Here is a 121,896-nt window from a genome sequence, read left to right on the forward strand (position 1 = left end):
GTTCATGAAAAACTTGGGTGCTGATGTGATGTGGACAGTTAAGGAAGGGTATTTAATGCTATCCATCCTTTAGTCTCACTCTCTCCTAGCTGGCTGGTATTTTTGTAGAGAAATCAAGCTAATTAAAGTGAGTTTGTATGTGAAATAACATACTACTGGTTTGAAGATCTCAATCCTATCACAGGGCCTAAAAGGCTGCTTCTGAAAGTTGCTACATAATGAAGCCTTAGCCACTCATTCAGCAGGATCCATCTACTTCAATTCAGCTGATGGGAACATAGCAAAAAGGTCTCTTGAACCTATAGAATCCTGTTTATTTTCAACTCTTCCAAGCTGCAGAATTGCCTGTGAAATTACATTCCTCACTTGAAAGCCATGTCTGGGTAAAGGCTTCAAGCTCTGACATTCAGGTTTGTAAAACTGGGAGAGGAAGTATTGGGGGAAGAAGGATGTAAATGTTTAATTTCCTGGCTTCCTTACCAATATTCTTTAGACTTCAGAAAGACTGATCAGAATAAAATGACAACATTCCTAATATATCTGCTAGTGTATCAAAATCCAAGTGCAGTTTGAACATGATGCTTAATATGTCACTAGGCTATGAAAACTTCCTCTGTGAGGGGGTGAGAGGGAAATTATGGTATTGTTACTCTGTAAATCCATTTTATTTGGAAGCTTGAATATTTTTCTAAGTGCAGGAAGTGCAAAGTATTGTACATGCTCTTTCTGTGTGACATCACGTGGTCGTGTGAAATGTTGCCAAAACAAATGGGGACCTTCATGCCAAGAACTGCTTTAAAGAGCCAAGTGCTTCCTACCCCTGACAGCTACCCTTTAAAATGTCAACAAAGCATTATTGGCATTTTCAAAAGGGTTTCCTGGGAGAAGTTCCACTACCTTAATTACTCATATTTTTTCCCCTATAATTTTTGGGTAGAAATAAAAAAATAACATTTACTCCAAAGGTAGATTAGCTTTTTTGATAATTGAAGTTAGTAATGTGTGACTTGTATCATTTCAATACAGCTAATGCCAGGTTATGAGAGTAGGAGGACAGAATCTGAAAGGTTTGCAAAATGTCTGCCTCTAAGATGGGAGAGACTATACTACAGGATTAAAGTTAGAAATGGACAAATGTTCTTATTGTGAGGCAAGATACTAAAATATCTCTTGCATAACCAGGAGAAAAATGAAGAGCAGGGGAAGACTTATTGTTGTGTAGCTTCAATTAAGTAAGGAAGGAGTGCCTACTTTTCAGAAGGAATGTTGAAATATTAGTTAAGGCACAGAACCACAGATGATTCAGACGAAGAGAAAAGGTTGTGCAAGAGCTCATTTTGTCTTGCATTAAGAAGACAGATTAATATCTGTCTCTTGAAGACAAAAAAAAACCCTACCAAAGGCTTCTCTATCCTAGCAGGGCAATGCTGAGTAGCAAGAAGTAGCCTGAACCTTAAGTAAATTTAAAAAGGCATACATTTTTAGTAGGGAGATGGTGGGGTTTTTTTTCCCCCTTACTATAACAACCTAGGTGTGGAGGTAACAAATTTTCCATCTCTATCTTTGAATCAGAAAATTATTTCACCTTTATTAATTTGTTTTAATAAGTTACTTGGTTTGACCTATTAGAAATTAATGAAATATAATGGCATGAGCTAACAGGAGATAATTTAGTGGCTCCTTCTGGCTTCAAACCTGTGATGTATTTACATGCAGTATTTGTTGGAGTTTTTTAGTTTCCATGCAGTTGCTTTAATTATAGGGGCATGCTATGTCAGCTAACTCTGCACAGCAAGGTTATACAAGGTAAAACAAAACAAAACTAAAATAATCTCTCCTGATCTTCCTATATCACAGTCTGCAGTAATTCCCAAGTGAATTGATGTTGTGACTGTACTGAGGCAGACCAACAGTTCTCATAGGTGTTAGAATAAGTCTAAACAGTAATGTAGTACATGTTTTTATGCAGTGGCTATATTTGAATTGATTATGTAAATAGGATTATCACTTCAGAAACACATATTTTACCACTGTGGATGGGCTTTCTGGGCAGCCTGATATTCTGGAATTGAAATGTTTCTATGGAGGCCAGGAATTCTTTGATAATCAGATAGTATTTTTGAGTCTAGCTGGGAGCAGCATGCCTGTGTACTTTGTTCTGGTAGATCTGTTCATACTCATGCAAAGGGATGTTGTTCAGACTTTTAATTAAAGCTCACAAACACATTTAATTTGATGTTTTAGAATGTGTTTTTGCCTGCTCAGTCAAAAGCTTAATAAAGGTGTCCTATTTGTTCTCATTCAAAGTGGTATCACAGATTATGTTATGGACAATTTTCTTTCTAATTTTTCTGAAATATTTTGCTTTTCTATTTTCCAGTTGCTTTAAATTGCAACTCTTTACTCCCTAAAGAATTTTCCTTAAATGTGCAAGTCTAGCTGTAGAAGTAAACACATTTTTTAGCCTGCAGATTGGAATCATGCACCAAAACATTCTTGGACACAGTGTAGAAAGTGTGAGTGGTGGGAGCTGCAGTGATTCCTTTTGTTTGCTGTCTTTATAGGGCTTTAGACAAAAAGAGCAAAGTTTGGATTCTTAGGTTGCATCAAATGTTAAGGACCTACTGCCCAAAACAGGCCATCAGAGGTAACCAGTATTTAACCCACTGGCAGGAACCATTTCTGCTATGACTGAAATATTTGAGAGGAGTGTAGTGGACCTCTGGTGTCTCCCATTTAGCACCAAGTGAACTGTTGGAGAAAAGGCATCTTTGGGCGTGGGGTAGAGTGACTGCCCTTCAAGCAAGCTCTAGAAATACAGCTTGAAAAACAGAGCCCTCAATAGGGTTGACTGTTCACTGATACTGACTGAATTGCATATTTTAAGAATTGTGATGATGTTGGACTGGGGACAGGTGTGTAAATACAGATTATTTGGGTTTATTCAGAAAACCCAGAAGGGCTTTTGACACAGAAATGCTTCCATGTTAAAGCAAGACAATTATTAACTGTACAGCCATGAAGGGATTCACTCTTGAAATGGATCTGATTTTAATAAAAAGCTCAGGATTTACCTTGGTGAGGCATGTCTGGGATGTGCCAAATGCTCTTGTATTGATTCAGAGATCAAGTTGCTTTTCTTTTACTGTAAACATTTCTCTCAGTGTGGTGTCACTTCTAAACCATCCAGTACAACAGTTTTTCCTCTCCAGTCCTAGCTTGGGTGGACAGATGTCTACAGGGAATGCTGCTCATCTCTGTGGTCTGTAATGTCTCTGATAACATGACTATGATGCATCTTTGGGACTTCTTGAAAAGTAAGGATGATGAACACAGTCACTTAAAATAGAAACCAAGTACTATTATGTTAAAGACAGGGGAAGGAAGAAATTATGCAAGACTAGATTGCAAACATGGATTTCCCAAATTCTCAAATCCATATATTCATCTTTCATTATGATAAATATCTAAAGCTTGCAGTCTCTTGAAAGTTCTCAGCTTAAAGTATAGAAAAACCTTTTTCAGGAAGTGAAAGTGTGTGCTCTAGATATCAAGAGATGGTTCTGATGTGCAGAAAGCAATTTGGGTCAACTCCTGGGGTAGGTCTTGCAATCAGGAGGTGTTCCTAGAGCACTGGATGAAGTTCATGTGAAAATGTGACTTCTTGCCAGCTGAAAAGGAAGGGCAACAATTTCTATGTAACTTTATCTGGACAGTGGGAACTTGAGAGCTAAAGAAGGAGTGATTCAGTAAAAAAAAGACACAATTATGAATGAGGTTTTCCACCCAGACAGCCAAGTTGGAGGAGAGCAATGGGATCCTGATCCTGTCAGTCAAAATCACGGCAGTGTGTGCAGCAAGAGGAAATCACAAACCCCAACCCAGGCCACACCATACAAATGCTGGCAGTGTAATTCCATTGGTAAAATATCAGAAAAAAACACACCAGACTTCATTTTCTTCATGGTAGGAAAAGCCTATTCTTTATTCATGTAACACAATTTTATACACATTTACAGACCTCATGTGGGATTCCAATTGGTTAGGAGCTTTCTTGACAATTTATTGGTTAGTAAAAGGTATTTTACTTGTCCATCAAATTTCTCTCCTCTTGTCTACGTGTTTTCTTCGCTGGTTCTCATGGGATAGATTTAATGTTTATGCAGGTGCTACTTGTTTTTCACCCAGGAATAGGTTGAACTGTTCACACCAGGATTGCTTTCACATGGGACCTTGCAAACTGCTGGCTTGACAAGGCTAGCCACTGATACGACAGAGCAGACCTGATTTTATGAGGCCTTTCTTTTATAATTTTCCTACCTTACTGCACCAGTAAAATGTGACCATGGCAGCACAACCCCCTGTATCAGCACCACTTAACTGGACAAGGAGGTCCTTCTGCTGATAGGTTGTTAAATGTGGGGCTGCACTGATTCCCTTACAGTGACGTTCAACTGCAGCATTGACAGGGATTTTTCTGGGATTGCTCTACTAGTAATGCCTTTTAGAGCCAAATCAAATTCTGAGGTGCCAAAAAGAGAAATAATGGGGAGCTGTGTCTTCAGAAACTGCTTATTCCTCTTGGAAACATTTCTGCCTTTGAGCCATTTCTATGAAGAATGTTGAGATTAAGTCATTGTTTGTGCCTCAGAGCACAGCTGAGGGCAGGAAGTGGAGTATGGAGCCACCAGGGTGGTGGAATCTAGGGACAGTTGGGTATCTGTGGTGTGGAACTTGTAATTAGTGTTGAAAATTGCCCAAGAAGAAAGAAGGGAAGGAGCAAGTGGCAGATAATTGAACCTTTGGGGAGCCTACAGAGAAACAATGTTGGCATGGAGCTAAAAGTGATTTACAGAACAGAGAAACAGATAACTAGAAGCAAAAACATAACAAGAAGCAGAGATGCTCAGAGATGTATCTAGAGAGGGGTGAGCCAGGAAGAACAGGAGATGTGCATTAAGTGCTGCACTTGTATTAAAGGCTGCTTTTATCATGAGGGAGCATAGCCAAAGTAGAAAACAAACAGCAGCTCAAACAAAGCCAAAAAAGACTCCCGTTGGCTCCTCTGGCAAAGAGTCAGTTTCTTTGAAGTGGGTATTCAGGGTAGGATGGGAGAGACGTGTCCTGAAGCCAGCAGCAATGTCCAATATCCAAGGATGGTTAATCAGGCAGGGTCAGCTCCTGTTGGAGTCACCTCCACATACCAGGGGCCCTATTCCTGTCTCACAGCCTCCAGCTCACCTGCTTCCCTCTCCCTGAAGGGCTGACCCCAGCATGAGCTGCCACATTGCACACCGTGAGGATGAGAGGTGGAGGGTGGGCATGCACTCCTGTGACTTGGGATGCCTGAGAATCTGAGACTATAAGGATGCTAGTAGACTTGAGATAAAAACAGTTATGTGAGGTGGTTTTGAACATCACTGCCAGAATCTTATTCCTGAATGTCTGTTCTTTCTGCAACGAATACGTGATCCAAAAGAAGTTATTTTTAAGTACAGTGCAGAGCTATTAAGTTTATGACTTCACTTTTTATTACACATTCAGATTATTTTTTTTCCTTAAAACTGTTCTGCTGTAACTGTATTGTAACAGATTTGACTATGTCATTTCCTTAAGCTTTTTCTCCAGAGGCAAGAGCTTTTCTGTATGACAGCACAGTTCCATCACAAAGAAGTTTGTTTCTTTAGAAGTTGTCAATGCTACTGTTAGCCTTTACTTTCACTTTTCCCTTCCCTCCATTTTAGTACAATGTTGACTAAAGAAAAATGTGATTACTTATTTTAATATGCAACAATATTTTTCAAGCATAAGATTGTTCATATAAGAAATGCAGACAACTTTCTTCTAAGAAAATATAATTCAATTCTCATTCTTTAAATGGTAAACAAAGTTAATTTTAGATCTGTGTTTATTACACACATTTCTTAGTATTTTCTGCCTTTTTTGGAACACATATAAAATTTTGGTTTATTTCTCTCATGCTGGATAAACCTCAAACTAACACACCACAAAAAACCTCTAATAGTGTCATGTCCCCATGAGAATCCTGCCTTGTTAAACTGCACAGAGTTTCCCATTTTTAGTTGTGTGTGTGCCGGTGGTGCCTGGCTATTGGCAGCTCTTTCTGTTTACACTGGAGGAATTATCCCCCATTATTCAAGCTCGGATGATGGATGTGCATCTGTGGCCTCAGATGGGGTAGGAAGGAGAAACACAAGCATTGCATCCTCCAAAGCTGCACCATGGACCTCGTCCCAGGGAGGCTGGGGGAGCCCAAGGACAGAGGCACTCACCAGGCTCCCCCACCATGGGTTTGTTCCCAACCTGAGAAACATCTTTTCAGCTTTGCCATGGGGTACAAACCCTCGGGCTGTGCTTTCCCTAAGCAAGAGAAACATTTCCCGCACAGAGCTTGAGGGAGATGGCTCTGAAACCTTCGTGAGACATTCATATAAAGGACACCTCTGGTCCCTTGGTCCATCCCAGGTGTGTGACAGGTGATAGCAATGTTTTTTGGTGCTGCCTGGGTGCTGGGAATGTGCTGTTCAGGATTTGATCCCCGGGCCTATGGATGCTGCTCCAGCTCCCCAACCAGTGCCAGCAGTCTGCCAGTGTCAGCCTGTCCCTGCTGGGACTCACACCACTGTTCTGTGTCCCTCAATGTCATTTAAAAGGCTTTTGGCACTTTTTTAAAGCCAAAGAACAGCAAGTATCCTTTTGTACAGCCTCACACTTAAGAAGGCTACTTCTAAATAGGGGTCTCAAGAAAAAAAAAAGAGTATCATAATTTCTTTAATTTTAAAAACCAGCTTCAGTCTGAGAGTTTCTGTTCATGGTCCCACACAGCACAGGAACTGCATCTGTGCAGGAGTGGAGCTGTGAAGGAAAACAGTTGCCACCAATGACCCAGCACCCACATCACAATATTCCCTTTTTAGAAAGGGGTAGCTCTGGACTAGCTCCCCAGTTGGATACATGATGTACATGCCAGATGTTATCTCCCATTTTCCTTCACCGAGGAGGAATGCAGTTTGCTGCCTCCAAGACAGCTTGGTGATTTGAATGAAACCAACAGCATGGTAAGGACTCTGAGAAGTCACTTCAAAACTGTGCTTGAGACATATAATGAAGCAGCAGTTTCACCCAGGGAAGGTCCTGGTCCTTCTATAAACCTCTGACATCCTCTCGCTGAGGGGGTCTGACGATGTAGCATCGTATCTGCTCAGCCGCTTGAGAAAGCAGGTTTGGAGGCTTCACCAGTCCTCTTCCTCCTCAGCGAGGAACGCACTTCCAATTACATACACCTGTCGCACCAGGTGAAAGACACGTTAAATGGATTCAGCTGTGTGTAGTAACAGCGTGAATTTAAATCGTCCCCTCTCGTTCTCCTTCCCTCCCTGCAGAGTAGTTACCATCCCGATCCTCACCGGCGGGATGCACCAACTCCAACAACTCCAACACCAACGCTCCTGGGGCACGGAGAGCGGCCGTGAGGGAGGTCCGGAGCTGCCACTGCGGCGGAATTCAGCGGCCAGGGCGGGAGCGGAGCCCTCCGGCAGCGCTGCCCGGGGGCTGGCCCCGCGGGGCGGAGGCAGGTGCGGGGGGCGGCGGCAGCGGGGGCCGGAGCTGCCCGCGGGGGCGGACGCTGCGCGCACCTGGGCCCGCCCCGCGCCGCGCACGGCGGGAGCGGCGGGGTCGTGCGGCCGGAGCGGCGCGGCCGGAGCCATGGCCCGGGGCGGCGGGGGCCCGGCGCCCTGAGCGGCGCCATGCGGGGCCGGCTGCTGGCGCGGCTGCGGCGCCGGAGGCAGCTGCGGCTGCTGCTGGCCCTGGGCGCGCTCGCCCTCGGGCTCTGGGCTGCCTACCTGGAGCTGGTGGCGGCGGCGGCCGGCGGCGGGGCTGCCCCGGAGCGCAGTGAGTGATCCCCGGGAGCGGGAGCGGGGCCGGAGGGGAAGGGAGGGAGCGGGGGGTCCCGTCCTTCGCAGCCCCGGCACCCCGCTATCCTCGGGAGCCCGTGCGGTGCCCCCTTTCCAGGCCGGCGGGGAGCGCGGGTGAGCGCAGCCGCGGGGGTCGGAGCGCGGCTTTGGCCCCCGGGAGTGCTCGGGCGCTGGGGCTTCCCTTCCCTGCTTTTGGCCTGCCTTTTGGCTCTCACCCCCTGTCTACCGGGAGACCTATCGAAAGCTGACCGTGCTGGAGCTATAGAGCCCGGAGCCACGGCTTTGAGATGTCTCTCATTCTTGGTGCCTTGGTGCGAACCTGTAAGGCAGCAGAGATGCTTTGAAGGCGGCTTTGATGCGAGGAGAAGTGGCTGCGGAGCGGGAGGGGATGCGCGCCGGGAGAGGCGCCCTGCCCGCCCTCTAACGGGCTCGCTGCGTGCAAACTTTGGGGAGTACAGCGGGGCTCAGGCAAAGTGCAGTGAGCTGCGCTTTGCTTTCTGAAGTAGAGGAACGTTCTGTCAGTGTCGTGTGACTTTTTGAGCTTCTCTTTTTGAGTTACAGAAAAGTTTCGAATGGCTCACGGTTTTGTAAGAGCCTGTGATGTGCTGCTGTTTATTAAACGATGCCAGTACTTGGTACTAATCTCATTTGCAAGTATTGTTCAGCTACATGTTAGTGTTTAACTATTGATACTTTCCAGTATATTGGTCCTTTCATTAAGTGTTATAAACCTCCTAATTTTTACTCCCACGAGTCAGGCTTGGTTTCAGTCTTAAAGCTTTGGACTGTGTCTGTGCAAGGAGCACCATGAATGTCTACTCCCACAAAGTCCATTGCAGGATTCAGCTTGTATTTTTGTTCTGTATTATGCATGATATTAAGGCTAAAAACACCTATTTATTGTTCCAGCAGTGTAACAGGTCTGATTTCTTTGGTTAGGATAAGTCTTCTAGTAATAATCCTCTTTTTATGCTCGGTGGAATGAGAAGATGAATTGCCCTATGAGTCTGCTTTGCATTACATCTTTCCTGCAATCTCACCATGCCTTTTACTGTATACATCACTTTGGCAAAACCCCACCAAAAATGCTCAGAGAAGATTTGTACAGGTGAGCAGAGGGCTTGTGTAGAACCAAGGGAGAAAACAACTGAGAAGTATTTAAAATAGTGGTTATGAGGAGAGAGGGGCTGAGTCAGGTATTTGGAGTTGCACAGCTGATGGTCCTTTCACTGCCAGCAATGCCGAGGGAGAAGGAGGGGATGGGAGAAATGGGCTGAGAGAGTGGGGACAGCAGAGATGTGCAGGAGAAAACAACTTTCTTAGTGAATTGGGTTATTCCTCTTTGCTTTAACACAGGGTTATTTTTACATCTCTGTTATAAAAGTCATTCTGTTTTAAGACTGAAACTGGAAACAGTGAGATGACTGCAGTTTGTACCAACCAAAACAGAACATGAACAAAATAATTGCATTATATTAAAGTTCAATTATATAAAATTCCAGGGTCTCTCAAATCCACCAGAGACGTGTCTGCTCATTGCAAACAGGAGGTATTTAAATGCTGCTGGAAAGGGTGGGAGGGTAAAATCCTCTGGCAGGCTGTTCCTCATGGCTCAGCATCACAGGGGGCTGTGGTCACACTGGGCACTTGGTGTCATGTTTTCTTGGCCTTGTAGCCAGAATCCTGGAACCTGCTAACAGGAGGAAGGTTAATCTGTGACCTTCCCCACCCTTCCTCTTGCCCTGCTGCCTCTAAAAGCCTGTTTTGTTTTAAGAGAAATCAGAAATCTGAGCAGAAGACAAATAGTATTTGTTTTCTTTTGGCTGTTAAAGCTAAGTAATATTTTCTTCTTTGGGGAGAGGGACGGCTGTGTTTGTGACTCCATGTGGTGACTCTTTTCAGGGTCCTGGGAAGCTGAGGGGGGGAGTGACTCTGCAAGCAGTGAATGAATAGTTTTTGCCTTCTTTCTGCATTGTTTTCTGTTGCATGTGCCAGGTGGGAACCCTATTGTAAGTCACTTCTGGGCCCGACCAAGAGCTGCCACCCCAACTTAGCTGATGCCACAGCCTTCCCAGTTATTAATGATAAAATTCAAAAGCTCTTTATTGGGTAATTTTTCTAGACAAAAGGCTAAAAGGCTCTCTCATTGAGGCCAGAAAGGTGAAAAGCTGTTGGGCTTGAAAGATCTACAGGAGATCAGTGTTTCCATCCTGTGCCTGTAATGGAGTTTCTTCTTGCCTCCCTAAAAGGCATTATAGTACAGCCTGTATATGGAAAGCCAAGTTTGCTTTTCCAGAAAGTGAGTCTTCCTCTTGCAAAGCTGTAAGGACTCAGAGAAAATATTACTTTTCCTCTCAGCCCTGCATGAGATAGAGCACAAGCCCCTCTGATGCCCCCACAGCATCCCTGCTCTCAAGTCTGGCTTAGAGCAAGTCTTCAGGCATGTGGATCCTCCTGAGCTTTATGCTCCTCTTCTCCTCTTACCCCCCAGGTCAGTGTGTGCTGGAGAGAGCAGATCAACACCCAGGGATGGGGGTTTGAGTAAGTGATGCTTAAAAATTGGGGCCCCAACTGTCCTCTCTTGAGGTGTTTGCAGCTCTGCTGTGCAACACACTCAAGCATATAAAATAGTTTGGATAAAAGTGAATGAGGAGTTTAGGAGAATATCCTGTAATCATCAGTATCCATTGGCATTCGTGATGCTTCATCACCATGTGCTGGGAGAGTCTCTGGCCTGAGGAAAGCTTTGCTGTAATGTTAAAGTGAAAGGTTGTGAGGGATCAGCCTGAGGTGCAGAACTCGTGCCTGGTGTGTGCCATGGCTTGGCATTTCTGTGTGCCAAAGTTGATTGGGAAAGTTGAGCTTTCAGGGAGGTTGGGGTGGGCTGGCCAGGCACAGAGGGCAGTATGGGCTCTTGTGAGTGATGGCTTTCCTTTGAAGGTGATGCTGAAATGAGTAGTCGGTCAGGTAAAGGAAAATAACTTGGCTTTTTTCCTTGTGATGTGAGTGTATTAAGGTGATATTCTTGCATGTTCTTTCCAGGGAGCCTTGTTGGCAGAACTGTTTGCTCATGGGTAGGAGGGTGTTTCTGTTGTTGTGGGGTTTGCCTTCTGGTCCTTTTTATTTTTTTTAATTGAGCATGTTTGGCTGGTTTGCTGCTCAATAGGTGTTTATAGGAATCTTAAACATGTCTGTAGCTGAGTGAAGAGAAACAAGCAGCCTGCTGTGAGCTGAAGATGGGCACACTCTCCTCACGTGGAATGTGGCCTGTTGTCATTCAAAACAAGTTGTAACAGGCAGGACACTGCCTCCCTGCCAGGAAACCCAGAAAGCTGGAGAGAGTCTATTGCTGCTGCTGACAGGCACTAACCTCTCTGGAGTGGGCTCTCCACTAGGAATGTTTTCCTCATCTTTATGAGCTGCTACACAGCACACTTTGCTCCTGCTGCAGATGGGGAAACTTTATTATTTAAAGGGTGAATGAGGTGTTTGGGAGGGAGAAAACACAGAGGTCTGGTTAGCAAGTCCTGCATCCTGCCTTTACTGCTGTAATTCAGGGCAGGGAGAGGGAAAACCCTCCTCCCAAAATACTGCCATTTCCATAGCTGCTGCAGTGCTGTTTGGATGGAAGAAGTGGTGGGTCTGACAACTCCTCCTGCTCCCTCTGTTTTTCTCTTCTATGCCCAGCAGTGCAGAAGGGTATGACTGAGGGAGTGAGGCTGATGTCAATGGGCTGTGTTTGCAGGCAGGATGTGCAGCAATCCTCCTTGGCTCTAAAAACTTGCATCAGCATGATGAAAACACAGCCCCATCCCTGAAGAAACTTGGAGGTGAGGTCATTCCCAGCCATTGCTGTGCAGAATCTGGTGTTTCTGCTGCAAAGACCATGGTATTTCAGGAGTCTATAAATCGTTTACACTGATTTCTTTTATTGCAGGTGTGTGTGTCACACTGAGCCAGGCACAGGGAAGGTGTTCAGGATCAGGTTGGAATCCTGGGAATTGCAGCTTGTAGGAACAAGGAGTTGGGGGCCCCTTTCTTAACTTGCCCTTCCCAACTGCTTCGACCTGCCCCTGTTCCTCCACATTTGATTGTTGTGAGTAAATAGCACTGGGAGTATGTTATCTTCCTATCTTGGATTGTGGTAGTGGTTTGTGTCTCGTTTAGGGTTTCAGACTGCTGCTTTGCTAACTCAGGAGTGTACATTCCCACTCTCTGAGTGGAAAATAGGATGGGTTCAGAAGAAACCATGGAAATGTACAAATAAAGAAGTCCTTATGGCAAGATGTTAGAAATGATCAACAAGAAAGCCAAACTAATAAATAATAAATAAATAATAAAATTAATAAATGCATTAATTAATAATAAAATTATTTTTGTGACCAAAATACGGTCCTCAAAAACCACAGCCAAAGAGACAGTGTCGAGCCCGGGATTGGCGCTGGGTGAACATAGATCTGACCTCTATCGAATCAGATTCCCCTCTGTTCACCAGTGCTGTTTCCAGCTGTGCTGTTTTATACAGTTTTTATGCCTGAGGCAGAGGTGCCCCAATTTCTTTTGTTACCCCGCAGATGTATGAAGTTTTTCTTTCACTGTGCAGGGTTGGACAGTCGCTGTTTCCTGAGTAGTGGCAGGAGCTGATCGTGTCAGGGGAAGTCAGATGTATGTTTCTTGGCGACTTGGGTTATCTTGATTGATGATATCTGTCAAGTGATGATAGTCCGTGGGTTTTCCCTGATGGCTCCTGAGGAAGCCCCATCTCCATTTTTCTATTAGCGAATTAGGCATTGTTCTCCTGCTGCCACCAGGAGTTTTGTAATTCCAGTGTGGTAACCTGTCTCCAGGTTGCTACTGGTCAGAGGCTGGTTGGATGTTAAATTCCTTTTACCATTTTTATTTTATACATCTCTCCTTAAGCATGAATTACTTTACATTATATATTACACGAGACTTCTAACTCCTCACTGTGTACATCTTCAGTATCCCTTTGCTTTCCCAGAACATTGGCTTCTTATCCCTGCACCATGTGTGCTCTGACCTTCAGGCATCCAGGCCGCTACAAAGCAGTGCCAATTTCCTGAGTATGGATGTGAATGGGCAGGTGAATGTGTTTGTGTGAGAAGACTGTCTGCCAGAAAGGTGAAGTTGGACATTTAATGTAATGTATAAACTCCCCCCTCTTGCCTGCGTGCACACACACCCCGAGGAGCACACCTACACCGGCAGGTTCATTCCCATGCTCGGGGCTGGCTCCCGCAATCCCTCACACGCCATCTCACCTCACCTGCCTGGGCACGCACGGTATCGCTCTCTGCCGAGCTGATTGCCCCGAGGTTCCTCAGTGCACGTGGGAGAAATGGGGCCAGGTGGTGTCTGAGGTGTGTGTTTCCTCTCTGTGCAAGCTGCTAACCCAGGTATCCCCCTCAAAGCACCCTCTGCTGAGGGGAGTGTCTCTCATGAAGCCTCCATGTGGTGTTTGTGTGCTTAGAGGGACACTGGTGAGGCCTTTGCTCAGAGGGCAGCGCCATTCCCAAAGCACAATGTGGGCCTGGAGCTGTGAGGGGAGGGATGTCTGAAGTGTGTATTTCCTCTCTGTGCAAGCTGCTAACCCAGGTATCCCCCTCAAAGCACCACTCCTGAGGGGAGTGTCTCCCATGAAGCCTCCATGTGGTGTTTGTGTGCTTAGGACACTGGTGAGGCCTTTGCTCAGAGGGCAGCGCCATTCCCAAAGCACACTGTGGGCCTCTAGCTGTGAGGGGAGGGATGTCTGAAGCGTGTATTTCCTCTCTGTGCAAGCTGCTAACCCAGGTATCCCCTTCAAAGCACCCTCTCCTGAGGGGAGTGTCTGTACCATGAAGCCTGTATGTGGTGTTTGTGTGCTTAGAGGGACACTGGTGAGGCAGCGCCATTCCCAAAGCACACTGTAGGCCTATAGCTGTGAAGGGAGGGATGTCTGAAGTATCTATTTCCTCTCTGTGCAAGCTGCTAACCCAGGTATCCCCTTCAAAGCACCCTCTCCTGAAGGGAGTGTCTCTACCATGAAGCCTCCATGTGCTGTTTGTGTGCTTAGAGGGACACTGGTGAGGCAGCACTGTTCCCGGCAGCACCTTTCCCAAAGCACTTTGTGGGCATTGTTTAGCTGTGGGGGGAAGGATGTGCTCTGCAGGCAGGGCAGGGGGGCTGCCAGGGGTCAGGGTGACCAGAGGTGCTGAGGCATCCTGCTCTGGTGTGTGTAAGGCAGCCAGCATCTCCAGGCCCATGGTCACAGCCCAGGCTGCTCCCACAGGCTCCAGGGGAGAGCCCAGGGTGTCACCTGTGACATCCACACGTGATCAGGGTCTAAGAAGAAAAAAGTTTTTTATTCTGCGTGCTCTCCAGCTTATATACTCTTAACAAAGCGTGATCTTAAGTCATTAACTGCATCACAGTAACATTACATTCATTGGTGCAAAGCAATTAGTGTCACTATAATTGGCAAAAGTTTTACAGAAATTTAATAAGGCATGTATACACATCTACTTAGGCACGTAATCTAGCTTACAAAAATTTTCATGTATCTTTTCTGTTTCCATGCTGATGGCCTTGTCTTCTTCCTTGCTATGGATACACTCAAAATCAGCAATTGTTATTTCTTCTATTAACTCAGCTTTGCTGGTAAGCCAGCTGTCAAACCCCTCCATACCAGGGTTATAGGGAGCAATGTGGATCACCCTGGAGCTTGGTTGGGAGGTTCATTGATGCAGCAAGTGGGGAAGCCCAGATCTCAGGTGGCTGTGCCATGCTTGTCCTGGGCCAGAACATCCCTCCCCTGCTGCTGGGGTAGGTGCTGCAGGTAGGTTGTGAACCTGGTGCTTCTTCACCCACTTCCAGTCAGGTGGGTGTTTGTTTTCTTGGAACTTGGCCTGCAGTTTGTCTGGCCTCAGCAGATCCCCAAATAATTTGCCAAGATTACATACCACCTTTATAAATAAACTCTTGTGTCATCTCTTCATGTACTCATGTTAACTATGACAGATTTGTGTAGTGGTGTGCCAGAACAGCATGTATTCCTGCACACACCTTCCTGTCATGAGTTTGGACTGGTTTAGAATGGCTTGGATCTCACAGGGGTGCCCTCCTGTGCATCTCCCCCACACCACAGGGGCAGGGCAGAGGAATGATGCTGTCTTCTGGAGATGTTTCTGTGTGCTGCAGTAACAGAGAGGCTCTGCCTCCTCTCACCTGCAGGTCCAGGCAGATGTGAGGGAAGATGGACATCATCTTTCATCTGGTGGTTTGAAATTACTGACATCTGCAGGATGGAGAAAGGCAGGATGCCCTCCTGAGGACAGAGACTGCCTTGTAGGTTCTGGCACTTGGGAATGGAGTAATTATGGGGTTCTTCCTCCTAGCCTCAGGAATTTATATATTTTGTTGAGTTTCCCTTTCCTATTTGTTCTTGCTCTGCACTATTGCCTCTTACAGTCACTTCCTAATTCCAGTGCTTTTATTTGACTTGCAGTAATAGCTGAGAAAGACTTTCCAGAAAAGGAAATAAGCTGGCTGATTTACATATGGTGTGAGATTTCAGAAAGACCCATGTGCCGTGGGTGGAAACAGTTGTGAATCTGGGCCTTGGATACTCACCCTTTTCATGATGTTAGAAATTCATAGCCTGTATGTGTCATGAGCCAAGCCAGAGTACACTGGGATCTTGACCAGAGCTGCTCTGTATTTCTGTTTTCCTGAGAAGACTTTCCCGTGCCAAAGTGCAAAGGCCTTTGATGTTCTTCATCTGGAGAGAGTTCCTGATGCTTTGAGATGCTTTGATGGTCTGGGATTTTGCTGACATTAAGCTCTCCTAAGACATCACAGGAAAATAATTTGTGTTGCCATAATAAATAATTTAAATCAACTACACAGAATAATAATAATATTCAAGTAGCCAGTCTTTAAGATGTTGAATCATTTGAGGCATTCCAAAGATTTTGGGTGGACTTGAGTCCCCTTGAAGCATCAGTGCCCCTCAAAAGATCCCTAATTGTGATTTTATCATTTCCTAAGGCTTAGCTATTTCAGCATTATCTGTTTCCCATTCGAGCTGTCCTGGGGGTTTTTTAAGGGGTAAAAGAGGTTAATGTGGGGTTTTATTCCTCAGCTTCTAAAAGAAGGGGATTAAGCTGTCACAGATTACAGTGTAGGTCTGATACCCCTGTGTGGTAAGATTGTCACGTCTGGGGCTATTTTTCCTTTTCCATGTCACTGTTTTCCATCAGAACTAAAAATGGTAAGTCCCAGGCCTTTGCATCATCCTTGGGGCTTTCCCTTCTTACTCCAGTGACCTCGATGTTGATTTCTGACAGCTCAAATATTCTTTGTTTGTTTGTTTTTTTACCAGTTGGAAATTGACAGCCAGTGCTAGTCAGTAATGTAAAAACACTGCATACACATTGAAAGCTTGACTATGACAGGCATGTGTTATCTTTTTGACTTTCTTTTCCTCATGTGTTCTGAGTTGTGAGCATTAGGAACTAGTAGCCTTACATGGTAGCCTGTGTTTCACTGAAATATGTAAATTCACACTCACCAAACAGTAGTTCATGGTCACATGCTGTTGCATTCCATTCACCAGTAAAAATAGTTTATCTGTGTCATTGCCTGTGATGGCCGCAGAATTGCCTAGTAGAGCTCTCTTGGAGTGGGGATAATCTGTCTGCATTTATGATATGTGTATTTTTCCTGCCATTCTAAATAAGCCTTTTTACCTTCCTTGAAGAGGCTATTTATTTATTTCCATGGCATTAGTGTGGGCTTGGCCCATATATTTGTTGTTGGCAACTCCCACCAGCTTTCTCAAAGCTGCCACTCATTTGAGCCTAGTTAAGATGCCTGCAGCCCTTCTTGTAAATGCTTCACTTCCTAAGTTAGTTTTATTTATATTTCATAATGCAATTTTCTGTAAAATTGCAGTAGTCATGTCTGGGTGCTATTAACCCCATCTGAGCTGCAGAAGAAAATTTATAATAGGCTGAGAATATCCTGTCCAGACCACCCTGTACTAACAGCCTCCATTACCTGCTGCAGCAGCTCGCTCTGCAGTAGCTGCCACCATCCGTGTTTTGTTGTAAACAGGCCAGTTGGGACTGTTTTGTTTGTTTTCCATCAAAAATGAAAAATAAACAATCTGCCAAAACCAAGTTCTTCCATTGAACCTGGACTGGACTATAATTTCCAGAGGTGTACCTTGGTAATAATTGTCTGCTTTACATAAGGAGTAAATAGCAATTGCAAAATGAGGCTTCTCCCATGTCTTGAAAACATCAATGCATGCTTGTGTAAGAGTAAGTTCTGTGACCAAAGGTTCTGCCCCACAGTCTGTACTCTCACACCAATGGGAGGGAGTAGTTAGTTGCATCTACTTGGAAATTCAAAGTAACATCCAGGCCAAGGGGTTAAGAACAAAGGCATTATTAAGATCTTTACCAGCTCGTGTGTTGCTTCTTTTTCTTGGGGAACAACAACAACAAAAAGACAGTGAAAAGGTTTGTTTTTAAATCTAGAGTACAGCAAGGGTGAACCTGGAACTTGTGGGTCTCCTGTTGTGCCAGCGCAGTGGCCAGAGGGAGGCTGAGCCTCATCTCCCTGGGAGTACCGCTGCTGAGTGTGTGGAGCTGAACATTTTCAGGGAACTGCATCAGTGGGGGGGGTCATAAAGGGCCACGTTCCCCCTCCCTGTTCCCCAGAATCTTGTGGGCACCATCTTGTCCAGGGAATCCCAGGCATGGGCTGAGGAGGAGGCTGGAGCCTGAAGCATCCAAGGGGAGATGGAGGGCAGCCCAGGAGGCAGCAGAGTGGTGTGATCCTCAGGAAAGGGGCCCTTCACCCCACCCAGCCTCTTCTTTCTCTCACAGTGGATCATCTTTCATGGCACAGGTATCCCAGCTTCCCAAACAGCCATCCTTGGCCATATAATTGCCTCATGCTCTGAGCCACCTCACTGCCTTCTGTTCTGGGCCCTATAACCACAGGGACTGTGGCTGCTGACCCACAACTCCCTCAGGTTCCAAGGGTGTTCAGAACAGAGGTGTCCCACAGCAGCAAGGCAAGTCGGTGCCCACTTTTTTGTGGGAAGGCAGATAGGGACACATAGGAAAGATGAGAGATGGCATCAGCCACTTGGCAGCAATGTAAATATCTAAATGGATCTAAATTCATATGGGTTCTAGAAACATTTTCAGTGCTAAATACAACCTGAATGATGGTTTGTGGAAAAAGGTTTTGCCAAGTTGATGCTTGGTTTGTCTCCACATGCTGGCTGGGCCACCAGCTGTAAGCACCTCAAGCCCCAGAAGTGGTTTGGTGTGAACCATCATTCTCCTCTCCCCTCTCAGGCAGGGGCAAAGCCTTCTTTATACAAGTGTTTAATTAATCAGGACCTAAGCAGTCCTGGGTTTGTGGGATGATGAGCAGAGCTTGTTTCATCACCTTTTTTTGCCCATGTGCCTTGACTGCTCTGTCTCTGTCACCAATTCCCAGGGCCATTCCTGAGCCTGCTCTTTTTTAGCTGCTTCCTCAGTCAGGAAGAGTAAGTTGCACGAAGGTCAGTTGTACTGCTCCGTGTTTTGCTTTGTTGGGAGCTTATTTATACTTGAAAAGATGCATTCTAATTCTGTCTCTGCTGTTTTGGTTACTTTTTCTTCAGGGAATTGCACACACTTTGTGGTACCAGGATTTGACAGAATTTAACCTTGGTAATGGGTGTTTTCCTTTTCCATGAAATTACTGGCTGTAGTTTATGATATGTATTTACTTGTTCATGTTGCTCACCTGCTCCAGTAGTGGAGCTAAGATTGTCAGCATTGAGCCTGAATTTAATTTGCCTTTTCTGCCAGTGCCTTTCATCCATTGGCAGTTTCTCTGTTGCTGGCAGGGTGCTGCTCATCTGCACCTAGCCTGCAGATAATAAACGCCTTCACTTTTCTTTTTCCCCTCTCTCTGAGCCCTCATCTTCATCCCTGCTGCTACTCTGAGGAAGTGCTGATGTTGCTAGCACAGCTCTGCACTTGTGATTCCTCCCAACATACCACCCTTCCTTGCAGGTCTCTCAAGGCTTTTCCAGGCAGATCTCGCTGGCTGGCTCCTCTGGCTGCAGTGGGGAACAGGGTCCTTGGTGTGTGCTGGTGGGGCAGGGGAGGGGCACTCCCTCTTTGAACTCCTGCTGTACTCTGCCTCAGTCTGGCCAGTATTATTTCAGTTTGTCTGAACTGTCTGATCGCTGTCTGCATTCCATCAGCCCCAGCAATGTGGCCGATTTCCTTTGCTTTGCAAATTGTAATTGCTTTGCCAATTAACTCTGGGTCTTCCAGTACACTTTCTTAAGTGCTTTTTTCCAAAACTCCATGCTTCCCAAAAGGCATGACTAGTTGGGGTTTTTTTCCTGTTTTTTTTTTGTTGGTTTGTTGTTTTTGTTTGGGATTTTTTTTTTTTCACTTTTTGGGGTGGTTTTTTTATGTGTTTGTTTCAGTTTTGTTGTTTTGGTTTTCATGGGGGTTTTTTGTTTGTTTGTTTTAAAAATATTTATTCTTTGTAAATTTTGTTTTCACCTTTTTCTTATAACTTTTCGTTTGACTTTGATACACAACACTGGCAGATCAAGGAGGGAAAGAAGCATTTTAGCAAGTTTGGAAGCTCATGCAGAAGTACAGGAAGAAAGAAAACTGGAAGGTAAAATCAGCAGAAGAGGAAGCATTTGAAAGTACAGATGACAGAAATTATTTAACAAAAGCAAGGAGTGGCCAAAAATGGGACATAGTAAGATAAGTATCAGGGCAGAGTGATCAGAAAATGCCAATGGCCCCTAAAATATTGTAATGTGTAAGGAACTGAAGGCTAGATTAGAAGGAAATACTTGGGGTTTCAGTGGAGCAGAGATGCTGGAACAGACATCAGAAAGAGAGATGTAGAAAGAAGAGGGCACAGAATAAACCCCTGTTTTAGGTTTAAAAGAGGTGGAGGAAAACACAGGGATAAAACTTAGAGAAGTTTGTAGGAATCATAAGCTACTCTACCAGGATGGTTACAAATGTATTTAGTGTCATGAGGGTGTTTGGTGCCTTTAAAATCAGTAGCATGATGGCTTTTTACTGTGGTTAGTGTCTGTTGAGACACCTGGCTCCCCTGTGTAGGACATGGTGCTCAGTGCTGCAGATGCTGCTCTAGACTGGAAGAGCATGGTTACTTGGTTTGTCCTGGGTGTCAGATGCTCAGCACTTTGTCAGTTTTTTCTGCAGAAAAAGATTTGCTAATATAGTCAGGAATTTTTCATGTATCCCTCCTTATTTGCAGAGTCCCTTTTCTCAATGTACAGTGAAAATTGCATAAGAGATGCTTGGTTTGCACATAGTTCAAACTATGGTCAGTTTGGTTCATGGTCAGCATGAACCAAACTGACCATAGTTCAGTTCATGGTTCATGGTCAGCATTTAAACCAGAAACTTTGAATTTGCTGAGGTTCATGCTACCTCTGTTCCTTTCATAATCCTCAGGGCCCCCGTCCTGTCTTGCCTTTTGGGGGTTTTCATTTTACACAGAGGGACAGGTGTTGTTTGCTGGAACCAGTGCAAGTTTGCATCTGGACGCAGGGAAATTCTCCCTGCTCACCTCCCACCCCGAGCACTGATCCACACAGCAGGGACTGCAGCACTGCAGACTCAGCAGGGAAGGCATCCCATCCCTGGGTAAGGATTCTGTGGTAGGCAGGATGCTGGAGAAGGGACCATTATGGGAAGGAGCCAGACCAGGCTCTCCTGTGAGTAATATTGATGCTTGTTCAGCATGGCACACTGGGGTCCAGCATGCACCACCTCCAGGACTATCCCAAAGTGTGTAAAACTCACGGGATCCTGTTGCAGGTTTGCATCCTCAGTTATTCCTCTGGGCAGAACGAGAGTCCTGACAGCTCCCAGAGATCCTCTTGCTCCATCTCTCAGCCATGGGAGATGGCTGAGCTGCTGCACATGGGAGTGTGGCACGCCTTGCCTGCTCCCAGCCCTCACCTCGGTGCTGCCCAGCTTTCCACAGCTGAGCTGCTGCTGCTGCCTGGGTGGAGAGCCAGAGCCTAAAATTAGCAGGGAGCTCTTCTCTTGCCAAGTGCTGTGTCTGACCCAGCTGGGCCTGGCGGGGTAGAGAGGAAAACGCTCTTAAATCTCTCCACACAGAGCACCCTGCGTGCCTGCTGCCTTCTGGGGGGGCTCCCTGCCAGGGTGGGGATGCCTTGCCCTGGGGATGCTGCAGCAGTTGGGAGAGCAGGATATTGCCAAGAGTCCTGGGACATGATAGAAAATCCTGATTCTCAGAATTCTGTTTCCTTCTTGTTCTCCTTTTGAATAGCATATAAACAGCTGGGGAGGCCAGCTCTTGCTCCTGGGCACTTTCAGAGCTTCAGGCGTATCCTCACTTGTGGAAAGGTTTTCTGGGCAAATGAAGGGTTTGGCTGCCCTAAGAAAATTAGTGTCTATTCACCACTGCCAGCCTGCCAGAACAAGCTGCTAGAGATTTCACTGTCCCCAGTAGCTGCCCACCCTAAATGAGAGCTTGTTTGTTCTATATTACAGGGTGGCCTGCAGGAGGGGCCGTGGCCTGGTGATTACAGCACATATTTGGGTGAACAGGGACCTAGACCAGCCTTGTCTCTGCTGCTGAACAGCCAAGGCTTTGGAACAAGCTGCTTTGACCTCCCATGCCTCAATTAGGCTCTATGTCAAAGGTGTCAGTGACAATTGTTATTTATTCTTTTAAAATATTTCATGTTCATGAATGAAAAAGCATTCACTGGGCTCCAAATGTGTTCACTCCAAGGGGAGAGCCTCTTGTTTCATTATTCTGAAGGACCCAGCCTGCCCTACTGGAGGAGCCCTCCTGGTTTGGCTTCCCCAGGCATGCTGCCACCCTGTCTTTTGTGAGCCAACTCTGCCATTGTGTGTAAAGCAGGGGCAGGAACTTGTCTGGGCCCCCAGAATACAGATCTCATCTCTGACCTTTCCCATCCATTGCACTTGCCTAAACTGCACAGCCCGGGGCAAAGAAAGGGATGGAAGAATGCAGCTGAGGTGGGGACTTCGGTCTTTAAACACTATTCCTTTTTCCAAGGTAGAGCTGTCTGCAGTGGGTGCAAGGACAGCACAATGGCTAAGTGTGGCCATTGCAGGCAGAACTAGCGAGGGGGACAGCTCTGGAGGAGGCAGTCTGAGGGACACCATTGGTGTGGTGGAGCAAGATGAGCAGCCTAAAAAAGGTCAGGGTAAACGTTAACATGGTTTGCATTGGGATTTGGGTTTTATCTGCAATAGGTGGTGGGTACTGCTTCTAGGGAAGGCTGCAGGAAGAAGAAAAGAAAGGAGGAAGGCATGTTCACAGTCTGTCTGGTGACTGTACCTGCTGAAAGGGATATGAAACTCCCCTTTTCCTGCAAATAGCAGAGAAACAGGAGCAGCTGGGATAGCTGCACTAGCTGTCTTTTGCATTCGACCAGCCATCTTGGAAAGTGGACTCTGGAAGTGTACAGATGATGTGTGCCAGCCCTCTGCCAGGTCTCCATCACTTTAGATGGACAGGGAAGAAAGAGAGTTACAGGACTTTTGCCTGCTGGAGGTGGAGTGAGGACTGTCTGCGTGAAGGACATCAAGGTGTTTTTAGCATGGGTGAAGATAGGCAGAGTATAAAATACATGGCAAATGTGCCTCCTACTGCTGCAAGAGGACCTGCTCAGGGCTACTGTTTTTGCTGGAAAGGATTTGCTTGCCTGAAACCCAGGAAGGTGAAGAAAGCACCACTTTCTTTCACCACAGGCTGGGGAAGAAGGAAGGCAGCTGTGTCTTGCTCTTCCTCCCCTCACACAAATCTGGCAAGTCCTAATAGAGGATTCTTTCCTGATGCTGACACCCCATGCTCCTGGCAGCTCCTGGCTCTGTGTGCTGGCAGTGGGAGTGCAGGAGGGCTGGGGATGGAGCAATCCTGTGATTGCTGCTGGGCCAGGGGCTTAAGGCATTTGTGTCACTTCAGCTCACAAGCCTGAGGATGCACTTGCCTTTTCCTAGATGAGTCTTGTTCTGTGATGGAAAAGTGGCTTTTTCCTGCACTTGCTGGTTACAAATGAGAGTGACCTCCTTGCCCTTTGTGATCATCATTTACTGAGAAGTGGGTGAAGTGCTTTTCCCATGTTCCCTTCCCCTTGCTGAACTCTGTTTTGATGCTGACTACTGGCAAAAATACAAATTTCTAACCCGACAGCCACTGGAAATGGCCTGCTTTTGCTGTCTGAGGCTGTCCAGGAGGAGCCTGTGTTCCAGCTGCAGCTCTGGGCTCCCCTGTCTGTGCCAGTCAGGCTGTGAGCATTCCTGCCCAGGGCCCTGCAGAGTTGCTGGGAAGATGCTGGGTGACATGAAGTGCTTTAGGCAGTGTGCAGTGGGGGCTCTTTGTCTGCCCTGGAGAAGGCATTGGGAAGGGACTGGTGCTTTCCTGAAGCTGGAGCAGCATGCATTGCCAGCACTTGGGCAAATGAAGGAGGGCTGGAGTATGACTTGGAGGGTGCCCCTTGTGTCCCTGTGCTTAATTCAGCTCTTCAGCTAGTTGGTTTAAAATCCACCATTGCAATAGTTTGCTGCCTCCCCTCTGGAGAGCTGGGCATTTACAAGGTCTGCAGAGATCTCTGCTCAAAGTTAAGCTGTTAAAATTCACAGAGATGCCTTTCTTGGGTTCAGCAGGTCTCAAGACTCTTATTGTCGCAGACCCTGGAACTGGAGTGGTTCTAGTGGGTGACCTGCTACTCTTACCCTATATCCCCTGGTGTTAGATTGGGGTGTATGTCTCTAATTGTTGAGTGAAATTAAAAGGCAGCTTAAAGCTTTAGTCACTGGAAAGCTTTGTTGGGAGAGTGGAGCTTCATACATTGCTTGGCTGAGGGTAGAAGCCCCCAGAAGGAGGACAGCTCAGGTGTTTGATACTGGGCTCGTTCTCAAATCAGGCTTCATGGGGGGAATCTCCCAGAGCAAACATATACAAGTTAAAAAAAAAAAAAAAAAAGAGAAAATAAAGAAAAGAGAGAATGAGAGAAAGTGGTGATAGCAGGGAGTAAAGCATTTGAGCCATCATTGTGCTTGTAGCAAACACTCAGGACACCCCTTGTCCAGCCCTGGCCACCTTGGCAGGCCAAGGCAGAGGCATGAGGCTTTAGTGATTTTTCTCCTGAAAGTGGTAGATCCATTTGTGCAGTTGGAGGCACATAAGTTATCATTTTTTCTTTAATGCTTTCAAATTTAACCAGCTATGTCTGTTGTGGGTGCTTGGGATTTGCCATGTCACTATGTGGCTTAAATGAAACCATGTGTACCTTTGCATTCTTTGTCAATAATCCAGATTTTAAAAATTACTATTATTTCAAGTAGATTTGATGGTACCGTTTGGATCTATAGCTTTGTAAAGAAATAAGCATAATTTTATTCTCTGCATGTGTGTGCATGCTGCTGTCTCCTATGTAAAACTGTCCCATTGCACATTTGTAGGCACATCACAGTATATCAGGTTCTAAAGGCATGTTCTTCATGTAGAGTGTCTCTCTGTGATCTAAGCAGTACAAAATCAGCCCAGAGTCCAGAAACTCAGAAACTAGCAATTGAATCTCCCAAGAAGAGAAAGGCCTAACCCAATTTTGCATTGTGTGCCAATTAGCCTCATGATAGCACCTTTTAAGTGTCCTGTGCTCCAAAGGCACCTGTGTTCCTTCTGTTTGCTGAGCATATCTAATCAAACCTGTTTGTTCCAGGTTAAGAGCTATTATTTCCCATCAGAAGAATTGCAGCACCTGTACTTCACATTGTGTTGTTTCAGGTGGCCAGGGAATTTGATGCTGAGCTCCACTACTGGGGCAATTTTACATGCACTTAATTACCCAAGGTGGCCTGTGTGGAGCTGATCTGTAATAAACATCCAGTTGCAGCTCCTCCCTCTCTGCTCTGAACCAGAGGAGGTTACATGTGAAGTGGAGATGAGGTGAGGGTTTTGGCAGCTAAGCAGTGTGCTGCTGCTCTTAAACAACTTGCTGACAGTGCTCAGTGAATTGTTTTGTAGACCAGGAGGACATCTTCAATGCCAGCTTTACTATTCTGCATGAAAGCCTTGCAGGCTGCAGTGGTTTCCTTTGTGTGGAGCCAGGGTGTGGGAGGCATCATTACACTCTGCTCTGATGTTTTAACATTACAGTTAGTGTTGAGATACAGCCTGGGATTCATGGGATCAGTCTTAGATGTAGTCTGAAAACATCATGAGTGATACAGGGTGTCTTCTGCATTTGGTGTCTACCAGAGGAGAAGGTGCTTTCGAGCACTTTCTCTTCAGTGTTGGTCCCTGCTAACACAGGGTTTCTGTTGTTGCCTTCCCTTGTGCTTGGTGGTAGCCAGGGATCCTCTCTGTGTGGGGTACTGATGCAGTGAAGGCACCACAGGTGAGAGGCTTCAGGAAACAGTCCATGTCAGTTACATGCTGCTGTCTCCCATGTAAAACTGTCCCAAGGAACCTTTGTGCATTTGTAGGCACATCTCAGGTGTGTGCTGCAATTCCTGTACCAGCCCCCTGCCCAGGGGAAGTCAGCAGCCCCCAGATAACCCCAGCCTGTGCCTTAATGATTGCAGCACTTGCTCACTCCTTTATGTTGTTGCACCAGTCTTCCCCTCCTCCCTCCTTCCACACCCAAAGCCCCACATCGCACTGCTCCTCCCTGCAAAACATCTCTACTCCTGCCAAAAGACATCCCTTCATCTCTGAGACTGTCCACCCACCTCATCTCCCAGCTTCACGTTCCTCCCTGTGCTCTCTGGGTGTTTGGATGTGTTCCCCACACGTTCACTCCTCTTCACACATACCTGTCCACCACAGCATGCAAGTGCCTGCTTGTTGCTGACCTCGCCTACTTAGTGCTGCTTCACTGTGTTCCCCTGAATGTTTTCATGACCATGAAAGCCTTGCTATCCCCTGCCAAACTCCTGGGACTGCACGGCTTGCAGTATGTTACAGTCCTTTTACATTCTGGGATCCTTTAAGGTGGAGAACAATGTTGATGTATTCGAGAGGTCAGATCCCGAAATAAATAAGACATGACATGGCCATTGCAAGTTTCCTTTCTAGGGTTGCAGCCATGCATTTACATTTCAAATTCTTCCACTATCCCACACCATTTCCTTACCTGGAGGGGTGGCACTGTGTGTAATAGAAGGATTACAATGTACAGAGCTCACAGCTGGGAGCCTCTGGGTAAGAATTAAGGAGCAAACAAATAATGCAAATGTCATTGTAGGAGGCTACTATAGACCTTCTAGCCAGGACAATGACACTGACAAATTATTCTTTGAGGAGTTAAGGGAACACTTCCAGGTCAGCTGCCCTGGTGCTTTTGGGAACTTCAACTTGACAGAAGTTAACTGCGGGCATCACACAGGTGGTACAACCAGAAGATCCAGAAAAAGGGGATGACAACTTCATGGAACAGGTCCTAAGGGAGCCAACTCAGAAAGACGCCCTCCTTGATCTGCTGCTTGTCTACAGAGACGGTCTCGTTGCTGAAGTGGAGATTGGTGGCTGTCTTGGCCACAGTGCCCACAAAGCGATTCAGTTTAAAATCTCTGTTGATAGGAGGAGAAGTGGCAGCAAAACCTCAGCTCTGGACACAAGGAGATGGATGAGAGTCCACGCTACTTGGACCCAGGGCTGGAAGGGATGCTAAGTACGTTTGGGAGGAGCTGCTGATTCCCTTGAAGGCAGGAAGGCCCTGCAGAGAGACCTTGACAAGGGGAAGTGACAGATTCTGCACCTGATGTCGGGCAACACTGGACATACAGACAAACTGGGGAATGAGCCCATGGAAAGGGACCTTGGGGTCCAGGTTGATGGAAACTGAACATGAGAGAGCAGTGCCTTGGCAGCCAGGAGGGACATCTGTGTCCAGGGGGCATCAGGCACAGTATTGCTGGCTGGGCAAGGAAGGGGATTGTCCTGCTCTGCTCTGGGGCAGGCTCACCTTGAATATTGTGTTTTGGGCAGTTTGGGGTGCCGGAATGTTAAAAAGACATTGGGCCATTAGAGTGTCCAATGGAGGGCAACAGAGGTGGTGAAGGGCCTTGAGGGGCAGTCGTGTGAGGAGAGGCTGAGGGCACTTGTTCTGTTCAGCCTGGAGGAGACTGAGGGGAGACCTCATTACTGGCTACAGTTTACTCATGAGGCGCAGACACTGATCTCTTCTCAGTGGTGACCAGGGACAGGACCTGAGGAAGTGACCTGAAGTTGTGTCAGGAGAGGTTTAGTTTGGCTGTAAGAAAAGGTTCTTCACCCAGAGGGTGGTCACAGCACCAAGCCTGACAGAGCTCAAGCACTTAGGCAACAGTCTTGGACACCTGATGCAACTCTTGGGGATGGTGCTGAGCAGGGCCAGAGTTGGACTCAGTGAGCCTTGTGGGTCCCTTTCAACACAGCATATTCTGTGATTCTGTAAACTCAGGAGGCAGAGCTCTTAAAACAAAGAGTTGTCACTTGTAGCTTACTAAGACAAAAAGAATGTTGTTGCTGAAAAAGTCTAAAATTCCAAGAAGTTATTCTTAATTGGGGAGTCTTGTTTGTGTTTCCATTAGCCAAGATAACAGATATTAGTAGTAGTTGTCTGATCGCTGCAGGACCTTTTTAGAGGTTAAGAGGGCACAGCAGCACATAAGCAGCACCAAGGCAGTCCCAAGGCAGGGATCTGAAGATTTCAACCCTGTAACAATTTCTCCTCATTTTTTGATGTAAAACTTCAAAACCAAATTTAGTTCTGTTGATGCACTCCTTTGTCCACATCGGAAAGGAACTGGTGCAGAGGGTCTCCTTGACAACCTGCCTGCTCTGTGGTGTTTGCCAGATTTCCCATCCTGGCAGAGCCCATCAGTGCCTGACTCTGTAGCTGCCCTGCAGGAAGGCTTTGATGTGAGGGTCTGTGCAGGGAGTTGGTGTCAGTCACTGCCTGCCTTCTCTCTGCTTGCCGGGAAATGCTCTACTGGCTCCTAAGAACAGGGTGCCACAGTGAGCCTTTCTGCCTTCTCCCAGCTCCAGCTCATGGCCCTTCTCTTCATCACCTGAAAATTTTGGGATATTGAGGATAAAAAGAAAGAGGGGTGCTTGTGAATAGATCAAAATGCATGATGTCAAAGGCCCTCTGCCTTTCATTGTGGTGCTGGAGATGTTGCAGAGAGGAGGCTGAATGGTCATGGCCAAGGGAACTGGATGTGACGTGGGTGACACTGGCTGAGCGTGGGTGGAGATGCAGAAATTAGGGGGTGAATCCAGACCCCAGGCACCCTTCTTGCTCAGTGTGGGTTGCTGCTGGTCTCTGGGGACCAGCTGCACGTAGAGTTGAGTACAGCTATCACGGGTATCAATCACGTGGACAGTGCCATGACCTGGGACTCTTTTCTCCAGACCACATGCCCACGGTTGTTTTAATCCGTCTGTTTAATCCAAAGGCAGACTCTGGCTCTGTCAAGTCATCTGGGCCTCTTGGCAACTTCTAGAAACCTCTTTGTGCAGCTGTGGGCTGCTGGTGGCAGTAAGCAGCAGTAACTCTGTGGTTTCCCAGCACGCACCATGCCTCAGCACACCATCACCTGTGCCACAGCACTGCTGGGCAAAGCTCTGCAGAGACTCAGGTACCAGCTCTGTGCACTATGCCTGGTGATCTGGCAATGCTGGAGGAAGAAACTGTTAAACAAGAAGGATTTGGCTAAACTCTGGTATGAAAACAAGCTGCAGCTGGGTGCAGCTGTTAGCACAGCCCATCAAACCACGAGAAGACATGCCTGTCTACCCAGCAGGCCTGGTAGGGGAATTTCAGTGCTGGCTACTTTGAATGAGTGACCCCTGGAACATTTGCAAAGGAACCAAGAGATGGAGAGACCAGGGATCAGTGGGAAGTAGCCAGAGCATGAGCTAGGATTAGGTTTCAGATAAGCACTTGAGGAAACAGCTGCAGTGGTCAGGACTAGGGGGTAGTGGAAAGGACTAGGTCTGGGGCAGCTGGGTGGGGACAGTCAGAGGCAGTAGGACAACATCATGCCCCGTGGATGAACTACCATGGTAGCATCACATGGTGACGTATGAAGACAGCACTGCAGTGCCACCAAGGTGTCCCTGCAGCAGTGGCATCGGCAGTGTTGTGGGCTGAAAGGACACAAAGGTGCAGGGAGCTGCTCGTGGGTCTTGTAAGGCTGTGGGCCAAGCACAGCTCCAGTTTGAGCAGGTGGAACTGCATAGACACGCTCAGGCACCTGCTAGCACAGAACTGAACCCAGCAAGAATAATACCTGTTAGCTGCATCCAGCTTCATCTGCTCCACTGCAGGGCACCTTTTATCCTCCTGTCCTTTGCATTGCTGTCAGACTGGGAGGAAATACCTGGGTTTCCCCAGGGATTTGCTTTAGGCAAGCCAGTCTCACCTCAAAGTATCCCTGTGGGAGGGGAGCAGAGGATGCTACAGTAGGCTCCTAACTGTGGGAAGCACCCTGCCTGACATGGTTGAACTTGATGGCTTAGGGGCATCTTGGTTTGAAAGCCGGGCCCTGAAGGTCTGGGTTTGCCTGGAGCTTCTCCCACAGCCATTTACTGGTCAGCCCTTGCAGGAGTGTAAAAGAAGGTCAGAACTTCAGGGTTCAAACACTGTTCTCAAAACTCTGCTACTCAGGGGAGTTACTCCAGATTTACCACAACATTTCTGAAATCAAAGGCAGGCTGTAAGGACCTAATTAAAGTAAGGCTGTGTGAGATTTGAGATGGTCAAACCAATATATCCTTCATCTGCATTACTGGATCTCTATTAGTTACTGGAGTTGTTTGAGAAGGCCACAATGAAACTGGACACCTTACACCTGAAACTGAAAAATACAAGGAAACCTCTTTCAAATATGGTCACACAGGCATTGTTCAGGAGGAAAAGTGACCCAGGAGTCACTCACTGGTCTGTGACTGGTAAAAAATTGGCTGTGCAACAAAGCTGTCTGCCTTGCTTGCTGCAGCTCATCAAAACATAAATAGAGTGAGGCCACGGGCTGGATCTGAGCCCACGGAAGCCAGTGGTGGGGCTCCCACTGGGCTGCAGCCAATATGGTCCAGAGCAGCTTTTGTTTAAAAATGGAAGAGAACATAAACAGGCATGACTGAGCTCTGACATGCCCTTGAACGCAGATACATCTCTGTCTGGAGCAGAGACTCAGTGCTCAGGGATATCATGAGGTCTCAGAAGGACCATGGGGAAGGAACAGCAGAGGTGGCTGAGGCAGAAGAGCTTTTCTTGTGACAGGATTTGCTTGTGTAAGATACCTATGTCTGTATTTTTTTCCCCCGTGAAGAGAGAAAACTTCACACCAGTCCTACAGCAGAATTCCAAGTGGCTTTAGAGATTAAATCAGTCTCTTGATTTCCCTCAGTGCTGTAACATTTAATGGGAGTTACACCACGAACCTGTAAAGCATTGTTTGTAAAATAGTCTATTGGGTATGTGCTGGGTGCTCTCAGCATAGTTAATCCAGTGTTGCAGGAGCCAGTGATGCAAGTGGTGTGGCTGGTATTTTTTTTAAGGGTTGGATAATTTTATGACTAATAGTAACACTTGCAACTATGCATGGTAAGAGAAATTACAATTTGTGCTGCAGGGCATACACTGACTGTTTCTGTAGGTCATGAGGACATTTTTTTTTTCTTCTCTGTAAGGTAATACAGCTAAAGGTACTTTTGAAGGTTGTTTTCTTCTGCCTTTTAAACATTAGATGTTGGCTGCTGGTCAAAGGTGGATTATCTGATGGGATGAACCAATGGCCTGATCTTCTAATTACTAAATTCCTACGTAAGGCTTTTATTTCCTGCCCAGTGAGGTCCTGTGCATGTGCTGTGACTTTTCAGAGAGCCCTTTTTTTTGTAAGATAGAGTTAAAGGCCCAGCTCTGGTCCCTAATTGAAACCAGCAGCATTCAGTAAGTTTGGACCATGTCTGCCTGCTGAGTAGCCCTAGGCAGGCCTCTGTGGTTTCTGTTCCATGCACAGGAACTGTATCTCCGGCAGAAGGTCTTAGAGCTGAGTGAAGAATTGCAATAGATAAACTACCATATTTATTTCACTTTGTTTGCTTGTGCAACTTCCAGGAGCAGATCAAAATCTCCTGGCATGTACTTGATATTGTTTAGCCATTGTATGGGCACTGCTTTTTCTTTTTTATTTCCCTCCTGAGCTGGCTAAGGCTAGCCTTTAGACAATCCAGGCCTGTTGTGAATGTTTGTAAGGAGTGAGTTAAAAACTGGCCCTCTCTGAGTAAACCAAAACATGGTTTGAAAATATGTTTGGGTTGATTCTTCCAGGGTGGTTCAATCACTCAGAAAACTGGAAGAAGGCTACTTTAATTTTTAAGATGAGTGGTAAAAAGGATCCTTTTAATGTTGCTGGTTGTGGCAGCTTGGTTTTGCTCTGTTCCGTCCACTCTTGTAGCTGTACAGCTCTGTACAAACTGTATACAGCTGTGCACACAAATGAGCAGCTGGGCAGTTTTGACCACTGGGCAAAATCCCTGGTGGGTGATGTTTTTGTTTTTAAAGAGCAAAAAATAACCTGGCGTGGTTCTCCAGCTTGCAATTTGCAGCACTATTGGTTAGAAGACATCCTTTTCATATAAAAGCAGAGTGAACTGCAGCAAGCTGCTAAAAAGAGAGAAGATACAGGACACTGAGATGCTGTATCATCTCTTTGACTGTAGTTGCTTTTTGGCATCTCATGGGTCATACTTAAAGCCTGCACATTGAGTTGCTGAACAAATGTGCTCCCTTGTGGCTCCTGCTTTGCTTGTGGTATTGAGGCAGGCAGGATTTCACAAGGGGTTTATTCTTCTGTCTCAGGTTCACAGGTACCACAACCTCCCCAAATCCTGCTCCCATCAATCTGTTGGAGGTCAGTGCTACATCTTGTCAGACTGGGGAGGGCAAAGGACTTGCTTTGCTGTGACAAATGTGACCCTGCCCTGTAAGGAGCACTCAGAAGCACTGTAAGGAGCACTGCTGTGCCGCAGGCCTTTTGTGGCAGCTCAGGAGTCAGCAGGGCCATTGGGTGTCCCTCACACCCAGCCCCTCCTGCAGCTCTGGGAGCTTGCTGTAATGGTTTCATTGGTGCTTTTCTCATGTCTGAGGTGGGGCAGTCCTGAGTGGAAAGAATAGCTTGTAATTTTCTTTTTTTTTTTGCATGACAGTTACTCTTTTTTCTCCTCATCCTTGCTTCTTTCCTTAGATTTACCCTGGGGTGAGGTATGAGTCACAAAATCTAATGGGCTTTTGTAAGAAGCTGTAGGCAGGGAAGGAGCAGGGAGTGGTTGCTGATTCCTGGGATTCTGTGGCCAGCAGGTGAAGTGCAATGCTGCTGGAGCCACCCGGTGCTCTCCACTCGAGCTGCTGGCAGGAGGCTGGGCCAACTGGGGAGAACATTTTAGCTCAGTGACCAGCCTGCTTAGACACAAACCTGTCCTGGAGTCAGTCCTGGAGCTTGACAAGGCAGCCCCACAGCCTGGCCCCTGCAGATGCCTGCTTCTTGCCTTGGGAGCAGGTGGATTGCTTCCAGCCAGAGAAGAGGAGATGAAAGGGAGAGGAGGGACCAGCTATCATTTATTAATGCTGTTGAGTTGTGTTTCTTTCCAGTGCTGTACGACTGGGGCAGGACTTGCAGGCAGCTGATGAAAGAGGAGACAGAGCTCACCAGGAAACATGAGAGAGCTTTCAGGAGGAGTCTCAGGAGGGCCGCTGGGAGATGGGAAGGTCTGTGTGCTCCCCCAAAATAGTCAGAGGCTGTAAGAGTCTGAGAGGGCAAGGGAGTGCCCTTGAGGGAGGAAAGAAAATAAACAAAAAAGCATGGAGAGGCCAGCTGAGAAGGGGTGGAAGAAACTGTACAGTCATCTTGTTATTGCAGAGTTGGTAGACAAAAATACAGGGTTTTTTTCTCTTCTGTGATATTTCCTGTTTGCTAAAAATTTGAAGTTAGTGTTATGCCCAAGGTGTATTTCCTCTCTTTGGAACTAGTGCTGGGTGAGAGCTTGCCTGTCCAGAGAGCCCATTACTTTGCTAGCATAAGTGAGCTCAGGTTTTGTGAAAAAAAAGTGTAAGACTTCCTGGGGGTAGATAGAGGGATAGGTTTTAGAAATATGTGAAAAATTTCTATAGAGTCTGGTGGAAAATTATGCCTGCTCTGGTTTTTTGTAACTCTTCGCGGTCTATAGCAGAGATGAAGTTGCTAATTAAACTCTTCTTTTATTTGAGATAACCTAAAATAGTTAGAAATGTTCATAAAGGATATCTCTCCACAAGGGCTGCTCACAGCAACTGAATGCTTTAGGGACCAGATTTCACCAGAGTTCTGGGACATGCTGTGTGTCTCTGGTTTTGTGACAGTCATGCTTTTGATCATATGCAGAGATGAATAAAAAATGTTGCCCTGACATTTCCAAATTATGCAGTTAGAAGCATTTGAAGTTAAACCCAGTGAGGCTTACTTTGCCAGCTTCTGAGATACAGAGATCAGATTTTTTTTTTAAACTAGAAAGCAAGTTTTTTTCTTATTTCTAATGAGGATCAGAGTACCCAGAGGCCTGATTTTTCCAATAGAAGCAGTAGCATTTTTTGTTACAAATCTCTGTGAGCCTGAATGCACAGACCCTGTGCATTAGACTCTCCATGCTGGTATTTTTTTGCTGTTTTAGAAAGAGAAATAATTGACCCTCATGGTACTTCTGTGAATCAAGTTTATGTTACCCTCACCATCAAATGTTGACTGAAAAATAGTCAAGGAGAGCCTGCTGGCGTTCAGGACATGCTGGAATTTACTCATTCTGTATTTACTCCTCACAAGCCATGTCCTGATCTTTCATGGCTGCTGTTAAGGTTACTGAATTTTCAAACACCAACACAGCTGCTTTTCAAGAAGGGTGAAAGCCCCTGCTTTGCAGTGCTGAACAAACACCTCCTATTTCAGTGTTGTGGAAAGGTGTGACAAAACTCACTCCAGCAGCCCAGATCCTTAAAAGCAGGTGAAACCCCAGTGTGTGATGTCTGCTGTGTGTGTGTCACTCTTGATGTTGGCTAAAAGAGTGAGGAGGATGTAGGAGAGCACATTGGTGCTGTCTTAATTTTGTGCACTGCACCACCAGGTCTTCCTCTTGGCAAGAGCCAGGACAGCACAGAAGGGAACCTGGTGGAGGTGAGCAATTTTGGTTTGCTGCCAGTTTACCTGTTAGCATATTCCATCAGAGCAGGATTTTTTTGGATGGATAAGCTGCTGGACAATAGACTGCTGAAATTCCCATTGCATTATTTTGGAATCAAAAGCAGAAGAGCATGTCTAACAGTGGCATTTATGTGTGTTATGAAATATAATAGACAAAGCCCTAAAATCATGCAGCAAACAGGATTTACTTTCTGCTCCATGTTTTATAGATCCTGTGAAATTCTGATGTGGTAACCTGGATGTTATTCTGTGGTTGCTTTATTTGAATGAAAAAAAGTTATCTCATTAATATAGTAGGGATATGAATAATAAACTTAGGTTGCAAAACCTTATTCCTTTTGGCATTCAGCCTCAACTCTTTTGTCCCTACATTCTCATTTTCCAGGATCACAAAGGTTTTTGACTTGAAACTTGCTGTGAAGAGAGTTCATCTCTAATGGAGAGATGGAGAGCACAGAATGAGAGAGGAAAACTCACAGTATTCTTGCAAACTCTGAAGTTGGTAATTGTATTGCTAGGCTCTAAATAGGCACATGTGTGGCTTGGCTCAAATCCCAGTACTTTCCCTTGGGACTTCTGCTTCCAAGGTACTTAAAACCAGGCTTTTCAAAAGTAATGAAGTTGTAAACTTCTGGGCTTGAGAGTTATCAGTGTATTTAGATGGCTGTCTTAAAACTACATCACAAATTATTTTTGTCTTGTGTGATGAACAGTCTGGAGTAAGCTTGGAGCAAGGCAAGTTACAGCCCAGGACTTCATGAGAGAAGACTTGGGTGTGTTCAGGGACCTGCTTCAGACTCCCTTTGGAGGTGGGGAAAGGAAAGGGAAGGAAAGGGAAAAGGACTGGTGCAAGCTGCTTTAGGTGACAGTGATGCTGCTGTGAGCAGGGGTTCAGACCAGATGATTTCCAGAGGTGCTGCCCAACCTCAGCAATTCTGTGCTTTGGTATTAGCATGCATTAAAAATAGATTAAAAGAGTATTGAAGAATGAACTACCTTGGGCTGTTTTGGAGCCCAGGAAGTCATGGACACACACAGTCCTCATCTCCATCCCAGGAGACACTGCACTGGGAACTTTTCCTATAAAACAGTGGTTAGCACTGTAATGTTTCAGAGCACTAGAACTGAGGTCTGATGCTCTCCCAGCAGTGTAGAACCTGGAGCTTTGTGAGTGATTGGGGTCAGAGGAACATACAGGACAGACAATTGGCAAAATGTAGGTGAGAGGACAGCTGCTCTCTCTGACCTTCAGTTTTGGCAGAACATGTTAGAATTTTGGGTATTTTGATATATGTGATTGTGTAAGGCAGTGCACTCTTACCATTATGGAAAAGGACTCAAATTTAACAGAGTCAGTGGAGCTTGGTAGGAATCACAGCAGGAGCCTGTGGAAAAGGTCAGTAAAACTTAGCAAAGAGACTGAGCAGGGTATTTGGATGAAATCACAGGTCAGCATGTAAATAACCAATGTCAAATGGCATTTTCAGTGGACATTTATTCTGGAGCCAGTACAGGAATTACTTTGTGAGTTTCCTGTACTGAATTACACAAGAGGCAGATTAGACAGTTGTTAGGGTTTTGTTTGTCCTGAAGTTCATTAGCTGGGTGAGTGCTGGGCAGCAGGAAGCCATCTTCCTTGGCTTATGGAAATTTCCAGTGTGTTGGAAAGAAAATGATAATTTTGCAATCAGTCCTTGCAAGCCACCTTAAGCAGCTGGAAGGGCAATTTTCATGCTCTGGTAGAAAGCTACAGCAAAGTTAAATATTCCACTGAAACAGGATAGCTCTGTGAGGCATGCTGGCCCAGCTCCAAGGCAACTAACCCAGCTGTCTCCTGCTGGGTGAAGGATCACCTCCTGGAAGCCCTCAGGAATGCCTGCTGGTGGCAGGGATTGCTTGTGGAAAACAGAGGCCCTGCAGCAGCATTTGGCTGGCCCCTGCAGCCTGGGCTCCAGAAAGTTCAGCTACATCTCAGCTCATGAATGGCTCTCAGCTTGTTCTGTCTAGGGCACAACTCAAACCAGAAATTTCCCAGTAAATAATTTTTCAGTTCTCTGGAAGTTCTGAAAGAGCAATAGAAATGGTTCCCCTGATTTTTTGATATTTAGGGCAGTGTGATAAAACGCTAGACCTATCACACAGGTTTTGTTAGTAGAGGAGGTAGCACAGAAATGAGTTAAATTTGCAATACAGCTTAAATGTCATTCACAAAGTGCACAATTTTATCATATTTCCACTGCTAAAGCATTTTAATTTGTGTTTCCAACTCCCAGCTATAATAATAATAAAAATATTAATATATTTAAACTGCATCACATTGAAAAAAAACCCCAACAGTCAGCAACAACTCAAACTCCCTGTATAGGGAGAGGATGACAGGAGATGTAGTATATAAGGGATTTTCCCCCTAAGAACATGGATCTCTTTCAACTTGGTCTTCAGAAAGGATCTACACTTGGAATCAGCTGAAAATGAGAGATGCAGTTTAACAATTGCTGGCACTTCAGATAAGAAAGATCTTAATCAGCTTCAGAACCCCTCTCAGTGAGGAATATGCCTATGGATCAACTAAGAGCAGAATAGAATAGTTGCTTTGTTTCTTCTCTTTCTGCACTAAGTGCATGCATTATTATTAAATGTACTTTGCTAAAGCAAACTGAATCTTCTCTATCAGCCATTAAAAAGTCCTTTAAACTACTTGAGTCATAAACCTCCCTGCTTCTCAGCTGTGCTGTGCCTCACACAGGGCTCTTATTTGTACTTCCTCTAATTGTATGTCTGTGCATCTGCAAATGTGCTCATGGTGAGCAGGTGACAGCAGCACACTGGAGTCTTTTTAGAGGAAAGTTCAGGGGTAGTGTTCCACACACAGCCAGGAGATAGAGCCGGGCAGGGCAGAGCCAGCCCGGGAGGGCAGAGCAGGGTGGGACAGAGCCAGCCTGGGCAGGGGGTGGGGGAGGGAGATGCTGAGCCGGGCCAGGTGTGGAGTTTGGGGGCTACTGGTGCCCCAGGGCCCCTTCAGCTTGGTCCTGGTCCTGGTCCCGGTGGGCCAGGGGTGTGTCCCGACTCTGCCACCTGGAGCATCCCTCCTCCATCCCCATCCCTCTCCAGGGGATGATGCCATTGTCATCCCTTCTTGGGTTTCTGTGGTTGAGATGACTTTTGAGGTATTAGAAAGTCTCTTTTTTCCCAGCCCCATGAGCAAAGAGGACCTTGAGATTCATCAGTTCTGCTTTTCAAGGTTATTTTTTCTTATTTATTACATTCCTTCTCTGACCTGCTGAGATCTGTCTGGCAGGTCGGGTTGTGGCACAGTGACTGCCCTTGGGGTGGTGTTAGCTTTTTATACTATGAGCTATGTGTATTTTATTTACAATAATTTTCCAATACCTATCACCTATGTCAGACAGTCTGTCTCTATTCTAAACCAGTCCAAAAGTGCCACTACCATCACAGCAGAAGATGGAGGACAAGAAGAAGAAGAAGGAGGACAGAACATGCCCAGATTCCTCCATCTTGCCTCTTGAACCCCCATTCTAAAACCCCAAGGTTCTACCTTTTTACCCTGTGACGAATTAACTATCATTCTGCTCAGACTCTTGTGGCTTGTAGATCTTCACATGAAGTTGGTCATTGTTTCCATGGGTTAAAATCGATGGCACAGGTGTCTGTGACTCCGTGTCAAGGTCTCTGAGCCCCCTGCCAGGGTCTTGAATCACCCAGGGCAGCCAGAGGAATGTCCTGGGTCCTAACAATCCCTCTCCAGCTGGATCCTTAAAATCCAGCGTCAGTGGATTTTAAGGATCCTGGGATGCTCAAAAAAAAAAAAGAACTATTAAGGCAAGATTTACAGAGCAAACTAAAATTGCTCTTCTTGCCTCTTCTTGTGTGACATCTCCTAAGTCTTCTTGAGGAAGTTTTTAGCTGGAAGACACCATATCAAAAAAAATAATCCCAAGTGAAAGTGGAATCTGTCCCAGTATAGCAGGCTGAAAATATTCAGCAGTCTGAGTAAATCTTCTGCCAAACAGTGGGATTTAGGCCTGAGTGTTTTAGCAAACTAGGTCGTGGTAAATACAAGCTCTTTCTTTTTGTCTCTGTGGAGGTATAGGTTGAATATCAGGGAAAGGTTTTTTCACCCAGAGGTTATTCAGGTGCTGGAACAGCTCCCTAGGGCAGTGGTCGCAGCTCCAAGCCTGACAGAGCTCAAGGAGCATTTGGACAAGGCTTTCTGGGATTCTTGGGATTGCCCATGCAGGGCCAGGAGTTGGACTTGATGATCCTTGTGGGTCCCTTCCAACTCAGAATATTCTGTGGGACAAAAAGTTTCTGTGAGCTCCTCCTGGTTCCCGCTTTCATAATTATTTTTGTCAAGTGTGTTGCACAGGCTGGTTTGAGATCTAGAGCAGGACACTGACGTGGGAGTTCAGACAGAGGAGAAACAATATTTCAGGAATTCGTATTTTGGAATTATGTCACTGGGTAAGAGCTCTATAAAAGAGAATTTACACAACCCTGATTTTTCCTCATAGCAACCCATGTTGTGTAAATAAAGCTGTCCCAGAAGCAAGTGTGTGTTGCAGCCTGTCCCATTGCACAGCATGCAGTTGCTCAGAGGCAGGACTGAAGGAAGGACTGGCAGCTTGTTTTGTCCATGTGAGTTTTGAGCCTGAGTCATGGAAGAGCTCAAGCATGCTCTTGCCCCCTTAATACTCTGAGGCTTGATATTTTAAGTCATAAGTACATAGGATTTTCCATTACTTATCAAAATGTTAGCCTGTCTTTGCATGTTTTTCCACCCTGACTAGCAGTTGGTATTTGATGAGGATTCAGAGGAAATCAGTGTTACAAATCTCAGCTTTGCTAAACAGAGATGCTGGTGTCAGGTTGCATGCACAGTTCCACTGCAAAGACAGATGAAAGCTGGCATTTAGGCTTAGAGGTCAGATAAAGCTTTGAGCGTAGATTTGGTGGTGTCAGCATCTGATGAGAAATTTCAGACATTTCTTGGAGAATATCCTGATTTTCCAGTTGCCTTTTGCTGCTGTTTTAATCAACGTTTGATCATGCTTACAGCAGCCTTCCAGTACCTAAAGGTGGCCCACAGGAAAGCTGGAAAGGAACTTTTGATGAGGGCATGTAATGATAGGACGAGTGGGAATAGCTTTAGACTGAAAGAGGGCAAGTTTAGATTAGATATTAGGCAGAAATTTGTCACTGTGAGGGTGGTGAGGCACTGGAACAGGTTGCCCGGAGAAGTTGTGCATGTCCCATCCCTGCAAGTGTTCAAGGTCAGGTTGGATGGGGCCTTGAGCAGCCTGGTCTAGTGGGAGATTTCCCTGCCCACAGCAGGGAGGGATTGGAACCTGGAAGTCCCTTTCAGCACAAATCATTCAGTGACGCCTAAGTCTGAACCAGGAGTTGTAGTTTTGGATTTTGAATCAAAATTGTGGAAGTAAACTTATAAACAGGGATTGCATCCAGGGTCCTGAAATACTTGGGAGTGGTTTTAGAGCCTCATCCAAACCCCAGTAACATTATTCAAAGAGCTTCATCTGACTCAAAATGCAATGATCAGGTTGTTTCCAATGTGACATACCCAGGGAGCAGCACCAGAGCAGTGCCTCAATCACTGCACTGTCAGCTTCTCTTTGTTATATTGGAGACTTGTGCTGTTCCTGTGGGATTGATGTTTATCAGTATGTGTGCTGCTGGTCCCTCCTCAGCAGAGCTGTTGGGGAGCTTTTGGGTTGTCCCAGAGTTAGAGGTGCCTCTGTCTCCAGGGCTTTGTTTGATGTCAGAGCAGGGTGTCCCGTGCAGAGCCACGGGCAGAACAGTCGTTCTGCTGTCCTCAATTTAAAGTAATTTAAACAAATTTAAACACAGGCAATTTAAAGTCATTTAAACAAATCATAAGATATTTCTGGGGTGGCCTGCAAGAGACTTGGTTACCTTGCCTCTTTGCAGGTCAACCCTACCTGCACCATTTCTGGCAGATATTTGTCCAGCCCCTTCTTTATTTTTTTCTGCCCATAGTCATGTCCATAGTCTGCCTCCAGTCATCACTGAAAATGAAAGTGCAGGGTGGTAATTTTGTTGTAATGCTCACAGAGACCGTGGAAATAACAATTTCAGCAGTAGTGAGTTACTCCTTCTGACGTGAATTCAGGGGAAGAAAATGGTTACAGCAGCTTTGGGCAGAATAGCAAATAGAAATGGCAAGTAGAGGTGTAAGTAAAGTGTGGGGGTTTTTCTCATGGAAGCAGTGAATGGCATTTTCTACAGCACAAAGTTCCACAGAACTTGACTGAAAACCAAGCTGCAAGAAGATATTTTGGGAATGCTGTATCTATGTGGAAGTAGCAAGGTATTGAGTCGTCAGGAAAATCCTCACACAAGATAAAAAACCAATGCATTAGCTGTGTTTGGTAAAGCAGTAACAAATGTTGACTTGAAGGTCTGTTGCTCAGTTGATGTTCAGCTTCACATCCTAGACAGCTCCTGTATTTTAAAAAAAAAAGTCTTGGGAAGCTCTTTGGGCAGTCTGTTGCTGCAGTGTTTGGATCACTTGAGAAAAATGCAATTACCAAAGCTTTCTGAAAGCTTTGTGGATGACCTTGTTGAGCTCTCTTGGGCACGGCCCTGTTGCAGAAAGAAAAACAGATGGCAAAGACTGCTGAGCATAAAATTGCCATTTTCTTTCTTGATTTTTGTAGGTACCTCCCTGTGCTCAGGGGAGGGAAGCTGCCTACCTATGTTACTTCTTACTAACTGCATTTATTCAGCTACTGTGGACATCAAAGCAGCAGATGTGTTGGTGGTAGAAAGCATTTAGCAACATGCATCTCTTTGTAGAATCAGTCCTCGATGATGATGATGATGATGAGGCAGTAGGTAGGAATTAGAGCAGGCAGGGAGCCTGCCAGGTCTGTGCACAAGTGCAGTGCCTGTGCTGTGTTGCACTGATAAATGGAGGCAAACTTCAGCTTTAAATAACTTGTTACCTCAATGAACAGGCCTTTGTTGCCTCTCCTGTCTCTAAGGGCACAGCTTCCCCAGTTGCCTCCAAATGGCAGGGAGAGTGCCAGGAATACATCTTGCAGTGATCAATAACAGCTGGAACATCTGCTTTTCATGCCACTCACCTTGAGGTTTAGGTAGGAATTTTTCAAGTTGCTACTATTATTTCTATTAAAAACAAAACAAGGCAGACAGCAGAGTGTGAGCCACATTGAGGATGTGCTCACTGGGAGTGAATTGGTAGAACCCCATGCAAATGTTTCAGGATTAATGGCATTTTTGAAACAAAAATAATGCCTAATGTTGCAGTTTATCATCAAAGTAGCAGGTTACTTTTACTTTAGAAGCAGGAATAAAAAATCAAAATCTAGCCTGGTACACAAAACACCTGACTCTGTGTTCCTCTCACAACCTGCTGGTTTTTCCGCGTGCTCGAAGTACTCAAGTTTGAGCAAAGGCGAATCTCACACCAGCAAGTGTTTTGATGCAAATCCCATATTTTCAAGACAATGACTGGCAAAAGGCTGGCTTGGTAAGTGTGATTCCATGATGGGAACTACTCAAATACCTTTTTTCTTGGCATGACTGGAATCAGACCTCTTTGACTGGCTGTTTGAGAACTCTATACCTGTTTTGAGAGCTCTATAGCTGTGCCTGAAGACTGTAAAAGCAGAGAGACTGCTTTTGATGGCAATATTGTACAAAGAGGCAGCCTGTGTGCAGCACAGGGTCTCAGGGACAAGCACACCATAATTGCAGCACAATTGCCATGTTCTGTAAATTAAACGGTGGAACTTGCCAGCAGTTAAGGATTTGAACTGCACAGCTATCATGGCCATAATGTTGAAAATATATTTAATGATTTAAAAGCTTCTATATGTGTTTTATGTGGTTTAAGATGGCCCATGGAATACCTCAAGAGGGTAACAGACTAGCCAGCATTTCTCCCTGCTGTGCTACAGAAGTTAGCAGTGCCAAAATCAGGGGCTTTAATCTTATGCTGCTGAATGCAGCAGTAGGTGCTCTTCTGCTCAGTCTTCATTTGAGCCAAAATTTTCTTCTTCCCCTGAAAAACAGAGTGCTCTGCTCTTCCCCCTTCCCCAGTATAATCCTTCAGGACCCCTCAGTGGGGAGAGGGGAGATTCAGTTGTGTGGTTGAAGAGATGAGGATGGGCAGGAGAGGACCCAGGGCTCCTGTGGGCAGAAGTCGCCTTGGGCAGGGGGCTGTGACTGCACAGCCAGAGCTGTGGCTGGGCACCTCAGCTGGCTGCATGCTCAGCCATGAACTCTTTCCATGCTCACATGAGCTCCTCAACCTCCTGTGCCTTCAGTGTGGAAAGTGCAGGCAAGTAAGAGTTTGCAGTAGTTTTGTTCTTGTACATTCTGGGTTGAAGCAGAGGCATTTCTGGAGCTGATATAGGAGCTGAGCCCTGTAATTTTGCAGGGTAGTGCAGCTACATGATGGTCTTTCTCATTCAAATCCAGCATCTCCATATATCATATCCTCACTGACAGCAGGCAATATTTGCTAGATAATTGTGTGGCATGGGTGGTTTTAATGATTTAACTAGGGCAGTGGAAAATTTTAATGACAGAAGCAAGATTTTAATTGTATTTTCTGTGAAACCAGTTAGTGCTCCTGCCACTGTTTATCAGTTCCTCACTTGCTGCATAAAATACATTTCCTATACCTAGAGGGGAGCAGCAGCAAGGTATTATTTGTGGGTGAGTCTGGCAGTGAGACTGCATTAGGTAATTAATATCTGTTGATTTTCCTCTCCTTTCCAAGTGCAGTGCTCTGCCTTTTCCTCCATCATACTTCAAGTACCTTTAATGTTCTGCAGTTTATTGTCAGTTTGCAAAGCCATTCACATAGCAGTGAACCAGAGTTGTACCTGGAGGAAGAATGGAGTAATTTATGTCTGCACACAAGGTTCCTAACTTGAGCTTTGTCCCTGGAGAAGGTCAGCAATCTTATTTGTGGGCTCTGCACTAACCAGAAGTGGAACAGTTTGCAGGGCTTCCCCTGTAACAACTGTGTGTCATGCTCCTTCAATCCTTTTAACTGCATGAGTGATGTTCCAGTCTTGACCTGAGGACAAGAAGTTCACTCTTTTCTGTCTATCCTTTTAATTGACCCAAATAAGTATCCAGAGACTCCCTTGGCCTGGCCCTACCCTTGAATTGAGGTTTTTTGGTAGTTTTTCTGACCCTATCTGTGATGCATGACTTGACCTAATTCACAGATCTGTCCAGAAACTGTTGGCTGTCTCTTTTCACTGTATCCTTCACCCACATCTATGTTAGTGGAAGGTCAGATTACACCTCATCCTCATGATTTTTGGTGTTGTGGGGCTGTGTTGTGTGTGTGGTAGGCCAGGAGATGAGTGTTGCTTCTTCTGCACAGTGGCACCAGCAGTAGGGTTTGCTCTGGTGTGTGAAATGCATGTCAAACTCTCTAAACACCTTCTTATGTTCACTTTCAAGCAACCTTCAGCAGCATCTTTTGGACTAGTATATTTGCAGGGCACCTGGTGGTAATGTCAGGGGGTATTGGGTACTGCACCTGCATACCTGTTCAGCCAGGAGGAACAGACCTCAAATGATGCTGAAGTCCCATGGAATAGCTGTAAGTTGAAAATATTCAACCAGGATAAGAGGAGAAATAAGACTATCCAAGGGAGGGTTAAAGCATCAAGCCATGGTGAGGGGTCTGTGGATGCTGGGAGTAATGAAGAACAACACCCTGCTTCATTCCTGCCAGTTTCTTTCTTGCCCTCTCCTTGCAACAAAAAGAAGAGGAGAAGGGTCTCATAAGAAGGAAAATGCTTTTGTGCAAAACAGCATGTAGACCTGCTCTTTCCTGAGGCTGCTGAGTGAAATCATTTTGCAGGGTTATAAAAGGGCTGGCTAGAATGTGGGTGTTAATAGCATTTGCAGCTATGTAAGCAGCAGTAACAACAGCAGAGTAATCAAATCTCATCTTCCAGAGGGGAAGTTGATCACCTGAGTGGGTCTGGGATTTCCCCTTGCACCATTGCCAGGTATCTTCACGGGCTAATTGAAATGTGCAGTGCAGTCTGGAGCCAGGGGCATGGAGTGGCTGGGTGGATTTAATCTCTGAACACACACAGCAGCTCTGGTCACACTCCTGCCCCCAGGCCTGAGAGCTCCCTGCCTACTGCTGGCTCTTATCTCTGGCTGTGCCTTTCTGCTTTTTTTAAAATTTTTTTTTCCTTTTGAACTGGGCTTCAAGTGCATTGCTCTGGCAGAGTTGTAACTGTTGGGTGAGATCTCTTCATCTCCACTTGCAGCTTCCTTTGCTGACTTTTAACCCAGGAGCAATAAAAAGCATGGCTCAAAAGAGGCAGACATGGTGCTTGTGCCTGACCAGACCCTAGGCAAGAACCATCTCCATCTAATTTTCTCTTGGTGCAGCTTTTCTGTCTCTTAATGGTTGACTCACTGGAGTTGTGGGCAACTGGCTCCAGACTGGCTGCCTCTTGCAGGGGCTCTGCTGCAGGATGCAGCATCTGTTTCAGCCTCCTCTTCAGCTTCTTTGCCTTTTCTTTGTATTCAGCTGCCTCTTTTTTCCAGTAGGAAGCTCAGGTCCGGAGGGCTTCCCATCATGAATCCAGAGGAGCAGTTGAGGGTTGGCCCTGCTGGGCATTTGGATCCTCAGCAGGCATCTGCCAGCCAGCCTGATGGGAACAGGGACAAAAAGGACCACTTTTCTCTGAGGAAGAACCACCTTGGTTCTTCATGGCTTTGGTTGACCCCTGTGAGGGACCACTGAGGTACAAAAACAGAAAGAAAGATGGACCTCTGCTTCTACAGAGGAGGTTGGACTGATGCCAAGGAGGGGGGGAGTGTGGCAGCAAGTCTGGCTGCTACTTCTGGCAAGCTGTGCCTGCATCAGTGCTGCCTTTGGAGGTGTTTGAGGTGAAAAATAGCCTTGGAAAACAACTGGTGTTCTTTGGGAAGTGATGGGAAATACTTTGTGAAGTGAAACCCAGAAGAGAGAAAGACAAGGATCTGTCTCATGCATCTGTCTGACGTGCTGATAGCAGCAATGCCATCAGCCCAGCATCTTCCCCTGACTTCGAGACAGGCTCTTCCCAGGCCTTTGATTTCTGCCTTCATGGTTTTCCTGCCTTTTTATAGCCAGAACCGGCTTTGTAGAGGGACTGGAACAAAACCATCCAAACTAAGAGTTCTGGCCTTCTTTCTTAGCAACATTCAAGTGTTTGCTGAAGTATTTTAGTTCTTGACTCCTGCTTTTTTCCAGGCCTAGGCTTGTTGACTTTAAGTGGCCATCAAGAGAGTGCTCAGGGCAGTGAGCAGTGCTCAGGGAGAGCTTGAGGAGAGGCTGAACCCATGGTAGATCACCCTGCCCAGGTGCTCCTGAGGCAGGGCAGTGGATGTGGCCTCAGGGCTCCCCTCTCCAGCTGTCACGCAGCAGTGGAGACCTGCAAGGCCATGTCTTGAATCCTGTGACATGCTGTGGAGAAAACCTGGGTGAGCAGTTGGCCCTGGGAGGTGTTCTGCTTGCAGGAAGCTGCAGGAGATCTGAATTTTCTGTGGTTTCCTCCCTTAAGTGAGGAAAGCATGGGCAAAACCAGGTCCTTCTTCAAGGGTGTCCCATGGAGACCCTCAGGGAAAAGCCAATCTTTTCAGCAGGAACTGGAATGCCAAGAACTTTCTCTAAGGGGAGTGTTGATCCTATTATATTCTGAAAATAATTTCCTACCATGCTGGAGAATTGGCTTGTCAAAGCACAAATTACCCAGCAAGGAAATCACTGCCTCCAGATTAATTCGTAGCTCCTTTGTCTGTTCTGTGCTTGGCTGATGTGTTAGTTAAATATTTGTACAACACAGAGAATTGCCTCCCTTTCTTCTCTTTTCCAAGGGTCAAAGAAATGTCAGCCATTGGCACTTCTGTGCAGCCAGGCTTCTGTGTTTGCTTGGAGGCAGGCTCCATGCCAGGATGGAGCAGCCAGGGTGGCCAGCAGCCTTCCCAGGAGAGGCAGGTTACTGATGCTTTGTCCTGAGCTTATTCCACAGGGCAGTGAAGTGCTGAGTTGAACAATGAAACTAAATAACCTCTCCCCTCTGCACAAGAGGAAAAAACCTGCTGCTCTTGGTGCCTTCCCTCCGTGAATCTCCAGGGGTGAACTAACTTCTGTTGCCTATTTTTTTTTCCCCTGATTTACTTGTTTCCTCTCTAGCCAGCTGGGCTTCGGTGATCCTTGTGGCTCCCTTGCAACTCAGAATATTCTACAGTTCTATGAGTCTATTCTCTGAAAAAAAAAAGCCTGCTGTTCTCTCCCACTATTATAAGGAGCCCTCAAAGCAGAAATTGCTGAATTTCACATGAACTGCAAATTCTGTTTCAGCCCCATTCCAAGTGTGTCCAGTTGCAGGACTCTCACAAACTGTAGTTTCTGCCTCATTGCTCTGAACAAGGGGGAAACCCACCAGTTAGACATAAAATTATATAAGGACAAAGGAATTTCTCCTTTTTTCCCATGACAGTCAGTCCATGAAGCACAGGTTGTGGTTAGCTGCATTAATCAGTAGATTACTCACCCAGTAACTGAAAAATCCTCTGCAGAAGATAAATACTGACCTTGGTATTTTTAGTCATAAATTTAAATGCATAGCTTCAAATCAGAATCTGGGGGTGAGAAGGTCTTGATCAGAAATTTATGACTGTTCAGCATCTAACAGGCCTGAATGAAACTCACACATACAAGCCCAGCACCCACATCAGGAAAGCAGGACACCCTGGTTGGCTCTGAGCCTTGTCTCTCACTTGAATCTCTGACTACTTTCATGTTTTTCAAATTTTTTGCACTTTCTTTTTGTTAATTGCCCCCCCTTTGAGCAGCACACCACAGGAGGCAGCTTTCTGGACAACCTCTGCCAGACCCTGTGGGATTCAGGAGCAAGCAGTGAGAGAGTTTTGCAAGCCTCTTTGTAGTTACAATAGCTGGCCAAGAGCTTAGCACAGCCAGGGAGGGGGATCTGGCAAAGGGCTCTTTGTGAATTCTAGTTCCTGGGGTGGTTTGGGGTTTGCCTTGGCCTCTGTGTTGCCCAGAGGTGTTTTGGGGATGATCTGAGCCATGTGGCATGTAAAAGCCCCCTCCAAAGCAAGCAGATGGAGCATGTTCCTGCCTAGGGCACTGTGAGTCTCCCGTGCTGCAGATTGGGTGGGCAAGGTGTAGGTGGGTGGATTGGGTGAAATGGGTGTGCTGCCTTTGGAACAGCAGGTGTTTCCCCAGCAGTCCTTCCCTCTCAGGGCATGTTCCTGCCACTTCTGGCTGTAGGAATAGTGTAGAAGGCTCAGACCATTCATCTAAACACTCAGACTAGAAGCTGTTGGGATGGTTCCTTGTGTATACCAGGGCAGCCAACTCCTTTGGGCTTCCTAGAGCTTTGGGGATGATTTCCAGTTGTAAAGAAAATGGGGAGAGAGCCTGGCTGCTCTCCCTGGTGTGTGGGTATTGAGCTGTTTTGTCCAGCCTGGGAGAAGCCAGGGCTGCTGGAGGTTTTGGAATTCCACTCAGGCTGGAGTTTCCGTGGGCGCAGCACTGAGCTGCTGGCAGGCTGGTCACTTACTGGTTAAGCGCCAAAATGTTTCTCAGATCTGAGAACCACATAATGTGAGGCACTGTGGCACTGCTGGGAGGTCTGAGCTGTGCTCAGCAGCACTGCCTCGTTGCTGATAGGGGCAGCAGGCACAGAGAGAGCTACAAGGTGCTGCATCTGCTTGGCTTTGTTCCTCCTAAACCCAGGAGGTCACTGAAGCTTTGGAAGGAAATCAGAATAGATCCTGACTTCTGGATTGAGCAGAATGAGATGGGAAGGGAGTTTCAAATGAAGTTGCTTTGAACCTGGAAGGTGACTTTGCTTGAATAGCAGTGTCCTTGACTGCATCACTGCCAATATTTTAGGTGTGGCAGATGAGCATCCATAATTTCCTTCAAGAAGAGAAAATTGAAGCTTTTATTGTGAAAATTGGTGCATATAAGAATAATATTCTTTTGATTGTTAAGTTAATTAATAATCTAGTTATTGTCTTATTTCTCTTTGGGAGTGCTAATTGGTAAAAATTGATATTCTTTAGTTTGACTACTGGGATTATGTGAGTAATCTAAAAGATATTCCTAGTTGTGTGGTGATTAATGAAATCTCTGATATCTATCTTAGAACTATGAATTTTTATTTAAGTAGTAAATAATTAAGAAGGAGGGAAGAGCTTTTAAGGAAAATACAGGCACTTTTTCTCTCTGTGCCAGTCTGCCAACTCCAAGCAACATAAAACAACTCCGTGTCTCTGCTGGACCATTCCAGACTGTTAAAGGTCTCTCAGTTCTGAAAGACCAGTTCATACTGGTGACTGCTACACTTTCTTTTTTTAAGAAAAAAGTTCCCTGACACCTTTCTGTTTACTGACACCATTCTGTTTCCTCTGTACAGGATATGAAAGCTGGAGGGAGCTTGCTAAGGTTCTGTCAGACACCAATGCCCCGGGAAGGGACACAAACTTTCAACTGGATTATCCACCGAAGCTGGGACACCAGGTGAGGACTCTTGGGCTGACTTCTGAACATGCAGAAGGGCAGCCCTTCCTTTCTGATGCTGGCCCCAAGAGACAGCTCTCTCTTCACACAGGAAGGAGAGCTTGCCACAGGCAGACTCTGAGCTGACTCACAGCAACCTGAACCTACAATGGCTCCACTGTAGTCAATTTAGGTATTTTAGATGTACCAAGCCACGGGGGTGGGATGAAGCTGGCTGGGCTTGTGGCACAGGGAGGCAAGATAGAAGCAGAAGTGAAAGGTCAGGAGAGAGTTCATTGCTCTCCAGTGAAGCACATCTCAGTACTGTTGAGTGAAGGCAGTGCTGGAAGAGCTACTGCTTGAACATTTTTGAAACATAGACGGGAAAAAAAACCCCAGAGAATGACCTAAGTTTTAACTCTGTGCTAAAGTTAACTCTAGCAAGCAGTTATAAAATACTGATATCCTTTTCCCTCAGCAGTTCACCATGTAGATGTGCTGTTAAAAAGCCAGGGAGCATTTTCACCCTGTTACATCCATGATATTTGACTTGTCCTTTGGGAAGGGAGCTTGAAAACTTGTTTTATTTTCTCATAGGTTCTTGTGACAAGGTTTGAACCCTCTTGTAGAGCTTGTGTAGAACCACCTTGTACATGTCAGTGCTGTGCCATTTTTTAAGTTATTTTGACTTTTCTCTACTTATATTTCAGGTCGAAGAGCTGCAAATAGGTGGGAGGAATAAATCAAATTATGCAGCTGTTGACAGCCCTGTCCCATGGATGCCAGAGGTGGGTGCCTTTCTCCATCATTTTGGGTGAGGGAGGTTATGGCTAGAGACTTGTATAGCAAAAATGAAAGGCAGGGAGGTATGGCTGGAAATTAATTCACTTTACTAGAAGTCCACTCCCTGCTTAATGACACTTACAGACCTGAGTAATCATCTGGAAAGACTGGAGTGTCCAGATTCCAGGTAATTTGGTGTCTCCAACTCCTCAAGGCTCCAAGCACCCACCTGCAATTCCAAGTAGCTCACTACCTTCCTGAAAAGTGAAGTTTATTCAGGGCTGGGGTGTGTAGGGCCAATCATTCAACAAGCAAATACATGACTATGGCACACAGAAGTGTCCCACTGCTCTTGCTCTAGCTTTTGCCATCCAACCCCTGCATGTCACAGGTGGAGATTTCTCTACTTCAGTGGCACTTCCATGAACAGACACCCTCTCTGGTGACCCTTGCTGGCTGGGGTAAACACTCCCTTTGTTTCCTTCATGCCTCAATTATTCTTTCCTCCCTCATTCTCTTATCTCATTATTTCTCTTCAGATAAGGGAGCAATGCAGCCTGCTTCTAATGAGAGGGACACCAGCCAGGGGGCATTTAGTTAATGGAGCCAGCTCACTAAATTCCTCAAGGTGATTAGAGACCTGCACAAATTAAGGAGCCTCTGTGAGTCCCCAGGGAAGGGAGCAGGCTGCTGGCCCTGCACTCAGATCTCACTGGTAATGGAGGGAGAATGTATCCATGCAGCCACAGCAAGGAGCAGTTCAGGTCCTTCAGGTCCTATCCGGCCACAGCAAGGAGCAGTTCAGGTCGCTGCAGCCTTGGCTTTCCTGGCAGTAGGCAGCATCAGCCACCTTGCAGTGCTCAGAACCAGATCAGACCACTGATCTGTTCAGTGTCAGAGCGTGGGCCCTGGAGTGCTGGTCCCAGCTGGAGCCTGGGGTCTTCTCCAGCTGCAGGGCCTTGCTGGCAGGGCTGCCTCCCAGATCAGCAGCTCCTGGCCAAGAGCCAGCAGGATGTCAGGGACAGGGCTGCTGCTGTGCCCAGGGATGACACTGAGCATTTGCTGCTCCCCTCTCCCACGGCACTGGGTGATACAGGCTCTGTGTGGCATCTCCCAGCTTCCCTGAGGCTTTGCCTTGTGTCTCTGATCCCCTCCCTAGAGATTTCCCAAAGCACATGAATCTGGAGAGTGGCCAGCTGTGGTGTGCAGTGAGCCTTTACCAGGTTAGAGGAACAGCTGGTGGAGGTGCATGCTGTGGCCTGGCCACTTTTCTGTTTGGCTGTATAAGGCAAAATTTCCTGCCCTTGCTGCAGCACTGTGTGTGCCCAGAGGGTCAGCAGAGTCCCCCTGACTGCAAACAGAGGCCAGTGGTTCACCAGCACCAGCTGCAGAAGGTGGAGAGGGATCTGTGGACACAGCTCTGTACAGAGCTGCTTGCTCTGCTCCCAACCACCAGCTGAAATTTCTCCCAGCCTGGGGATTAAGTTTTTCTGTGACTCTGCCCAAATTAATTACCCTGGGTCTATAATCCCACTGTGCCCTTCCCACAGCATCTCTAATAACTTAATTGCAGCCTGACTCCTGGGGCAAGGGGCACCGGGTTGCCTCACACAGGTCAGGGAGCTGGGCTTTGTTTTAATAGAGAGGCATATTCCTGAAAAACATAAATAATTAACAGGGTTGCAGAGTGAGCTGGTAGCCAGCATTGCCAAAAAAGGACAGGTTTCAATTTTCCTCTCTCAGTTTCAGGATATGAGATAGGCAGCTTAAGTCTTCAGCCTTGGATAATGTGGTAGGAAAGTGTGCTCATTGGAAATCCCAAACTGAATTTTTGCTCTGGCACCTGGGGGAAAGGAGAGGTCACCCTTGCTCCTGGTTCCTCAAGATGCCTGTGCACATGATGGTTGTTATCTTTACTGTCACTTCCAGGCACCAGAGCAAAGTCTTCCAGCTCCCACATCACACACTGCCTGCTCAGGCTGGAGAGGTGTGGGGTGTTTTGTTTCACTAATTCAGAAACGTGCCTGGCTCTCGTCAGGGCAGACCTGCACTGCAGGGTATGAGTGTCACCATATGACACTGCTGTAGGTGTGGGCAGGACTTTCAGAAAAGTGACTGAAAGGTTAGCCAGGCTGTTCTCATTTACCTCTGCAAAAGCATCTGCTCAGCTCTGAGAGGAGAAAGGTCTGGGCAGTGCTGGGGTGCATGCACAGTTGCACAGGTGCTGCACACAACCAAAGGATTGTGCTGGAGTGTTGTCCTGCTACTAAACCTGCCCAAAGAGAAAGCATCCTTTCCTAAGAGGACTGAAAGACAAAGCTATTGCTGCTCACTCTGTCTCTGCTTGTCTACTCTGTCTCTGTCCCTTCCTTGTCTACTCATGCCCATCCAGACAGGGGCTGTCTTGCTAACTTGTCTTGATGGATTCCCACAAGTGCCCAGCCCAGCAGAGCCTGCCGCCAAGCCCAGCTGCTGGCTGCTCGAAGTCACCCAGCCAGGGGAGCTGGGCCAGGCAGGAGGAGGGGCTGCAGCCACTCTGAGGAGACAGAAGAGTCTTACAAACTCAGGAGTTTCTAGTTGGCAGCACAATGTTGCCTTTCTTCTGTGGCTCAGGCCCTCTCTGTGCCCTGTTTATCATTCCCTGGGCTGCGTGCAGCTATGCAGCTGATTTGCCTCTGCGATGCCAAAGCTGCCCAGGATTAAATTAGGAAAGCTTCTCCTCTCCATCCTGCTCCAGTTACAGGGCAGGAGGTCGTGTCTTTTCTGCTGCATCTCTCTCAGCTTTGCTGCTTGCCCAAATCTTTATTCCCTGGGCTCCTTGCTCAGCAGGAGGCTCTGGGTGTGCGGTGCCACCCCCCAGACAGTTTTGATATGATAGGGTTTGGGCTAGGAAGAGGTCTGGGTTTATCTATGTTCCTGATCCTCCTCTATGGTCAATTCTTGTAGCAGGGGCTGATAATCTAACATTTCTTACTAGAAGGAAGCAGAAATGCCAAAATCTTTCACTGCAACCTAGGACTGCAGACAGACACTTTTCCAGTGTGCTCAGTGGGGAGGGTTGGGCTGGGGCTCAGGCCAGCAAAGCTCCCACAGCCCTGAAGGGGCATGGCTGCATTAGTGCCAAGCAAGGGCCTTAGCCCAGCTGTCCCCTCCCTGCCCTTGTAAGGGTTCAGCTCTCCCTTGGTGGGACAGTGCTGTTACAGGACTTGTGGCACAGTGCTCAGAGGGAGTCAGCCTGCCCAGCCTCCCTGGGGGAGTAGAGCTCAGGTGCTGTGCTCCAGGGCACGCTCACACTGTGCTGGGTGCTCCAGGGCACGCTCACACTGTGCTCTGTGCTCCAGGGCACACTCACACTGTGCTGTGCTCTGTGCTCCAGGGCACACTCACACTGTGCTGGGTGCTCCAGGGCACACTCACACTGTGCTGTGCTGGGTGCTCCAGGGCACACTCACACTGTGCTGGGTGCTCCAGGGCACACTCACACTGTGCTGGGTGCTCCAGGGCTCACTCACACTGTGCTCTGTGCTCCAGGGCACACTCACACTGTGCTGTGCTCTGTGCTCCAGGGCACACTCACACTGTGCTGGGTGCTCCAGGGCACACTCACACTGTGCTGGGTGCTCCAGGGCACACTTACACTGTGCTCGGTGCTCCAGGGCACACTCACACTGTGCTGTGCTCTGTGCTCCAGGGCACACTCACACTGTGCTGGGTGCTCCAGGGCACACTCACACTGTGCTGGGTGCTCCAGGGCACACTCACACTGTGCTGGGTGCTCCAGGGCACACTCACACTGTGCTCTGTGCTCCAGGGCACACTCACACTGTGCTCTGTGCTCCAAGGCACATTCACACTGTGCTCTGTGCTCCAGGGCACACTCACACTGTGCTCTGTGCTCCAGGGCACACTCACACTGTGCTCTGTGCTCCAGGGCGTACTCACACTGTGCTCTGTGCTCCAGGGCACACTCACACTGTGCTCTGTGCTCCAGGGCACATTCACACTGTGCTCTGTGCTCCAGGGCACACTCACACTGTGCTCTGTGCTCCAGGGCACACTCACACTGTGCTCTGTGCTCCAGGGCACACTCACACTGTGCTCTGTGCTCCAAGGCACATTCACACTGTGCTCTGTGCTCCAGGGCACACTCACACTGTGCTCTGTGCTCCAGGGCACATTCACACTGTGCTCTGTGCTCCAGGGCACACTCACACTGTGCTGGGTGCTCCAGGGCACACTCACACTGTGCTCTGTGCTCCAGGGCACACTCACACTGTGCTCTGTGCTCCAAGGCACATTCACACTGTGCTCTGTGCTCCAGGGCACACTCACACTGTGCTCTGTGCTCCAGGGCACACTCACACTGTGCTGGGTGCTCCAGGGCACACTCACACTGTGCTCTGTGCTCCAGGGCACACTCACACTGTGCTGGGTGCTCCAGGGCACACTCACACTGTGCTCTGTGCTCCAGGGCACACTCACACTGTGCTCCAGGGCACACTCACACTGTGCTCTGTGCTCCAGGGCACACTCACACTGTGCTGGGTGCTCCAGGGCACACTCACACTGTGCTGTCTGCTCCAGGGCACACTCACACTGTGCTCTGGTGCCCTTGCTGTGTGACCTGTGCCTGTTCTGGGCCCGAGCTGGGATCATGCACTGCTGCTATTTCAGCAGGGTGATAAGCAGCTGGGGAAAGGTGTTGGGACAGGGAGAAACCTCAAGGGCAGGAGAAGCCCTCTAAGTGGGAAGGTCACATAATGGCAGCTCCTTTGAATACTCAAAGTCATGGCTTCTATTGCTGGTTCTAGCCAAATCAGTCTATCCAGAATTTTCAAAGCAGAGGTTTTTAAGGGAAGAAGGGGAACTTGTTGCTTGCCAGGTCCTAAATTTCTAGCCCTTTGCAAAACAGGGCCAGGTAGGAAGTCATACATAGGGCAAGCTGGGAAGTCAAATGCAGTAACTATGCTTTAGAATCATGTTCTAAACAACATATTTTTTTAGAAAATCCATTGACATTTCTGTGCACATGAATTGGGAATGGTGGTGATGGTGCTCTATAACTGCAACCTGCAAAAGGCCCAAGCAGGAGATTTCTACAGCATGTTGCATGAGAAGGTACTCATATAGCAAACAGAAGAATTTCTCAGCTGCCTGTAATGGGCAGCTGTGAATTGAGTTGGAGGGAGAGAGGTGATAGAGTTTCAAAACAGCTGCTACACTGATGACTCGTGGGGGCCTAAAATTAAAGCCTAGCTCAGTTTTCAGTCCCAAAGCAGCACTTTGGGCAGCCAGCACTTATCTGTCAATAATGTTCTTTTTTTCCCTTTAAGAGGAAACAGAAACTAAGCTAAGCTGCCTTTACTCAGGAGAAAATTTGTTGATTTAGAAAATATTTTAAAATGGCATGCAAGAAATACTTATTATTTACCAGTTAATTATTTCTAGTAACTGTGAGTGCAGGAAAACAAGGTGATCTCATTAACTTCTGCCAGAATCTCCTCTCTGGGGGCTTTGTCAAGACTTTGGAGGTAGGAGTGTTGGGCTAGAAATCTCAGGAATTATCTCTATAAGTATTGATGGTGTACCTAGTACAGTGCTGTCTGCCTTGTTTTTTATTAGGCTGCCCTCTCCCTAATACTGTCAAACTGCACTTTTGTTTTGTATTGCAATGGGACTGGTCCAAGTTTTACTCTGCTAACATTTGAGCAACTGTAGCCAGTCTTTTGGGATTTGCCTCAGAAATACCTGGTTTTGCATTTGTGCTGCCCCATGTCAAAGCCAGCCCAGCTTCATTGCAGTTCTGGACTTTGAGATCATCCCTTGGGTCTGTCTTTGGCAGGGGTGAACTGCAGTGCCAGCCTGTCCACAGTGTGGGAGTGTTGTGCTACGTTTCATAGAGCTCTGAGCCTGCTGCCTGCCGAGTGCAAGCAATTCTCAAAAAAAACCACCCAAAATTCCAGCATCATTGTGGGTAGCAGCAGACTTCCATAGGACTCAGCTTCTGGCAGTGATTCTCTGTGGGAGCCCAGTCTATTCCTCTCACTTCGTGTTCCACAAGAAACAGCAGTTGTCATTATTTGATTTGGCTGAGAAAAGCAGTGTAAGACCCTTGGGTGTGAACCAGGATTTGGCCAAGGGGCACGGGACTGCACAGCAATTAAATTCCAATTCAGTGTTTGTCACGCTTGCAGTGATTTATTTGTATCACAAGTTCCTGCAGAGTCCCAGGTTTCTTTTGGCTGCCTCCATCACCCTGAGCCCTCTGTCTGTCTCCACTCTCATTCTGTGCATTGCTCTGAGGAATTCCATCCACTTTGTCTCTCTGATTTTCCTCTTGTCTGGTGGGCAGAATCCAGGCTGATGGATGTCAGCAGAGGAGGGAAGGGGAGAGGAGATGCTAGTGGGGGGGATCATGGGCTTGCAGACATCAATCAAGCCCTGGCAGTGGGGACACCAGTGAGAGGGGGCTGACAAGAGACCACTCCAGAGCAGCAGTGGTTGTAAATGTGCTTTGCCTGGCACACAGAAATGGTTTTCACATGCACAACCAAAGTCCATAGCTCGCAAGGAGCATTACTGCTGTGGAGCCAAGTCTGCTTCACAGCCTTCCTTCAAGCCACTGTTTATTTCAAAACGCACCCCAAACCCACCATCCTGGGAAAAAGAACTCAGTGAAGAAGTTTCTTTGGCAGAAGTGCACAGAGAGGTTGGACCCTCCTCCACTGTGCTGCTTCAGGCCTGCTAGAGCCTCCCCAGCAAAAACTAACAATTTGCTGCCATCTGTAGACATTTGGGTGCTGTTCAGGCTGTTTCCCCAGCCCTGCTCGCACAGCCCTTATATAGGCAAGACAGCCACAGCAAAACCTCCCCAGTCCCAAGGCAACCTATTCCTTTCTTCAGCCTTTTGCCATCTAAGGTAGCTTGTACCGTCTCCAGCTTATTTATTCTTCACTGTTGGATGCCAGTCCTGCAAGGAGGGTTTCAGTATCCAGCTCCAGTGGTTGCAGGCAGAAAGCCTGGACTTTGCTGGGGAGCAGACAGAGAGTCCCTTCTGAATGGGTCTGAGAGAAGTAAAGTCTGTCCTTTGAGGAGTGTATTGCTGAAGTCCCACAGTGGCCAGCAAACTTTTCCCTGTGCTCCAGGTCTCAGTTGGACAGTGGCAGCCTCTCCTGATGGGGCTGGCTGCATAGCAGGGAGCTGTACTCACACTGCACACCCTCCTGTGCTGTCCAGGCTGGAACCCCCACTTCCCTCAGTGTTTCTGTGTCTCTGCAGACACACAGAGGCTATGCTGCCCACTGAGCTGCCTGTGCTGCTGCTCCCCACTCTGCCAGGCCTCCATCTCCCTGTCCTCACCATCTTCCATCAGCTTTACCTGTAGGACATGCTCTGAGAAGGTGATCTGCCATCTCCCCTCCCTAGGCTGTCCCTTCTTCATCAGGTCAGGAAAATAACCCTGAGATGGTGAGGGAGTCCAAAATACCTTCTTGCAGAACATCAGATGTTACATCACGAGGAGCTGTTGCCACCCTGCAGTGTGTTGCACACCACAGCCTCAGAGCGTAGCCCTCTGGTGAAACACCTCCCTGATGGAGCAGAGCCCAGCTGTGGAACTGAGGTGTCCCAAGCATTAGCACAGTTTCCTGGGGCCATTCAGGTGGGTGTGCCAGCCCCACACCTTCAGCAGATGAGCAGCAGTGCTCTGGACCTGTGTCTCCTGCAGACCAGTCCATCATAGCAAAGGAATCTTCCTTCACTCTCGCAAGCACTCCAGGGGCCGTGGCCAAGGCTGTCAGAGCAGAGGAGGGGCACAGGGGTTGGATGCAGCAGTTCATGGTGCCCCACTTCTGCCTTCTAGTTCCAGGGCCAGGCCAACCTGCACGTGTTTGAGGACTGGTGTGGCAGCTCTATCGAACAGCTCAGAAGAAACCTCCACTTCCCTCTCTTCCCTCATGTGAGTAAGACCATGACCTCCACTGTCCTGAACTTCCCAGCTCAGCTTCCCAGGTGGATCACCCTTGTTCCCTACACATCCTGCCCCTACCTCCCTCTGTGTCCTGTTTTTTGTTAAAATCCACCACCTCCCTCTCAACCACCTCCTCTGTCCTCCTGCTGAGGGAGCAGGAAGCTTTCAGAAGGGTTCAAGGGTAGCAGCTCTTCTGCTGCACAGGAGAGGGTCATTTCACACCTGCTGGCCTGCCAGGGCTCAGACACAGGCTGAAGGAGCCCTGTCCTTGCAAGTGGCTAGGGAATGCCATGTCCTGTGCCCACCATCTCAATGCAGCAGCACCTGCTCCATCTTATTTCTTACTTGGTTGGCTCTTTCACTCTGCCTCCATCCTCCTCTCAGAGAAAACCCTCTGCCCACATGTCCAGGGTTTTTGATTTTTCCCTTCTTCCTGTCATGTCTAAATTCTTCATCTAAATTTTTTCTTTTTCCCTTTCAGACAAGAACTATGCTGAAGAAGTTGGCCGTGTCCCCAAAATGGACCAACTACGGCCTCCGGATATTTGGTTACCTGCATCCTTTCACTGATGGTGAGGGCTCTAAGTGCCTTCACACACGTCTCTTGTCACCTTCCCCTGCCTCCCCTTCTGGTGCTGAACCACTGGTGCCCTCACCCTGGCAAGCCCAACAGCAGGTCTCTTGTGTGGGTGGTGTGTGTGACTGGCCATGGCCTTGGCGTGGCTGGAAACACGTCTGCCTCCTCCCTGGTGAGGAGAAGCACAGGAGAAAGCAGATGGGAAGTGTTGATAAATAACAGTGCTGTTGTAAATTCACAGCCCATGGTGGGTATGTGGCCACAAACAATCCCTGAGCTTTGCCTCGCTCCCTGGCATGGCCAGGACTGTCCGTGACATCAGTGGTGTCCCTTCTGCTTGCCATGAGTGCCATCTGACAGCAGTGACATCTGTGTCCCCCAGCTGCATGCCTGTGCCCCGAGCAGCCTGCTGGCACTCAGCCTCTGTCACTGGCCTGCAGCTGCCATCCCCGTGACCCCGGACAAAGGGGGAACCTCAGGCACCTCTGTCTCCCTCTGTGGCTCCACATTCCTCTATCCAAACACTGCATCTCACACAAAATTTTGCTCTGGAAGCAAAAGGGATGTCAGGGGAGACTAGACTTCTTAGCTTTCCAGGTTAGATGTCAGGTGAAGCCAGTGCAGGGGGGACACTGAACCAGTGACATCTGTAAAGTTTGTTTTCAGTCACAGTAGAGTTAGCAGAGAGGTTCAAAGGCAGGAAGGTGATAATATCAAAATGGGAAGGGGATGATGGTCTCACCAGGAAAAAGGGTAAAGACAGCATTTTAGAGGAGCAGGCTCTGTTCTGTGCACAAGCCCTTACCCCTACTCACTCCCTCCATCTCTCAACAGGGGAGTTTCAGTTTGCCATTGCTGCAGATGACAATGCTGAGTTCTGGCTGAGTCCAGATGAAAAGCCCTCTGGTCTCCAGCTGCTGGCCAGCGTAGGCAAGGTACAGTGCATGCTGATGGCTTCTCCCCTCAAGGCTTTAATGTTCCTGTGAGAACAGAGACTTTCCTGACTTACTGCTTCCTTGGACTACCCGGGTTTCTTTCCCTGCCCAACTACAGACAACATCAGCACAGATGCCAAATGGGGTGTGACATGTGATATCTTAAGCTACTTATCTCTTGGTAGTGCTATTGGGACTCCCTTGTCCACAATTAAGGGACTTAAATCTGTCCACAGGTGATGGATTTCACAGATGACTTACCAGGAGGAATTGGAGGGAAGAGGGAGTTAAATTTTCCTTTTTTATCATTGTCAGTGCAGTAACAAGTGAAGAAACTCATCTTAACTAGAGCCATCTTCTGTCTCTTCACAGACAGGGAAGGAGTGGACTGCACCAGGAGAGTTTGGGAAATTTCACAGCCAGAAGTCAAACATGGTGAGGTGAGTGAGCAAAGTCCCTCAGTCCCAGCCACCTCTGCACATGACCAGGAAATCACAAGGATAAGGGAAAAGCACTCGTGCTTGCTCTGAGGAGTTTCGCAATATGGAGAAAGGGATTACTCTGGGGTACTGCCAAAGCCTTGCTGTTTTACTGCAGGAATGCAACACTGAATTTTTCTTCCCTGGAGCAATCAACCACCAGCACATCCAGGCTCCCCTGTATGAACTATATCCCAAGCTTCCTGCCTTGGAACTGGCCAGGTTTCCTAGAGGCCAAAACCCAGCAGGCCACGCTGAGAGGGAGTGATTCAGAATTAACTGAGAAGGGTCCAGAGTGCTCCAGCTGCATAAGTGAAGCTGCCTATCTCACTATCAGGATCTAAATTTTCTTGGCAGCACTAACCCCGCCTACCCTGAGAATTAGGTTGTTTCTGGGGTGTGGTTGCTCTGCACTCATTGTCTGCTGACAAGCTAAGAAATGTTCCTTAATGCACCTGGTGACAGACACCTTGTTCTTGGCAGGTTGTCAGCAGAGGGCAGGTACTACTTTGAGGTGCTGCACAAGCAGGATGACAGAGGAACAGACCATGTGGAAGTGGCAGTGAGTCTGTGGAAATGGTGGTCCCGTATATGTGTCCCCACAGAGCTCAGGAATGATGTTTGTAACCATGTCCCTCCTTCCCCTGGCCTCAGCTCCTCATTGCATGAGATGTAGCTCATCCCTTCCAGAGCCCTTACCTACTTCTGTGTGAGATAGTTCTGGCCATGTGTCAGGACCCCTTTCCTCTGCTTACTTGGGATAGATCTGCCTTCTCTGGGGTCTTTGCAGCTTTTTGGCCTTTCCTGGCTTGGATGTGTCCTGGGGGATCTCTGCTCATTCCCAGTCTTTTGCTGCTGGGTAAATTTGGTCCTAGTAGGGGTAGTGTGTTCCATTTGTTCACGGTTGGTTAACTCCATAGGTACTTCATTTTAATGTGTTTCTCTGTTCCAGTGGAGACTGAATGATCCAGAAGCAAAGTTCAAAGTCATTGACTCCCAATATCTCTCCCTTTTTGCTAGTAAGTATCTTCATCACAAGTTTTCCCAAGCACCTCCTCATTCTTCCTAAATGTATCAGCATCCAGTGTTTCACCATGAATCATTGTCTAGCCAGGAAAATACCAAGCATACACATCATTGGGAGAAAAAGGTGGAGACAGTTCAGGAGAAAGACTTCTGGACAAGAGTGTGACTCATTATTAAACATGGGAGAATCAGAAGTAAGATTGGAACATTATTTCATGGAAGTCTAGAGGTAGTGAGGAAGGGCAGAGAGGAGAGTCTGCAAAGGTGAGAAGTGTTGTAGATAGAGAGTTGCCCAGGATGGAGATTGCTTGCTGAGAGCCAGGGGGGCACATGAGTCCCAAACCATGGGAGCTGTGGGGGTGTGCTGTCAGCTGGACACAACCAGGGAGAAGGGGCTGCTCTAGCACTTCAGGAGTTTGCACTCTGGGTCCTGAACACAACAGGAATCACTGGCGATGATGGGGAATGCTGCTTTCTTCTGTCCCAGCCTCAAGTCTCTTTCAGTTGGTGCTGGATTGCTGCAAACACATCAGTCCAGTCCCTCCTGTTTTGTAAGCCCTTCTTAGCACATCAAGTGATGGTGTTATCAGTTATGAAGCTCCTTAGTCCTGTTTACCCTTACCCAGCTCTGTCATCATCACTTTCCTCTGCCAGCATTCCCCCTTTCCATGTCTACTGCTGTTGCCTTCCAACATTTCTGGGCTTTTTTTCATACCAGCCCTTTTGTGCGTGGAAGACTCCCTGATGTAATCAAGGCATCTGTTTGCTGTGTCTTGCATCACAACCTACTGCTGTATTTTCTGAAACCTCCCATGTGGCTAGGACTAGGCTTTCTATTCGGTCTTCCATCTTCATCCTTTTTCCTTCTGCTCTTTTCTTCTTACTCATTACCTGTAGAATGGAAGGCTGACACTCCAGAAGATCCCTTCACTTTTAGGTGCAGTGCTGAGGTCTCATTTTTATCTGTTGCCTTCTGCCCATAGTTTTTCCCCTCGTTCATATTAGCCTTTGGCTGTGTTACATGATATCCCATTCTTTCTAGGGTCCCATGTAGTTCAGTACCCCAAAGTTGCCCACCAGCACCCTTGGCAGGATATTGCTTTTCCTTCATCGATATTTATTCAATTGGCCTCATTCTAGAGTAAGATCCATGGAGACATGAAGTCCTGGGGCAGCAGCACCCAAGGAAAAATGTAACCAATACCCAGTCTTGAGTTTGAGCTTCCTGTTGTTCTTGGCTTACTGTGGGGCTTCATTCCCTTTCTGGAGTAACATCCTCCTCAGCCACTGAAGGTCCTTCCTTTGCTCCTCAGGTTTCTCCTCCCATTCATCTCTCTTCATCTCCTTTGAAAAGAAACTTAATACTAATAATACAGAGGTGTCCAGTAGTTCCTGCCAGCATGGAGCCTGTTCAGTGATGGTGTATCCGAGGCAGGAGGTAATTTTCGCCCACTCCTCATCACTGTGTGTGTTTGCTTTCAGTGAAAGCTGTGTTCCCACCCCACAGCTTCTCTATCTCCAGCTTTCTGGGTCAGAGCCTTTCCTTTGCCTGTGCTAGAAACAGCATTAGTGCCACAGATGCAATGCCATTTGGAAAGGGCTGGCACTGGAGAGAGGTGTTTTTTAGGACAAGGAGGAAGTTAGCCCCTGTCTCCCCCTTGTGTTCTCTCTCTGGTCTCCAGATGAGACGCTTCTGAAGATGGATGAGGTTGGGCACATCCCGCAGACGCTGGCCACTGGCAGGAGCTGGGCTGCTGGCAGCGCTGGCAGCAGGGTACACCCAGCTGACATGTTGAAGCCTGACCCCCGGGACACTCTTTATGAAGGTGAGACTTGGAAAGCAGCTGACGGAGTAACTGCAGCCTGTGCAGGAGCAGAGCTGGGAAGGATTGTCCTCCTACACTGCAGTTATGCAGGCCATGCTTTTTTATTCCTGGTGTAAAAGAGAGAGGGGCAGCTACAGTATCAGTCAGTGTAGGAGACAAAGCACAGACTAAAGCCAGCTCCTCTTTCCTGGTATCCAGCTCAAACAACATCCCCAAGCATATTTTTGTGTGAGCGTTTTAAAGGAATGTAAAGAGCTGAGCTGTGCAAGAAGGTTTGTTTAATCTATCCCTTAATATTTCACATGGATACATAGAGCTCAGGGACAGAAGTAGCTGTGCTGGTGCATGGTTGCAGCAGGGCTCCTCCTGCAGCCCTTGCCTGTGTGTTCCTTCCCTGCAGTGCCTCTGCTCAGTAAGTCCCGCGTGCGCCGGGTCCTGCCGGACTGCCCCTACAAGCCCAGCTACCTGGTGAATGGATTTCCTCTGCAGCGCTACCAGGGGCTCCAGTTCGTAAGTTGGACTTCTTAACTTGATTCTTACCCAGGGATACACAAGGAGGAAGAAAAAAATCCTGTTAGCTATGGGGCCTGAGCCCCCATGTTAGCCAAAGGCGTCCCTGCCTTTGCAGGGAGTCTCACAATGGCTGAGGGTTTCATTCTCCATGGGGGGGACTGTAGTGTGTGTGGATTACTACAGCCACAGACATCTCTTGAGGAGGACTTGGCCACCTCTCTCCCAGTTAGTTCTCACTCTGTTGTAGGACTTAAGCTCGCAGTTAGAGAGGTGGGCAGATGCTGAGGGAGAGGGTAAAAGGAACATGCATACATACATGTATCCTTCTCCTTTCTTCTGTCTTCCATTCTCAGCCTGCTACTGGAGAGAGAAAGAGTCAGCAGCTCCTGCTCTCTCTAAAAAGGGCTGGTTATCCTGCAGCTATGTCTGGGTCACCTTGAGACTGATGTCTGCCATTTATGAGGGTTTCACATTGTCTTTCTGTCTTCTTCACAGGTTCATCTATCCTTTGTTTACCCAAATGATTACAGCCGCCTGAGCCACATGGAAAAAGACAACAAATGCTTTTACCAGGAAAACCCTTATTATTTGGAAAGGTAGCATGCTGTAAATTTGGGGTTACTAGCAGGGTGGGGAGAAGCTTGAAGGCTGGAATTGGTGTAGAATTTCATGCTCACTTCTGTAGGACTTTTCTTAATTCTTAAAGATCCCTTAAGTCTTGCAAAACATTAAAGCATTTATAGTTTCTTTTGATAACTTAAGTGAAAATATTTTTAGGTCTCAAGGGGAAACTACCAGCCCTTTTCTTGCACTGTTAACCCAGTGGCTGAGTCAGAGCATGTTTGTTCTCTTACATCAGGCAGTGTATTCCCAGCACGCTTGGCCTGCAAGTGGCTGGAGCCTCCTGATAGCTGTCACTGTGAAAGCCAAACTATGGCCACCACCAGGCCTCTCTTTGGTGGAAGAAATGCATGTCACTCATCTTCACTGGTGCCCAGATCCCAGTAGTGGCCCCACATGGGAGCTACTACTTGCATGCTCCCTACTGCAATAATCAGACACCTTGTGGAAGGACTGCCAGCCATTCAGGAGGACTTTTTTGCAGGATAAAGAGAGTCACTTCCCCAGTAAGATAGCTGATTATGGCCTCCCTGTGCTCAGGTTCTTCTTCCAGGAAAGGGCAAAGTAGCATTCATCAAACTTGTGTTTTGCTCTTCTCTCTGCAGATTTGGATTTTACAAGTACATGAAAATGGATCGTCCAGAGAAGAGCCTGGACTCTGGAGAAAAGCCTGAGCAACCAGGTAGGGGCCCTAATGTCAGAACCCAGAGGATTCTTTTATCTGTCACTTCTGTGTGTGGTCTTGCAGCACCAGCTGAAGGAAGCTGTTGGCTTTCCATGCCAAGGAAGTCTCAGCCTTTCCCTGCCAGATTGCTGTGTCTGGGAGGGGACTTTTGCTGCCACTTTTACTTCCCTTAAGGACAGCGTGGGAGCTCACCAAACAGTGGGCTGCAGTAGACAACATGACAGCTCTCAGGCCCACAGCTTAGCTGAGGTGCAATTCTAGTAAAAACATGGGCAGGAGTAACACAGCCAGAGGTGTGCAGTGTGGCAGCCTATGGTCACACCTGCCCTGCAGAGCTGTGGCCAGACCCACAGCTAAGGGAAAGCCAGACAGCTCCACAGCCTTTGGCAGTGGTGGGTGATGGGTACTGAGGAGGCTGGTGGCAGCAAGAGCACGACTCATACGTGGGAGAGCATCCCTGTCCCTCTGAGCAGGAGGGACACCACTGAGAGGAGGCGAGAAGGAGCTGCCCCCCTGCCTCGTGGGTGCCTGGGCAGGGAAGGCAGTGGGAAGATGCCAGAGGTGTAACTTTGATTCATCCTGCAGGCTCCCAGGAGGGGAACCTGGATGACCTGGAGTACGAGGAGCAGGATGTGGAGAGCACCAGTGCCCCTGAGCATGCTGGCACGGGGAGGGCAGGGCCAGCAGGCAAGGCTCCCAGCAGCGTGCTGGGCAGTGACAGTATCCACCAGGACTATTCCCTCCGGGAGCGCCGCCGGCTCCTCTCGCTCATGGACGACGCCGGAGAGGAGATACGGAGGAGGAGGTCAAAAAGGTCTGGTATCAAATCAGCCATGCTGGCCTCTACCAACCAAAGCCTCAGCCTGGCTGGACTAGAGGGAAACCCAGTAACGAAGAGACCCCGTTTAAAAGCTGGCGTCAAAGACAATTCCAGGAGCCCTCCGCAGCATGCCAGGGCCATCCAGGGGAGAGTGCCTGTCAGGACAATCCCTCCTTCTAGGACTGTGTCTCAAAGGCAGCAGTCTCTTGGCCACCCCAAGGACTCAGGGGTCACAATTCCCAACAGGGTAGGACCTCGAGGAGACCTCAGCACCACAAAGGACAGGCTGCAGCCAGGAGGCACCGTGCCAGCTGGGAAAGGAGACCCAGTCTCTGGCAAAGCCAGGAGACAGGCAGTGAGTGCTGCCAGCCCCAGCCAGCAGCCTGGGCTGCCACAGTGGTTGAGCCAGGTGCAGTCCTACATTGCTGAGCAGAAGGTGGCCAACGATGGGGATGTGGGTGAAGGAGAGGCACAGGTAGTGTCTCCTTTGAAGGGCAAGTCTGGAGGAGCAGCAGAGGAGGAAGAAGTGGATGGGGAGCCAGAAGAGGAAGATGAGGATTTTGATTACGTACCAGTGTTTGACCAGGCAGTCAACTGGGAGCAGACCTTCAGCATGAACAACCTGGACTTCCACATGCTGCGCACGGACTGGATTGACCTGAAGTGCAACACCTCAGGAAATTTGCTGCTAAGGGAAAGGGAGGCCCTGGAAGTTACACGTGTCTTCCTGAGGAAGCTCAACCAGAGGAGTAAAGGGTAAGGTACAGTGAGAAAACCAAGGGGCACTGTCCCAGAGCTGGTTTACCATGCTGCATGGGGAATACCTGTCATGTGAGTAACTGGTGAGAATCGGAGGATGAACTAGATGTGGTAAATAAGATTTCAGGCAAGGAATCTGTGTAAAACACTGGACTTTAGGCACCCTTCTTTTTCCTGAGAAATGGTACCAGCTTTTGCTGGTACTCTTTTGTTACATGGTCTTGGTATGGTTCTTTTTCTTCTCAAGACTTACCATCCCTTCTAGCAAACAAACACACTTCCTCTAGCCTCCGTAAGCTAAAGAATCTAACTCCTGACCCTTGTGTTGGGCTGGCCTTAACTTTTGTAATTTTTTTACCAGTCTTTTCTGGTTTCAGTTGGTGTTAATCTTTCTATACATAAGTGACCAATATCCTGGATGTTTTATGGAATGGGTGTTATTAGCTTCTAATCCCTGCTGGAAGTAGGCCTAATGCTACATATTGAGATCACTTTTGCTTTTTCAGGGTCACACCAGTCACAGCCAGGTGTAACTGACCAGTACACACAAGATTTTCTCAGGATTTTTAACTCACGAGCATCTGTTTTGTAGCAGAAACTCTTACTATGATCTGAAAGGGCATGACCTGGCATTTCATCCAGTTTTGGCCATTCTGAATCTACAGCTCCTGCAGGTTTTTACTGTACAATTGCTCAGTCCTGCTCCATATTCGTGTTTGATAAGCTGTCATGAGCCAGTTTCAGCAGCCCAAACATGCTCCTTGTGCCAAAATCATTGTAGGTGGTGTTGAATACACTCACTATTACCAGCCCTACACAATCATTCAGACACATTTGTTATTTTCTGTGTCACCTTTATTTCGTTTCTCTTGCCAAATATTTTTCTCTTGGCCAGAATCCCAGGTCAAATCCCACACACTTGTGGATTTAGGAGAAACAGGTGCTAAACATTCCCATGGAACTTTGGAAGCGGTGCAGCAAAGCAGGAGGGAGCTGGGGACAGAAAGGCTTGTGCTGGCCCAAAGGAAGGGAGCCCAGCAGAGCTGGGGGAGGGATAGGGCCAGGATGTGCCCACACCAGCTGTGTCTCCTGCAGGCGCTTCCAGCTGCAGCGCATCGTGAACGTGGAGAAGCGGCAGGACCGCATGCGGGGCAGTCGCTACCTGCTGGAGCTGGAGCTGCTGGAGCAGGGCCGGCGGCGCGTCCGCCTCTCCGAGTACGTCTTTGCCCGGGGCTGGCAGGGCAGCAGCAGCCACGAGGAGGATGAGAGGAGGATGAGGAACCTGGTGTGGGGCCGCCGGCGGCGCCTGATGGCCGCGGCGAACGAGCCAGAGCTGTGCTGGCCCCAGGGGTTTTCCTGGAACCACCAGGCTGTGGTTCACTTCGTGGTACCAGGTGAGGGGATCTGCCTTCCCAGGGCATCAAGGGGTGGCACAGTGGGCAGTTCCCATGAGGGCAGTCATGGACAGTGGCTCTGAGCCAGTCTCAGTCATCTTACTTGGGTCGATGTCACATTCATGTTCTCTGGAAAAATCCCTTCGCCTAGAATTTTTCTCCTGGGAAGCTGAGAAGCCTCAGAGAGAAAACAACTTTAATCTCATTTGCTTCTCCTGTGTTGTGCTCACATGTGGAATGTGTTTGGACATTGTTTATCCACAATAATATTGTTTATTATTGTTTCATTGGTTTCTGGTGTGAATTATTTTGACTCATTGGCCAATCAGTGCCAAGCTGTTTCAAGACTCGAAGGAGTCACAAGCTTTCATTATTATCTTTTTAGCATTGTGTAAGTATCCTTTCTGTATTCTTTAGTATAGTATAGTATAGTATTCTTTAATATAATATAGTATCATAATAAATTAGCCTTCTGAGAACACGGAGTCAGATCCATGATTCCTTCCTGCCACAAGGCACCCCACAAATACAATAGGTCACTTCCAATTTCTGCTCTCTCCAAGTTAAATACCCTCAAAAATATGATAGAGCCCAAGCAACCATGGCTTGTAAGCTCAGAGAAAGCCCCTGCCACATGATGGGGAAGAACCCACACTGATTCCTTGACTCTGTGGACCAGGTTTTCAGCCTGGTTCAGACTATTGCATTATCCCTGAAAGGTTGTTGAGGTTTAACAGAAGGCAAGAAGCCTTGCGTGTTGAGAAAAAACACCACCATTTAAATCAGTTTGCTTTGATTCTCCCCCTGTTGCAATACACCCAGTGAAGAACCAGGCACGTTGGGTACTGCAGTTCATCTCTGACATGGAAGAGCTGTTGCGAGTCACCAAGGATCCCCACTTCAGCGTCATCATCACAGACTACAGCAGCAATGACATGGATGTAGAGAAGGCTCTGAAAAGGTCTACCTTGCACAGGTGGGACTACTGCTTGGTGACAAAAAGCCACTCACACACATAAACCTGCAACTAGCATTTTTGGCAGTCTCTCTGTGTTCACCAGCCACAGCCTGCTGCAGCTGGAACACCACAGACCATCCATCCAGACCTTGCATGTACACAAGAATGTGTTTTTGTTATGATGTGCATACACATATATGCATGGGACACTGTTAGAAAAGTATAAGGCAATATCTGGTGTAGTCTTCCAGTTAAATGTATTGAATTTGTCTCTTTTTTCAAGATTGCAAGAGAGAAGAGAAAGCAAATCTCCCAGTGGTGAGGCAGGGGGAGGACAGAAAAGATAAGAAAGCTCTGAGAAGTGGGACAGGGAGCTCTGTTTGCTGGGATGATCTGAAACAGCTTTGATCTGAAACAGCTTTGGCTGGTCATTTCTGTTACATGCCAGGGGTTTCCCTGTCTAGTCCTAGGGCAGCTGGGCTAGAGCTGAGAAGAGTTTTGCTAGGCTCTGTTCAGGGGCAAGACTCTCTGGGCAGACTGGGACAGGGAGCAGTGCACTCCCCCAACACCCTCTGCTCCAGAGGGTGCACGGGGCGAGGGCAGCTCCATGGCCCAGTGCTGTGTGGTGCTGCCTGCAGTGCCTCCTGTGCCACTGAAATTCCCATTCCCCTCTGACCCCCAGCTATCGGTACCTGAAGCTGACAGGGAATTTTGAGCGTTCTGCTGGGCTGCAGGCGGGGATAGACCTCATAACGGTGAGTCTGGGGGCCTTGGGTGGGCAGGGTGGTTTATGGTATGTGTCTGGTGTTGCCACTGCCTTTGGTACTGAACACACTGGGTTTTAGGGAAGGGAATAGCCTAGCAGACCATTTCAGATGTAGATGCGTTTCCTGTCCTTCCAGAGTAAGGGTCTCTTTATTCTGAGGAGCCTGTGCTCTGTTTGATTCTTGGTCCATCTGCTGGGACTGTCAGACAGGAGGGAAGTCAGCAATAGCAGCTTTGTGTGATCCTGGCTCTTCCAGCTCACAGTCATGGTATTTCACACTCATCATTGATCAGCCAATGGATATTTTCCCAGCCCTTGGGATCTCAGTTTCTGATGCAGTAATGAGATTTTTGACTCCCATATTTCTGTCTTCCTGCCCCTCAAGAAGTATTTACTGAAAGTCAACCTATTTTTTTTTTCCCAACCGGTAAATTGGTTCCAGGACCCACACAGCATTGTCTTCCTGTGTGACCTCCACATCCACTTCCCAGCTGGAGTCATTGATTCCATCAGGAAGCACTGCGTGGAAGGCAAGATGGCCTTTGCACCCATGGTCATGAGACTGCACTGTGGGATGTCCCCACAGTGGCCTGATGGTAAGAGGGCTCAGACTTTGGGAAATGGGGAAAGAAGGATGTGCCTGCCACCTCTACATTTGTTCCTCTGGCATTGTCAGGGTCTGGAGCTTGAGGTACTTCAAGTCCACAGGGCGAGTGTGTGTTAGACATAGGATGGGGCTTAACAGCATCAGGTACCTGGAATTTGAGATCAAAAAGCTAGCAGAGCCCTTGATCTGGTGTTTCTCCTGGTTGTCTCCTAGGGCTCTCTATGGATTTAAGGACCTTGGAGAAACCGTCCTTTATTCCTGTTTGTCCATATCTCTCTTTTCTTAGGGGCACAGCCTGTCCTGAGGAGAGCTGGTAGACCAGGGGTGAGGGAAATCAGGCCAAGTGGGAGGGAGAAAAGTTGTACACAGCATAGGTTTTCCTTTAGACAGTGATGGCCATCCTGAGCCATCTAGGCACAGGGGCAACCCTGGGAAGCTGGGACAGTCCAGGAATTGTGTTGCCAGACAGGAGATGTGAGAGGCTCTGCTGGCAAGTTGATGGGACAGACCATGCTGTCTGTCTACAAGCCTTTCTCAATCCCAAAGCTGGTTGGCTCTGCCTTGGTGCTGAGTGTCCCTGGTGTCAACATTGTGCTAAAAGTAGCTTGAGTCTCACTCCAGCAGCACTGCTGGAGCCATCAATGGTTCAAAACCCCAACAAAGCTGTGCCTCTTTTGTGCTCTCCTCAGGCTACTGGGAGGTGAATGGGTTTGGTCTCCTGGGCATATACAAGTCTGACCTGGACAAAATTGGAGGCATGAACACAAAAGAGTTTCGGGACCGCTGGGGAGGAGAGGACTGGGAGCTCCTCGACAGGTAGGCATCCTCTGTCACTGTTCAAGGGCTCAGGAGGGGAAGCCCATCAGATCCTGGAGAACCAATGACCATGGGAGTGGGGTTCTAAGGAGGTTGATATGACTACTGCCACCATAACCTTGGCCAGTGAGGGAGAGTCTTTGAGCATATCCTGACCTCAAGCCTAGTAGGTGAGGGGACACTTAACACTCTATTGCAGCCGCTAGTAAGAGAAGAGCTGTTTTCTGCTGCCTGCCAGCCACACTGCTGGTTGGTCTCCTGCAGATCAGGCGCTGGTGATTGTGAAGACTGTCCATTTCAAGCACTCAGAGCACAGTGTGTTCTCTCACATTTCCCATGTAACATTTAGCCTTGAAGACCAACTGGTGAAGAGGCATTTAAACAGTTAAAATTTCTGAGGATTTTGTGAGGAGGGATGCACAAACCCTGGGCTTCTGGCTTTGTAGTTGTAGGGTTTGTGCCCTGTCCTGTCTTTTCTGTCAGCTGACTACAATCCAGCGCTGCCCTCCTATCTTGGCATATGCAGGCACTCCTGACTAGTCCTGCACTCAAGGGTACATAAACACTCAGAAAGTGTCGTTAGATTCCTGCTTATGGATACAGGATACCCCTGAGCTATTCTGGACTAGCCAATTTGCTTGCAGGCTTTTATCAACAGCACAACTTAAAAAAGAGCTTTCCTGGGGCTGAGTCCCTCAGTATCTTTGTGATGAACTTTTCCCTAAGTCTCCTCTTCTGTCTGCCAGGATCTTACAGGCTGGGCTGGAAGTGGAGCGTCTCTCCCTGAGGAACTTCTTCCACTGGTTTCACTCAAAGCGGGGCATGTGGAACCGGCGCCAGCTGAAGACAGTGTAGCCTTCAACCCCAGAGCAGTTTGGCAGCACTGTCCACCATCTCATCCAGATGTGCACTTTACTGGGGCATGCAGCCGAGTGCCCAAACTCTTCCTCTGCCTCCAGAGACCTCTGATGGCATGGCACAGCTGAGGAAGGGGTGATCAGGCTGGTGGAGCAGGAGCTCTCAGATCAGATGCAAGACACGGGCTCCGCGTGTGGCAGAGGTGTCAAAGGAAACACTTGTATTTCCTGCCATGCAGTCTGGTGGAAGGTACAGTGGGAGAGGTGCCCTGTTTCCTGTTGAGTCTTGCACCAAACAAACACGAATCCCAGCTAAGCCTAGAATGGTTTATTTAGAGCAATGCAGCTTCTCTTTCAAAACTTGAATGAAAAAGAAAAATAACGAAGAACTCACAACCGTCCCCATTTCCTCTCCTTTGCCATCTCTCCAGTACCCATTATTTTGGACAGGAGACCAAAGTTCTCTGATCTGTATTGCACCCACATGCCCATGTGCTGACTTAAGGAAATCTGGATGCAGAGGAGCTGATAAGCACTTTAGGCTGCTGGTGCTCAGATGTTTCTCTGTGCTTTTCACTTCGGTTATTATGAAAAATTGTGCTCATGTTAGCAAATTATGGGCTGTGGATGGAGTTGTGAATACCTTTCCCTTAGAGGAGCCATGTTTGCCTGTAGCTGGGTGAGCTGGCAAGGGTGATGTTACAATTCCACCTAAATTATTGACCCACTGCCTAAGGGTAGTGGAGGGGCTACAGTAGAGAAGCTAACAGAGCATCTCAGGAGGAACTTTGCAGCCTTATCTGACAGACATGTGTTTGTCCTAACAATATCAGGGAAACCCTAGCAGGGAAGAAGTGGCAATATTTTATTAGTTGAAGTATTGTGATTTGTCAGAAGAGGAGACAGAGTCTTCTGCTCTCAGAATCCTGTACATTTATGCAGCATCTAAAAATTAATTTAATAAGTTATGGCCTCACAGTTGTGTCTTGTCATAGTTTGACTCTTACATAGAGAGCAGGCTTCTTAGTTGGGGAACCAACACAACTGTTGGTGCTTCATCTCTGAAGCAGCCCTGAGAGCTCTGGCCTGGTACAGAGGAGGTGGCCTCAGGTCTTGGCACATGCACTGGGTGTAACAAACAGTGAGGACAGAAGAGTTTGAGTGAACAAAAGGATGGGCAAACCCAGGCTGTCATTGATGGAAGAACTGTGGAGAGGGCCCACAGCTGGCCTGGTGCTACAGGGAATTCTCATCCTCTAAAACTCCTGTTAATGTAAGGCAAGAATTTTTTTACCCTGTAACTATTTTAGAAGGCTGTATAAGCCCAGAAATACCAGCTCACTCAGTGTCTGCAGCTTCAGTGTCCCCATACCATGCTTAAAAAGGATCAAGCTTGAGGGGACAGTGTGACATAGGATGCTGCTCATGGTGCCCAGTTCTGTGGGGTGTTGCTGGGAAGGAGTAATTCTGTATGCAGAATACAAGCAAAGCTGGCTGGTACTAGACTTTTTTGCTCTTTGCTGATGGAATAGATGCCAATTCAGAATAGGCATTCATTTATTACTGTGTCTGTGGTGCTTGACAAGTCCATCAAGTTCCGCTATTGCAGTAGAAAACTGAACAAACAAGTTCTGGCACGTGAGATAGAAATCACGTCAAATCATCTGTTTGCATCAGTCTGGGTTTTGTGAGTGATGGATTTAGAAAAAGTTCAACCAGATACCAGAAAGTTCTGCTGTGCAGTGTGCCGCTGTGGTGAGAAGGAGACAGGAGATGGCTGTGTCTCTGAATCCATGGAGCCTTTGCCAGAATGGAGACACTGAATATCCCAGAGGAGGCAGCCCAAGCCAGAGTAGTCTTCCTATTGAGGGGAAGTACTTTACCCACACAGATACTAAGAAATTATTGGTGTGAGAAGGAAAAGGCCGACAACAGTCAACACCTTTTTTGAAATTTTTCTTTTTTTTTTTCAAGTATTATAGGAGTTTGTGAGACCAGAGCCCTGTGATGCAATGTTGTAATAAGCTCTGTTTCTCCCTGGAATGTGCAGTGTCAGTCATGCTCTCAGTGCAAGTCAGAGCCTGTGCTTCCCTCAGACACAGCACAACTCCTCGAGCGTGTAGGTGAGCTGCTTTCCAGGCTCCAGGACTGTGCCTGCACAGCCTGTCCAGGCTGGCTGTGTCACGCAATGCCTGTGGAATGGGGAGAGGCTCTGGGGAGGGCGAGTGCCTGGACATGGCCAGGCTTCAGCAGCAGCAGCTGTCTGGGCCTGTCACTCTGGGAACACCACAGTGCCCGCTCTGCACATGGAGAATGCTGGATTTGGTGGCAGCCTGGAAGTCAAGCACGGGGAGGAGGAGTTATTTGTACTGTGTGCTTTCACACCTGGCTGTGGATGTGGTCTGCAGCACCTCAAGTTAGCAACTGGCATCCATCTGGCAAGGATTAGATTCTTCCAGAAGGTAACTCACTTGGTATGAATGCCATGAGTCTTTCCCACCACAGAGGACAGCCAGCAAAGAGTGGACTGGACAATAGGGTGCTCCCCTCAGTGCAGCACTGCCAGCAGAATTTGAGGGTTTTGCCCCCATTTTTCAGCTGTGACTGCACTCCTTCCTTCACACCTTGTAACCCAGGCCAGTGGTAAGCAGAACTACCTCGTGAGGACTCCTTGATGGAGATGGAAGGAGTTCCTGGTTTTCAGTGCAGTTTCTTAATGGCCAGTTTCCCCATTGTCAAGGCTGCCATCCCAAATGTTCTTCCCTTCCAGTGAGAATACTCAGTTGGTATCCAAGCAGGTAGTAAATGTGATTAATACTAATTGGCACTAGCTGGCAGCCTCCATGGAGGAGCTTGGAGAGCCCATGGGAATAAAAACTGTCTTCCAGCCCATGTGGCCAGAGACCTCACTGGGAGGTGAGAAGGGGCTCTACACTCCCCAGTTTACTGGCCAGCAGCAAAACTTGCAGGAGCAGCTCTGGGCTTCACTCTGAGGCTGCTGCCCCTCTTCCAAAGCAAGCTGCAGTTTTTCTCCCCAGACAGAGTCACAAACAGGGAGGAGAGCAGGAAGCACAGCAGGAGCAGATCCCTCGGATATGCAGTGAAAGGACATGCCCAGGAAGCTGACTCCCCTCAACAGTTGGTCACATTTCTGTCACCAGGATCTTTTTAGGAAGCTGTGCTGGAGTTTCTGGCCTTCATGTGCATCCTGGCTGTGTCCTGCTTGGACAGCTGGAGGAAGTCAGTTGCAGAGGATTTTCCTTGCATCAGGCCAGGAGCAAGCTGCTCCGGAAGCTCTGTGGCTTGGGAGATGATGGACAGTCCTGCAGAAGAGACTTTCTCCAGGGGAGGATGTGACCAGGCTGGGGAGTCTGGGCCACCAAGTGTGAGGTACAGAGCAAGGGGGCTCTGCCTGTAAATGTGACTGTGTACTCAGGACTGGAGTGTGGTGCTCAGGCTTGCTTTGCAGGTCACCAAGGGAATGAAGAAGGGCTGGCTTTTAATCTGAGCAAAGTGTATTGTGTGAAAACTATTATTTGTTTCATCATTGTCTTAATGTTTGCCCGGCATGAACATCTCTCTTCATTGCCTACAAATGTCTGAAGTTGATTGTTTTTTAGATACAGATGCCTTGTGTTGAAAATCTGACTTGTACCTGCCTTAAAGTGGCTCTGTGCCTTCAAGATGACTCCTGGGCCACCTCTCTGTTGGAGCTGGGGGATGTTCAGATTCTCCCTCGTGTTTTATAAATACATTGTCTTCCTTCAAGAGCTCTCTTCTGTGTGTGTGTTCACTTGCACCAGGAATTAGAATCTTGGTGTGCTCATCTGTCTTCATTAGCTGAATGCACAGGCAGTACCAGAGATCACTCTCAGGCCAAGCCAGCAAGAGTTCTGCAGCAAGGGGTGGGTGGGAGATGCAGTGGGCAAGGTTAGCCCTGCTTCAGTCCCCTCTAGGTCTGTGGAAAGTGGGATGGCAACAAAACAGTTTTCCTCCTGTCTACATGGGTTTATCATGTGAAACAAGGTGGAAACAGTGGACAAACATGCATTCCAGCAAAGCATGAGTGTGATGTGATGAGAGAATGTGGAAAACACTGGTTCTCCTGGCAAGCAGAGGACAGTTCCTGGAGAAGGCCACAGGTGGGAGCCTAGACCTTTGCAAATGGGAGGTCAGCTCTTTCACAGCAACTGCTTATTTGAATTCAATTTTGGCCCATCTTCACTTCAACTATGCCTTCTTTGAGTCTCAAAAGCTTGGCAGCAATGGGAGTCACACACAAAGAAGGGGAAAGGCAGCCAAGGCTGCTAATGAGTATGATTTCACTGTAACAAGAAATTATTAATATTAAAGGAGATGGAGGGAGAGTATTCCAGTGTGCTGCCAGCCCATTGCTTGCCTGGGATGAGTGGCAGGGAGCCCCCTCTGCTCCTGAGGCCTCATGTGCTGCCATACCCAGTCCAGTAGGTCTCTGAAACAACGATGAAGTTAAGATCTGCTAATGAAATTCCCCTCACTGCTTCTTTCCCAGCTGAATCTTTTGTATTTTCCCCTCTCTTTACATTCAGTCATCAATGCTAATTGCTTTGCCTCCTGCTCCATGAAGCAGTGAGTCCTGGGGTTTGGGGTCTGCATGCAGGATATGTAATTTTTTACCTTTCCACAAACCCAGCCAGCCAGCAGTGGCTGACAGCCCTTGGCTTGTGGTTTTGCTGTGCCTACAACTCATTCTGCTACCCCTAGAATGAAGTATTTTTCTAAAGGAGGCAGGATGACAGGCTTCCCAGAAGCATCCTCCCCTCTCTGCAGCCAGTCAAAGACAGAGGACCAAGTTGAGCAGCAAACTCAGAGTCACTCCAGAGCTGGAAAAGTGGAGGACAAGTCTCTGCCTGCTTCACCTAACAGATCTCAGACTGTGCTCAGCTTTACCACTTCAGGTTCTGGTAAATACATAACTAGTATTTTCCATCCTACCCTTATGTGCAACTTTCCTTCAGCTCAAAAAAGTCACTGTCAGTGTCAGGTGCTGAGCTGCTGCTGGCCTTAGCCACCAGTTGGTGGGCAGGATCGTTCACACCCTCTCAGAAAAAGCACCACGTGTGACTGACAAATTCGGTTTTGGAAAGACAAATACAGAATACAAATGAAATCTGTCTGTATCTAAGTGTCAGACGCTCCCAGTAGCTCCCCGTAGTAGAAGACTGATGTGAGGATGCTTTCATGGCATTTCTCTCTCAGGGGTGGAAAGGGGATATACAAAATGAGAAGTCCATATTAAACTCTGATTCTGCAGTACCATGGAAAAATCATTTAATAATCAAAAGAGCATGTAATTATTTAAATAGGCTTACATAAGGCTATTAAAATACCATTTTTAGCATGACTATATAGTTAAAAAATTTAGGATTGAAAATTTTTACTCTTCCATAAAAATCTTGAAACTCATTAATTCAAAGGATTTTTTTCTCAAGGAAACAAATTGTTCTAATACAAGAGAATTACCAGAGCTGTCATTATAAATCAAATACATTTAAAAACATTTCTATTAGTGATAAGAATAAATCATAATGGTGATTTTTAAAATAAAGTAATAAGCTATTCAACTGTAATTTTTCATTGCAGCAATAAACCTAGGCTGTGTCCTTATGTATAATGTTTCTTCATTTTCTATTAAGTATTGTCAAGCTATTTTGACATCATTCATGATAGGTTGCTGATGATGCCATCAGACCACAATAACTATTTTCTGTCCTTGTTAATATCCCAGTGCTGGAAATATCTGATTGTTTTCTTAACTATGTAACATTTAATTTTAAACAACTAGGAAAACATTTGAACTGGTTCTAGCTATCTTCATGTACACATACACCATTCTATCCTCCTAGGAAAACTTCTTTTTTAGTTTGAGAAATCCATTCCAACATTTGGGAGGCAAACTATTACATAGAATTGCTTTAAGGGCACCAACTTATGTTTGAGACAAAAAAAAAGCTGGACTTATTTATTTAGCCTACAAAGTAAATCATTCAGTCTTCTCTACCAAATGAGCTAATATTGAAATTGTGAAGCAGGCAGCTAAAATAAGAAAAGAGGTTTACAGAACTGCACTTTCAAAATGTATACCTGCTGCTGTTCCTGCAGTTTTCTCTTGCAAAGTTTGTTCTAGCTTGGAAAGGCAAAGTTCCTACCCCTCAGAACTGCAAAAGCATTACAGCAAGGGGCTGGTATGCTATGATACACACAGAGTTTTGAAGTTTAACCCAGTTTTCAGGATTCATCCATGGGCTCCTGCTGAGGTCAGTGGAAACGTGGAGGAGAGCTGCGCTGCTCAGATCCTGCAGGGGAGACAAGAAACTCTGGTAAGGTCACCTCAGACTCCTCTGTGTGCATGGCCAGAGAGGAGCAGTCACAGCCCCTGCTCAACACCACAACTGCCCCTGCACATGGGGGGTGCTGCTCTTCAGTGCTTGCCCCTCTCTGCATCCCAAACCAGCAATGTTTCTGTAGAGGCTTTTGGCCTTTGCATCAGTCCTCACCATAGCATGTGTCTGTTGAGCTTTCTTGTTGGCTGTTGCCCTGGTATGTTGCATTTAAACTGTATTTACATTTTGCGGGTCATGTAAACAAGAAATATTCATTTTGCTTCTTGAGCTAAAGTGCTTTTGATTTAAGAACATGTCATTCCCTCGCTGATGTGACATGGAAACCCAACCATTGGATTAACTTATTTACAGGGCTTCCTTGAAAACGAGCATTGGGGTGCTTAAAACAGTCCCTGCCAAACTACAGTAGCTGTTGTAATGAGCTCTTCCCCCTGTGTCCTGCCCAGATGGTGCTGCTGTCTTGGGATTCCTCCCAGAACACTCCTAGTTTTCTTCCCCATTAGCTCCCATCCACAGCTGCTATTTGTATCTAGCATGAGCTCTGCAGCCTTTCAAAAACCACTTGCTGCTGATAAATCCCAGCAACTGGAATGTTTGGTGTTCTTGCTTTAGAGACCAAGCGAGGAGAGCTCCTCCTCCTCCTCCTCTGAGAGAATTTGTTCAATGGCTGCAGGTTTTTGTGGGACAGCAACATGCCTCTGGAAAGGCTTTGTTAATTTGCCATCACCACTTTGCAGTGATGTTTTCTGAAACTGAGAGCCCTCCCAGGGGCTGGCAGTGATGGGAAATCACCCTTTCTTACCTGAATCCATTGCCCCATGAATTAATAAGGTCCAAAATTCCTGCTAGGGTAGAGGCCAGTCTTCTGCACCCCAAAGGCTGTGATGAAGATGTTGAGGATGACTGTGATGAAGATGAGAGCTGTGGCAGCGTTGTTGAGTATGTTCAGGCGGGGTTGCTTTGCAATATCATTCAGGTTCAAACGAGCTGTGCAATACAGTGCAAAAAGAGAAGGGGGTTTGCAGACTGACTCCAAGCCCCCAGCCTGCAAGCCCCATGCCTGGTAAATGTTCATGGTGCCCCTGCATGCTGAGGCCACAAAGCAGAGGGAATAGTCACAAGAATGCTACAGGAGCTACAGCTTGCTCTAGGATGACATAGGAGGCTGGAGCAGAGGAAAAAATCATCTTGTGTTGATTTTTTTGGCAAAATTCTTTGTTTTGCTGTGGAGGTGCCATGGCCCTGCAATGGGTCAACCCTTAACAGGCAAGTTGCTGCTGCACACTAGCCAGACACATGCCATGGTGCCCCCACACTGCTTGGCCATGGGACACAGGGGACAAGGGTAACAATGCTCTGCTTGCAATGGAAGGCCAGTTCCTCCCTAACACCCAGATGTCACCTATGTGGTGACCCAGCTCTCAGCCCTGGGCACATGAATGGGTTCAGTCCTGGCTGATGGACATTGATGCCTTCAGACACAGCAATACCCTGGTTACCAGGGCTGTCTGGCCAATAGGCCATGCAAACAGTGGCCTGTTGTGGCCCCTTGTCCCCTTTCTCCTCCTAGCTGGCTCCAGCCATCATAGCTGCCACCAGGAAAAGCTGTGGTGTGTGTGACAGGGGGAGGAACATGTCACAGATTTCCCAAAGCCTCCAATCATCTGTCCCCCATAAAAACCCATGTAGGATATTCAGGAAAATGCAGCACTTTGCAGGTTTTTAATACTGGGAATCTTTTGGAGACTGAAATACAGCAACTCCTGTATCAGATGGAGCACTGAGCAAGCATCAGCAAACCAATGCTGGTGTCAGTGTACTGTCTGAAAGGCACTAGGAAAACTGTGAGATTGGTTAAATGTGAGGTAAATATGCCTCTGCCAAAATTGTTCTGTTAAGTCCCAGATGAAGTAAGATATAAAGTACAGCTAAAATGTAGTGTCTGCAAGAGCTGCATCAAGGAGGACTTAACAGTAGGGGCAGCAAGAGGCCCATCTTGGCTAAATCCCCACTCTTTCACTGGGACAGGGGGTCTGCAGTAGGAAAGTGAAAGAAGAGTTGTGCTCAGAGATGTGCAAATGAGAAACGAACCCCCCACCATTCTGAGTAACGCTGACCACCCTCCCACCCACATCCAGCCCTGGATGGAGCCAGAGGGGAATGGTTTGGGGGAAGAAGCTTCTCCCTTCCACCCCAGCCCATCTGCACACACGCCTTACCAGTGATGATCAGGAGAATCCCAATCATGACCTGGAAGAAGAGGGAGATGCTGATGAGCACGATGAGGGTGGCATAGTACTGGAAGGATGTCCCCTGCTCCAGCACAGCTTTGAGCTGGGTGACATTGGCCATGAAGAGTGCCACGTCCAGCATGCTCTCTGCCACGCTCTTCTTGGTGGCGTAGTGGTTGATGTTCATGGGCCCGTTGACCCGGAGGTGAGGATGCATGCCCTGGGGAGACAGGAGGAATGACTAAACCAACAGACACATCTGTGTCCTGTGGGATGCTGTCTTCTCCCTGCAGTTTATCTAGAAAGCCTGGGAAAGAGTCAAGGTTGCGTGTTTTAAGTGTTGAGAGTAGCCAGCTTCCTCTCACAGTTGCCTCATGGTGTTGTGAGAGACAACTGCTCACTTTGAAAGTTTAAAAAGGTTTATTAAACCTTAACAAAAATACAGCAAAGGACTACATAAGGAAAAAGCTGCAGCGCTGGGAACTGCCCCTCATGCACAGCACATGGCCAGTTCATCTTCAAGATGGAGCTCAGTCTTTTATACCCCTGGGGGTTGCATCAGCCAGCCCTGGCCCTCCCAAAGTCTGTCAGTCAGCTCTGCTTTGCCAATTATCCCTGGAAACTGCTTTCTTGTGACTGGATTGGAGGTCAGGTGTTGCCATGCCTCACCCCCTAAGCACCCCCTGAGCTTTTCCATTCCCAACTGCCCCAGGCAAGGGATGCATGTGCAGCCTTCTTTTACCTGTCCTAGACAGCCCAGGCTGTCTGATGGCAACAGTACAGGGGGGAAAGGGGAACTATGGGGAGACCAGAGGACATCTAAACTACAATAACATAACTATACATCACTAAAGCTATTCTTAATATTCCCACAACAGTCATCTTTTAATTGCAAGAGCTAATCATCTCATTGTCCATCTATAACAGTATTAATAGGCACAAGATATTTGCTGTGATCAGGGGCTCAGCAAGGCTAAAAAAAAAAGGGTATATTTGTGAAAAACAAGCTTGTCCCAAGTTACAATAATGTAGATTATCCAAAAGCCAGGGATTTTGTAAGGAATATTAAATTTTTTTCCTTCAGGATATAGACAAGACTCAAACTTACAGGGGATTAGAGACAGATCTTCTCTTCGGGCTGGGTGTTGTGTTTAGCAATGATCAAGGTTGAAGATCATTGGTAAACAATGGCAAGAGTGGCTTTCTTTGATTTGGGAAGGCAGGAACAATGCCAGTGATCCTGGGAGAGCAGTGTATGTGGGGTGTATGTGATGCTGAAATTGGGGTGAATTTTGGAAGGGGGTTGTGGCCCTGATCTAGTGGTCACCCTGATGTGACAAAAGACACATATGAACACGTGAGTGGGAAAGGCTGTGTCTGTTTTGAGCTATTGGTGAACTGTGATCCCTAACAAGGGGCTAGCTTGGGGTAGGAAAGGGCTTTTGGTTTGGCTGGGGTTTTTTTAAATGATAGCTCAAAGGATTTAGTTCTTACAGTTTGTGACAGTGACATTTCTGTGGTTACGTGGCTCCTTTGCAAAGCCTAGATTTCTTGCTCTGGAAAATAGAAGGTGAAAGATACTGGAAGGAAGTAAAAGTAGAAGTCTAAAGAACTGGTGAAAACTGCAAGGCTGTGTGTAGGTGTTTGAGACTTAAATATTACAGCGTGATGTCAGGGGCAGAATAGAAGCATCTTAAGGGAAGGAGGCCAGTAAAAGGTTATGTTCTGTGAATGCATTTTAAAAACCTGTCTTGAGGGACTGCTCCCCGTTAGATAGCTTAAAAACATGTGATCCTGTTGGAACAGAGAGGAACTAATACCAAATTGTGCAGGGTTGGTGATTTGATCCCTCTCATGTGCTGTTTTCCTTATTCCTGAAGAATCAGCCCCCCTCCTTGCAGCATCACAAGGCTGAGCATTGATAGTTTATCTCTGTGTAATGATGAGTTAAGGGTTTGAGAACAAGGGCCCTGTACAAACAGGGCAGAGCTGCTGGTAAATGAGTGACTGGTACCAGGAGGCTGAGACATCTGTTTCTGGCTGCTTACGTGGACAAAAATAAAGCAAGTCAGGAGCTCTTGTTGAATAAAAACACTTCCTTCTTTTGAGCTGCCTCTATGTTCCTTTACCTGGAGGGTGAAATGGGACAGAGTTGCAACATCCTGAGCTCCGTGTCCCAGATGATCAGGCAGTGAAAATACACAGCTTTGACATGGACTTTTCTCACAGGGATGAGTGTGAGGGCATGTTCCCATCTGGGACATGAAATCACAGCCAGGTGCTTCTCTCCTATGGGGAGTAACTGGAAATGGAAAACCTTCACAATGGAAAAGGTGTGACTCCAGATTCAAAGTTCTGTCAGTCCAGGCAGATCCAGAAGGATCTGCAAAAGGATAATGGATGATGGAAGCTGGACACTAAACTTGAATCTGGGTAGCTGAAGATTTGTGATGGGCAGCCCCTAAACACCCACCTGGCTGCAGCCTCCTCTCAGGCAGCTGTAGAGAGCTTTAAGGTCCCTCCTGAGCCTCCTCTTCTCCAGGCTGAACAGCCCCAGCTCCCTCAGCCACTCCTCATCAGATTTGTGCTCTAGTCCCTTCACCAGTTTCATGGCCCTTCCCTTGGCACACTGCAGCACATGGCACATGACTCCTCATGATGCAGGGAAAAGTTACAGACATCCAGGGGTTTTATGGATTTGGCCCTCAGTGTTCATCTGGTCCAGCAGCTAAGAATGAAAGCCTGATGTCCCAAATAAGGAGAGGCTTAGACAAACCAGGAATCTTCAGAAACCTGGAATTTGGGTTAATGCTGGTGGAGGGATTTGCTTGGGATGCTGGTGCCATAAGTGTCACCTGTGAACCACTGTTTGTGGGGTGTGAATGCATGGCTGTGACACTTTTTTTGAGCTGCCAGAATGCACACAAAGCTTTCCAAAGACCATTTCTGCTTTTGCTTTCTTTAAAGATCGGTCCTATAAGTTCCTGCAGCTCAGGATCTGATGCAGAAGCAGCTTGGGTTCCCCTGGGGGAGGATTGCCCAGGCAGCTGTGGGAGGTTATGTGGAATCACTGAGTAGATTCAATGATTCCCTTCCAGCAAACAGAGCCCCAAGTGGAGTCACAGGACATACCTGAAGCTCACCAAAGTGATTTATGCCACCAGCCTAGAGCTGGTGACTTTTTAGTCACTTTGAAAGGATTCCCCTTAGCAAAGTGAAGATTATTGCCTTCTCTGTAAAGAAAAGAGCTGGATCTAGCAGTCAGACACCAAGCCCATCTTGAAAGCCTGCCTGCAGAGCCAGCACATCTGCTGGAAACAGCACTTTTGTCCCAAGAGGGGGCTCTATCACTATTGCCCACTTACTAAGAGCAGGGAAATTAGGGCCTGAACAATTCCATCCCAATCATACAGCAGTGCTGGATGAAGGTGTTGCAACTACTTTTCTGTGTCCTATTTCTGCATGTTTTGTCTTTCCCTATGCGGCAGCTTCTCTCCCTGCAAGGACCCTGCTGGCTTCAGTCTGAACCCAGGCAAATCCCCTCTCCTTTTTCTCTTGTGTAAACAGATCCCCTCAGGGGCTGAGTGAGGCATCCATCTATGTTTTCTAAGTCAAAGGCTTAATTCTTACTCAAAAGTGTGCACACACACACACACAGATATTCAACTCCTACTTCTACTTTTATTTTTATTTTTTATAGGAATTCTTATGGAAAGAAGGAAAGAAGGATCAATATAATAAAAAAAAAAAAAAAAAAAAAAAAAGGATTTTTTAAAATTTCTTTTTCAACTTTTCCTCTGGTTTTGCTGTAGGGAGCTCCCAGGTCCCCAGGCCTATGAAATCAGACTGTAGTACCAGAAGGTATGCTGAGCTTCACAGCTCACTGAAACTACCTGAAAATTTGCCACTAAAATTAGTTTTCAAGAGAAATTCTTTGGGGTTTTCATGCATTTATTTTTACAAGAAATAGCTACTCTCTTCTGTAAACTTTTGAAGGAGCTTCATCTAAATATTTCTTTCAAAGCTGGCAGATTTGGGTTCAAGGGGACCACAAACCTTTTCTAAATTTTCTTGGACAATTTCTACAAAGTCTACAGTTTACTTGTCACATTTTTCAGATTAGGGGGGAAAAGAATTAGAGAGCAGATCTTATTGCAAATCTCTGTGTACTTTGTGGGGTTTGTGACCCTATCCCCAGGGGAGAACAGCCTGAAAGAGGCAGTGGAACAGCATGAGGCTCCCAAGCATAAGAATGATAATCTTTATGGAAGCACTCTGTCAGAGGGTGAATCTGAGTAGGAACTGTATTATTGGCCATTCCTTCCAAGGGAAATGCTGGAGGGTGCCAAAGAAAACAGACACAAATGTAGGCCACGCTCTCAGAGGGGTGAGCACAGAGACAGCCACCACGGGGATCCTGGCCACGAACAGCCAGCCACACACAGCATCAGGCACCAGGGAAAACCCAGGGAATGCTTCTCCAGAATTGGCCAGGCAGCAGCTTTAGAAATACTTTGTAAGCACTGGCTGATGGAGGTGAAAGAACATGTGACAGTCACCATCACCTTGCAGAGCAGGAGAGGAGCACAGTCCCCTTCCTGTGGGAAGAAAGCAGAGGGATTCAAGCCTGGCCCTCAATCAATGCTTCTGCTTCTAAGGGCACAGTTATTAACTACTCTCCTTCACCAGGGAAGCTCACTCCCTGCAGCTCCTGACCACTTCACCTGGGATGAAGGGAGCAAATTTTAACATTTTTAGCCCACGTGCCCAGGCACAGAGAGCAGCAGCACCGGGCAGAGCAGTGATGAGCAGATGCCTGCTCCCTCGATGGGTTGGGATTCCCTTGCAGAGTTTTGTGTGGCAGCTCGTGGCTCTGTGCACAGCCAGACGTGTGCAAGAGAAGAGACACCCAAGGAGCACTTTGGCCTGAACTAACTATATTGTGAACTTGGTGAGGCAAAGGCTGCTTTTCTCCACTTTGGCACAACAGCAAGTATCCTGGCTGCTTTCCACGAGCAGAAGTAATAGTAAACCTCATCGTGGATACTGCAGAAGGAAAACTGAGTGTTCAGGGCCAGTCCTCCCTCCTCAGCCTCTGTGGAGGCTCTTGGCTAGTCCAGTTGTGCTTAGGGATTTTTTCATTTTAATACAGCCATCTGTTCTGCTCACCAGGGGTCCTGTTTGGAGCCAAGCCTTGTGTTGCCTTCAGTTCATATTGTGTAAATCCCAGAAAATAAATCAGAGGTGCTTTCCTAGTATCTCTGCCCATGTATCAGACTGGTCCTGATGGAGATCTATCTCTGAGGTGTCCTTACACTTCTCTGACAGGTCACTGCTGAGTTTAACAGAGAACCCATTGACACCAACTGTTTAGATGAGAGTTCTCCAGCCAAAAAGTGACTTCCAGGAGCTGGGAGCCAGTTCCTCTTCAGAAGTAAAAGCCTAGGCAGGTGGCAGGCAGAAATTCCATGGACTTGACAAGCATTGCTCATGTTCTGTGGTCTACCAAACTCTCCATTTGCTTTGTCTGCCTCCTGTGTTTCATCTCATAGCTGCAAGTAAACCTGCTGAGGTCTCTTGGGCAGAGATGTCACACAGTGTGGTGTAGGAGTGTGGTTTTTGTTGACAGAGTGGCAAAACTATTTTTTGTTTCTTTAAAAAAGAAAGAAGCTGAGTAGTTGTGTTTTTTTCTTAATTTTATTCTATAAGCTTAAAGGACTTTAAACTTAAGGATAGCTAATTGGACAGAAGCTAAAAAGTTTCACTTGAGCAATTAACTAGAAAGGGACGTGAACAAAGAAGCTAACTGTTTTTGTAAGGTGTTTCACTAAGAGCAAGAATGTCTAGCACCTAGCTCAGTTTTCCTGTTTGTTATTTTGCCTTTTATTAAACCTTTTTGTTTCCAACACTGCAACAGAAGCCATCCTGATAATTTTTTTGCCTCTAAGAGTAGCTAAGATATCTTAAGTGTGTTATACGCCTCCAAGAGCTTATTAGACCAAACTCAAAAAAATTACTATAACAGTGCAGCATTGAGCCCCTCATCCTCGAGCCAAGGGGTGCCAAAGGTGTCACCCAAGGATGAAGGTGGCGCTGGGTGACACTGCCAGCAGAGCCTGTCCAGCTTCCCCAGCCGAAAGGGCGCCTATAGCGCTCTCTGCTCTCACCACAGCTCTTGGAGTGAGGCAGCCCGGGCAGGACGCTGGCGGCGAAACCAGCTGGAGCTGCGGGCTGGGAGTGGGGGGGAAACCGGGCAGTGCCTGCGGGCAGCGGGGTGAGCCTGGGGGCAGCGCAGCCCCGGAGGGCCGGGCGCTCTCCGTGCCCTGCCCTGGGCTGGCACCGCTCTCCGTGCCCCTGCCCTGGGCTGGGCTCTCTCCGTGCCCCTGCCCTGGGCTGCCTCTGCTCTCTCTGTGCCCCTGCCCTGGGCTGCCTCTGCTCTCTCCGTGCCCCTGCCCTGGGCTGCCTCTGCTCTCTCTGTGCCCCTGCCCTGCGCTGGCACCGCTCTCTCCGTGCCCCTGCCCTGCGCTGGCACCGCTCTCTCCGTGCCCCTGCCCTGGGCTGGGCTCTCTCCGTGCCCTGCCCTGCGCTGGGCTCTCTCCGTGCCCCTGCCCTGTGCTGGGCTCTCTCCGTGCCCCTGCCCTGGGCTGGCACCGCTCTCCGTGCCCCTGCCCTGTGCTGGGCTCTCTCCGTGCCCCTGCCCTGCGCTGGGCTCTCTCCGTGCCCCTGCCCTGGGCTGGCACCGCTCTCTCCGTGCCCCTGCCCTGGGCTGGCACCGCTCTCCGTGTCCCTGCCCTGCGCTGGGCTCTCTCCGTGTCCCTGCCCTGCGCTGGGCTCTCTCCGTGTCCCTGCCCTGCGCTGGCACCGCGCTCCGCTCTCGCCCCGCTGCGGCACTGCAGCCCGCAGAGCCCGGCTTGTCGCATGGGGTGTGCGTGCTCTGCTCCTCATCTCTGCCTTTCCGTGCTCCTCCTCAGCTCTCATTCATCCCGCAGACCCTCTCTGCCCGTCTGCATTTTCAGTTCAGCCCCTCCTCTTTTCCTTTATTCTTTCATTTTCCGTTCCTTTCTCCCCTGTGCCTTTTGCCTTGTCTGTCTTCCACGCTTTTTCCTGCTATTGAGCTCTTCGGCTTCATTCACCTCCTTCCTGGGTTGTTCTCCCCACTCCTCTCCCTCTTTGGCACTCTGTGCTGCTGTCTGGCAAGTTTCGTGAATCTGTTCGCTCCGACGCCACTCAAGGCTTCCTATGCTACAGGGCAACATAAATTATGTATCACTCAAAGAGCTGCCTTACCAAATCTATATTAAACTCCCTTGTTAAGTATATTTATGATACTGAATTGAAGGGATCCAGGAATCGACTGGCAGGCTGCAGGGCTGAGCTGGAATACAAGATAATTTTTCTTTTCCAGTAGCTGGGATGAGGACAAGGTGGGAAGGGTGGTGGCAGTGCTGGAGGAGCCTTCATCCATAGATTAGGAGCAGTTTGTGAGTTTGGGGCTCAAGAATTGAGCCAATTGGCACCAGCGATCACAATGTGCTGATGCATGATCTCTAATTGTTGAACAGAAGCAATTGGGTGTGTATGTGTATGGGGGGGACAGCTCTTTGAATATATGGAACTGGGAGTGCACTCAAAAGGATTAGTGGGAACAATTATTTCCAAAGTCAGGATATAGAAGCTGGAGCCTATTCAAGTCACTAGTGTTTTATCCCAGTGTTTTTGGGGAGGGAAAAAAAAAAAAGAGGGCAGGGGAAGACTAAAAACAGCTTTAGAAGAAAAAATTCAAAGTAGGTTAGCAGAGAAAATGAGTTTATAAAAAATGGAAGAGCAGCTGGGAGGCACAACAGTAACTACTGCATTGTGCTTACAAAGCTAAACACGTTAAGATGAATAAATCCCTAAGCTGGATGGCTTATGGCCCAAAATATTAAGAAAAGCTGGGTCTGATTGCAGGCTGCTGCCAGATCCAAAGAGCAAATGTGTTCATATAAATCATTTTAATTCAAAACATTCATAAAGCAAGGTCCTAAAACTGAACTCCTTCCAATATTAAGTGTGTTTGTATCCAATGGTGAGGGGTCAGGTTGATTTCTAAAACTGAGAGAACATAGTAACAGCTGTACTGGATCAGACCAGAGGTCCAGTTCCCCTCTGACTGTGGTTTGTAGCAGATGTTTGAGGAAGAGAAAATAAAAATTTCAGAATGGGACAAGCATATAGCAATGGTCCCTTGTGACCTGTAAGTCTGTATTTAGAACTGCTCCAGCCCTGGCATGATGTTGCTTTTCATGTGAGGTAGCCCAAGGTTAATTTGTCATTTGCCAGGTGGCTCAGGGCATCCTGGATTTTAGTTTTCCCTATCTGCAAATTAACAGGAATCCTCATATGGGTGATGTGTGGGGTGAGAGAGATGGGTAAGATCTCCTGGAGAAGTGCAATATGTTCCTGTGTTGTGAGCACAATCCACCCGGACTGAATTCATCAGGCAGGGAGCCCCTGCAGCTGAAGAAATCAGGTAGGTGATTTTCTCATTCCCAGGGTGGTTTCCATCGTGCAGCATTTCCCAGGTAAACCTCACTCCAAGGAGCTCAGGTTCATCTGCACATTTTGAGCTGTGCCACCCTCTGAGTGCTTCCCACAGAAAGGAAGCAGTGTGAATCCAGGTGGAAAGAGGGAAGAACATGGCTGAGGGTTTTGACAGAGCTGATATCCATGAGCAGTGGGACTGGGGGTTCTGGTCTCTCACATGCACGTGCCACACACACCATGGGCATGGACACACGGACACCACAGGCCATGGACACCTGCCACAGAGAGCTGCCTCATCTCCTTCTCAGGCATTCTCAAATGAGGACTTAGAAGAGAGAGTTCATCTGTGCAAGTCAGCTCTTGAACATGTCAGCTCTGAAAGGCTCTGCCAGTCTGGTGGGAAACCTTTATAGGGTCAGAGTTACAAAGCAATGGAAATTGTGGGGGGACAGAATGTAAGAGAAGAGAGATGGTGCAGAAGGCAATCTCACCCCTGAGGAGTTGCAGCTGTGCTAATTACCAAGGGTTAGGAGCAGGCCTGCCCTTAACAGGCCACAGCTGTGTCCAATAAGGATGAGAGCTATAAAAGAGCGAGTCAGCTGGTCAGAGGAGAGCTGGAGTTTGTTGGCTGTGCTGTGAAGAAGAAGGAGTCAGTGCTGTGAGGAGCTGCCCATGAGACATCACCAAGAAGGTATGGAAGTTTTGTAATAAGATGACAACAGGAACTCATTCTGTAAAATGCCTTAGGGGCTTTGAAATATTCCCTTCTAAGCAGCAGAGGTTGAGCTTTTGTCTCTCAGAGCCTGTAAGCAGGTTAAGTGGTCAGTACCACAGCTCTTTGCTCCCCTCAGCTCTCAGGGAGAATTGCCACTGCAGTTCAGGTCAAGAAGGAGTTGCCACAGTTGCAGAGGTAGGGGATGTGTCCCACAAGGAGGGGATGCTTCTATTTTCAGAATCAAGTGGCACCCAGGCTCCTCATCGCCTCATGGGTGTCCTGTTATGACAGGCAGAACGCTTGCTTAGGAGCACACAGGCAGCCTGCAACAGAAGTAACCCAGAATCTGATCCAGTTTTCTGGCAGAGGCAGCATTGCCTCCCTTCTGCAGCTTCCTGAGTCCTTGCTCACTGTTGGAACCAAAAACCTCCCACTCTGCCTCTTCCTTTCCAATTTTCCTCTCTCATTGGTACATTCAGTGTCTTTTGTTTGTGGGGACACAGACATTGTTTTGGGGGTGATCATGCACAGGAAATGCTCAGGTTTCTCTGCAGTCTTGCTGCTCTTGACTGAAGTTACATGCCTCTGAACCAACAGGAAAATCTAGATGGGGTTTTGTGCCAGAGCCTGTATTTTTGGCCATATGAGGCAGAAACCTGAAGCAGACAAAACCTTGAGATGGAAATTCCTCCCATCAATAGACACACACGAAACAAGAAAAAATGCTTCTAGTTTGTAAAACTGATGTGAGAATAGACTACTGAGCTTTAAAAAAAAAAAAGTGTGTGTGGGGGAATAATTTAATTAGATAAATGGTTGGATGAGACATATTAACTGTTAAGAAGGGCTCCCTTGGTGATCCAGTTCTGTTCAGAAGAAAAGAAAAATACGGCACAACATGCACTCAAACCCTTGGATGCAGAAGGAAAATCTGAAATCAGCGGATCCAGGGCTGTGGTGCTTTATAAGGGTTTAATAATTTGGAGGCTGGGCCAAGGCACTGCCTTAGGATACAGTACAGTAAAGCTCATGGGGGAGGTTTAAGGTGGTTCTAGAATGGAAGGTTTTCCCTGGTAATTAAAAATATTAACTTTGGCTTCCCATTGTCTTCCTGGAGTTCTTTCAAGGGTGGGGTCTTTCTGTTGTTTGGGTTTATAGCTTGCTGTATTGACAGAATTTATGGGATGAGGTTGTTTATACTTTTTCTTCTCATCCTCCAGTCCAGCTTGATGGTGCTGTAAGAGTTAGATATGCTAAGTTCAGGGCAGTGATTTAATGGGTTATAAAAATGGTCATTGGTGTAATCAGTACTTTAAACATAAATTGTGAGTTACTGTTGGGCAGAGATCAGAAGTGAAACTGGTGGGCAGGGATATCTCCCACTTTGGAAAAATGGTACTGGGGCTCCCCTGTTTGACTTCCACTGAGTTCGGTGGAAGTTAAACAATTAAAACATCTATCTTTGTCCATCTCAGCTGAAGTTCAGCAATGATAAATTAAATTATACACAAAAAATGTGACCCTGAAAGCATCATCATTAAGATATTTTGTTATCCAGTGCCTCTGCTAATATACTAACGATTTTTTCCAGTGGATTATGAATTTGGATACAACTATGACTAAAAAGGGTTATATGCCTTCTAGCCAGGCATTCTAGGTTAGGAGGTATTGCAAAAGTGCATTGAATAATTTGGGAACTTCTCTGAGCAGTTGCACAGCAGGGATTGAAGTCTAAGGGCAAAGAGTTCAGAAACCATAATTCTTTGGTCTTCAAAGATGCTAATGTAACTCATTTAAGAGAGTGCTGGAAGTATCCATACAGTAAAAGAAATGCAGCAACTGTAGACTTCTCTCTCATTTTCTTTCTATTAATTTTCTATCTAATCCTAATTTTGTTTTAATGTTATGCTTTTGTATTGCATTTTAAATAATACACAAGTCCCTGGACTAAGCAGTGACTGGAAGGTAAGAGTGAATATTGTTTACAGCAGAGCTTGGGAGGAGAGGTGTAAAAAGAGCTGCTTCAGAAGTTTGCATGAGAGCTGCTTCAGAAGTCATGCATGTAAAACTGGGCCTTATTAAATGTGATATATTTTCAAATGGTTGCTGTAGCCCTATATTGTGTTATTTTCAATACTGGATGCACACCACATGACACACATTCTTCCCATAAAACTTCTCCTCAGTAAAAACTGTCTCTCCTGCTTTAACACTGCATGTCCTGAATGTCAATTTTAGTCCCCTGAAGTCTTCAATTTTTCTTTCCTGCACTGCAGGGAGGACACTGCAGTAGGGCTTGGAGATGTTTTATGTTTTGGGCTCAGATTCTCCTACAGCTGATGCTGTGGCAGTTCAGTTTTATGTAAAAGGAATCCTAAAGATCAGATTGGAGTGATATAGAAATAAAATTTGCCTTCACCTAAATTCTGTGTAACCTCACTTGCTTATAGCACACAGAATGCAAGCAGACATAAACTTCATTCTCATATTTCAGTTTTTAAAGCAATCATTTTGAGAAATTGTGCTGTGGAAGAAGTGTTCTTGTGTAGCCTTAAACGGTGAAGGTCTGCTTGTCCCAGATCTGGCAGGAAAAGGCACCCACACCATTGCTTTCTGCCCCAGGTCACAGACACAAAGGGTGCCACAAAAAGCCTTGGGGTACCACATCTCAAGATTAGATCGCTTAAGTGAGCCAGGAAATGGGGTTTGATGCTTCCAAAAGTGTGGCTGTCTTTCTAGATTTTGAATAGAAATTGGTTGGTAAGCAGTCATGGGCTAGTGAGAAAGCTCATGTGTCTGTGAGGAGATCTGCAGGCAGCAGCTGTGTGGGGAGGAGGATGGAGAGGCTGGCTCCTGCTTCCTGCCTGGCCAGGGGAGCCAGGGTGGCCTGGCTGGGTTTGTCCCTGCTGGCAGCAGCAGGACACCAGACCTTGTTACTCATCCAGCATTCCAGGCTCATGGAAGCAATAACTGATTTATAAGATTAACAGTGATCTCTCCTAACCATTAAGCTAAATGTTGATCCTTTTAATGAGCCTTACAGGGCTGGAACTTCTGGTATAACCAGAGGGGACTTCTCAGCCACAACACCTTGCTCAGGCACTGTCCCAGGCAACAGGGGAGGAAAATACTGTCTCTGAAGGATCAGGCTGTCACTTGGAAGGAGCTGGATGGAAATAAACTCCAAGCTTCATTATGCTGACACTTGTAAGGTGTCACAGGAAGTGCTTTGCATGGGGGAAGCCAAAGCAACATTTAAGCAAATGGCTCTGGAGTGGCCCTCTGCCTGCAGCTCCTTTGAGGCAGGGATGTGTTTGGTGTGTGCCTGACTCTGTGGCCAGTTGTGGGGAAGGAAGATCCACTGGAGCTGGAATTGAGTGGGCAGCCCTGGGGTGTGTCTGTCTGTCCAGAGGTGCTGATTAAGAACTCCTATTGGCTTTGGAATGCTTTCAGTATTTGTGTGGACTTGAGGCAATCTTCTCTAGTGTAATTAATTAAGATTAATTTAATTAGACTGTAACAATAAATTAAGAGAATCAGTTCAGCTGGAGCTGTGGTTTGGTTGCTTTAGACAACCAAAATAATACCTTTGAATCAGTTTCCTTGAATTAATCTCAAACAAGGAGTTTCACTGTTCAATAGCCTTGCTGATAACAGAATTGTCTTCAGGAGGAAGAATTTTGTACGTTGGAGGGGAACAAAATCCCCCCCCAAACCATAACCCCATGCACACACACCCTGAGATAAGATAAATCCAGAACTACACGTGGTTATTGGACACACCTGGTCATTGTGAGATTAGTAAGTGATGTCTGAGGTTATAGCAGCAGCTGTGGGTGCCCAAACAGAGTGAAATCCTCGCTGCTGACAAGGCAAGAGAGCTCAGATGGACATCCAGATCTGTCACAGAGGTCACATCGCTCAGATGTGTCACATCCTAATGTGGAAAGTGAGATGAAACATTCAAACCACGGCCAGGAAAGAATTCAGGAATGGTCATTGTCTCTGGCTGTGCTGTCAGCTCCACTGCAGCTGCTGATATGGCACCTGCACCTCTGAATTTGTGTTCTCTTATCACTGACGCACTGCAGGGCTTGGCAGGTGATTCATGAACCCTGATTCACAATCCATCCTGGGGGAAGTTTGCAGAAAAGGCTATTATCTTTGGTGTCATGTACATGTGGAAAAAACACAACCCATGATCTGATTCTTTCTTAGCAGAAGTTTGCCTCGTTGTGGCCTGCAGGCTTCTGCCTGGGAGGTTGGAATGGAGATTTTGTTCTGGCAGTTTATGCACCACCCTGTCATTTCTCTCCATGTGGTTTATACAGGTTATGGATTAACTAAAAAATCCTTTAGTGACCCCTTGCTCTCTACTGCTTCCAGTACAACTTGGTATAGCAAGACATCAGTCATGATAAATACCTTAAAAAAACACATGAACTGATTAACTGAGTTTTGGGGGTTTTTTTTTTGTTTTTTGGTTGGTTTTTTTTTTTTTTTGGGATGGGGGGGAAAGTATATCCAGGGCAGAAAATCCCTGCAGCTTCTCCCCTTTCAAACAGGTTTTTTTGATGAAAGAACCATGTGGTGCCAGCACAGTTGATGGCTTTGAAATGGCAACAAGAGCTGTGCTGGAGCATCCTCTGTACTTAGACACCTGAACAGGAGCCACAGAGCTCTCTGAAGAGACAGGAAGGCCCATGTCTCAAAAGCTCTATTTCTGGAGCTGACATCCTTCATGCCAGGAGCTTGTCCCAGAATTGGCACCCCTGTCCTGCTCTAACCCTTGAGCTGCTGCAGGATTTATCCATTGAGGCTCAGGGCCCAGCCAGACTCCATTGGCATTAATGGGACCTGTAATTGATTTTGTGGTGGAGTAAAAGATCCATCCCAGAGCCCTGTGAGTACAAAAGCTCTGTTCCCTTAACAAGGAAGGAATCTGATGCCTGTAATCCTGGAGCACCTCAGAATGACCAGCCACTTTCCCAAAGCCAGCTTAGGCTGTCATTGTGCATGTTTACCTCCACAGTACAAACAAAAAAGAGGTGTATTTATTGAGGGGTAAGCAGGTCCAGGTCTCTGCCCAGAAGCCAGTTTGGTTAGTCAGCTGGGTGTTGACAGGAGAGGGAAGGAAATCATTATGAGAGACTGCGTAGTAGGCACGATAATGAGCCATGTGGTTGGTACCAAACAATAGAGGCTTGTGTGGAGCCCAGGGAATGCAGAGATAATTTTACCTCTCCAAACAGGAGGGCATCAAGCTGTGCTTCTCTGCCTGGGAAGTAGGTCAAGAGGAAGTGCACTTTCAATTCATATTCATCTCATAATTATTTCACGTACTCAAGAACAGTATTTCTGTCAAGGGGAGGCTGCCTCTGTGGCCAGTCTCATGGAAGAGCAATCCTCCCCTCTGAGCAGCAGCATGCATATTTGAAGCTTTCAGCAGCAGCATCCATCAGCACTGCCTTCCACATGAGCTCTCCCTGCACTTGTGCTGTCAGTCCTGACCTTGCCAAGCTCCACGGTCACTCCTGGCATTGCCATCGGTGGATCTGGGGTTCCTGCTCCCAGCACCACTTTATATTTGCCAGGGGAGCTTGGAGATGTCATTCAGTGCTGCTGCTGTGCTAAAGTCACCCTTAGAGGTCATCAGGCCCAACCCTCTGCTCAAAACCTGGCCAAGTGTGCAGATACCTGAAGTTCCTCAGGGTCATATCACTGAAGTGTTAAACGGGTGGAGTCCCCAAAACCTCTCTGAGCAGCCTACTGCAATGTTTGACCACTATCAGTGATTATTTTTTTCTCTTAGAAATCTCCAAGGTGTGTTTCAGAGATGGATGTCAAAGGTTAAGTGAGGATAAATCTATATTAGACTGGGCAGAGTCAGAGTCTACAGTCAGCCACAGTACCTGCTCTTGTTTCTTGGGTTTATAAGAACTAATACATGTACCTTGCATAGATATATCTACATCTCTCTAGATTTATATTCCTGAAGTAAAAGACAGTCTTTATCAGAAAAAAAGTCAGTTATGTTCAAAGTAAATTTTTCCCATAATTTGAAGGAATGTGTAAAGGAACACTGAGTAGAAAACAAAAACCAAAGCAGCTAAGCTTAGAAAATGATGACAATGTGACAACTCTAATTTAGCATTCAACTGTAGAGAAGTGTAAACATGAGACTAAATACAGCCACTCTAATTTGACAAATCTTCTGTTGTTTACTGAAAAACAATAGACATAGGAGGGAAGATGCTACTGTTAAAAAGCACTTTTCTTTCAAGCTGCAGTGTATCATCTCCACATATGCCAGTTACTAAGGTTTCCTTGAAAAAGTGACCTAATTTTTAAAAAAGAATTGCCAATAGCACAGAAAACCAAATCTGCTGCACCAAATTGTGTATGTTCCAGATCTCTTTCTGTAGTAAAATATTTAGTAGCTAGTTGTAGTCTCTGCCCCAGTTAAACCTTTTTTTTTTTTTTCTTTTCATAAAACTTTCTTGGTTTTGCCATAACTGAGAAATAGTTGCAGTATCATTTCATCATTGTTTCCAAGATAACTAAATTGAACTCCAGTGGGGATAGGACAATGTGGGTGTCATTTTCATCTGGAAGGAGATTTGAAACTTTAAAATCACCTAAGAAAGGAGGCTAGGGTTGGTGGAAAACAATAAACTTTTTTATTCCTGCACTGGAATTACTTCTCCTGTTGCATTATACATGAAACACAAAACTCAGCTCTTGCATCAGTTATGGGGCCTGAAGGAGCAGTAGCACACCTGGGATGAAGAAGTCTTGTCCTGAGGTTTACAATTGTCATTTTCCTCCTGACAGATCCATGTTTACTGCATGTCCCAAACCCTTGATTCCTTCTGCCGTGTTTCTAATTTTTTCTGGCTACTAGCCATTTTTACCTGCTTTGTGTACTATTTTATTTCCTCACAAATAGCTGCATTAAAATCAAGTAAGTAGCTGTAATGTTGGAGCAAAGTTTCTAGAATGTTTATTAAGTACACTTCCCAAAAGTTCTCTTCCTTTCTTTGTCTTGCCTCATGCTATTGCAGTCAACTTCATTTAGGGAGGATAAAAAGGGGAAAAAACCCAACCAAACAAAAAACCCCCCCACCCAGAAAACAAAACCAGTTCTGCTTATGTATAGCTGGATGCTTCTTTTGTTGTGTGTTATCATACTTGCCTTCAAGCAAAACCAAAACAAACAAAACCAAAAACAACAAAAAATAAACAGCAACCTAAAAAATCTCTCAAGAAATAGCTTTATATTCCTACCACATTTTTGCTTAATCAGTGCTCAGTTGTAATCAGGACTCTTAGTTTCATAACCATTAGCACTTTCAGTTCTGGTGAACTGCATCATCACCTCCCCTTGCCCTTTGCTTCCTTATCATTCTCAAACACAGCCTGCAACAGGAAGGAGGAGCATGGATGGGGCACCTCCATTCATCTGCTCTCAGTTTTTTAGGGGACACTACACATTGTCCATCTTTCACCAAGGTATTCCTAAAAATCTGGGAAGCCAATGTTGGACCTTAGAGTTTTCCCTCTGGACTCCCAAGTGCAAAACAGCTGGGCTAGCAGCACATTTAGTTATCACTGCTGGTAATGAAGCACAGGTTTCTGAAAAGTTTAATAGGAATGAGTGAGTAAGTACTTGGTCTTTTAGTGCTTATTATAACTTCTAGAGTTTTTAATCTCATTTTCCCAGTAGCCTCTCTTTTCTTTGGTAATAATGCCTAAAACATATTTCCAATAATTTTCAAACTGAGTAGGGCTGGTTAATTCCTAGAAAAGAGAGACTGCCTGTGCAAGCTTAGTAATTCCTGGTAATGACTCTGTAATTAGACTAAATGAGAACAGGATCTGAACCCTAGTCCAGCATATTCTGAAGAGACATTGAAAATAATCTCATTTTTCATGTTAGGATGTTAAATGAAGAAGTTTCCATCTTCTACCTTACTTTCTAGTCTGTTTTCTGTATCTCTGCCCAGTCTTGTGTGTGATGCTCCCCATGGCCTATTTTGCAAAGCAACCAAGAAAATGATGAATGGACGAGTTTGGGAAGAGAAGCTTGGACAGAAGTTGCAAGATCTAGGCAGGAAAAAGTGAATGAAAACTGGAAATTATTCTAGGAAACTTTACTAGATGACTAAAAACCACAATTTCATAATCATGAACAAGGATATCTTTGGTTAGTGGCACCTCCTTTTAAAGTGAGGAAGTAGAGGCAGCTATTAAAAATATATCAGATAAATGGGGAAGAGGAGAAGAAAGAGGAAGGAGGCAGCAATTAAGTAAATTAGAGCCTGTGGAAATATAAAGAAGGGAAAGACTTGAAAGGGAGCAAAAGAAGCCTCTACCTTGCAGCCTAAGGACAGTAAAGCATTCTACAGGGTAACAGCAATGAAATAATTTCTAACAAGTGTATGGCTCACTTGCTCAGCAGAAGATGGTGAAAGTCTCAATGATTCAGGAAGAGCAGAAATATTCAGTAGTTCCCTTTTGTGTTTAAAGAGAATTGAGATGATGCAATCAGGCATCACAGGGAATGCAGAAACACTTTCCAGCCCTTACAAAAGGCCATGAAAGATGAAAACCAGCAGCCATAAAGAATAAAAAAATAAACCCCAGCATGCCTAAACAGCACCAGATAAGCAAAAGAGCTGTGTGAGGTGCACAGCTTTCTCTTGCTAATTTTTAATAAGTCTTTGAGCAATAAGCAAACTTGAGTCTAGAGGAGAGTTACCACAAAGAGAGGCAAAACAAGATGACCTCAGTAGCCCTGGCTCAGCTTCTTTGATGGCAGAGGGCAAATAATGAGAAAATTTGACATGGGATTCAACTAGCAGAGCAGGAAAGGGAATGGACAATATTGTGCCCAGTGTTAAGTGAGGCTTGGCTTTTTGTGCATTGTTTTTTTGTTTCAGAGAGTATTATTTGAAAGTATTGATTGTGTTAAATGATACCCTGTCAGATTTATTGCCCTTTGCAGCCTTTAATGAGCCCCAGTGATGTGCTCTGCTGGCCAGAATTAGTTGGTGCTTTAGCTGGCTTTGGCACAGATGTTCAGTGCTAGAGCTGGAACCATCCAAAGGTGTTGACTGCTGCTGAGGCAGTTCAATATTTTTATCTGTGTCATTTTTGAGCCCAAAGCTGGCTTGAAATAAGTGTTATAAAAGACCCTTGCAGGCCTGGAGAATAGAATATGTGAGAGGCAGCCTGTGGCAGAGGACATGAGGCTCCAAATATGGCAAGGGGGCAAGTGAAACTAATTTAACAAAAATCTGTTCATATTTATTTGTGGAGATAGGGAGGGCAAGAGGGGATTATTTATCTTTGTGTCACAAAGTGAAACCAGCCTCAGCTGAGCCAGCATGAACAAGTAACTTGATTCTAATCAAAATATGCCAGGTGGTTTTGCCAGGCCAGTTTGCATTGATATGGCATGGAATAATAAGGGTTACTCTAACTATTTTTCATATCTAGTCTTTCTAATGGTTTCTAAGTACAAGTGAAATACAGCTTATGAGCATTAAGAACCATCCAGCTGGAAGGCAGTTTCAGAAATGCATTTAAGGATCCTAATGGAAACAGCAGTGAACATGAGCTTGCTGTGGGACATGCAAGTTCTGCAGTGATGACAGGAGCAGAGCTGTGTTCATAAGATGAATTTGTTTAATATCACAATGACTTGAGAAACTTGTTCACAGCTGAGAAATCTATAAAATCTGGAGAATGCACAGAAAAAAAAAGCCCTGTACAAATTATGAAGATTGTATAAAATGTCTTGCAATGGGAAACTGAAAGAGATGCAGCTGTCCTGCTTAAAAGAAACATTAATTCAGATTTAATTAGTATCAGGTACTAAACCAACTTTTAAATATTGCTGGAGAATGCATGCAAACCTCCCTCCAACAGGAAGCTGAATTGAGGTTAAGTTTAAATTGAAAATGAAGACAGGGAGATAACTTGACAAGAGAGTGGGAAAATTCTCCATCTCTTGAAATCTTTAAATCAAGATGCATCACCTTCTTATGCTTCAGTCAAATAAATACCAGTTACTGGATTTGGTAGAGAAGCAGCCAAGTGGTGCAGCATCAGCCTTACTCAGAAGGCAACACTGAATAATTCAGTGATCCCCAAGGACTCCTGAGTATCTGTTTCTCTTCCTAAATTTTGAAACGTATTGCTGTACACTGGTAAACTTGAGTCAGCTTTGCTGCTGATATAGCTGCAATTCTACTCATCTATTTCACTGCAGGTGAAGTTGGATTTAGTCAGTTTTTCAGTTTAATCAAGTAATCGTTTTCCTCTTTGTTCAGACAGATCTGTAGAATCAGAATATTGATGCCAGAAAGTGTAAATTTAAGAGATTCCAAGATCAAGGGTGTTTATAAGGACCTTGCCATGTGATGATGACAAAGTGCATTTCTCTTAATACTGGATATTTATTTTTTTTAGAGAAGCTGTATTTTCCCTGCAGTGACTTCTCTGCTTTGGTGTAGCTTCCTGCCAGAGAACATTCTAAAATCTCTGCCATACATCTGTATCTTTTATTAGTTTCCTCTCCATAAATAATCCAGCATGGCTTTAAAAGGCAATAAATTGTGGAGTTAAATAGACAGTAAAGGCAGTGCATCATTGGTATCTGGTCGTGTCCTGACATCAAAAGTTTCTTTTGTGGAAGGGCTTCACCTGGCTACAATGAAACCCCAAAGATGTAAATGGTGGGTGAGCCCTGGGGCTCTTCCCTGCACCTCCAAGGGGCCCATGAGAGAGGGGGAGAAGGACATTTTCTAGGGCATGCAGGGATGGGAAAAGGGAGAAGGGCTTCAAGCTGAAAGAGGGCAGGTTGGCAGCAGAAATGAGGGAGGAATTCTTTACTATAGGGGTGGAGAGGCACTGGAACAGGTTGTCCAGAGGGTTTGTGGATTCCCCATCCCTGGGAATGTTTAAGGCCAGGCTGGATATAACCTGGTGTAGTGGAATAAGTCCCTGTCCATGGCAGGGGGGATCCCAGCTCTGTCCATTCTACGATTCTTTGAAGAGGTAATCCTTTTGAGAGCAGGTTAGAAAGGGGCTGATCATTAGTGTGTGCTGGAACAGTGTGGGGAGCAGCTGGTTTTACCTGGTCTTACCCAACCCTTACTGGTGTTTGCCTGTAACAACCTCAATTACAGCCTCTAGCAACCATCACTGAATTTCTTGTGTGGTTAAAATTGTTCTGTTCATCTGGAAATAGCTTGCACCTCAACCAACAGTTACCTATAATCAATAATTACACAGTAGAGAACTGTGTTTAGATCTTCCTCTGTTTCTCCAGATCAAGAAAGGGAAATGTTTTAAGCAGAAAATCTCAGTCCTCCACACAACAGTCCCACGAAGCCTGAACTCCTCTATTTTATTAATCAGTGCATTATAGGCACAAAGTGTTTGCTCAGGATATCTTGCTGCAGAGTTTGGAATTTGCTCTGTGTTTACTGAGACCACACACTCAGTGGTTCTTACAGCACTGGAATTGCAGAATCCAGGCAGTGTGGAGTCTGCTGTGAGAGCCAAGGCTTTGACACTGAAGCCTTAACCCAAGAATATCCAAAGCTGATCCTGCAAGTCCCTGCAGCCTGAGGTGAGCAGCCAAGCTGTTCAGCAGAAAGCTGAATCCAGACCTTGTGTGGCTCAGATCCAGAGGAGAGAGGGCAACCTGCACTCATTCCTTGGCTATATTCTCTTTACTTTGTTCTGATCTGGAAGGATGATGCTAAATGCTTCAAAATTGTCTGGGAAAAAAAAGTTAAAGGGGAAAAAAATATCCTATATTGTGTTAAGAGAAAATGTTTCAGCTATTCAAAAAATATTTTGAATGTTTTGTAACATAAAATACCAGATCAATCAAATACAAAATAAAGAGCTATTTCAAAGTGAAAATATGAAATGTTTCATTCTGAAACATTTAGATGGAAAACTTTCACAAATTTTGGTATTCTCAACAAAGTTTCAAAAAGATCCATTAGAACATTTTCCAGTGGAAAGCTATTCCATACAAGATTTTATTCTGACTAAAATTTATAGCTGACCTGTTATATTGCTGGAAGTAGATGTTAACAACACTTGTTCAATATTTCATCAGCAGCTCTTTCAGGACTCTGAGCTGCCTGAGGGAAAAAAAAAAAACAAACCCAAAACCCCTCCAAATTTCCTGTGAAATGTCCATATGTCACAGTTGTCAAACTGGCAACAGCAACACCAGCATATATTTGGAAAGATGGACCCTTTTTTTTGTTTAAAGAGAACTCTTCATTCCAAAAAAGATTATAAAATCATTCCAGACTACAGGGGGGGAAGCAACTTCCCCTATGACCTGCTTCACAATGAACCCAGATTGTCCACATGTGTAGCCACACCTGATAATATTAATGTTTAATGGTTTACAGATCATAATAAATTTTAAAAAATGGAGATTAACTGTTTGAATAGCAGCTGCTAAGAAGAATATTCATTAATTTAGATCACAACTCAACAATGTGGTTCAGAAAACTTAGTCCAGCAGTTGGAAACACATTGAAAATGGTTTAAATTTTTCTTTGTTTTTCGTCTTGGAAAATATATCCATAGAAAAAAGACTGTTGGATGATTCCATAGAGACATTGAATGCATGCCACTGGTGAATAATAGCATACATAGTGGACACTGATTCCAAAAGAAATTTTAATGTGTTGAGCTATCAAATTATATTTTGGCAAAAAACTTGGTGGTTAGCGTTGTATTTTGTGGTCAAATGATGTCAGCCTCTGTGGACCAGCTGGGTCTACAGGAGGAAGAATGAAGGGCTTCCTATCAAAAATACCCTGTCCCTGTGGATAGTCAGGTCACTGGAATGTCAGCAGAATCACTGCAGTGGATCTCAGCTTTTGCAGCTACAGCTGGGGTCAGAGATGGCTCCTGCTGCAAACAGAGCATGAGTACTTCTCAAAGTGCATTTAATCCCTTGAGTACACCTAGAAATGGAGGGGGGAATGGAAAAAGCACTTCTTGCCTCAGCTGTACACTGGACAGGGAAATGAGCAAGCAGCCCCATTTGGACTGGCCTGCGTTTCTGGGCAGCTTGGCACTGTCAGGAATCTGCTCTTGAGCTAACTGAGAAAGCACTGCCTTGTGGAAATGACATCCCCAAAGGAAAGAAATTATTGCAGCTACCTGGAAAAATGCACAGAGAGGACCTTGCTGGCAATCCCTTTCCTTTGGGAATCCAGGCTCCCATAGAAAGACAGACCGCAATGAAATCTAAAAGTGGTGTCCTGTACAAATTTCATTCTGTTCTCTTCTTTCCATGCCAAAGACCCTCCCAAACCATTTCTGCCACTGTGGCAGGAGGATATGCAACAAGCAAACCCTCCAGATGTGTCTGGGAGTTGCAGAGGATAAAGCAGCTGCTGCTCCACCACCATTTCCCCCCAGGACCCCACATACCACAATCATTTTCAGAACGAGCTTTCAGTCCTGCTGCCTCTTGACACGGAGGAGCCAGGAGGAGCAGATCATTCCAGTGGGAATGTTTACTGAGTCCTGAGGATGTCCCAGCTGAAGTGGTTTAACTATCTATTTCCAGCATCCCTTCATCAAGGTCAATCAGAAAAAGCTCACGTGGCTCCCTGTGGAACCCCTCATGATGGGGACAGGGTTGAATGTGCCTTATTTGCCTAATGACTGCCCCCAGGCCTGCCCCTGCTCCCTGTGCCCAGGCTGCATTCTGCCCCTGCCTGCAGCCTTATCATCCACCTCATCAATCTCCTCTTACTCACATCTCTGCCTGTTTGCCATGGTGCCACGTGTTCTTGGCAGCTTTGGCTTGGCACAGCAAGTAATCTTGTGTGCTCTGTGCTCCTGGCTTTTAAAAATTATTATTATTATTATTATTATTATTATTATTATTATTATTATTATTATTATTATTATTATTATTATTATTATTATTATTATTATTATTATTATTATTATTTTCTGCAGGTACAAAGAGATTGTTCGCTCCTTTATGCTACCAAGACTTGTCAAAGAGAGAGCTTTTTGGGGGGGGGGGGGGGGGGGAATGCTATTGATGCAACCTAATCAAAGTTGGCATCAAATTTCATAATTCAAAGCTGCTCTCAAATCAGGCTCAAAGGACTCAGGAAAATAATAAATCTCTACAGGGTACTGAAGTCAAAGTTAATCACATATTTCTTAATAACAAGTTATTAGGAGAAATGTTGCCTTAATCAGGCTGAGGTGAATTATCACCCTGCCATTCAGCAGCACTATCAAAGTGCTCTGGTAAAGGCCTAGACTAATATCCAGCAGATGTGGCAAACTGACCCTTGTAAATCATCTTCTTCCTACCATAAGAGTAGCTTTATCAGTACTGATAGCATTGAAATATGCTTTAGAATTAGAAAGGGAAGGTGAATTTGGGGGTTTTTTTCCCTTATCTTAGGTAAGATGGAGAAATAATTTTTCTTTCATTTCCATTGACAATAAATGGAGTGTGACTCCATAATAATGGAGTCAATAATAAATGGATAGTTGGGAACAGACTCCATAATAATGGAGTCAATAATAAATGGATAGTTGGGAACACCTGCATGAGCTGAAAAGCTGGATGGATGTTAGGAGCTCGAGTGGAAAAGAGCAAGAAAGGCTGTGTAAGTGTCAGCTTCATGTGTCTCTGGAGTACTTCTTGCTTTGTCTCATATAAAAGTCACAGGAGGGAACTGATAATTTCAAGCTCAAGCCCTCTCAGTGACAACAAATAGAGTCAAAGAATGGATCTGTTCTGCACCCTCAGGGGAGAAGTCCCTTTCTCGTAGAGTGGAGGTTGAAGAGTTCCAGATGTCCTCCAGGTTAGAGGCAGAGGTACTGGATGTAAATCCTGCCTTTCTTTTCCACCCCTGTGGGTTTGGCTGGGGATACAAATGTCCTTGCTGTTTTACACTTCAGATATTTAGCAATGCTTCTCACACCAAGAGGAGTTTTAAATCAGCAATTTAGAAACCTACAAGAAGAAAGGCTAATACCCATGTTATCCTTAATTAGTAAGGCAGAGCAATTGTGTATAACTAAATCAGAGCCTGGAGTGTGAATTTTGCAGGAGTTATGAAGTGATGATTAATCCCTAAATGAGGATTCCTCTCCTGTTCTTTAAAATCAGGGATTGTTCTCCCTCTTAACAGAGGAAAAATCTTTAAATTACGTTTGCCAAATCCTGCTGGCAAATATTCTAGCTGGTAAAGACAAAAACTGTTGGGCTATTAATGCATCAAAATTAATTATGCCAGTATAACTGGTTATCTTTGGCACTAGTACAGAGCTTGAGGGACCAGACATGGTGCTGCCCTCTTTGTTACCATGGTAGACAGTTATGAAAGGAATACAGATCTGGACTTGCATAACTCAAAGCAGTTCTGACCAGATTGTAAATTTCCAGGTTAAGAGTAAAAGAAATATTCCTTTCTCAAAAGCTGTTGTTTAGGACCCAGAAGGAACCTGACCCACTTGCAGGGGAAAAAAAAAATTACAGTTGAAAGAGATATGATCAATGTTGTACTACAAAGGAATTTTCACAAACCACTCTGAAAAATTCACTGGATGTGCACTTGCCCTGATACAAGGTGGTAAAATAACCTAGGTATGGCACAAGATTGGTATTTTTAGCTTGAAATTCTCTGGCCATATCTTCTAGGCTTGGGGCTGAATATGCAAGCAAAATAGTGAGCTGCTGCTGTGAGACTGCAGAAAACTCTCCAGCCTGGGCAGGTGGGGTGGTCTGGGTGAGATGGTGTTTGCTGCTTTAGACAGCTGCTTTTCTTGAGATTGAGGCTTGGTCAAATTGTGATCACTTACAGGTACAGTGAGGTAAACAAATAACATCTGGGAGGTGGAAATATCTTTTTTACTCGCCAAGGATGAAAAGCACCTCTTTTGATAATCCCGTGGGTGCAAGGCTGCAGAGACGTGGTCAGGAAGTGGCAGGCAACAGTGAGCCTGATCCATAAAGAATATCAGCAACATTGGCAGGTTTTGTGTCTCCTGATTACAGAGGAACTCTCCAAACTTATCTGCAGAGCAGCCTGCAGTCAGCAGCAGTGCATGTGGAGCAAGCAGTGTGCCAGATGGGAGCAAGCCGTGATTTATGTGTGCAAATGCCTCTAGGAATACGTGCACACCAGCTCGGGGGAATTCTTTTGGAAACTTGAATTCTGAGTTGCTTCCCTCATTTGTTCTTTTGCATTAGAACAGGATCTGCTTCTGAAAAGATACAGAGTGGAACTTGACAAGAAGCTGAGGGGATAAAAGTTTTAGCTCAGTAACAAATCGAGGTGAACGCTGGTGAGTCATCTGCTAAGCTTTGAGGGCAGATAGCTGGACAAGAAATTCCAAAACATTCTTTTGACACCGCAGAAATCCCTCTAATGTCTGACCATAACTATAGGGCTGCTCAAAAGCAGAATCTGGGAAGATGGGAGCGGTTCACTTTCTCAGAATTTAACTTCCAAACACAGCTGCTAAGACCAGTTTGCAAACTTTTAACCTGCCTCTAACAGCAGCAGCTGCACATCTGTCACCTCTGTGGGGAGCTGAGTGCTGAAAGAAACAATTGCATGTACATTGGTAGGGAGGCAAAAGCACTCTGGTGATGCTGGGGCTGAAGGTCCTTTAAGGACTCTGACCAGGTGCCCTCCAGGTGTAGGGCAAGCAGAACTGGCCAGAGAAAATGGACTTGAGTGCTGCAGTGACTCAGGGTGCTTGGGGAGCTTCTCTGTGTCTTAGCTTAGTGATAGATGCTGTTTCAAGGCACAGGGAAGATGTGTGGGTATATCTGATAGTGAGTAAAGCATTACACAGCTCCCAGAGGCTGTGATGCCTTGCCATCATGCTATGTTCAACCCATAGAAGCTAAGCCAGTTATGTGTCATCAATTCCAATTTCCCCTCTTCATTCTTTTGTGGTATTGTATAATACAGCTCTAAGAGGCCAGAATTATTCTCTCTCCTGCATTTGTAGCTGGATACAACTTCTGAATTACACCAATTATTCTGCTGGTCTGCTTCCTGACTTGGCTGAATTATCTCAGAAAGTAGCTATGGGCAGCAATAAGAAAAAAGTGAAACTAGCAGCCACAGAGCATCTTCTGTTCAATTCTGAGGGTTGCACCTTGTAGCTATGATGATCTTCAAGTTCAGAGCATATGCTCCATCTGTGTCTTGTGCTCTCTTGCACTTTTGCTTTCCTAAGACTGTTCTGAGTCAATCCAGCTCAATAAGCTAAACTTAATTAAAATAAATCAATACAAATGAAAAAAAAAAGGTTTAAAAGAGACCATTTTCTTCAGCTCTAGTGAGCTGAATTGTCTGGGAAAAAGGTTTGGCAAATTCCATCCCAAGGGCAGGTGGGATGAGTCTGGGAGCAGGAGATAAGGAGGGAGCAAAGGGTCAGAGGCTGAAGTGGAGCAGGGCTTCCCCCTTTTGGGAGCAGCAGGCTGTTAGATCATCCCAGTATCTAATCTTTCTGCTGGTTAGTCACTGCTGAAACCGGGGCTGTCTTGACAAAACCTTCGTTGCCATTGTTGCTACCCTTATGACACAGAGGAAACATGACTTGTTTCTCATACTTTCCTTCATGTAAGCAGTGAGTAGAAATTCCAGGGTCTCTGTACTCCAGGCACAAACAATGACTACTTTTGCTGTCTGAGGACAGAGCTGTGCTGGGAATTAAGAGTGTTGTTGTCTCTGAAAGTGGCTACAAAGAGCAAATGTAATCCTTGTGTGAAAATATGAACTGAGAAACCCTGAGGAAAGGAAGCATTTATCTCAATACATGCTCTGCTCTTAAGGTCACTCAGGTAAGGTCAAGGCAGCAACATTTGATGATATGTTTGAGCCAAAAAGTCATATGCAATCCAATTCAGCCATAAAACTCTTCATGATGCAGCAGAAGCCATATTTCACTGCAGGTTGTGCCACTGTGACACCACAAGCAACATCTTCACAGTCTGGCATATGAAATATAGGCTGAGGTGGATATGTGACCCAGAGTGATGCAGAATTTCGGGTTTTGTGAAAGGTAGCCACCCTGTGGAATGGCTCACAGTGCAAAGAGAAAGTCTGGATCCAAAACTTCTGGCTGTTCACATGCAGCCTGCACCAATCTCTCACTTCTGGTCCATGATTTTTCATACATTTATATATGGTTATATACAGATTTCAAGTCCAGACTAGTCTCAGAAAACATACAAGAGCATGCCAAGAAGGAACTGAAGCAGGGTACACAGAATTTCACCTTAGAGTGAAGTAGCTGTGAATGAACTCAGCAAGTGCTCAGTGTATTTGCACAGTGTAATCATTGGTCACTTGATTTGTGTACAGGTGCTCAGGTTGTGTATGTGGAATGCCAGCAGTTGATTTACTGAAAACATTAAAAAATACACTACAATATCCCTGTAAGATCACCATAAAGAAAGCTGCCAAGCTTGCCTACACATGTTAACTCTTTTCTGTGTGCCCTCTGAAGTCTGCACACAATAACCTATTTTCCACATCACCAAATCAGTGGCAATATCTGAGGAGCATCAGTTTTATTCACCTCTCCTCAAGAAGCTCATTCATCATTTGCAGCGAGCCTTAGATAAAAGACTCTTCATCTGTGTAAAATATTATTATTATTGTTGTTGTTAGGCTAGTGTTTTCAGAGGGTTTTATTGGAACCTGATGTCCTGCCAAAAGTAACACCCTGGGAATCTTTCAACAACTGTTCCTGGGTGTTCTGTAGATTACTGCTGTTTTCTCATACACCGTCCCTGGGAATTGCATCCTCAGATTAGAAAAGTGTCTGTCCTCTCCCCTCTGTGAGAGGAACTGCTGTTCTGGCTCTGTGTTAAAGGATTAGGATAGTGGCTTTTTTCTGGTGACTTATTATTCAGGTTGTGTTTTGTTTTCTCATTAACCCCTTTGCAAAACAGGTTCAAAATGTGAAATAAGACTGATGTGTGAATGATCCTGTAGCATTATGCAGACACTTTGCATAGCTGAGAATGGCCAGTTAAAGGAGGACTGGTGGAAAATTGGACCCAGACATTCAGTCAGCAACTTTCAACCCTGCAGAGACAAAGAACCTTTAAGAGCTAACTTTATAATGAGGAGCTGTAGTGCAGCATGGCAGAAATTAAAGGGAGGCCCAAACCCCCTTAGTGACAATTGTGCTTTTCAGAGATCTCCTGGGTAGATGTTGCTTTGAGAGACCTTTGGAAAAGGGTGCAGCAAAGGAGGCTTTCCTCAGTAGGAGACTGGACTGGGGAAGCAAATACCTCAGAGCCAGAATAGGACTGGGAGGGGATGAAAGCAGAATAACCATTTCTATGACAATTGAATGCCCAGATTCTGCAAACACACTCTTGTTCTGAAAAAAACCCATTCACATTCAGACACTGAACAAGTTAAGTTTTTGGAGTGGGAAAACAAAGCTTTGTAGGAACTGGAGTTTCCTATGATTCCTTTCTCACTGTACCTGGGGTTTATCCTGTAGTTTCTCCTTTCAAGATGGCCAAGGGACAGAAGGAATGGGAACCACTGGAGCAGAACAAACACCCTGGATTTCAAGTGGGGTTCACTCAGTAAGCATTGTGCCAAAAGCTGTGTCCAAATGAACTCCTGCATGTTGGAGGAGGGATAAAGGAATTGGGGAGGAGGAAGAAAAATCCTGGACCATGTGGGGCAGCCTGGGCACTGGATGGCTGCGTTTGAAGGGCAGTTGTGGTGGTCCTTACTTGGCATGGGCTTAGAAAAATGGCTCATGTTAGTTCCCAGGTTTAGTTACACACTGAAACATTTGCAATACCTAGCAAGAAATGATTGAGGAGTTTATCCCTGTAGTTTATTCACTCCTGATCACACCCTTCCCTTCTGGGTTTCTGCCTCTCCCAGCAGAGCTCAGCTCTGTTGGAGCAGCTCAGATTTACTGTCAGTATGTTGTGCAGTAGTCCTGGGGCTTTGTGGGGCCTTTCTGTGCACTCACCACAGTCTTTTGTCTTTTTTATTTTCCTGAAAAAAAAAAAAAAAAACAACAAACCCTAAACAAAACTCAACAAAAAGAAATGCCAATTTGCCTCTTTTTTTTTTTTTTCTTATTCATGACTTCACACAATCTGTTTGGGCACCCTGATACTCTGTTTGATTCTGCTGCTAGCATGACCAGAGAAGTGAGCAAAAGAAGCTTTTTTTGCACTCATTAATATGATTACCATGACCAGTGACTTTTAATATATAATTATCCCCATCTGACAGGGGATTTTATTAATATTTAGTGAAATCATTGTAATTTTTCTCTCCAGTTTTTGACCCTGGCACCAAAAAGTTTTGTTTTCTGGGGCCTTTTGAAGACCTTTTACCTTGCAATCCATCCTCTGCCCTCCCTGCATCAATCATCTCGCTGCCTCAGCTCCTGCAGCACTCAGGTACAGAATGTGAATTTCCCTCTGCTCGCAGGTATCAACATGTCAGCACTGACTGTGTGTAAGGTGTGTGCCTTGGGCAAAAGGCAGACTGAGTGCTGCTTTGTAACAGACACCATATACCCACAGTTTTAGGTCCCCAAAATATCATCTACAGCCCGAACAAGAGGAGCCACAGAGTCCTGCCTGTCCTTCTCAACACACCCCAGAAGGAGAGGAGAGCCTTTAAAGCCCAGAGATCTTTCCATGCAGAGATTGTGATCAGTAAATCACAGCCTTCTCTCGGCCTGTGTGCTTGGCTGGTCCTGACACAAACTTCCCACGAGGATGGCTCCCATTCCTGCTGAATCAGCCTCACAATTCCGCCCACGATAAGGAGAGAGAAGCGCTCTGTCAGTGCGCGGGGTACAAATGTATCGTGTGCAGGGAATTGTATCATCTGCATGGAATTGACTGATGCAGCTGGGGGAGTTACTGGGGCAGCTCTCAGAGAGGTCAAGAGCAGGGCTAGAGACAGTGCCTTCTGATTTAGGGATAGCCACTGGGAACAGCACCTGCCAGCCGTATCTTCATCTCTGTGTGCCCACAATGCAGCCCATAAACAGATTTATCCATCCATGGGCATGCCTCTTTAATGTACAGGGCTTGTGGTAAAGCTCAGGGCTACTTGCTCTTGCATAACTCCTTTGAGGTTTGGTTGGCTGAACTTTACTTTTCATAAGTCATTTGATAATATGTAAAACAAAAAAATGGGAGGAACGCAAAAATGATATCAGGCACACCAATAACAGACTGGCTGGGCTCCTAGCTGAGAAACAAGTTCTCATCAGATAGGAAAACACAGGGAGGGGAACAAAGGAAGAAAAAAAATTGCTTTTGGATCAGGATAAAGAGGAGTATGTTGTTATCATTTGCAGCCACAGAGTGATGCTTCTTTTTATTTTTCAGCCATTCTTTGCTGTTGGTAATGACAGGGACACCTCTCCCTTCATCTGGCCAGGGGTCTGAGTCCTGCTCCCACAGGAGGGAAATGTCCCTGTTTGTGCAGTGTGAGTGAGGCAAGAAGGAGTGCTCTGGGATGGCCCTGCTGCACCCTGGCCATAAACACCTGAGTGTTAAACACCCTACAGACCCTAAAAACCACACTGACCCACAGCTGAGTCCGAGCCCATTCCCCTTCCCAGAGAGGGAGCTCCACTTTGGCATGGCCCAAACCCCTGGACACTGCCAGGCTGGCCCTGCTCAGTGACTCAGCTGGAGGCTGGTGGCTGAAGGCAGCACAGAGGGCTTTGGAAATGACTCAGAGGGCTCCTCAACCCCACAGCACTCACCAAAAGCCAATCTCATTAGTAGCCACCAAGACCTGCTGCCATCTGCTCTTGAATTGCTTGTCTGAGCCCGGTCCTGGGCTCAAATCTCTACACAAGGATACAGATCTACAGTGTGCCTGTTATCTCCTTTTTTATGGTCTCAGCAGAATGATTGGGCACTGGATCAGCTCAGGGATGAAACACACCTCTTGCCAGATGCAGTGGCTCAGGCTTGGAGGACGTGGGGTGCTCCATCTTCTCTGGTTTCTGGGAACAGGGACTTCTGGGACTCTGCTTTTTTTATCTGTTCCCCCCATTTGGCTTACTAGCATTCACAGTCTGTGATTTTATGGAACAGACCCTGCTGGAGCTCTCTTCTGGGGCTGTGCTCCTCTTTTTTTCCTTCTCCTTCATGATTTGCTTCCTATGCTTACTCAGTGAGGTTTTGGTGTATTTGTTTGGGTGTGGGGTTTTTTTGGGTTTTTTTTCTGCTTATGGGATACTGGAGTGATTCCTTCCTCTGAACATTTTTTTATTTTGGTAGGTCCATGTCTCTTCCACCTGTTATCTGTGTGGCTGCACCTGGATGTGAGTAATTCTGTAGTTTTCTCCCTCAAACTCCATTGCACCCTGGCTCCTCACCGGAGGAGGAGGCAAGAGGGGCTTTTATCGTACCAGAGGACTTTGCCCATCCCTCTGTGGGTCTGAACAGGCCAGCATTATTTCACAAGGGCTAAATCCACTCACAATGGTTTTAAATGGTTGAGCTGCTGAGCCAGCTGAACAGCAAACACCAGCAGGGAAACCACATTTCGTGAGCGCTTCAGATTCCTTCAGCCTGTACGTGGAGCCACTGAGAGCAGAGTAAAAGCCCTTTGACACAGCTCCCCTCGGCAGCTTCTTCACAACCACGTGCCAAGGAATTGGGCCAGAGTCAGCTCCAGAGAATCTAGCACGTGAGGATGGAGTTCTAATCTGGTTAAAACGAAACAGCAGCGCAGGAAATTTTCTTGTAGCCCATCAATCCTTGGCTGGGTGTCTCCCTGATCAGTGTGGATTGCCAGCCAAGGTGTCACCGTGGGCAAAAGATGAGAAAAACCCCAGGGGCCAATGTTATGTAGGAATAGTTTTTATTGTATTTGTGTCTGTTAACTGTGTGCCTTATTTTTAACAACTAAGCGAGGAAGAACCCAGATTGTACATCTGCTGTCTTCTGATAGTCATAGAATAATAATTAGATCTCTCAGCTAAGAAATATTCAAGAATTCAAGCAGTTATACCATTGCAGTAAGATAGGCCTGTGTAAAGGAGCTGCTATTTCTGTCTCTGTCCAGACATATTCCTGAAAGAAGTTCTTTCACAATTATCTGGGTTAGCTTAGACACTCAGTGATGGAGGTTTCCTAGCCCAGACAGTCCTGACAGAGTGATTACTTTGAGCATTGCTTGAGGCAGCAATAATCATTGATGGTGGTCATGGGGAAGGATGAACCTCCCTGTCCCAGCTCCAGTCAGCAAAAACTGTGTGGCCACAGCCTGAAATCACACAGGGACATGCAGCAACATTTCATCTTGAATCAGCCAGGAGGAGGTGCAAAGTTCAAGTTGAAAAGTTGCATCAAGAACTTGTATGGTCATTCTGAGTCAGAATTTCTGTTTAACGTATTTCAGTTTGTTTCACTTTGGCTTTGGGGTTTCCTCCTACACCAGCTCTAGTTCCAGCGAGAAAGATGTGAAAACACAGCGCCTGAACTTTTGAAAGTATGTCAGAATTTGTTTCCAATGGATGTTGAAGTTAACATTCAGCAGGGGAAGGAATTATGTGTGGTCTCTTATTGTGAATGCTCTTCTTTACACAGTGTGAAGTAACAGAGTGTTCTCTGCTGACTGAAAAAATCTTCAATGATTCCTTCAAGAATTGATGGAGATTAAGAATTTAACCCTTGAGAACAAAGATGAAACCAAAGAATGCTGCTCTGTGGCAATTTGCCCATCCAGAGGTGCTCAGTCTTTTCTGTCACCTTCCACTGGTGTGCCCTTGGGTACATCAGAGCTCATTTAACCATCTCTGCCCTGATTTAATATCTGTAAAATAGGCAGGAAAACACCCCTTGCTCCACGTGGAGATTGTGAAATTAAATTCATTGATATTCCTAGCACTCTTGGAAAACAAGGGACAGAAGAACTTGGTTCTCACACAAGTCCTGGGAGAGTATTTCTATGCTGTTATTTTCTGCAGAAATACTCCTTCAGTAAAACATAGGTTACAGAAGAATGGTTGGCCACCCTTTGGCTCTTATTAGATTGGTAGGAGCAGTTATTTTTCTCACATAATCAAGGTCTGTGGTGAATTTGGGCCTTCTCTTAAATCTCACAAAATATTGTTCTGCAAAAGAGAAAACTCCTGCAAATATGCATAAATATTAGGAAAAAAAGAAAGAAAAAAACTGAGAGAGCACGAACAAGCCACAAACCAAAACATGATCTCATTTTCTCGTTCTTATTTCTCTAAATCTGCCAACAGGATTCCCCCAGAATTTCCAGCACTCACTGAACCTTGACCCAAGCAGCTTAACGAGAAATTTCTTCCCCAAGGGTTATTTTGGATAGAAAGTTCTAAGATCCTGTGTGTTATGGTTTTCACAGCTGTAATTACAGAGTCACATATCTGATTCACGTAATTTGACAGGGAGTTAGAGCTTGGCTAGTTGAAAGGAGTGTGTCAAGGTGCGTGGTAACTGCTGATGTGCATCTTGCAGCCCTTCCATCATCTTGGTGTTGTGCAGTTCAAATGTTTCTGTTGTATGTTTACATACCTGAGGCAGACTAGATTACAGTAGTAGAGCTCATTTCTCGTATTGCCTTTCCCCAGAGACAGTTTTATAAACACTGGATTCACAAGCCAGGCACAGGGAAACAGCAGTGAAAATGCCCATTCACCCTTTTTGTACTTGGAGGAGCTCACACTTCTGTGTGTGGTTATTGTATGCCTGAAGGGCTGCCCATTTTTGGTTCTCAGCAGAGAAGCATAGCAAAATAATGCAGATTTTACAGAAAAGGCTGAGAAATGGTGACTCAGACTTCCTTTTTCTGTGGTGAAAGAGGGAAAATATTGTACCTGTGTGTCAGGTGGGGGCACGCAGAGAGAAGCAGGTGCATGGATCAGGCTGGAATGAAAGTGAGAAGGGCAACTGTTTGACAAAAGATAGAAAAATTCAATTTTGGTGTGTTTTAACAGATATTTCACGTTGCAGAGGATTCCCAGTCACGAAGATGTCTCAGTGGTTTACTTCTGGCCAGACAGGAGAGCTGTGCTGCCAGCACCATAACCAGGATTAGGGTTACTCACTGCAACCAAAACCCCTTGTGCACTCAGATCTGCAAGGTGCACGTGTCTTGTATTTGTGGGGTTCCCAGACAGAGAAAGGAATGGTACATCTGACTCCATGTTCTCAGAAGGCTGATTTATTATTTTATGATATGATATTATATTAAAGAATGCTATACTAAACTATACTAAAGAATACAGAAAGGATACAGAGAGAAGGATGAAAAGATAATAATGAAAACTTGTGACTCTCTCCAGAGCCTCAACACAGCTTGACCATGATTGGTCATTAAGTCAAAAACAATTCACATGAAACCAATGAAACAACCACCTGCTGGAGAAACAACCTCCAGACACATTCCACGTGGGAGCACAGCTCAGGAGAAGAAAATGAGATAAGAATTTGTTTTCCTTTTTCTCTGAGGCTTCTCAGCATCCCAGGAGAAAATCCTGAGCAAAGGGATTTTTCCAGAAAATGTGACAGTGACACACATGGGCATGGGTGGATCTGTATGGTGAGGGTCCAGCTCAACTACTGCTGCAAGGATGCTCCAAGGGTACATTAACTCTACATGTGCCTCATTTTCCCCAGATACCTTAAAACCCAAGATGAAAAACACTATTATCCCTGAGTTTGGGAAACATTTGCCCCAGGTGGGAAATCTGGTCCAGGTAGAGCAGGCAGGAGGAATGTAAAGGGAAGAGGGGAGATGTCACATCTGACAATAGAACCAAGAACTAATTAGTACTGATTGCAAGAATTAGTCTCTCTCTCCTCAGCAGGTTGTGACCACATTTGTCTGTGTTCTAGTGTGAGTGTTGCTGTTTCTGGGACCAGCACAGACTTCCAGGACCTGGCAGCTGGGGAAGAAAAGCACAGGGGGGTCACTCTGGCTCCAAAGTCTAACAATTGATTCCACACATGCCTTTTGACTGACTTGGGCACAGTGAATCCCTGCCCAAGCCCTGTCAAGGCTTCCCTCTCAAGGAGCAGCCTGGAATCTTGGTGTGGGTGGCATCCCCTGGTGAGAGCAACCATTGCTTCTGTCAGCCCTCCCTGCTTCTCCCACTGGCTACACCAGCACCTGAACCTTCAGATTACTGAAGGGAGGGGTGGGTGCCACTGAAAGGAGATGTTCTGTGGTCTGTGCACAGTCCCAGCCACGAGCAGGTGTGTGATCCTCCCAGGAACCACTGCAGGATGCCAAACCAGAACATCTACCCTGCCAAAAGTGACCTTTGAATTTATCTCTCTGAACCAGCTTTGCCAGGGCTCAGAGGAATGGTGTAGGTGATGGAGTGTACCCTGGGAGTGGGATGCTGTTGGAAAGGCTGGAGTAACTGAGTTAGTGACAGACACAGTGAGAGGAGCTCCTCAGCCCCTGGGTGACTGGATTGCACACAACCTGCAGGGATCCACAACAGCACAGCACTGGACTTTTCTGCAGCCCTTGGATTTCTCTTTCCCAGCACAGATTTTCACTGCCCAGTCCCAAATGCCAGGACCCAGACAATGCCACTGAAGTCCCCTGGGGCAGGCATGGCTTTGTTGGTGACACAGGGCTGCCACCATTCCAGGGATGGCTGAGGAGAGCTCCTGGAGCACCAGGGAGTACAAACTGGCTGCTGCTGCAGGAGCAGGGGAACACACACCCAAACCAGGAACTTGTAAGCACATCACAGCCTTGAAGCACAAGTTAAAGCCACAAAATGCCAAAAAACTGAAAGTCTAGCCCAGCTGTGAGTACAGTCTCTGTGTGTTCAGATTTAGACTGAAAGTGGGGTGTGAGAGATGGCATTTACTGTGGTAAGGGGGACTTTCCAATTGTTTTGTGGGCATTTTGGAAAAGTCCACGCTGCTATACCCGTAGCTGGCTCTATTTATCTGCCTTTCTAAAGTCTGCCTGCTGAAGATCTGGTCAAAAACTGAGCACTGGAAGTAAACTATGCAATTACTTTAAATCTTTTTTTTTTTTTTCCTTGCAAGTTACTTGTAAACCTGTCTTTATTTCCACTGATGTATTTTCCATTCAAGGTATTCATGAAGCAACTCCTGCCAAAAAAATTTCAGTGTAGGGTCTGTTTTCCGGAATGATTATTTTAGCTGTTTACTCTTTTTACTTTTGAAGTATGAATGATTCCCTAAATGGTGAGGTATTACTTCTGCTTCTCATCCCAGAGGATTGTAATTTTTTTTTTTTAATCCAAAGAGTAAGAAACCATAAAAAGAAGGACACAACATACAGTGTAGGACCTCTTTTGCAGTATGAACACGGATGACATTTCATCCAGCACACATCCCTTAAACACCCCTTTGTACAGAAGGTAACACCCCTGCAAGGAAACATTAAAATGTAAATCTAATAAAACTATGGAGCTGTTTAGTATCAGCTGCTGTGCTGGGAGTGGTGGAATGGTGTTGTCTCAGTCACTCCCATTCAAAGTCTGGGACATTGGCTCAAATCACCAGTGAAACAGGGCTGTGTTGAGATGTCAGATGGTGAGCTGCAGCAGCTGAGGTACACAGCTGAACAGATTCAATGGCATTTTGCTGCTGAAATGAACTGTCCTGCATGGCTCCCTCCTCTCTTCTTCCCCCTGCAAATCCCTTGGAAGGAGTCAGGGGGGCAATAGCATAAACAGGTACAAGCAAATCAGCCAGAGTGTTGCTATCAAAGCCATACTTCTAATTTATAAACCTGGGTTTCCTGAAGTAAAAGGAAATTGGTGGTGGGGTCGTGTTGGGTTGTTTTGTTTCTATCCCAAATGCATTTTTCAGATCCCAGCTATCTCAGGGTGTAGTCTGCTATATCTCACCAGGATACTGCTCTCTGCCTGGTTTCTTGTCAATGACAGGTGTTTAATAGAGGAAGGTGAAAGTTTCACTTGGAAGCCCCAAATGGAGACATCTGGGGAGAAAAATGTATCATTCAGATTAAATAATATCAAAGTTTTATCACTTAATAGGCAAATTCATATTTTTAATTAAAATATTTTCATTCCAGTTTTCTTTCTTTTCTTAGCACTTGACTGGCTAGCATAAATCAGGTAAGGCTGCACAGCCTTGTGTCTTTTTTCTATTCCAGCAGCATTTCCTTTTTGCATCTTTCTCTACACCATTTGAGGTTTTGTTGGTCTTCCTAGAAGTCAGAATGGGAAAACAGACTCCTTGGAAACACGCAGAACAAGAGGATTTTTGTACAGGAGAAAGTGGATTAATGGGAGATACTTCTTGCTGTTAGAAAGCATTCATAGGTGCCACTTGCAGAGAGCTGGTGTCTGATTTCTCTAATGCAAGCTACCACTTGTAGTCTGGTCAGCAATTGTGCCACAGCCTGTAGGGAACTGAAAAGTTCCACTATTTATTTTTATCCTGCTATTGGCTTATGGAATTTGAAGGTACCTTTTTTAGCCTGCATAACTGTAAATATTGTTACTGGACCTCCCGACCTCTTTTCTATGTTTGCTCGCCCCAATATTTGACCTCCTAACCTGCCCCAGGAGATGGCAAATTCCACAGGCTGATGACATGCTGGATGTGGGAGTCCTGTTACAGACACTTTCAATTTTGCTGATTGAGCTCCTGTTCATGCTTCAGAATAAGCAAAAAAACTTTGGGGACTGATCAGTTCTCCTTAGAGCCTTCTTAAATCTGGATTGCCTTTTCCTGCTGTCTCCTACTTGAGGACAAAGGGCCACTGTTTTAATTTTAGTCACCTGCCTAGCCTGTCCCTGTTGTGCAAGAAATGCTAGGTGGTACTGGCAACTGCTTCAGACACAGGACCCTCAGTCTATAAATAAAACCCCCTATTTCTGTATTGTATCATAGTCGATTTCCTGACTGTTCCTGCTCCCCCATCCAGGAGCTCCTTGAGGAGAAGTGAGTCAGGAGTTACAGTGTGCAGTGAGAACTTCCTAAACCCACAGCTGGAAACTTCCAAGAAGATACCTGCTCTGCATTCACTGCTCAGAGCAGGGACTCAAAAGAGGGTTTTAAATGTACTTTCCACTGAAAACCACTTTTTTTCCTCTCTGCCACTGACCACTCCTCCTCTTACCTCACACTTGTCAAGTCACATCATTTACAGGACTCTCTGCTTGTCTCAGCTATTGTCCTGAATCCTGATTCAGGATTCTGCCAACTACACCAATTTGTCATGAACAAATGATTGAGGATTTAGATCACTTCAAGAATCATCATCAAAGACATTTGTGAAAGTGATTTTAATATAATGCTGTAAAAATGTTTGATGGCAAGCTTCAGTCTGTTACTGTACAGCACAATCATTTGAACAATGATTTGAAACTACCAAGGCACAAGTAAAAATTGCCAAGAAAAAACAGCAGTTTCTGAGATAAGATCAAAGGTACCAGGGCAGAAATCAAAGCTACCATACTACAGGGTTCTGTGCAGTATCCATCACTTACCAGAGATGTGCTGCTGGTAAAAGCTCTGTGCTTTGAGAGGCAGCCTTGAGGGTTGTCAGTGCAAGGGGAAATCACTGCCATGCAGGCAGGCTGCTTAGCCAGGAGAGCTCAAAGAAGGCTCACTCAGGCCTTTATTTATAGAATAAAGTGGTTGGCTTGCAGTCAAATTACGTGTGATAGTAAAGGTATGTGTGAGACTCCTTGTACCCACAACTGACTTTGTTCCTTGATAAATGAGTCTTGGAAAAGGCGCTCACTATTCATGTGTTGATTGCATGATTGGTGTTCCAAGCTCATGCCTGGATGCTCACTGGGTCAACTCTGCTTCTTTGTGGCTTTTCAGAAAGCAGGTTGAAACCAGAGGGGTTCTTGGTCCATTTGCAGCTTATGCTTTTACATCCTTTGGAGTCTGAACCAAACTAGATTCGTTTGGTTAAGTGGTTTTATTTATTACACCAGTGGGTAACGCTCCCTCTCCTGGAACTGTATTTCCTGATCATGCCAGACTCTGTGTGCATTCACCTGTGTTTTGTGCTGCCTGCTGGCTTCCCCACCAGGTGTCACAAAGGAAACCTTGGCAGCGCAGTTGTTCTTGGGGCAGCTGTGTGGTGGTGCACACTCTGCACCTCCCTGCTCTGGAAAATGATGGGATGTTCTTCTCAATCCAACTCAAGGAACCTTTGGCCTCCTGGACTTACTTATTTGAGTCTTGCAAAGGCCAAAGATGCTGGTGTGATCACTTTCGGCTCTTCACTCAACCTCAAGGTGGGTTGAAAGAGAAAACTCTAATCCAAAAATTTTGCAGTAGTTTATAAGATTTTTAATCAGTGAAGCTGATTTTTTTTTCATTATACCTGGACTTTAAATTCATGATAGACCTAAAACATTCCATTGAGTGGAGTGATTTAACATACAGGGAGTTAATTTGACCTTTGATTTAGCGTAATTTTCTTGTCCTCTCTTTGCCATCAGTTCCTGGCTTAATAATGTCTTTATTTTTCCCCTTATTGTCTAGTTCTAGGAAAAACTAACATTTATCTCTCCCTTAATAAAGTCTTGATAAAGTACATTTTCACTGTCATAGCTACCTGTGCATCTTCCTCACTAATTGTGTCTCTTATTGAGCATAGCTACTCCCAGGTCTTCAAAAGTTGCTCTGCACCCAGTATCTCACTGGGGATCCATTCTGCAGGTTTGGGGAGTCTCAGTCTTTCTTTCTAGTTGAGGAGCATTGTCCTGATTATTTCCCAGGGCACAAATGTTACCATTTTAATTTCTTTGACTTGGGCTGAAGGAATGAAAGAATTGTGACTCCAGAGTGACTTCCCCACTGCCAAGTCTAAGGAGGATTAAGACCATTTCAGACAGAAAAATCAGCTGCAAAGTTGGGACTCTTATGCCACCTACTCAGGGCTGGAAGCTGTGCCCTAGGCAATGCTTCAGATTCTTCCCTTCACAGTAGTCTGAAGTGCAGATCTGGATTTGAACTTCTGAGCTTTGATGGTGTTTGTGATCTGGGCTTTTGATTCCATTTCCTCTCTTTTTCCCAACCCTTGGGTAGTTGCCCTTTCTGAGAGCGCACGCTGCACACGAGAAACACCCTTCTTAAAAAACACAAACAGAGCAGGAACACAGAGAACTGAAACAGCTTCACCAAGAAGTTTTGTTTCTCTGTAAACCATACATAGGGAACCTTGGCCTCTTCACTCCCTCAGCATTTGCTGTATTTATTTCTTTTTCTCCTCTCCAGATTGAGAGTACTTTCTGCCAAACAGAGAAAGGCTTTGTGAGATGAGGGACAGATCAGACTTATGCAGCTTGTGGAGTGTGTGCTGCCTCCTTCTGAGGGCTGAAGGCTAATCTCTTCCTCCTCTGCCCTTCCTTCCCTAAAAAGCATCTCTTTTTAGTAATATCCCTCTTCTAACCCTTATTTTTTTTGAGAAAGGCTCATAACTGCTCTTGGCAGAACACAGCAGACATCCTGCCACTGGTTTTTCTTCAAAGGGGAACAGAGAAAAAAAGCAGAACTGAGTTTTCAAAGGAAATTTGCTGCCAAAGCTGAGGAGCAAGTGATAGAAGCTGTGGATGTTTGCCCCAAAACCGGGGCTCTCCCCTCCCTCTTCCCCCTCTCGTGGACATTCCCCCGAGCCGGACTCACGTGGGGATGGGTGCTGTCCCTCTCCGAGGCCATCCTTGTCCCCAGGTCTGTCCCAGGTCTGTCCCCGCGCAGCCGGAGCGCAGCGCTCTGTGCTCCCGGAGCGCCGGGCAGGGCGCAGCTGTGGAACAGACCCGCTATTCATGTGCCGGCATCCCGCCCGCCCTGGCAGGGCCTGGGGGGCGACACAGGGGCTGGCAGCCGGCTCTTCATTGTCCAGGCAGCCCTGGAACAAGTGGCCCTCTTAGACTTTCCATGACACTCGTGTCGGTGGCGTGTCTGCGCCACCCCTGCGAGCCCGGCTGAGCTCACTCGGGCAGGGACGGGGTGATGCAGCCAGTGTACCAAGAGGTTCCTGGCATGGGCTGAGCAGCCACAGCAGCCATCCCAATCTCTTCCCTCTCTCCCTCCCTCCCCAGCAAAATGCAAGATGAAAAACCAAAAGGCGAAGAAACAAAGTCCACAAAGTTGTGCCTGCTAGCTGCTGCTGCTAGGATAGTGTTACATCTCAGAGAAAATCCACACTTTATTCTTTTAACAGTCCCTTCTTCTCCTTTTTCTCCCCAGCCAAAATGCCCTTCCTTTTCCCTCCCCAACATATTTTTTTTTAGTTGAATTTGATATGTCTGGTCTTAGCTGAAATGAAAACTTGCTTCTCGCTGAAGTTAAAAACAACTGTGAATGACACTGGAATGGAAACGTGTGCAGCCAGAATCAAGTCACAGTGTGGAAAAACATGTTGTTATTATTATTAGGTGGGTTCCTCAGGCAGAAATATCAGCAATAATTCTCTAGATTTTAGAGAAAGTGCTACTTTGTGCTACTTGCAAATCAGGTAGGCACGTTTGGCTTTTGAAAGAGAATTTCTGTACTTATAGTAGCATAGAAAATTTATGGTAAGGAATATATTCTGTTTAAACAGTTCAGCCAAATGTGTGTTCTAATACTCCAGCCTGCCTAAAAGTGCTGACAAGTCTGTCAGTAGATGATCCTGTTGCACTGATGCTTCCCAGCAAAAGGCCTCATTTTGCAGTGAAAATACTAGTGCTTAGTACTGCAAGTTCATTTCAAAATGCTGATGAATGTAACCTCTCTGCATTCCTCTTATACAGCTTTTT

General features: G+C 46.3%; 2 protein-coding genes across 5 annotated transcripts; one reads left to right on the forward strand and one right to left on the reverse strand.

Moving 5' to 3' along the window:
- Positions 1 to 7,710: 7,710 nt before the first annotated feature.
- Positions 7,711 to 74,969, forward strand: B4GALNT3 (beta-1,4-N-acetyl-galactosaminyltransferase 3). Of its 3 annotated transcripts, none has more exons than XM_084205422.1 (20): positions 7,711 to 7,911; positions 48,739 to 48,842; positions 49,532 to 49,609; positions 57,466 to 57,561; positions 58,055 to 58,145; positions 58,985 to 59,085; positions 59,458 to 59,525; positions 60,048 to 60,126; positions 60,517 to 60,583; positions 62,273 to 62,416; positions 62,817 to 62,926; positions 63,425 to 63,525; positions 64,156 to 64,232; positions 64,821 to 65,811; positions 66,910 to 67,208; positions 68,031 to 68,184; positions 68,849 to 68,921; positions 69,375 to 69,528; positions 70,229 to 70,355; positions 71,102 to 74,969. In XM_084205422.1, the coding sequence occupies exons 1-20, from the start codon at positions 7,767 to 7,769 to the stop codon at positions 71,208 to 71,210; spliced, it is 3,168 nt and encodes a 1,055-aa protein (XP_084061548.1). In that variant the 5' UTR covers positions 7,711 to 7,766; the 3' UTR covers positions 71,211 to 74,969. The 3 variants fall into 3 exon arrangements, with proteins under 3 accessions (XP_084061548.1, XP_084061549.1, XP_084061550.1); XM_084205423.1 differs by having other exon boundaries at positions 57,472 to 57,561; XM_084205424.1 differs by lacking the exon at positions 62,273 to 62,416.
- Positions 74,970 to 76,559: 1,590 nt separating this feature from the next.
- NINJ2 (ninjurin 2) lies at positions 76,560 to 121,017 on the reverse strand. 2 transcript variants are annotated; one of them, XM_084206308.1, is made up of 4 exons: positions 118,624 to 118,735; positions 79,815 to 80,046; positions 78,398 to 78,582; positions 76,560 to 77,547 (listed from the first exon to the last, which is right to left on the reverse strand). In XM_084206308.1, the coding sequence occupies exons 1-3, from the start codon at positions 118,702 to 118,704 to the stop codon at positions 78,419 to 78,421; spliced, it is 477 nt and encodes a 158-aa protein (XP_084062434.1). In that variant the 5' UTR covers positions 118,705 to 118,735; the 3' UTR covers positions 76,560 to 77,547; positions 78,398 to 78,418. The 2 variants fall into 2 exon arrangements, with proteins under 2 accessions (XP_084062434.1, XP_084062435.1); XM_084206309.1 differs by lacking the exon at positions 118,624 to 118,735 and adding an exon at positions 120,782 to 121,017 and having other exon boundaries at positions 76,561 to 77,547.
- Positions 121,018 to 121,896: the final 879 nt, after the last annotated feature.

The sequence above is a fragment of the Fringilla coelebs genome, assembly GCF_963513975.1.
Source record: "Fringilla coelebs genome assembly, chromosome: 5".
Lineage (NCBI taxonomy): Eukaryota > Metazoa > Chordata > Aves > Passeriformes > Fringillidae > Fringilla > Fringilla coelebs.

Bases quoted from the DNA above. Each gene is read 5' to 3' on its own strand.
- B4GALNT3 (XM_084205422.1), top strand. From the start codon at position 7,767: ATGCGGGGCCGGCTGCTGGCGCGGCTGCGGCGCCGGAGGCAGCTGCGG. The intron at 59,526-60,047 runs GTGAGTGAGCAA...TGTTCTTGGCAG, and splicing joins CAGAAGTCAAACATGGTGAG to GTTGTCAGCAGAGGGCAGGT. The intron at 69,529-70,228 runs GTAAGAGGGCTC...TGCTCTCCTCAG, and splicing joins GTCCCCACAGTGGCCTGATG to GCTACTGGGAGGTGAATGGG.
- NINJ2 (XM_084206308.1), bottom strand. From the start codon at position 118,704: ATGGCAGTGATTTCCCCTTGCACTGACAACCCTCAAGGCTGCCTCTCA. The intron at 80,047-118,623 runs GTAAGTGATGGA...CTGTCTCCCCAG, and splicing joins TTACCAGCAGCACATCTCTG to GGCATGCATCCTCACCTCCG. The intron at 78,583-79,814 runs GTAAGGCGTGTG...TGTATTGCACAG, and splicing joins GATTCTCCTGATCATCACTG to CTCGTTTGAACCTGAATGAT.